This window comes from Megascapheus bottae, chromosome 27, assembly GCF_031878675.1.
Source record: "Megascapheus bottae isolate mThoBot1 chromosome 27, mThoBot2.hap1, whole genome shotgun sequence".
Classification (NCBI taxonomy): Eukaryota; Metazoa; Chordata; class Mammalia; order Rodentia; family Geomyidae; genus Megascapheus; species Megascapheus bottae.
Window position 1 is genome coordinate 22,145,602 of NC_143535.1, and position 121,929 is coordinate 22,267,530.

General features: G+C 41.4%; 1 protein-coding gene, 1 long non-coding RNA gene, 1 other non-coding gene and 1 pseudogene across 6 annotated transcripts; 1 reads left to right on the top strand and 3 right to left on the bottom strand.

Annotated features, from left to right (window-relative positions):
* Positions 1-6,401: 6,401 nt before the first annotated feature.
* LOC150045759 (small nucleolar RNA SNORA40) lies at positions 6,402-6,527 on the bottom strand. Its single transcript, XR_016532898.1, has one exon. It is a non-coding gene; the product is annotated as a small nucleolar RNA SNORA40 (small nucleolar RNA).
* A 2,466-nt stretch (positions 6,528-8,993) lies between these two features.
* On the bottom strand, positions 8,994-15,395 carry LOC150045760 (small ribosomal subunit protein eS4, X isoform-like; annotated as a pseudogene). The gene is made up of 2 exons (XR_016532843.1): positions 14,839-15,395; positions 8,994-9,779 (listed from the first exon to the last, which is right to left on the bottom strand). The product of XR_016532843.1 is annotated as a small ribosomal subunit protein eS4, X isoform-like (transcript).
* A 134-nt stretch (positions 15,396-15,529) lies between these two features.
* Prdm10 (PR/SET domain 10) lies at positions 15,530-116,363 on the top strand. The gene is made up of 23 exons (XM_090319747.1): positions 15,530-15,626; positions 39,777-39,880; positions 43,634-43,823; positions 47,462-47,626; positions 49,224-49,283; positions 67,780-67,981; positions 70,422-70,663; positions 73,357-73,560; positions 79,240-79,312; positions 80,525-80,642; positions 83,646-83,775; positions 85,308-85,550; positions 93,586-93,933; positions 96,842-96,997; positions 101,420-101,599; positions 102,697-102,807; positions 104,215-104,415; positions 106,617-106,760; positions 107,810-107,980; positions 110,277-110,417; positions 112,398-112,618; positions 114,232-114,367; positions 115,155-116,363. Exons 3-23 carry the CDS (start codon positions 43,755-43,757, stop codon positions 115,356-115,358), a joined length of 3,519 nt encoding a protein of 1,172 aa, XP_090175873.1. The 5' UTR covers positions 15,530-15,626; positions 39,777-39,880; positions 43,634-43,754; the 3' UTR covers positions 115,359-116,363.
* On the bottom strand, positions 38,470-47,616 carry LOC150045762 (uncharacterized). 3 transcript variants are annotated; one of them, XR_016532846.1, is made up of 4 exons: positions 47,445-47,616; positions 46,442-46,515; positions 43,617-43,794; positions 38,470-38,740 (listed from the first exon to the last, which is right to left on the bottom strand). It is a non-coding gene; the product is annotated as an uncharacterized LOC150045762 (long non-coding RNA). The 3 variants fall into 3 exon arrangements; XR_016532844.1 differs by having other exon boundaries at positions 43,617-43,888; XR_016532845.1 differs by having other exon boundaries at positions 43,617-43,948.
* Positions 116,364-121,929: the final 5,566 nt, after the last annotated feature.

A 121,929-nucleotide genomic window follows, 5' to 3' on the forward strand; every position in this document is an offset into this window, starting at 1 on the left:
TATAAAGTATTAATCTTGGGTACCCATAGCAATACAAAATATACTAAGACAGAAATAAGGCATTCCAGATTATTTATCATTTATACATTACAGAAAGCTGAACATTTCCAGGTTTATCAATCAGTACTCTTCTTGGAAATGGGTGTGACAAACCTACTAAGAAAGTTGTTAAATGTATCCAATTTCAGCTTAGCATACACATGGAAACATAATGGTATGTTAGTGAATTTACAATTATATATTAGTGATTTTACAATTATGTTGTCCTAGTTGTGTATGCCCAGTCATGTACACAGAATTTAAAGATCCTTTAATTATATGTGTGCAAACTCTATCTTGTTGGAAAAATAACTAGGCCAAAAAATTGTAGCAAATTGACAGCGTTACTATGTTGTTACACAGAGCTAGTAAAATGAGATAAAACATTGTATTCAGTCTTGAGAACAGAAGATATAAAAGGAAGATGGCAAGACAGTGGATAACCCTGAAAGAGCTATTCTAACTTCAGAAACCACAGTATCAGTTTCTGCTGAGCAAAATTAGCCAAAGTTAAAGAAAAAAGACATCAGCAATATCTCCTAGTAAAAGAAAGCTGATAAAATGAGAGTCTAATACATATCTTGTGGCAATATAAAAGCTGTTTTTTTAAAGAAAGGTGTATATGGGGCCAGGAGCATAGCCTAGTGGTAGAGTGCTCGCCTAGCATGCATGAAGCCCTGGGTTTGATTCCTTGGTACCACATACACAGAAAAACCTGGAAGTGGCACTGTGGCTCAAATGGCAAAGCGCTAGTCTAGAGCAAAAAGTGTATAAGCACAATGCCCAGGCCCGACTGGCAAATACTATGTGTATGTATGTATATACACACACATACACACACACACACACAACACACACACACACACACAATACTGGGGCTTCAACTCAGGGCCTGGGCACTGTCCTTGAGCACTTTTGCTCAAAGCTAGCTCTCTAATACCTGAGCTACAGAGCTGCTTCTGGCTTTTTCTGTGTATGTGGTACCAAGGAATCAAACCCAGGGCTTCATGCATGCTAGGCAAGCACTCTACCACTGGGCTACACTCCCGGCCCCCATTTTTTTTTTTTTTTTTGCCAGTCCTGGGCTTAAACTCACTGCCTGGGCACTGTCCTTGGACTTTCTCAAGGCTGGAGCTCTATCACTTGAGCCTCAGCACCACTTCGGGTTTTTTTCTACGTATGTGGTACCAAGGAATCAAACCCAGGTCTTCGTGCATGCTAGGCAAGCACTCTACCACTAGGCTAAACTCCCGGCCCCCCAAATATTTTTTTTTAAAGAAAGAAATATATCAACTTTTTGGACACTGGTGATTCACACCTATAATCCTAACTACTCAGGATGCTGAGATTTGAGGACTTGAGATTGTAGTTTGAAGCCTTGCCAGGACAGTTAAACAGGAGAGACTCTTCCCTCTAATTAATCAGCAAGAAGATAGGAGTGGAGGTGTGACCGAAGGGGTAGCGCACCAGCCTTGAGTTTAAAATCTAAACAAGGCCCTGAGTTTAAGCCCAGTACTAGTACCAAAAATAAAAAAAATCCCCAAAAAACAATCACCAACTTTCAGAAAATAGCAGCCCCTAAAACAGAGGACAATTGGACAATTACACAGATGGTAAGGATTGCATTAATGATATTTTCCTCCTTCCTTCGTTTACCCCTCCTTTTTTCTTCTACTCCCTCCCCTGAAGGCTCTCTCTTTTTCTCTGTCTCCTTCAATCTTATTTTTTTGGGAGTGTGCTGGTGATTGAATTCAGGACCTTCACTTGCTAAGTATATGCTCTATTACTGAACTACACCCATTAAATATTAATATATTACTTCATTAAGCAGTAAAATTATGTTTAATATTATGCTTTATTTTATAAACCCAGTGGGGTAACAGATATTCATCCCCTATTCTTCTGTATTATCTACTTTTTTTAAAAAAAAAAAAAAGCAGGGCCAGGAGTTTGGCCGAGTGGTTAAAGTGCTTGCCTAGCATGCACGAAGGCCCGGGTTCGATTCCTTGGTACCACATACATAGAAAAAAGCCGGAAGTGGTGCTGAGGCTCAAGTGGTAGAGCTCTAGCCTTGAGAAAGTCCAAGGACAGTGCTCAAGCCCTGAGCTCAAGCCCAGGACTGGCAAAAAAAAAAAAGCAAATTGAAAATGTTATGTATGTGGGAGATAGGACTTTGAATGTTTTCTATCTTTTCTATAAAGAACTGTTTGGCCAGGGATAGTGGCTCATACCTGTAATCTTAGCTGTTTCAAAAGTAAAGATTAGGGGCTGGGAGGTTGGCCTAGTAGTAGAGTGCTTGCCTAGCATGCACGAAGACCCGGGTTCGATTCCTTGGTACCACATACATAGAAAAAAGCTGGAAGTGGTGCTGAGGCTCAAGTGGTAGAGCTCTAACCTTGAGAAAGTCCAAGGACAATGCTCAGGCCCTGAGCTGACAAAAAAAAAAAAGTAAAGATCAGGAAAATCATCACAATGCAAGGTAAACCTGGCAAAAATTTATTGAACCCCATTTCAACCAATAAGCAGGGTGTGGTGGTTCAAGTGTATTCCCTAGATACTCAGAAAACATTAATAGGACAGTGGTCCAGGTTAGCCCCAGGACAATAAGTAAATCAAAAAGAGTTGAGGATGTGGCTGAAGGGGTAAAATGCCTTCCCTGTATTCCCAATACTACAAAAACCAAAACACCCAGACACAGACACACAGACATACATAGACACAGACATAGAAACACACACACACACACACACACACACACACACACACACATAGACACTCCCCCTCCCCCACACACATTGTTTTAAAAAATGTTAAAGAAAAAAGGAAAGGGGCTGGGAATGTGGCATAGTGCCTGGCTAGCATACATAAAGCCAGTATCACATAAACAGATAAAAGCCAGAAGTGGTGCTGTGGTTCAAGTGGTAAAGTGCTACCCTTGAGAAAACCTAGGTCCTGAATTCAAGCCCCAGGGCTGGCAAAAAAAAAAATAATCTAACAGGAAATTTTCTGCCCAAGCTGGCTTCCAATCATGATTCTCAGATCTCAGCCTCATAAGTAGCTAAAATTACAGACATGAGCCCCTGGCATTTTGCTTGATTTTATTTTAATCACTATTATTAAGGCATCTCATCTGGTTTTCCTGTGACATTCCTACATATGTATATATCAAATTTTGATTTAATTCACTCTCCCTACTATTTTCTCTTATCTGATTTCTGTCTCCAACACTCAGCCCCATATCCTGCCGAGTAGTCACTGTATTTCTTTCAAGTTGACTTAAAAAAAAACTCTTCTAGATTCTGCACGTAAAAGAGACATATGAGGCACTTATCCTTCTGTATCTAGTTTATTTTGCTTAATATGATTTTGAGTTTCTGCAAATGAAATGATTTTAGTCTCTTTTATGGTTGAATAACACTTCATTATGAAGGTTATTTTAATATGATTAGAAAAAGCAATTGCATGAACATTTACATTCCATGGCCACTAAGGAAAGTAACTAAAAATGATACTAAATAAAAACGATTATACTTAAATTCACACAAAATTGGTCTCTTGTTTTCTAAGGAGTAAAAGCTCAGGGCTGGGAATGGGGCTTAGTGGTAGAGTGCTTGCCTAGTATGCATAAAGGCCTGGGTTTAATTCCTTAGTACCATGGAAACAGAAAAGGCCAGAAGTGGCACTGTGGCTCAAGTGTAGAGCGCTAGCCTTCAGTACAGAAAGGATCAGGGACAGAGTTCAAGCCCCAGGATGGGCAAACTAACTAACTAACTAAATAAGGAGTAAAGGCCAGCACTGGTGGCTTATACTTGTAATCCTAGCTACTCAGAAGACTGAGATCTGAAGTTGGACATTCAAAGCCAGCCCAGGCAGACAAGTCTTGGAAACTCTTATCTCCAATTAAACCACAAAATGGTGGAAGTGGAGGTAGGGTTCAGGTAGACAAAGCTGAGCAAAAACATGAGGCCCTGAATTCAGGCCCCAGTACCAGCAAAATAGTGGAAAAGAAAAAAAAAAAAGAGAGCAAAAAGTTGAGCAACTTAAGCTGGAAATAGTGCTGTGGCTCAAGTGATAGAGCTCTAGCCTTGAGAAAGCCCAAGGACAGCACTTAGGCCCTGAGTTTAAGCCCCAGGACTGGCACAAAAAAAATGTTTGAGCAACTTCAAAATTCAAAGCTTAGGTGTGTTGTTTTTACTTTTTACTTCTTTTTCTTTCCTTGTTCTGAAGATCATATCCAGGCATGCTAGGCAGGTGCTCTACTTTTTTTTTTTTTTTGGCCTGTCCTAGGGCTTGAACTCTGGGTCTGGGCAATGTTACTGAGCTTCTTTCACTCAAGGCAATCACTCTACTACTGGAGCCTCATTGTCACTTTAGGCCTTTTTGAGTAGCTTATTGAAGATAAGAGTCTCATGACTTTCTTGCCCTGGCTGGTTTTAAACTGTGATCTTCAGATCTCAGCCTCCTGAGGAGCTAGGATACAGATGTCAGCTGTTGGCACCCAGAAAGTACTCTACTTCCAAGCAACATTTTCATATCTGTCTCATATGAATAATCAGAAAATTATCCTTACAGAGGGGATTTTTTTCTCCAGTCCAGGGACTTGAACTCAGGGCTTTCTCAAGGCTCGAGTTCTACCACTTGAGCCACAGCATCACTTCCAGCTTTTTCTATGTATGTGGTACCAGGAATTAAACTTAGGTCTCCATGCATGCTAGGCAATCACTTTAACACTAGGCCAAACTCCTGGCCCCCAGAGAGGATTTTTTAAAATGTAATTTATGGTGCTTTGGATCCTCTCCATCTTTTAAAATTATGCATCCATGGCTCTAGTAACAACATCATTGTCTTTTTAGTCTCATAGACTTTTGCCATATGTAATGGAAAAATCCATCCAAATTTTTTCATCTCATTTGCATCAGCAATATCTATTTCTAAGGGATTATTCATGGATTACCATAAATATTCAGAACCATATTCCGTGGATCTTAGTCTTTGCTATATTTGGCTTAGAGTTTTGTTTTGTGAAAAAATGTTTTATTTCCTTTTTCCATTCAGCATATGAATGTTTAGCACTGTTGGTCAGCCATTATACGATAGGGAGTTTACTCAAAGTCCTTAAATTAAAATTTAAGAAAACTAAGAATAGATGTTCTCTCTGTACTCCATTGAAGAAAATTCTTAGGAAGTATTTTAATGTTCTCTGGTATCCATCTTTTTGAAAACTGGTCATTCATATCTTCTTAGCCTACTCCACTGAAGATGTGAATTTTGTTTTCCCTGTGGTTTTTTTTTCATTTTTTTTCTCTCCAGAACTGCCTTTCTGCTCTCTTTGAAAAGAAATCTAGTATATCACAAGCTTATAAATCTAGTTGTCTATCTGGACACCAATGGCTCATGCTAATCTCAACTATTCAGAAGGCTGAGACATAAAAAATCCTGGTTCAAAGCCATCTCTGGAAAAAAAGGTGCATGGATTCCATCTCCTAATAACTGGCAAAAAGCTGAGTGAAGGCATGGCTCAAGTGGTAAAGCAATTCTTGAACAACCTAAATAAATACAAGGCCCTCAGTTCAAGACACTGTTCCAGCACAAACCAAGTTGTGTTTCTCTTTCATTCCTATCTGTTCCTTCTCTAATTCCCTATTATTGTTCAGCTAGCATTAAAGGTAAATCAGAAACAGGGAGAGTAGCTGGACTCTGGTTGCTTGTGCTGTAAATCTAGCTTTTCCGGAAGCTGAGATCCGAGAATTACAGTTCAAAGCCAGCCTGAGCAAGAAAATCTGCCAGACTCTGATTTCCAATTTGCCACTAATAAAAAAATAAAGTTTGATATTTCATTTCCACCCTCTGCACACGCACACACACACACACACACACACACACACACACACACACACACACACACACATGCTTCGAACACATACAATGTGAGTATCTCTCACCATAAAATCAGTCCTTTTATTTTCTCCAGTCCTGGGGCTTGCACACAGAACCTGGGCACTATTCCTGAGCTGCTTTTGCTCAAATGTAGCACTTTACCACTTGAGCCACAGCACTACTTCCAGCTTTTTCTGTTTATGTAGTACTGAGGAATTGAACCCAGGGCTTCATGCATGCTAAGCAAGCACTCTATCACTAAACCACATTCCCAGATAGACCTTTTCCTGGATTAGCCATGAGCTTCTATCCTCCAATCTTCTCTTGTCCAATAGTTGGGATTTCAGATGTGTGTTACCATACTCTACCTTCTACTGTTTTGAGTGTGCAGAGCAGTTATTTATTTTTAAGCTTTTATATCAACTTTATTCTCAGAGCCAACCTGTGAGATAACAAACCCCCACATTGCCAACTGTTGTAGGAATCCTGGTCCTTCTTACATGTACCAAAATCTCACATTCAACAATGAGTTCTGGGTTACAAAAGAGGATTTAGTATTTGTATCTGTCTGTAAAGCTTTGTTATAAGTTAAACAGAGACACACACACACATGCTCCAGAGCAGTTATGTTGTGGATGGTTCCCACTTTTGGGTTTGTCTTGCTGTTTTTCTTTTCTTTTTCCGTCAGTTTGCATTTTAGCCACTTCCCCAATATATCTACACCACCATACTCAGCCTGAGCAATGAATTTTATTGCATCTTGATAGGTTGCTTTCACTAGCACTCTGCTGCCAAATTAGACACCACAGTCTCACAGGGACTCTGCTTTGCCCAGGCTTGAACTCAGGGCCTGGGCACTGTCCTTGGACTTCTTTTGTTCAAGGCTAGTACTCCATCATATGTACCACAGCACCACTTCCAGCCTTTTCCATTTATGCGGGACTGAGGAACTAGACCCAGGGCTTCATGCACATTGGGCAAACACTCTACCACTAAGCCACATTCCCAGCCCATGCTGTTTCTTTATAGTTAAATCAAGTTAGTTTCTGGAAGTCTGAAGCCTTCCTTAGTCTTGACAGAAGATCACAATTTGGAAGCAGATCAGGAGATTAACTTAGAGTTCTTACTCTTAGGTTCAGGTGACTCTCCCGTCTCAGCTTCTCATGTAGGTGAGACTATGGTGGCCCCAAGTGTCCAGGCAGTGACCACTTTATCTTTGATCACTAGGATGAGATGCTGTCTGTAAAGGACTCCATTAGGAGTTATTATTTTTCTCTTTGTAACTAATAAATATCGTCTGTGTGTGTGTGTGCGCGTGCGTGTCTGTGTGTGTGTGTGTGTGTGTGTGTGTATGTGTGTGTGTGCCAGTATTGGGGCACGAACTCAAGGATCTGAACTCTCACTCAGCTGCTTTGCTCACTACTACTGGCTCTACTACTTAAGCAACACCTCTACTTCAGGCTTGTCTGTGATTGACACAGAGTCTTGTGGACTTTCCTGCCTGGCTAGCTTGGAACCTTGATCTTTAATTCTTAGCCTTCTGAGTAGCAAGGGTTACAGGTAGGTATGTGTGCCACTAGTGCCTGGCTCTAATAAGCATCTTATCTCAGGGCCGGGAGTTTGGCCTAGTGGTAGAGTGCTTGCCTAGCATTCAGAAGACCCGGGTTCGATTCCTTGGTACCACATACATAGAAAAAAGCTGGAAGTGGTGCTGAGGCTCAAGTGGTATAGCTCTAGCCTTAAGAAAGTCCAAGGACAGTGCTTAGGCCCTGAGCTCAAGCCCAGGACTGGCAAAAAAAAAAAAAAAAGCATCTTATCTTTTCTGGGTCAGTGGGTGGTAACTCAGTGGAGGCCCTTGATTCTCTTCCCATACTACAGTAGAAAAAAAGTTATCCTTTGTGACAAGATGTTGAGCTGTACATTGATAGTGAAGTATCAAATTCTTAGCCAGGATAATATTGGCATTGATCTCTCTCTCTCTCTCTCTCTCTCTCTCTCTCTCTCTCTCTCTCTCTCTCTCTCTCTCTCTCTCTCTCTCTCTCTCTCTCTCTCTCTCTCTCTCTCTCTCTCTCTCTCTCTCTCTCCCTCTCTCCCTCTCTCTCTCCTTTCATGGTTAATTGGAGATAGGAATCTCACAGACTTTCCTGCCAGGCTGACTTCTGATGGTGATATTTAGATCTCAGCCTCCTGAGTAGTGAGAATTACCAATGTGAGCCACTAGTGCCTGGCAACATTCTAGCTTAAATTATGGTTGAGAATTCTAGCTTGAATTGTCGTTGCGTTTGGGTATTTTCTCTGGCATTCTCTTGGCTTCCCCTGCAATGATGAGCTTTCCTTTTCCCCCCAGTAACTTCTGCTGTGTGTATGTGTGTGCGTGCTTATTTTTTGATGCTGAGGACCTGTGGGGTTTCTCATACTCTAAGCAAGCACTTTTGTGGTAGTTGTGTGGTAAAAACTTGTATAAATAGCATGCTGACTTTTTTTTTTTTTGAGATACAGTCCAGATAGTCTGGACTGGCCCCAACTTTCTCCCATCCTGCCTCCACCTCCTGAGGTGATAGCCATGGTCTATCACATCTTGCTGCTTCAGGTATTTTATTCATAGTATATCCTTTTTTCCCTTTTTGCAGTACTGGGATTTGAACTCAGGACCTAGCACTTGTTAGGCAGGCACTTTATGACTCGATCTATCCTTGTAGCTCTTATTGCCTTAGTTATTTTTTTAAATCATACCAGGTCATTTTTTAAAATTTTTTTTATTGTAATTAGTAAAAGGGTTACATGATATTTGCCAGATAGAAGGTGCATTAATTCACATACATTGATACCCTTTCACATGTCTTGGTACCCATTTCCCTCCCCCCCCCCACACCCCCCACCCGTCTTGGTTTTCCCCCCCTTCCCTATCAAATTTCAAATATCCAAATACAAATAAATTCAATATATCAGATAACAAAGTGACCAGGTTATTTTTTTTTAATTTAAAATTCCTTGATTCTTATTTCTAATGTAATAGAGACCATTTCATTAAGTAATTCTCTGGATTTTTATTTCCACATAGAGACAGTAAACAAAATTTATCCACTGCTCTGTTTGGCTGCCAACCTCTTGTGCCTCTCTTCGGCGATGGTGAGGCGCATCCCCTTTCCTCAGGGAAGAGAAATCCAAGGTTTATTGCCTTTGCCAATAACAAAGATGTTGGAAAGTCGGGTAGCAAAGCTGTTGCCGTTGGCATCTTTCACATGAACCACATCGAAAGAACCTGGGTGTCTCTCTCTGTTGGTGATTACACCAATTCTTCCCAAGTTAGCTCCTCCAGTCACCATACACAGGTTCAGTGTCAAACTTGATGAAATCGGTTATCGTGCCAGTCTCTAAATCAATTTGAATGGTGTCATTGACCTTAATAAGTGGATTTGGGTAGTGAATGGTTCGAGCATCATGAGTGACCAGATGAGGGATTCCTTTTGTGCCCACAAAGATCTTTCTCACTTTGCACAACTTGTACTTCACCTCCTCAGGTGTAATGCGGTGAACAGCAAAGCAACCCTTGGTGTCGTAAATCAGACAGAAATTCCCCCAGTTTTGTCATCCATAAAACCAGAAGGGTAAGGGTGTGATATCAGTTGACTTTGCCATCGATCTTAATAAAACGCTGCATGCAGATTTTCTTGACTTCATCTCCTGTCAAGGCATACTTAAGCCTGTTCCTTAGGAAAATGATGAGGGGCAGACAATCTCTCAGGTTGTGGGGACCAGTGGATGGACGCGGAGCAAACACACCGGTCAGCTTGTCCAACATCCAATGCTTGGGAGCGGATACCCACTTCAGATGCTTCTTGGGACCACCAGCCATGGCTGCGCTACGAATGGAAAGAGGCCTTAGTTATTTTTTAATAGAGTCTTGAATTCTTGCCAAGTGCTCATCTCAGTTTTCAATCACTTACTGACATCTCCCCATAGAACTACAGACTCCCAGCTCATTGGTTGAGATGGATCTTACTTTTTTTTTGGGAGGGGGGGTCGGTGATAGGGAATGAAGTCTGGTCTGGGCGTTGTCCCTGAGCTCATCAGCTCAAGACTATGGCTCTACTCCTTGAGCTACAGCGCCACTTCCAGTTTCTAGTAGTTAATTGGAGATAGGAGTCTCACAGACTTCCTTGCCTGGGCTGGCTTTGAACTGTGATCCTCAAATCGTAGCCTCCAGAGTAGCTAGGATTTCAGGCAAGAGCCACTGGTGCCAGATTCCTTCTTCCTCTTTACCTGTCACCAACATTGGCTACAAAAGACAACCCACTCTCCTGGAAAAACATTTGTCTGTTGTTATTTCAGGCACCATCCTCTCTGCTCCTGGTTCTCCTGTTTTTCTTTGGGCAGGGAGAGGGGGGACTGAACTAAGACAGCTTCCTCTTTACCTGTCACCAACATTGGCTACAAAAGACAACCCACTCTCCTGGAAAAACATTTGTCTGTTGTTATTTCAGGCACCATCCTCTCTGCTCCTGGTTCTCCTGTTTTTCTTTGGGCAGGGAGAGGGGGGACTGAACTAAGACGAGCTCAGGGCCTCCTATTTTTTCTCTGCTCACGGCTGCTATGTTACCATTTGAGCCACACCTCCACTTCCAGTTTTTTTTTCTTTTTTCTTTCTTTCTTTCTTTTTTTTGCTGGCTAATTGGAGATAAGAGTCTCACAGAATTTTTCTGTCTGGTTGGCTCAGGCTCCTGAACAGCTAGTGTGAGCCACCAGTGCTAAGTTGTACTATTGTATTTTTTTAAAAAATTATGTTGGAGTAGTTGTATAAACTGTCATTCAACAAAGCAGTTTATGAATACAATGGATCTTGATGTCACCCCTTACAACCTTCTCCTTTATCCCTCCCAATTCACCTCTTCCCTTACTTATCTTAATTTTGAAGAATATGCATGGAATTTCTTACTGCAGTCTTCCTCTTTTCATTTGTCTACTCCTCTCCCCTTCACCTCACCTCACCCCACCCTTTTCAAGTACTCATTTCCTGTGTTTATTTTATTGAACTTTGATTTTGCTTTTCTAAGGAAGTACAGATTGTATCCTTCCCTGAATTTGCCACATTTCAGTTAAGTGTATACATTTCTATACACTTGCTTGCCACCCAAATAGTTACTTATGTGTAAGTTAATTCTATCTTCCACATATGAGACAAAACATGCAGCCTTTCTCTCTCTGGAGATAACTTCACTAAATATTTTTCCTTGTTTTTATTGTATAAACTCTCTCCTTCAAATCTTCCTTAGAAGATGAATCTAGTTAGATCTTACCTATTTTTTTTTTTTTTGTCCAACATGGGGCTTGAACCCAGGGCCTGCACACCGTTCCTGAGATGTTTTAATTCAAGGCTTGCATTCTACTACCTTGAACTACAGCACAACTTCTCATTTTCTGGTGGTTAATTGGAGATAATGGACAGGCTGCACAGGCTGGCTCCCAATCATGATCCTCTGATCTTAGCCTCCTGAGTAGCTAGAAGTACAGGCATAAGCTTGACATATTTGTTTCATTTGTTTGTTTGGGTTCTTTTGTTTTGTTTTGCCATTCCTGGGCCTGTCATTGGATACTTTTTGCTCAAGGCTAGCACCCTGCCACTTGAGCCACAGTGCCATTTTTGGATTTTTCTGTATATGAGGTACTGAGAAAGTGAATCCAGGGCTCTATGCATGCTAGGCAAGCACTCTACCACTAGGCTATGCTCCCAGCCCCTATTTTTTTTTGTTTTATTGTACTGGGGTTTGAACTCAGAGCCTCATGCTAGCTAGGCAGCCTCATGGATGATAAAAAAAAAATACTATTTCTATATCCCTTAACTGATTCACCAATTTGTTCTATTGCTCTATACTCTTTCCCTTTATTCCAGCAACCCAAACCCTTAATCATTCTCCATGTATCACAATGAAATGCCTGGATTGTTGTGCCTCCCCCTTTTTGACTAGTGTTACTTGACGTATCTCAAAGTACCCAGTACAGTACCTAGCATATAGTAGCACCCAATGAATATTCTTTCAATGAGAGAATGAATATATGTACATGCTATTCCTTTTTTTTTTTTTTTTTTTTTTTTTTTTGCCAGTCCTGGGCTTGGGCTCAGGGCTTGAGCACTGTCCTTGGACTTTCTCAAGGCTAGCACTCTACCACTTGAGCCTTAGCACCACTTCCGGCTTTTTGCTATGTATGTGGTACCAAGGAATCGAACCTGGGTCTTCATGCATGCTAGGCAAGCACTCTACCACTAGGCCAAACTCCCGGCCCCTCCTTTTTTTTTTTTTTTTTTTTTTGTCAGTAGTGGAGCTTAAACTCAGGGCCTGGGTGCTGTCTGTCCTTCAGCTCTCTTCACTCAAGATTAGCACTTTACTGCTTTGAGCCACAGCTCTAGTTCCAGTTTTTCTGGATAATTGAAGATAAGAATCTCATGGAGCCAGATGCGAGTGGCTCTCATCTGTAATCCTACCTACTGAGGAGGCTGTAAGGATCACATTTAGAAGCTAGCCAAAGTAGAAATGTCCCATGAGACTATTCTCTCCAATTAACCACTCAAAAACCAAAAGTGGAGCTGTGGCTCAAAGTGATAGAGTGCTAGCCTTGAGCAAAAGAGATCAGGGACAGCACCCAGGCCCTGAGTTCAAGCCCCACAACCAACAAAGAAAAAAAAATCACATACTGTGCTGCCCAGGCTGGTTTTGAACCACAATCCCCAGATCTCAGCTTCCTGGGTAGTTAGGTGTGAACCATCAGAGCCCAGCACAATTCCTTTCTTTAAAGAAAACCTTGGGCTGGAAGCATAGGCTAGTTGGTAGAGCACAAAGCCCTGGGTTCAATTCCCTGGTACCACATACACAGAAAAAGCCAGAAGTGGTGCTATGGTTCAAGTGGCAGAGCACTAGCTTTGAGCAAAAAGTGTCCAAGGATAGTGCCTAAGCCCTGAGTTCAAGCCCAGGACTGGCCACCCCCCCCCCAAAAAAAAAGGAAAAAGAAAAGAAAACCTTATTAATTCTACATTTTCTTTTTGCTGTTATTTTGACAGTATTGAATATTGAATTCAGGGTTTCCCACTTGACTTGGTTGCTCACTCAGCTGATGCTCTGTCACTTGAGCACTGTCTCCAGACCAGCTTTTTGCTGGTTATTTTGGAAATGAAGTCTTTCAGAATCTTCTGCTCAGGACAACCTTAAGCCATGATCTTCCAGATCTCAGTCTTCTGAATAGCTTAGGGTTACAGGCTTGAGCTACTGGCAATCAGCTTCCTGTGTAAATTAAAAATATAATGAAGCTATAAAAGAGACTCATTTCAGACCATCTCCTTTTTTTTTGTAAATTAGTTTTAAGTAGTTGTACAAATGGCTTTCAATTCACCATGTCAATTTATGAGTTTTTATTGGTCGTCAGGCTTGAACTCAGGGCCTGGGCACTTCCCTGGGCTCTTTTTGCTCAATGCTAGTGCTTTCGTATTTTAAGCCATAGCCCCAATTCTGGTTTTCTGGTGGTTAACTGTAGCTAAGAGTGTCATTGACTTTCCTGCCCAGACTGGCTTTGAATTTCGATCCCCAATTCTCAGGCTCCTGAGTTGCCACTATTACAAGTGTGAGGTCTGGCTCAGACTATCTTATGTTATGCTATTCAGAACATTTTTTAGACTACTTTTTTTAGTCCATGAGGAAAGCTCAGGTGATCCAGTCCAATTAGCCCCATTTTTCATCACAAGTTTTCTTTCTTATACCATTTGACGAGCCCATCACAGAGACTACCAATCTCTCAAAGGTGTAATGTTTAATCTCACAAGGATGAATTCTAAGGAAGACAAGGGTAAAGTATGGTAGATTTTTCTAATGCCACAGAAGAATCTGTTCAATTTTGTCATTGTCAAGTGACATTATAATGGAATATTCTAGTAGCTTGCATAAGCAATATAATCATTCCTGAAGCACATGGCTTGCTTGCTGAGCAAGCCATATCCACCCATATGCTTAAGAGAAGAATGAATAGCATGTATGTATGTATGTATGTATGTATGTATGTATGTATGTATGTATCACTATCTAGATCTTGGATACTGGTCCTTTAGCTTCTCTGCTCAAGACTGGTGCTCTACCACTTGAGTCATAGTTCCAACTCCAGCTTTTTGTGTGGAGGGTGAATAATTGGCTATAAGAGCTGCATATGTCAGGAGCTGGTGGTTCACACCAGTAATCCTAGCTACTCAGGAGGCTGTGAAGATCTTGGCAGCAAAGTCCAGCAAAGTCCGTGAGGCTCTTATCTCCAATAAACCATTCAGAAAAAGTCAGAAGTGGCACTGTGACTCAAATATTAGGGTGCTAGCCTTGAGCACTAAGAAGCTCAGGGACAGAATCCAAGTCCCGGGTTCAAGCTCAGGACAAAGCACAGGCTTTCCTGCCCAGGCTGGCCTTGAGCCATGATTTTCAGATCTCAGCCTCCTGAGAATCTAAGATAGTAGGCCTGAACCACCACCAGCACCCGGCTTAACTCAGTGTAAAGACTTTAAGATTTGAAAGAACATAGCAAGTAGATATGAATGGGAAACCCATTTCCTGATAATACGAAGGTCCAGCCTGTTGGACACCTAATAGCCATTCATATTTGCCAGTTAGTTGGGGCTGGGTGTTTGGATCTCTCTCCAAAGACGTCTCATTTCCATTCATCCGGCTGCCCTTTGGGAAAGCAATACAAAAGAGGGTAGGATGTGGAAGACCGAGGTTAAGAAATAAGTAATTTGGTTAATAAGTGTTGACGTTTCTGGAAAATAGCTGCCTTTTCCAGAATGGTTTAAGGAACAGCAATAGTGGAGGAGCTCTAGGGTCGAGCAGAAAGCTCATCAGCAGGAATCCCAGAGGTCAAAACGGTAGATGGGATGTGGCCGGGTGCTGCAGTGCTCACCCAGAAAAACCGGAGACGACTCAGACCCAGGAAGGGATGCCTCCGAAGCAAAAAGCCCCCCTTGCCGCGGGGTGTCAAGTGTCCCGTTTTCACCCACACCCAGCAGGCGGGCCGACTGGGGTGCGATTTCTGCTGCGGCAGGAAGCCCCGGAGGGAAAGCAAGTCCACCCAGCGTCCACCCCATCCGTCCGCCTCCCGGGACCCCCCGGGCGTGGAAGGAGGCGGGAAGGGGTCCTGGAGGAGCAGTCGATCTCAAACGACGGATTCGCCAGCGGCGATGAAGGCCTTTCCCTCCTCTACCTCTCCGGGTTTTCCGAGGGACTTGACCCTGAAAGCGAAGAGTCGGGCTTTCTGATTGGTTTAGAATACAAACGCCCGCCAGCGCTGCCTGAGACCCGCTCTTCGATTGGATTTTACACGAACAGCAGAGCACGAAATAAAGAAGCCTTCAGTCATTGGGCCATTGTGCGAATCTCCTTTTGGCTTCTCTGCCGATTGAATTAGCGTCTCAGGATCTTCGTCATGACTCTTAAATCTGGGTCTGTCACTACGGCCCAGCGTTTCTGGTCTCTAGGCACGGTGTGGGGTTTACAGAGATTAACCAATCATAAAAGTTCGAGATCAGGTTGCCAGGCAGATTATGCTAATAAGACCCCGCCTTTTATGCTGCTCCCACTCTGCGGCGGGAAGAACCACCTGGAGGCGGAGGGGGGGGTTGATTTCTATCACCCCTAGGGAGAGAAGATCGGGGACCCGCTGATCTTCCAGCTCCCCTCACCCAACATCGTGTAAGTACCTAAAGGATTAAGAGAACTGAATAAGCCAGGGTCCAGAGTACCCTCTCGACCGGGACGGTGTTTCGTCTTTGCTTAGTCCCACCCAAAATGGCGCCCGGCTCTTTCCGCGTCTCAGAGCCCGGCTGGGGCCAACCGACCGCGGACCCGGGTTGGGGGGGGAGAGAAATTGATGGTAGTGGTGGTGATGGGGGGGGGGGAGAAATCCCGGCGGCACCGCCCGATGGTACAGTCCAGCCGGGGCTGGGACACGGCACCTCGCTCGGGGTGGGGGGTCAAACCATCTGCACCTTCTAAGGGGAAAGGGGGCCAAGCCCCTCCGGGAGGCCCTGTCGGCGCCGTGCTCCGCCATGGCTCCGGCGCCTCCTAGCCCTCGCCGGCCCCGCGTGCAGCTTCGCCCCTGCGACCCCCGAGTGGCTCGCACGCCCCGCCGGCCGCGCGCACCTCTCCTCCCCTGCCCGCGTTGGTTGGGCCGGGACGGCAGTTGGGTTGCCGGCGCGCTCGGGCGGCGGTTGGGCGGGCGCACGGGGTGCCGCGGGCGGGTGCGTGCGGGGCCGGGCCAGGCCGAGCTGGGTCGGGTTAGGTCGGGTTGGGTCGGTCGGGGAAGGTCCGCGCGGGGGGTGGCGGCGCTGCCCGGGTTGCGGGGCGCGCGTGGCGGAGGCCTCTGGGGCGGGACGTCCAGCTTTGTCTAGCGAGGCCGCACCTCCCCAGCTGCCATGGATTTCTGGTTCCTCGGCCTGTCTTTGCAAGTTGGTTTGGCCGGGACCGTGGGGCCCCGCCTGCAGGGGGTGTCATGGTGACCCTGGTTGGGTCCGTCTGTCAGGCCTTCTCCTGGTCCGTCTGTACACATCAGGTCGGGACGGGGAGGGCGGAGGCCATATGCCCGGGCCAGCCTGCATTCGACGGACAAGTGCCAAGGCTGGCGGGGGGTCAGCCCGCCAGGAAACCCGTCGGGTTCTTGTCTCTTACTAAGCATTTGTAAGTCTATGGTCAGGTATAGGTAAAATGGATTAATCGTGTGCCCTGCAGGCACAGGAACTTGAATTGTGTGTGCCTGTTCTTCCTACCCTGGCTAGGTAGGTAGTTGGATTTCAACCCTTTTTTTTTTTTTTTTTCAATCAACATGTACGTTTGAGCAAGTGGAGGGAAGGATGGCTCTGTGCTAACATCCAGGCTTCAATCTCCTCCTCCTCCTTTCTCCTGTTAAAATCTTGCCTGCGCATCACACCCCTAAGGATGTCTAATTTAAATCCAATAGGACTTAGCTTTCATTAAAAACACCATTGCTCAAAACCGTCTTGTGGCCTCTGACCTGTGCGCCTCTTACCTGAAAAGCAGGACCCTTAACACGGTAGTGTATTCCTACACCTTCCATCAACACAACAGCGTCTGATTGAGCCCTACTTGTTTTTGTTTTTCTCTAGAATTGAGAAAAACAAGATTAAAATGGAAATCAGAATTAGGGGCAAAACAGTATATAAAGGCTATTCCGTCTGGTGTATTTGGAAAATAACTTTTACCAGGTTTGCTTTTCACAAATGGAAGGAAACCCAATATAAACAAACCATTTTAAACTGAAAAATTGGTAACATTTGGTGGATTTACAGTTTTGTATTTCGGATCAAGCCTTTTTTTCATTTATTCCATGTGAATCCACTTTATTGCTATATTATTTTGTCAGGGTCCTAAGTGGCTCTGTTTTTCTGAGGAAGCCACATTTATTTATTTGTTTATTGCATTTTTTATAGTAATTAGTAAAAGGGTTACATGATATTTGCCAGATAGAAGATGCATTAATTCACATACATTGATACCCTTTCACATGTCTTGGTACCCATTTCCCTCCCCCCCACACCCCCCACCCATCTTGGTTTTCCCCCTTTCCCTATCAAATTTCAAATAACCAAATACAAATAAATTCAATATATCAGATAACAAAGTGAGATACTATACCAATATGAGATAACCAAGGGACAGCAAAGGAGATGAGAGACAACATAGTACATTAAGGACAACAATCATTCGTTATATGGCTTTTGTTTCAATGTCCTGGAGGTCCTTTCAATTAGAGAAGCCACATTTATTTTTGTAATGTTTAATAGCATGTTCCACCACATCTGACTATAGATTATGTTCTAGTTAAGGTGAGGTCCCTGTTCTCAGCAGAATTGATCAAAGGGCTAGGATCTGAGTTGTAATTTTTGTTTCTTCATTAAGTTTACATTTTAAGCGTTGTAAACATATGGGAACCATTTGTAAAATGTTTGTAAACATTTGGTAAAAATAATTTAGTAAAAACATCCCATCCTTGGGGCCGGGAGTTTGGCCTAGTGGTAGAGTGCTTGCCTAGCATGCACGAAGACCCGGGTTCAATTCCTCGGTACCACATACATAGAAAAAAAAATCTGGAAGTGGTGCTATGGCTCAGGGTAGAGCTCTAGCCTTGAGGAAAGCCCAAGGACAGTGCTCAGGCCCTGAGCTCAAGCCCAGGACTGGCAAAAATAAAAAATAAAAAAAAAAAAATAAAAAAAAAATCCCATCCTTGCAAGCTTTGTTTATCCAGAGTTTGTTTAGCACTTGAATGTTGATGTACTTGGACCTATTACCAGTAGCAAGGTCTTTGAGCTCCACCCTGAGTAGAGACACACCCAGCTCAGCAGAGTTTCACAAGATTTATTCTTTAAATATATCCCAGGTACTAAAATAGATTAAGGGAGGAAAACTTGGTTAAGGCAAAAGGAAATGTTGAGGTGAGTGGTAGAATGTTTCACTAGCAAGTGCAAGGCCCAGAGTTCAGGGCCTCCCTCTCTCTCCCAAATTAGAAACAGGAAAACTTTGCCTAACTCTGCATAATGACAGGCTGTGATTCTTGTTGGAAAGGGGCAGGAGGGTGATTAGGGAACTTTTTTTTTGTTTGCTTTTCTTCCATTGTTTTTTTCCCCTCTGTGGTCCCTCAGAGATGACTGATAATAGTTCTACAACTCAGAAGTTGGCTTCATATAAGATTTGATTCTATCTTGGATTTCAAGTATGCAAGTTTTGTCTTTTTTTTTGGCAGTCCTGGGATCTGAACTCAAGGCCTGAGCACTGTCCTTGGGCTTCTGTCAAGACTAGAGCTCTACCACTTGAGCCACAGCACCATTTCCGGCTTTTCTATGTATGTGGTACTGAGGAATCAAACCCTGGTTGTTGTACATGCTAGGCAAGCACTCTACTACTAGGCCAAACTCCCAGCCCAACAAGTTTTGTCTTTTTTAGGTTTTTTTTTTTTTGATGGGTCATAGGGCTTGAGCTCAGGGCCTAGTCACTGTCCCTGAACTTTTTCACTCAAAACTGTCGCTCTGCCACTTTGAGCTACAGTGCTACTTCTGAGTCTAGAATGAGGTTTGTGTGTGTGTATGTGTGTTTGCCAGGCTAGCACTGTACCACTTGAGCCAGTGTCACTTCTAGCTTTTTGTGCCTGTGTGGTACTTAACCCAGGGCTTCCTTCATCCTAGATAAATACGCTACCACTAGGCCACATTCCCGGCTCTTTTTGAATTTATTTATTTTGAATTTTATTATTTTTTCTTGTTAGTTGTGGGGCTAGAACTCTGGGCCTCGGTGCTGTCCCTGAGCTCTTCAGCTCAAGGCTACTATCCTATCTCTTGAGCCACGGCACCACTTCTGGTTTTCTAGTGGTTAATTGTTGATAAAAGTCTCACGGACTTTAGTGCCCGGGCTGGCTTTGAACCGAGATCCTCAAATTTAAGCCTTCCGAGTAGCTAGATTAAAGGCATGAGCCACTGCACCTGGCTTGAATTTTTTATGAGGTACCAAGGAATTGAACCCAAGGCATCATGCATGCTAGGCAAGTACTTTACCACCAGACCACCTTCCCATCTTGGGGAACCTTTTTGGCTGTAGTGTTTTGATCCACACTGAAGACTTAAAAAAATTTTTTTTATTGAAAGATTTTATTAACACTAATTTTTACATCATATTTCAAATGTCATGTTTAACAAGTATTCAAAAAGGGAACCTATCTGTATATGTGTATAGAGTATATATATCTTATAGCATTTTATGTTTATGTAGTTATATTTTTATCTCCAAGACTGTGTCAGTAACCTTGGAAACAATTTAGGGGATATAAGTGTGTATGTGTATAATATGTGCCCATGTGCGCTTACATACATATAATACATGTGTATAAACAAATGGAAATTATAGATAATTCCAAACTAAAATAGCAAGGCTACTTAATATCTACTGATGACAACTGTTATAAAATCAGTGTTGCATAGGACTTCAAGACCCCTACACAAAACTTTACTTTCTGCTAAGGGACTATTATTTAGCTGGGTGTGATGTCTCACACCTGTAATCCCAACTACTCATGAGGCTGAGATCTCACGATCTCAGTTCAAAGCTCGGTTTAAAGCCATCCAGCCCGGGCACTAAAGTCTGTGAAACTCTTTTCTCCAATTAATCACCAGAAAACTGGAAGTGGTACTGTTGCTCTAGGGGTAGGGTGGTAGCCTTGAGCTGAAGAGCTCAGGGACAGCGTCCAGGCCCAGTGTTCAAGTCCCATGGCCCACCAAAAAAAAAAAAAAAAAAAAAAACAGGAAAAAATATGTCCTTATAGTTAATTTCATCTTTTCCTTCTTTTAAACATTTAAAGATGTTTAAACATTTAAAGATGGAGCATTTAAGATTATATGACTCCCAGAGTTTTATCAAATAGCTTAGTCTTGGCCTCAAAGGGTTAGAGTGTTTCCAGAACAATATGACTTAATGTGCTTATTATCTTCTACTTTCTATAGTGTGAACTAACAACTACTGCTAATTTGTAGCCATGTTTAACTTTTCTAGTGGTATGGTAGCTCCCACAAACCTACAATTACTCTTTTGAAGAATGTCTTCATCTTAGAAGCACTTGCAGATAATTGTGTTAACTGTTACTGAATTAATGTATTCAGTTTATCAGTTAAAGTAATGAAACCATAATCTGTGAGCTTATCTTTGATTAAGAAAAGTCAAGCTAAGCATTATTAGCTGAATTTCCCCAAGCTTGCTGCTGCTTATTTCTTCTTCTTCTTCTTCTTCTTCTTCTTCTTCTTCTTCTTCTTCTTCTTCTTCTTCTTCTTCCTCCTCCTCCTCCTCCTCCTCCTCCTCCTCCTCCTCCTCCTCCTCCTCCTCCTCCTCCTCCTCCTCCTCTTCTTCTTCTTCTTCTTCTTCTTCTTCTTCTTCTTCTCCTTCTCCTTCTCCTTCTTCTCCTTCTTCTCCTTCTTCTCCCCCCTCTCCCCCCTCTCCCTCTCCTCCCTCCCTCTCCTCTCTATCCCTCTCCCTCTCCTCCCTCTCCCTCTCCTCCCTCTCCCTCTCCCCCCTCTCCCTCTCCTCCCTCTCCCTCTCCCCCTCCCCTCTCTCCCCCTTCCCCTTCTTCCCCTCCTTCCCCTTCTCTTCCTCTTCCTGCTCTACCACAGCCCCACCCACTTCCCGTTATCTGGTGGTTAATTGAAGTTAAGAGTCTCATGGATATTAGTGCCTGGGCTGGCTCTGAACAGCCATCCTTAGATCTCAGTGTCCAGAGTAGCTAGGATTACAAGCATGAGTCACCACGCCCATCTTAGAATTCTTGTTTTGAAAAGATCCCACCATATTTTTAGAATTCCTTGGAGACTCTCAAAGCATATTAGGTTATTTCCAGCTTTGCCGTAAGCTATTTTTATGAGTAATTCTAATACCATGCCCTCTGGCAGGTAAAGAGCTATAATTCCTTTTTCCTTTTTTATTTTTTATTTTTTTGGTCCAGTCTGGAGACTTGAATTTAGGACCTGGGTACTATCCTGTCCTGGCTGGCTTCAAATTGTGATCCTTAGATCTCAGCCTCAAGAGAAGTTAGGAGGACTGGGAACATAACCTAGGGGTAGAGTGCTTGCCTAGCATTTATGAAGCCCTGGGTAGACAGAAAAAGCTGGAAGTGGTGCTGTGGCCAAAGTGGGAGAGCACTAGCCTTGAGAAAGCTTAAGGACTGAAAAAAAAAAAATGAGAAGTTAGGATTACAGGCATAAGCCACTGGTGCCTGGCACTATAATTCCCTTGAGTGGTTATTGTTTTGTTTGCTACTAGCTTTTCAAATGCTCTTTAAGCAATTTTTTAATTGTTATAAAGATGATGTACAGAGGGCTATAATTGCATAAGTTAGGTAAATAATATATATATATTTAGACAGTGTCATCACTTTCCTTTTCTCTCATCCCTATCTTCACATTGTATTGTTCATTTTCAGCATAGTGCCTAGTGAGTATGACTGCTGTGTTTGTTCACCCTTTGTCCCTCTATTTCTGTGTACCCTTGACCCTCCCAAAGACAGAGAAACAAGACAAAGAGAAAAACCCAAAACATCAGCAAAGAAAACATCTCTAGTTCCCATTTCCTGGACTTCATTTAGGCAAATATTATTTTATATAATCAGAGGTACACAGTCTTTGTACCTTTGTGTTCTTCTTCTCTGGTCTCAAGTGTATAATTTATTATATCTCAAATGCTCTTTTTAAGGTATCTATTTACATTTAGATTTTTTTTTTTTGCCAGTCCTGGGCTTGGGCTCAGTCCCTGAGCACTGTCCTTGGACTTTCTCAAGGCTTAGCACTTTACCACTTGAGCCTCAGTACCACTTCCAGCTTTTTTCTATGTGTGTGGTACCAAGGAATCGAACCCAGGTCTTCGTGCATGCTAGGCAAGCACGCTACCACTAGGCCAAACTCCTGGCCTACATTTAGATTTTTAACCCATGATGTTGATAGTCATTCAGTGCAATTGTTTCTTAGTTTACAGATGAGAAAAAGGAAGTAAAAGGTTTAGGGAATTCACTAGAGCAGAAAATAAGCAATAGGAATATGTCTGGGTTCTCAGTCCTCTGAGTTATCAGTGCATATGTTAATGAAGTTTCACTCTCCTTGTCTTTCATGTCTGAAATTTTTTTTTTTTTTTTGTAGTGCTGGTGATTTTACCCAGGACCTTTACTCCTGCTAGGCAAGTGCTACACCACTGAGCTACTTTCCCAATCCTTCAGCACTTGGATTTTTTTTTTTTTTTTTGGTGGGTTATGGGGCTGGAACTTGGCCTAGGCACTATCCCTGAGCTCTTCAGCTCAAGTCTACCTCCTTACCCCGAGGCCTGGGCACTGTCCCTGCACTCTTCAGCTCAAGGCTACTGCCCTACTCTTGAGCTAAGCCCCACTTCCTGGTTTTCTAGAGGTTAATTGGAGATAAGAGTCTCAGGTCCTTTTGTGCCTAGGCTGGCTTTGAACCTTGATCATCAGATCTCAGCCTTCTGAATAGCTAGGATTATAGGCGTGAGCAGCACTTGGATTTTAATGAACTGTTTTATCATTTTTTATGACATTCTAATCCTTCCAAATACCTTAAACCCAATGAAGTGAGATCTTACATAACTATAATAATTCTAGAATTGAAATGATGTAACAATTGATGAACTTTATTTCCTTTAAAAGTTTTGTGCCCGGGGCCGGGAGTTTGGCCTAGTGGTTAAAGTGCTTGCCTAGCATGCATGAAGACTCGGGTTCGATTCCTCGGCACCACATACATACAAAAAAGCCGGAAGTGGTGCTGAGGCTCAAGTGGCTCTAGCCTTGAGAAAGTCCAAGGACAGTGCTCAGGCCCTGAGCTCAAGCCCAGGACTGGCAAAAAAATAAAATAAAATAAAAGTTTTGTGCCCATTGAATATGGTTCATTTCTGTAATCCTAGCTACTCAGAAGGCTGAAATCTGAATATCATAGTTTGGAACCACCTGAATCAGGAAAATCTATGAGACTCTTGTATCCAATTAACAAGGAAAAAGCCCTGAAGTGGAGCTGTGGGTTAAGTGTTAGAGCAGCAGCCTTGAAAGGAAAAAGCTAAAGGATTGCACCTAGACCCTAAGTTCAAGCCCCAGTTCTGGCACACAAAAATAGTATACCACCAAAAGATCAGGATATAGCTCAGTGGTAGAGTGCTTTCCAAGCATGCATGATCCCTTGGTTTTAATCTTCAGCATTCAAAAAAAAAAACCCAAAATTTTAGAAGGTTTACATTCTTGTGTATGTGGGTGTGTGTTCTCTTAGTCCATAAGAGACTAGGATCCCATAATCTCTCTGGATGGGGGCATACCTTCAGTCTCTTGAAGATTTCTAGTAAAGTACCACCTCGTAAATCCCGATAGCAGTAAGCTGGAGACCAAACTTAGTATTTAACATGTATACTTCTGAGAGACACTTAAACTATAGCACTGGATATATAATCAAAAATACGTTTTTCATATATCACCTAATACTTTTTCAGATTTTTTTTTTTTGGTCGGTCATGGGTCTTGAACTCAGGACCTGGGCATTGTCCTTGAACTCTTTTTTTTTTTTTTTTGCTGAAGGTTAGTGTTGTACCACTTTAAGCCACAGTGCCACCTCCAGATTTCTGGTAGTTAATTGGCTAGCCTTGAATCATGATCTTCAGATCTCAGCCTCCTGAGTAGGTAGGACTCCAAGTGCGAACCACCAGCATCTGGCTACATTTTCAGATTTTTGATCTTTTACAGTTAATGCTTGTAGCAGATATATATCTATATCTATCTATTTCTCTCTATATACACACACACACACATAGACATACATGTATTTGGGTTACCAAGGGTCAAATGCAGAACCTTGTGCATGCCAGACAAGCACTGTGTCCCAGAGCTATACCTCTATTCCTAAGACTAACAAAATATGTGTAAGATTTTAAAGCAAAACAAAACAAACCCACCACCACCAACAACAACAACAAAAAACTTTTTTACCAGTCCTGGGGCTTGAACTCAGGATCTGGGTGCTGTCCCTGAGCTTTTTGCACAAGGCTAGTGCTCTACCACTTAAGCCACTCCTACTTCTGGCCTTTTTGGTGATTAATAGGATGTAGATCTTCTTGCCAGGGCTGGCTTTGAACTGTGATCCTCAGATCTTCAGATCTGTCTCCTGAGAAAGTAGGATTACAGGCATTTGGCTATAGGAAAAAAGTTAAAATTTTATTAGATGCTTTTAAATATATCTAATGTACAGCACAGGGACTCAAGGATTAGAGATTCAATATTGAAAAGTATTAGTCCTCTAGAACACTTAATAGATATATGTATACATATTAAAAATAAGGACCGGGAGTTTGGCCTAGTGGTTAAAGTGCTTGCCCAGCATGCATGAAGACCCGGGTTTGATTCCTCGGTACCACATACATAGAAAAAAGTCAGAAGTGGTGCTGAGGCTCAAGTGGTAGAGCTCTAGCCTTGAGAAAGTCCAAGGACAGTGCTCAGGCCCTGAGCTCAAGCCCAGGACTGGCAAAAAAAAAAAAATAATTCTAAAATTGTCATGGCTCAAGAAAAGGCAAGAAAGAGAAGTTGAGAAACTTCTCTATTAGACAACAAGAGCTGTAACACTTAAGACATGTGATATTGCACTGGATAGATGAATAATGATAGGTCAATGGAACACCATAAGGAGTCCAGAAATAGCCTCATACATATTCAAACACTTGATTTATGACCCAGGAGGTATGACAGATGAACAGCAAAGCAATAAAGCTTCTGGAAGTTAATATAGGAGAGCATATTCATGACCTCTGTAGTATAGAGCAGGCACTCTGCAGTGAAATGCTGAATGTACTGATAGAATGATGGGCAAGTCCTGACTGAGTGCAAACCACGTCTAATACCTGAAACTGTTCAGCCTTGTGAGTCACTAAGGAAACGTAAGTTATAACCACAGTTTCTAAACCCTATACTCATAAGTGAAAGTAGGCAATACTGAATTTTGAGGGCATTACCTTGTAGAGACCTTCATCCTTGTCTAGTAGGAATATATGTTTTATAACCACTTTGGAGAACTGTATTATCAAGAAAGTAAAGCTGGGGGCCAGTGGCTCATGCTTGCAATCCTACTTAGGAGCCTGAGATATAAGAATCACAGTTCGAGGCCAGGCTGAGCAGAAAAGTCTATGAGACTCTTAATCTCTAATTAGCCAGCAAAAAGCTGAAAATGGAGGTGTGGCTCAAGTGGTAGCCCTGATTGAAAAAAATAAGGAACAGCATCTAGGCTGAGTTCAAGTCCCAGTACAAGTACCGAAACTAACGTTTAAGAAAAAAGAAAAAAACATAGCCCTCTAATCCCACAATCTGCTATTAAAGAATTGCAGACATAGGTAAAAATGTATTTGGCCAGGCATGTGACTCACGCCTGTAATGCTAGTTACTCAGGAGGCTGAGATCTGAGGATCATGGTTCAAAGCCAGCTGGGGCACAAAAGGACCTGTGACTCATCTCCAATTAACCTCTAGAAAGCAGGAAGTAGGTCTTGGCTCAAGGGTAGGATAGTAGCCTTGAGCTGAAGAGCTCAGGGATGGCACCCAGGCTGAGTTCAAACCCCATGACCCACAAAAAAAAAAAAAAAAAAAAGTATTCGGAGCTATTTTCATGAGTTAATTTAATAGTTGAGAATTGCTATATTCTATATACACTGACTCTAAACAGGTTCCCCCCCGCCGAATAGCAGTTAATATATATTTCCCTCTCTGCTGAATATTTTTTCTCTGCCGATTATTTTAATAAAATCTTCCATCCAATGTGTTCTTTAGATCCTAAAACAATCCTATATGCAGAGTGTTTGATAAATCTTGTGTTTTAAAAAATAATCAATGTAAATAAAAATTCCCTCCTTGAACACTTGTTTGTTAAACTTGTCATTTAAAATATGATGTAAAAATCAGTGTTAATAAATTCTTTAATAAAAAAATAATCAATGGCTGGGAGTTTGGCCTACTGGTAGAGTGCTTGCTTAGCATGCACAAAGACCCAGGTTCAATTCCTCAGTACCACATACACACAAAAAGCCAGAAGTGGTGTCATGGCTTAAGTGGTAGAGTTCTAGCCCAGGACCGGCAAAAATAAATAAATAAATAAATAAAAATTTAAAAAAGCAATCATTTTTGGAAGTTGTTACAATGGAAACACTGCAGTATGGTTTTGTAGTTGTCCAAGTTTCTAGCAGTTGAACAATTTGCTCAATTAAAGCTGTTTGTGGGTTGAGTAAATTGCAATCTCCTTTAGCTTCCTTGAGATGAAGTCTAGCCTCTTGATTGCATCATCTTGTGGGAAACCAAGGAGACAGTACCAGGTTCAACCCTGCTGGGGTCCTGACAGCATTGCCTAGAATAAAGAGGGAAAAAGGTGTCTAAGCTCTGTGGTAGCACGAGTCTGGGGCTAAACCCCACTTAGTGCTAACATCTTAGACAAGAAACTATTTTTGGCTATTGTGAAGATTTTTATTTTTATTTTTCAATGAAATCCAGTATTTAAAGGGCATCTCACAGTGCCTGGCATCTAATAGATGCTCAGTAAATGACAGCAGCTGTAATTATTATTCTTCCACTAGTTGTTTACCTAAGTAACACTGACTTTTCACAGTGTGTATTTTGAATGAGATGCATTATGATTATGTTGATTTTAAAATAAAGAGCTGCATCTGTTAAGGGATTTTGATTTTATGATCTCATTGGACCTCTAGTGCATTTGCAAAGAAATCTAGCTTGTAGGCCACATCTGAATGTTTCAGAATAGTTATGTTTGTGATTTCGAAACCCAAATGTCTATATTTTGCCTTTGCCTGTGAGGGGAAAAATGCTAATGACATAGTTTTTTCAATTCTGTCAGTTTGGAGTTGAAATATATTTTGTGGTAAAATATATCAAAGAAACCATCCCTATAGTCAATTGTTTAGTAGTGGAAATAAACATTTCTGGCTAAGGTATGAGTTCATATTTTGGCCACCACCAAAAGAATAAAGAGATGGAGAATAAAAAGATGGACATTCCTGCATGAAGTTTTGTAATCTGGAAGATTACAAAAATATGGAAGATATTGATGTTCAGTATTATCTGATAAGTCCTTGCAGTCATCCTTCTGTCTTCAAGTACCCTCCATAAATTAATATTTGTAATTAAAGTACATTTCACATGTCTTGAAATGTGCACTTTACCCATTACTATTTGATGGTAATGTGGAAAAAGGAAGCTGGAAAGGAAATTCCAAATGGAGTTTGGTTGGCAAGGAAGAACACTAAATACTATCTAGCCTTTTCAGATCTCGCTCTCTCTCTCCCCTCCCCCCCTTTCCTTTCCTTAGTTTTTTTTTCTTTCTTTGGTGGTTAGTTGGAGATAAAGAGTTTCATTTTCCAACAAGGTGACTCATGCCTGTAATCCTAGTTACTCAGGAGGCTGAGATCTGAGGATTGTGGTTCAAAGCCAGCTTGGGCACTAAAGTTTGTGAGACTCTTATCTCCAATTAACCACTAGAAAACTGGAAGTGGTGCTGTGGCTTGAGGGTAGGGTGGTAGCCTTGAGCTGAAGAGCTCAGGGAAAGTGCCCGGGCCCAGAGTTCAAGTCCTATGACCAAAAAAAAGTTTCACTTTCATGCTCTGTCTGGAGTGGAGCCTTGGTGCTCAGATCTCAGCCTCTTGATTAGCTAGGCTTAAGGGGCTGGCCACTGACATCTAACTTTATTCAGATTTCTGAGACAAAAACTGTACAAGTATATTAGCAAAGTTGCTGAGTTTCATTTTTTTATTAAAGAATTTATTATCATTGATTTTTACATCATATTTCAAATGACAAGTTTAACAAACATATTCAAGAAGGGAATCTCTATATACAATCACTGGCACTTAGTTTTTAGAACTTAATCAAAATTAGGCTAAGGGTTTGTATGTCATAGATACATATTAGTTTATGAAATAAAACATTATGTCTATAGAGTCATAGGTTTTGAGTTTCATTTTTTAATGGAAGGTGTATGTATTTTCCCTAAGTTTTTATTTAGTGAGTGCCTGTGGCTTGCACCTGTAATTCTAGTTATTCAGGAGGCTGTTTTTTTTCTTTTTTTTTTTTTTTGCCAGTACTGGCCTTGAGCTCAGGGCCTGAGCACTGTCCTTGGACTTTCTCAAGGCTAGAGCTCTACCACTTGAGCCTCAGCACCACTTCTGGCTTTTTTCTATGTATGTGGTACTGAGGAATTGAACCCCGGTCTTCATGCATGCTAGGCAAGCACTCTACCACTAGGCCAAACTCCCAGCCCCAGGAGGCTGTGTTTTTAAAGAGACTCATATGTCCACTTAACTAGATTGGAGGTGTGAATCAGGTAGTAGAGCACTAGTTGTGAGTGCAAAAGCTAAGTGAGGGGCTGCGAGTTTGGCCTGGTGGTAGAGTACTTGCTTACCATGCACAAAGACCCGGTTCATATTGTTGGTACCACAAACATAGAAAAAAAAAGCCAGAAGTAGTGCTGAGGCTCAAGTTGTAGAGCTCTAGCCTTGAGAAAGTCCAAGGACAGTGCTTAGGCCCTGAGCTCAAGCCCAAGACTTGCAAAAAAGAAAAAAAAAAAAAAAAAAGAAAAGCTAAATGATGGTGCAAGGCCCTAAGTTCTACTGGCACACAAAAAAGCCTTATTTATTTATTTACATATTTATTTAGTCTGAACCTGGACAAGTCAGAGCTCTAATCTTTGGTTGGTGCTTATCACAAATGAGGTCTTAACCTCATTTTAATCTGTCCCTCATTCTAGGATGATCAGATAGTCTCTTTCCATATCTTACAGGAGTTAGCTGGATCTCCTAAGAGGTTTACAAACAGATTGCTGCCCTTCTTTTTGGGTAAAAGGAGTTGATTACATCAGAATCTTTAATGATTGAGATCCTGGAATCTTGTCTTTTCACTGCCATCCTACTGGATTCTGGTAAAACAGGTTCATGAACTTTTAAACTGTAGGTAGACCAGTTGGATGATGTTCAAATTCTTTTCCTCTTGCTTCCACAGGCCTGATCCTAACTATGAGGCTTTTCATTTCATAGTTTCATTGTTACTTGTCCCTAACACCTCAATTGCTTTCTTTTTCCCCCTTTGAAACTTTCTCAAGAAGCTAATCAGAAATGCCCTCCTGTAGGTTGATGGGCACAGGTCCATCAACTTGTAGAGTACTTGCCTGGAAACATGCCAGGCTCTAATTTCACACCACAAGGGATCCCTTGCCTTTTCCCCAAAAACCTCATGTTTACTCTGGGCAAAAACTACTGACTCTGTCTGCCAGTCTCTCTAATGTTTTTGTTCAGATTAATTCCTAGAAAGTTTATATTGATTTAAACTTCCATTCTTTTTGAAAAATAGCTTTGGGACAGGGATATAGCTTAGTAGTATAGCACTTGCCTGGTATGTACATGGCACTAGATTCTATCCACAGCACTGCAAAAATAAAAATAAAATATATATTTATATATGTATATAATTTACATTCATACAACTCAATGTATTTTATTCATTGGCTTTCATGTAGTCACAGTTTTGCCATCACGGCTACTACAATTTTATAAAATGTTTATAACCTCTCAAAGGAATCAGATAATGCTTGTCACCATTGCTTCCTAAGCTCTAGGCAACCACCAGTCTTGTTTTGACTTTTATTGACTTTCCTGTTATTCATATTTCATATAAATGGAATATTCAGTGTGTAGTCCTTTGTCAATAGCTTCTTTCACTTAACATAATACCTTCAAAGTTCTTTCCTATTGTAGTGTACATCAGTTCTTCATTCCTAGACCTTTTGGTAACTCAGGTTTAGTTTTTTGAGGAGTCATCAGACTGTTTTCCAAAATGTCTGTAATAATTTTTTCCCCTACTTTTTAGTAGATTCTCAGAAGTAGTTTGTGAACATTCCAGTTCCTCCATATCCTGGCTACTACTTATGGTTAGCTGGTAATGTATTTGAATTTGCAATGAAACTGAAAAAGTTCTATAAACTGAACACAATAGAAACTAGAATGTGGTCTGGGGTTGTGGTTCAGGGGTAGAGTACTATCCTAACTTGTGAGAGCTCTAAGTTTAAAACCTAGCATCACAAACAAACAAAAAACCTAACAACAAAACACTCCAAAGACAAAACAAGACATTAGAATGTACTTAGCAAAGGCAGGTTTTTTTTTTTTTTGCCAATCCTGGGGCTTGAACTCAGGGCCTGAGCTCTGTCCTTGGACTTTCCTCAAGGCCAGCGCTCTACCACTTGAGCCACAGCACCACTTCTGGCTTTCCTATATATGTGGTACTGAGGAATCGAACCCAGGTCTTTGTGCATGCTAGGCAAGCTCTCTACCACTAGGCCAAACTCCAGGCCTGCAAAAGCAGTTTTGTGTAGTATATGTAGTATGAAAGATTTATCAGCTGTCATATTTGAACCCTCCAAATGATAAGAAATATAGATTAATATTTTAATCTACAGGTTTAATCCTATGCTGATTTTTTTTTTGAACCAGGCCTAGGGCTTGAACTCAGGACTGAGTACTGTCCTCAGGTTTTTCTGAGGATAGCACTCTACCACTTGAGCTGCAGCACCACTTCTGGCTTTTTCTATGTATGTGGTACCGAAGAATTGAACCTGGGTCTTCATGCATGCTAAGCAAACACTCTACCAGTAGGCCATGCTCTCGGCCCTGATGTGTGTGTGTGTGTGTGTGTGTGTGTGTGTGTGTGTGTGTGTGTGTGTGTGTGTATTTGTGCACATGCACCCACTGGTTGGTTTAAACTCAGGGCTGGACACTGTCCCTGAGTTTTTTCACACAGGGATATCACTCAGTCACTTGAGCCACAACTTCACTTTTGGCTCTCTGGTAGTTAATTGGAGATAATACTCTCCTGCTTAGGCTGGCTTTGAACCTCAATCCATGAGCCATTGGTGCCCACCAACAAAACATTTTTGAGTGTTTTCTATGTGTCAGATATGACAAATACTTTCTATAGTTTTTCATTTTTATAACTTCCTTAAAAAAAAGGATTGATTGACTGACTTTATTTTTAGTACAAGAAGATTCAATTCTTGTGCCTGGTAAATATATTCTTCCACTGAGGTATACCACAGCCCTTATTTTCCAGTTTCACCAAATTTATTATTTCCCAGTCTTACCATAGGGATACACAGCTACTTTCTACATGAGAAAGTTAAGCTGAGTCACATGCCTGCGACTGGCATACACCAGAACTGAGGGAGGAGATACTTTGGTCAGGAGCAGGCTTCTTGGAGGCCTTAACGTTGCACAGGGGATTATGTAAGGGCTTTCAAGGGCAGCTGGGCAAGGACAGACTGTTTATGTGTGATTTCCAGCCACTCTCCTTGTCATTCTGGGTCGCTGCCTCTTCCTGTTAGCTAAGCAGGTTGCAGGCTCTAGGTGAAGAGGCAGATGAACATTTCAGTCCAGGAACCATCCCACTAAGGGCTTCCTCATGCTAACTCAAGCATATTTTTAGCTAGTGTGAGCTCCATGTCTGTGGACAGTGGGGGTGGACAGTGTTGGTCTGGGAATGTCATGAGGCTGAGGGTATGTAATGTTCATAAACAGTATAGTAACCCATGAGGTATGTAAGAACTTCCCAAATCATCACTTAATTCCATATTTGGTTTCCAGTGTATATGTCTATATTCAAAATATATTCCATATTTGGAATACCTGTGTATTCTTTGCATTTATGAGAACTGATTTTGGCTAAGCACTGGTGGCTCACACCTGTAATCCTTGCTACTCAGGAGGCTGAGATCTGAGGAGTTTAGATTAAAATCAGCCTGAGCCTGAAAGTCTGAGTACTCTTGCCTTCACTTAGCCATGAAACCAACTGGAAATGGGGTATGGTTCAAGTGGTAGAGGACTAGCCCCCGGACAGCACAGACTATGAGTTTAAGACCTAGGACTGGCATACACACCCACACCCACCCACACACACACCTATACCTGATTTTGATTTTTCCTAACTTGGGAGCAACAGAGCCCCATATCCCTGAATAGTTAGTTCTATAATTGTTGTGAGTTCAAGTTCTCTTATGTCATCTCTAATTTGCCTCTCCTGTATGGTGTTTATTGTCTTTCCAACTCATTAAAGCTCACTTATAAACGTAGATACCATATACACAGTGTCTTCACCATGGTAGTAATTGCATGCCATTATTTTTAATGACAATACATTTTTAATTTATGAGAATTCACCCAGAAAATGTTTTTGTTAAGTAACAAATTACTCTCCTAAAGGCAGGGGTGGGGGGGGCCTATAGCACATTCACCCAGGGTCATTTAATGGTCAGCCTCTAATGTTAGCCTCTCCCCTAAGGGGTTCTTAGGGTTCTCCCACATCAAGTCAGGTGAGTTGGCACGTCAAGCAGTGCACCCCATGGGGAAAGAGAGATTGTAACCAAATATAGATCTCCCTTCTCATTCTTCCCCTTCCTTTCCCTTCCCTCCTCTCCCCTCCCTTCCCCTTCCCTTCCCTCCCCTCCAATTCCCTCCCTTCCCTGCCCTTCCCTGCCCTGCCCTGCACTGCCCTGCCCTTCCTGCCCTGCCCTGCCCTGCCCTGTTTTGCCTTGCCTTTTTTGTTGGTGGATCCTGAGGCTTGAACTCCCGGCCTGGGTGCTGTTTCCGGGCTCCTTTTTGCTCAAGATTAGCACTCTACTACTTTGAGCCACAGCTCCACTTGTTATGTCTTGGTAGTTTTTAGAGAGTCTCCTGGACTTTGCTGTGGCAAGCATATTCCTCAGAGGTAGATCTTTAGGCCCCTACACTCAATTGTGTGTGTGTGTGTGTGTGTGTGTGTGTGTGTGTGTGTGTGTGAACTAAGGGCCTAGGTGCTGTCTCTTACAGCTTTCTCTGTTCAAGGCTGGTACTCTACCACTTGACCCACACCTCCACTTCCAACTTTTTGCTGGTAAGTTGGTGATACGAGTCTCACAGATTTTTCTGCATGAACTGGCTTTGAATAGCAATTCTCAGATCTTCACCTCTTGAGTAGCTAGGGTTACAGGTGGGGGCCACTGGTGCCAAGCTCCCTCTCCCTTCTCAAGTGTTCACAGAATGTTAAAGGGGAGTCCTGGAAGAGAGGATGGTCTTGGGATTGCCTTCAGTTTCCTGCCAAGCAGCAGGGGTTAGTCAGATCCTGGAGAGGGAGGCTTTGTAGGAAACAAGTCTAGGCTTTTGCACCTTCTTTTGCACAGTAGGATGTTTCTGCTCTTTGGGGTGCAGATTAGCAGGATTGTTGAGAGATCCAGAGCCTTCTAGATTTTAGGCTTATGAAATTTGAGAAATTCTGGCTGCCAAAAAGTCAGAATGCAGAGACCAGTACCTCAGAAGTAGCAAAGTAGACCCCAACTCTCTTGCTGGTTTCCCTCTTAGATAATCACTGATCAAAAGACAGTCCTTGGAGGAGGACCTGTAAGATACACTGAAATTCCAAGCCCAGCTCTGGAAGGCCACACTGTGGGGCCAACCCAGCCTTACTGCCTGAGAGACTACAGATAAGCCTCTGTGGCTGGCTGGAGAGCGGGTAGATGGGAGGGAAGGGGAAAATGGCAGGTATTCTGGGAGAAGGCCCAAGAGGTCTCTGAGTGTGGAGGTGTTCTGCTCTGTGAGCCAATGGGACTTATTATGTGAACACGTCCCAGCTTCCCCACTTCTGGTTCATGCACTTATTATTATTATTGTTATTGTTATTGTTATTATTATGGGCTTGGCATCTGCTACTCCCCTGAGGTTTCCTCCTACTGTTATGTGAGAGTAGACTAGAGGGAACCCCTGACAGATTTCTCTTTGAAATGGCCTTCACATTTACCAGCTAACCAGCTAACCAGCTATTCTTTCTGCAAAAGGAAAAGGCAAACATCAAGGTTTTCCATATCTTAGAACTCTTACTGAATGAATCTTTTGAACTCTCAAGGATTTTCAGGCTCTGACCTCCAATGTACCACTTTGCCTGGGCTTTTCTTCTCTTAAGGGAATGTGAGGACCCTTTGATGGATCTTGATGCATCAGAATTAGACTATCAAATGGGGTGGGAGGGTGCATTTTATTTTTTGGCACATGAAAAGTTCCCATTTGAACTAGTGGGGAGAAAGTCTACATTTCCTAGATTAACATGAAGGAAGATTTGCTTGTACTCTTTTCTGGAAGGCTTGAAGAAAGGAGTGGCCAGTCCTGACTGGAAAAGGAACCTTCTTTATAGATGAAAACCTTTAGTTGATAATCCTCAAAATCCCCAGTGCACAAGAAAAGGAGTTATTGCTTGGTGAAGGGCAAAAGGACTCATTGAGGAGAGAGGGAGAGAGAGAAAGAGAGAAAGAAAGGGAACCACTGAGACATGCCTGATGGCTTTTACCCTATTTTGTTTTTGTCTTTTTTTTTTTTCAATCTGTGTTTGTCATGTCCCCTCCCCTCCCCCCAATCATGATACTGGAGTTTGAACTCAGGGTCTCACATTTGATAGGCTACCACTTTATTCATGTCTCCAGTCTCTTTTTGACTTATTTTACAAATAGGGTCTCATATGCCACTGTGTCCCACTTATTGCTTGAAATAGTTTTGTTTTTTTTTTATTTTTTTGGTCAAGTCTGAAGGATCTTGAACCAAGATCCTTCTAATTTCTTCTTTTGGAGTATAAATTACCGTACCCAACCCTTGTTCATTTGTTTTCAAACTTATGTCCCACTTTCTTCTAGTTGTCCAGTATTTTTCTTGATGATGACTAGAAACAAGTCAGAGACTTACCTTTCTTTCCTTCTTTCTTTCTCTCTCTCTTTCTTTCTTTCTTTCTTTCTTTCTTTCTTTCTTTCTTTCTTTCTTTCTTTCTTTCTTTCTTTCTCTCTCCTCTCTCCTTCCTGCTAGAGCTCTACCACTTGATCCTCAGCACCACTTCTGACTTTTTTCTATGTATGGGGTACCAGGAAATCAAACCCAGGTCTTCGTGCATGCTAGGCAAGCATACTACCACTAGGCCAAACTTCTGGCCGAGACCTTTCTTTAGGGTTTATTGTGTAGTAGATTTTGCGTTAAAAACAGGTAACTCAGATTCACAAAATTAAGTGCTATTTGCCATAAAGTTGGTCTCCCATTGTCTGCTTACTCAGTGGCATGAAATTTTATTATCTGGAAAGATTTCTTGGCAGTTTTCATTGTTGCCTTCATTGTAAACATTTCTAACTGTTGTTAAAGTGTGAATGATCTCAGCAGGAATAGCTAATCACTCTAGTATTGTTTTTAAATCCTTTATTAGGTTTCCGTGGCTATAGAGAAATATTCTAGATTCATCATGGTTTACCTAAAAAAGAAAACAAAAACTGGGCTGGGAGCATGGCCTAGTGGTAGCATGCTCATCTAGCATGCACGAAGCCCTGGGTTCAATTCCCTGGAACCACTTACACAGACAAAACCGGAAGTGGCACTGTGGCTCAAATGGCAGAGTGCTAGCCTTGAACAAAAAGTGTCCAAGGACAGTGTCGATGCCTTGAGTTCAAGCCCTAGAACTGGCAAAAAAGAACAACAGCAATAAAAAAAAAAAAACCCAGAAGCAAATAATTTTATTAGTCAAAAGCTTATTGGCTTAGTTGTTTTTTTGTTTTTGTTTTTTTGGTCAATCTTGGGACTTGAACTCAGGGCCTAGGTACTGGTACTGAGGGTTTTTGCTTAGGGCTAGCAGTCTTCCACTTGAGCCTACTTCTAGCTTTTTGGAGGTGAATTGGAAAGAAGAGTTTTATGGACTTTCTTGCCTAGGCTTTGAACTGTGATCCTCAGGTCTCAGCTTCCTGAATAACTGATTATAGGCTTGAGCCACTGGCACCAGGCTTGGCTTAATTTCTTTTACTCCCCTCTTTTCCATCTTTTTTCTCTTCCCTTTTCATCCCTTCCCTTCCTTTCTTCTCCCCTTCTCTCCCTTCCCCCTCTTCTAAAATTTATAGTACTGTAATTAATATATAACCCAACACAAAGAAGACTCATGTTTAGCAAATGTGTGATGATGATATAGAATATTAAATTGGTGTTCTAGTCTGAGCAACTGATGACAGCTACTTGACTAAGAGGTCAAATTTGAAAGTTACTTGTAGTCAAATATAGTGGCTCACACCTGTAATCCAGCTGCTTGTGAGGTAGAGATAAGAAGGATGGAGGTTTGAGGCCAGACCAGGCAAAAGTTAAGAAAGTAATGGAATCATGTATTGTTTTTGCTTGATGTAAAGTGTTTTCATCTGCTCTAGCATGTCCCATGTATGGTAGCACTCTGACCCCAGCCAATGCACGGCTGGAAGCCCTGAAAGTTAGTTTTGGACTAAGTCTAAAGTAAATGTATTTTTAATTCTAGTAGATGTACAATATAGACAATTTTAATAGGGTAAATATGCCAGAGAAACTGAATGTCTCAGAGGAAATAAAAGCAGGGTTTTCATGAAGGAGTTACACAATTTTTTTTTAAAGGGGGACAGTTAGATGTATATGTACATCTGATCATATAAAATGTTATTTATTGAAATGAACCTCAGGAAATGGAAACAAGAGATTCTTTTCTTTATTGCTGTTTTTATTTTCTTTTTGTCTTGTTTGTCTTTGGGAGGGTAGGGGAGACACAGAAATGAAGGGACAGAGGGTGAACATACAGCAGTAGTCCTCACTAGATGCTATGCTGAAAGTGAACTATACACAACTTGTGAGTGGAGATGGGAGGACAAACTGGAGAGAACAAGAGAAAGCATGACATTGTAAACAAAACAAAACAAAACAAAATATACACTTGCCCCAGCCCAGAGTTCAAGTCCTAGGACCTGGGGGAGGGTTTGTGGGGGGAGAAGAAAAAAATGTATTCTTTACTTAATTTATGTAACTGTAATCCCTCTGCACATCACCTTTATGAAAACAATAAAAACATTAAAAATAATTTTTAAAAAGAGAGTGGGGAGGTTGGAAATATAACTCAGTGATAGAGTATTTGCTTAACACGTGCCAGGCCTTGGGTTCCATCTCCAGTACTATAAAGAAAATAGGGCATTTCCAGGTTTTGTAACCTGAACATAAGCCTTTCGGCTCTCATTAGCTCTTAAGTAAAAGGTCCCTTGTTTTCGCGGTGTGCCTGCTTCTGCTTCCTAGCAGTGTGGTAGTGGCGGAGCACATTCTGCTCAGCTTCATTCATCCCCTGTGCTCACTGTGTACTACGCATGTGTTCCATGTCCTTAGAGATTTGTGGTTTTGGAGTTTGAACTCAGGGCCTCACACTTGCTAGGCGAGTGTTCTATCACTTGAGCCATGCCCCCAGTCCTTTGTTGCTTTAGTTATTTTTCAGAAAGAGTCTCATATTTTTGCTTGGGCTGGCCTCTATATGTTTCTCTGTGTGTGGGGGGTGGGTACAGGGGGGGATGGGGGGAAATCACAGTTACACCTACTATGCTGGCTTGTTTGTCATTGTGGGATATTTCTCACTGCCCCCAATCCACAGGCCTCTAACCACAAATCTGGAGATCTCTATCTCCTAGATAGCTGGTACTACTTAGAATTTGTGTTATATGCTTTTTGTGGTTGTGGTAAGTGCTGGAGAGGCTAATTACATGCACTCTTCCTATATACTCAGAGCTCTGAAATTTATTGAGACAGATTTTTATCATATCATTTGTGCATACATGGGAGTGAAATAAAGTGACTATGCAATTCCTAAAATTTCTTCTCAGAGCTTGACTCTTGAGCATCCTCTCAGCATTTGTGGCACCAGTAATTTCCCACTCAAGGTCATTCTCTTTGCTATCAAGAGGGTGAGTGATTTGGCATCTCTTAAAAGAGGGCAGACCAGGATCTCCAGGAATCTACTCTGAGCATCTGACACTTACTCTGCATGTACTATTCTGAGGTGTTCTTACCTGGTCCATGGTAGGTCATTCTTGTCCATACATCTCAATAGCAGTAGCACATTAGGCAGGCCTCTGCTTCTTAAAGCGTTTATTCTAATGATGCATTCTTGGTCCCAAGTCAAACTTAAGCCATATTACTGTTTCCATCCCTTTCAAATTAGAGTGTAGTCTCTTTCAGGATACTTAAATTGGCAATTGGCCTCAGTGTGTGCCATGCCAACAATGCAGTTGTTCAGTCGAAGGCAGTACATGGATAGTAATGACTGCAGGATGTCACTGAGGGTGCAAGCTCTCCTATGCAACAATGTTAAAATGGGAAGTGTCTCACCATCTTGAGGAAACCATACAGATTGTTAATTCCTCCATTCTGGGAAGGGAAAATCATTATAAGTTTAATAATAATAATATAATTATTCCTAAATAGCATCTAATATTTATTTAAATAATTATTGTATTATCATATAATGATATAATTATTGCTATTATCATAATGTTAAACACTTTAATCATTAAAGTCTCAACAATTTAGTAATCTTACTATTATTATGAGAGCGCATGACTCCTGAAATCACAACTACTAAGGTATGGTAGATTTGGAGTTCAGTATCCAGATGTATCAGATTTTAGAAGTTACATTTCTCACTATACAGCGTTGTACAGAAAAAATAAGTAGACTAGTAGACTGGAAGCTTCAAGAAGATAAGGATCTTTTTTGGGGGGAAACAATCTGGCTATGTTCCTCAGGCAGTCCTTGAACTCCTAGACTCAAGCTGATTCTACTGCCTTATGTGCCACTATGCCACATTAGTTTTCTTTGTTTCTTTTTTGCTGATCATGGGGCTGAAGTTAGGGCCTGGACTCTGTCTTTGAGCTCTTTTGTTCAAGTATAGCACGATACTTCTTTGTTTTGCTTTGGTTCTTTTTGCAGTCCTGGGCTTGAGCTCAGGGCCTGAGCACTGTCCTTGGGCTTTCTCAGGCTAGAGCTCTACCACTTGAACCACAGCCCCACTTTTGGCTTGTTGCTATGTATGTGGTATCAAGGAATTGAACCCTGGGCTTCGTGCATGCTAGGCAAGCACTCTACCACTAGCCGGCTAGCATTCTACTACTTTTGAGACAGTTCCACTTCCAGTTTACTGGTTGCTAATTGGAAATAGGAGTCTCAAGGTGAACTTTCTGCCTGGGCTGGCTTCAAACTGAGATCTCAGCCTCCTGAGTAGCTAATTACAGTATAAGTCACCAACACTCAGCTTCACTTCTGTTTGCAATGTAGTGATGTATTTTTTTTTTTTTAATTCTGGATTTTGAACTCAGGGCTAATCATGTATAGTATCGGTTGCATTTGATTACTTGGGCAATCAAAAAACCAAATTTGAGAAAAAAATTCTCAAATTTCTTTACAGGAAGGGCTTAATATGTCTTTTGTGGTATTTCTGCTAAAAATTATGTCTTGCATCTCACCATGAAGAAACATGAGACAAGTTGAGATCGAAGAACGTTCTGGAAGGTAAGTGACCTGGGTATTTCACACATGTGAAGGGCATAGAAGGGTAAGAAGGAACCATTGAATTGAAGGACCCTGAGGGGACATGACAATTGAATGCTCATGTACAATACCAGATTGGACCAAGGCCAGAAGGAAGTGTCTCTTTGGCTATCAAAGATATTAGACAAATGAAAGAATCTGAATGAGGCTGGACCAAGGCCAGAAGAAAGTGTCTCTTTAGCTATCAAAGATATTAGACAAATGAAAGAATCTGAATGAGGTCTATAAGTGAGGTAATATTTCTAGTGAATTTCCTAGTTTTGAGCATATCACTATGGTTATGAGAAAAATTCTTAGTTTTCCTTATATGAGACATGGTCTGATTTTATAGTTACTAAATCTTGTATCCTTTTGTTTAATTTTAAAGTTATTTTCATATGAATATTTTTCTATTAATATTTATTCCTAAATTCCTTCCTTTCTCCCTCTCTCCCTCCCTCCCTTTCTCTCTCTCTCCTCCTTCCTTCCTTCTTTCCTTCCCCCCCTCTTTTTTTTTTTTCTTATAGCAGCTTTAGCTGGGCACCTGTATCTCACATCTGTAATTCTAACTATTCAAGAGAATGAAATCTAAGGATTGAGGTTCAAAGATAGCTTGGGCAGGAAAGTTCATGAGACTTTTATCTCCAGTTAATCACCGGAAAACCAGCAGTGGCACTGTGACTGCAAGTGGAAAGCCCTAAATTCAAGCCCCACAAATGACAATAAATAAATAAATAAATAAATAAATAAAGGCAGGGATCGTGGCCTAGTGGTAGAGTGCTTGCCTAGCATGCACAAAGTCCTGGGTTTGATTCCTTGGTACCACATGCACAGAATAAAAGCCAGAAGTGGTGCTGTGGCTTAAGTGGTAGAGATCTAGCCTTGAGAAAGCCCAAGGACAGTGCCTAGACCCTGAGTTCAAACTGCAGGACTGGCCAAAAAAAAAAAAGAAGCTTTTTGAGATAATTTATATCTTATATGAACTTTGTCTTGAGTGCCTTTTTAACTATTCTTAAAATAGTACTACGCTGTAAAGGCAGTATTTTTTCTAATTATCAACTTTATTTGGGTATGATTTTGATCAATTTTACCTGTATTGATTGTTTTTTGAGATAGTCTTGTTATGGAAGTGCTATCCTTGAGCTCATTGTCTTCTTGTCTCAGCCTTTGAGTGCCAGAATTGCAGGTCAACTATGCTTATCTGGTCGAAGATTTTTTTTTTTTGCTAGTCCTGGGCTTTGAACTCAGGGCCTGAGCACTGTCCTTGGGCCACTTGAGCCATGGCATCACGTCTTGCCTTTTCTATGTGTCTGGTACCTATGAATCAAACCTGGGTCTTCATGCATGCTAGGCAAGTACTCTGTCGATAGACCAAACTCCTAGCTTGATTTTTTTTTGTTGTTGTTGTTGGTGCTTGTCCTGGGGCTTGAACTTAGGGCCTGGGCACTATCTCTGAGCTTTTCACTCAAGGTTATCCCTATATTGGTAGCTCTGTAGCTACCACTTGAGCTATAGCTCTACTTTTTTCTAGCTTTTTGATGGCTAATTGGAATAAGAGTCTTACAACTTCCTGCTTGAACTGGCTTTGAACCATGATCCTCAGATGCTGAGTAGCTAGTTAGGATAGCAGGTGTAAGCTATCAGTGTCTGGCTGATGACTGTAACACATATGGCCCTGCATCACTGTGTAAGCACTTTCCTAACCCAGATTCAAGAAACACAGTATTACCATTTTTTTCCCCAGAAAGTTCTGTCATGCCCTATTTGTTTATATAATCAGCTGTTGATGGATGTGACAACATTGTTCAAGTTGAATAGGATAGAACTGGCAGACACACACACACACACACACACACACACACACGCACACGCGCACACACATGCGCGCAAAATCAGGGACTGCACCCAGGCCGTGATTTCAAGGCCCAAGACCAGCACAAAAGCCAAACAAAACCTTAGTATTTTATCATACTTAATATAAGAGAAGATCGTTACCTGAATAAGTCTGGTTTGGAAAGTTCCTCCCCCCCCCACCCCCCCCCCCCCGAAAATGGGGTTCCGAAGCTTTTGCTTAGCTTTTGCCAGATCAAGGCTCTGTACTTTCAGGAATGTTGTTTTGAAGTATAGATTTTTTGGGGGGAGGAGTGAGGGGCAGGGAGGCTAATGCTGGGGCTTGAACTCAGGGCTAGCACTCTACCACTTGAGCCACAGCACCAGTTCCATGTCTGGTTTTTTCTGTGTATGGGGAACTAAGGAATCAAACCCAGGGCTAGCACTCTTACTACTAGGCCATGTTCCCTGTCAAGTGTAGATTTTTATACATGTTGATGCTTATTTAGTAAAACTTGATTTGGTTAGTTAGGGGGAAGTGAAGTTTATATTTGTATTTTCCAAATTGTGGCTCCCTGCACCTGCCATCTTTTTCTACTTTTTTTTTTTTGGTCATTTTTGTTATATTATGGTTCATTTGGGGTAGTGCTTACATAGATAGTGTCTAACAGAAAAGACCTTGGGCTACACAGCAATCAGACCTATAATTTAACTGCATTTAACATATGGGAAGCTCCTTAGAATCTCCTGTACTTCTTCCTTCCCTCCTCCTGCCCCTGTACCACCTATCAAACCTGTGGCCTTCCTTATGTTGGACAAGTGCTCCATCATTTGAGCCAGTCCTCCAGCATACCTTCAGTGGTTTTTGTTTTTGTTCGTTTCTTGGTGCCAGTCCTGGGGCTTGAACTCCATTCCTGACCTTCATTTTGCTCAAGGCTAGTGTTCTGCCACTTGAGCCACAGTTCCACTTGCAGCTTTTTTGGTTTAGTGGTGTATTGTAAGTATGTGGAAATGTGACAGTGAAATCCCCTTGTTTAACTAATGTCAGCTAATTTTTAAAAAAGGCCTAAATGTGCAGTGAACCTGAGGAGTACCATAAACCCCTCCCAGTAGACACAGTAGACTCACAGGAGATACATATTAGATACATGTATCTAACAGCAATTGCCTCAAGGCTGCTCTGGCTAAAAAAGCCTGGCTGTTGCCTCTCTCTGAGATCTGAGCATAGCCCAAACTACTGACCCACAAAAATTAGTTGGTTAGGATTTATGATCTATAAATGTTTTGTATTTAACTCAACCATGTTTTTCTCTTTTATTAGGCTTACATTGCTTTAAAAAATGCACTGAAATGCTTAAAACAACAACACAAAAAAAACTCCACAGATTTTCCTGCCCTGGCTGGCTTTTGAACCATGATCCTCAGATCTCAGCTTCCTCAGTAAGCTAGGATTACAGGTCTAAGCCTCCTGTGTCCTGCTCACCTTCAGTTGTTTTTTCTTCTGGTCCTGGGGCTTGAACTCAGGGCCTGAGCACTGTCCTCTGGCTTTCTCTACCACTTGAGCCACATCTGGCTTTTTCTACATATGTGGTACTGAGGAATTTAACCCTGGTCTTGGTACATGCTAGGCAAGCACTCTACCACTAGGCCAAACTCCCAGCCCTCCCTCGCCTTTTTTTCTTTTACCTTCAATGTTTTTAAAGAGTGTTACATTCTCTATGCGGTGGTCTACACAGATACGCATATCCCATAATAGGCAATTCATTGTATTATATGAGTAACTTCTCCATTATTTGGCCCAGATGTGTTGACTTTTAACACAGCTTTTCTTTTTTCTTTCTTTTTGTGGTTGAAGCTATAATTGATTAAAATGTATTCACCTACTTACCTTCTGTCTCTTCACAGGCACAGTGCAGAGAGACTATTCTGTCCTTTATGAGTACACGTGTGCTGGACAGATGACTGTCCTCTACTTTGTGCTGTTGCCGTAGGTGGCCCAGACTTGGAGCTGTCCAGCCGGGAGACGATGGATTCCAAGGATGAAAGCGCTCACGTGTGGCAGACGTCTGCAGAGCATGAGCAGAATACTACACAGGTGAAGGGTGGTCTTTTCCTACTTGCTCTTCTTAGTAGTGTTTTGGCTGGATAGTTTGCTGACAGCTAAAGAAATAATGGTTCCTCTCTAGTAATGAGTGGTTGAGAGGGAGCCAATGTGAAGAACTTGCATGTAAAGAGTAGGAAATATATCAGTACTTTGAATACAGTGAGTCAGAAGAACTTATTCACCACCCCTACCTGTCACCTTCTCTGTAGCTTTCTATCAGAATCAACTTGATGACTCTGCTTTATTTATGCTCAAGCAATTGTTCTTTTCCTTGATGTTATCTAGTATATGGTTTTGATTTTTTCCATGAGTAATAAAGCACAAAGTCTGTTTATAATGTGAGTGGCCCTTTCTTTTCTTTTTAAATTTGAATATAAACCTCCAAGGGCCAGTTGTCCTCTTCTGAGTCACCAGGTTTGGTGGTTTGACTCTTACTCAAATGCCACACTGTTCAGAGATGAACTCTGCTTCTTGAATTGCTCTCAGAACCAGTTGTCTGTTCTTTGGATTCTTACTAAAGGCAAGTTTTAGTGGTTTTTTTTTGGGGGGGGGGATGGATTTGACTTGTACGATGAATTAACAAGTCATATGGAGCTGTGATTTGTAAATGACTAATATATAATTTTTTTTACACATTAGGATAATACATGTAAAGGTTTTATCTAATTTTTCATTAGAGCATATCACCACAGCACTATTATCAAAAATCAGGAAGTTAACCTTGAAGCATTTAAATATGCATATCTTATTTAATTTCAGTAATATAAAGATTATCATTGGTAACGAATTTAAAGTTTCAGTTGGAAAAGTTAAAAACAGCAGTGCTAGAAATAAGATGTAACAATGAACCTTTTGTAATAATAATAATAATAACAACAAAAACAATAAAACAGTACCAGAGATGTTTGCAGGAGATTAATAGAGCACATTACTTTGATCCTTAAATAAATCATTTTAAAATCTACTTTCCTGAAGTTATATATTCTGGTGTATCTTATCTAACACAAAGCAAAACTAAAGAAAATCTGGTTGCAATGATATTTGTGCCTTATCTGTTAATAACCAGACAATAGAAAGGTGAGGTCAGGATCCCCCTCCCTCCCCAGACCTTTTCTTTCTAGTCATTTCTGCTCATAGCCAGGAATCCTGATTCTGCAAACTCTTATTTGCAGAATCTGAGTGAGGAAGGCTTGAATGTCTCATCTTTTGAGGTAATGCTTTTTCTTTTCTTCCTTTTTTATTTTTTTTTTAAAAGAAAAAAACCCAAAACTCTACTGGGGATTGAACCTCTGCATTCTAGAAGCAAGCACTTATCACTTGAGCCAAACCCCTGCCTCCCTTTTTTTAAAAGTATTCATGTTAGTTCAAAACTTTGATGTCAGTGACCAAATCTTGAGTCATAGAATTATAAACCTAAAAGTCACAAAATTATCTTAATGGTAATGAAAGTTGAAAATACATTTTGAGCCTAAATTTTCCCAATATATAAACTTTTTCTTCATGGAAAATCAAATGCATGTAGAGGCTAGTCTCATTGTTTAGTATTGTAGTGAAGTTAGTTATATTTCTGTGGTGTTTGATTACCTACTCTCAAAGCTCTTTTTTCCCCTCTTCTGGGGATTAAGTTAGTTTGTATCATTTTCAGGATCTTTATTCCCTAGTGGAAAAAACTGACATTTAAAAAGGTTAAGTCCAGTCAGTTGCAGCTGGCTCACACCTCTAATGCTCGCTGTGTGGCAGTGAGAGTCTAAAGATAGAAGGATTATTGTTTGAGACGAGCCCGGTAAGAACAGTTCCTCCAAACCCATTCTTAACCTATACCTGGCACAATGGCATGCACTCTGTCACGCCAAGATCATGATTCCAGGCCAGCTTGGTTAGAAAAGCCTGGGAGAGGGGTTGGGAGTTTGGCTTAGTGGTAGAGTGCTTGCCTAGCTTGCACAAAGACCGGGGTTCAACTCTTTAGTACCACATACATAGAAAAAAGCCAGAAGTGGTACTGTGGCTCAAGTGGTAGAGCTCTAGCCTTGAGAAAACACAAGGACAGTGCTCAAAGCCCTGAGTTCAAGCCAGGACTGGCAAAAAAAAAAAAAAAAAAGTCTGGAGACTGTCTCCATGGAGGGGCCTTCCAGTCACCCCAGCAATAACGGGAAGCCTAAAGTAAGTAGCAGGTCAAAACTGTGGCACAGCCCTGAAAAGTGTGACTGTATCCTAAAAATAACAAGTGGGAAACTGAGCTGGAGATATGGCTTACTGGATTTGTCCCAGAGTAGTTAGTTGAGGCTCTGAGTTCAAACTCCTGTGCTGTTAATGAGCAAAAAAAGAAAAAGAAAAAAAGAAAAGAAAAAGTCCAATGCCAAGTCAGTAGAGCAATAAGAATTCCAGCCTAAGAGTGCCTAACCTCACTAGAAGCACATAAATTATTTATTTCCCAAATGTGTACTTTGGTCATCTGCTTCCAGGCCTTTCCATATCAGGCCTTAGGCCCAGTGCCAAGTGGCAGCCTCTGGAATGCAGTCCTCCCAAACCAACCACTCAGAAAGCATTTCACAAAACTCAGTTTCTACTTTAAGCTTTTTTTGAGTTGAAAGGTGCAAAAAATGACTTACTTTGGTGACAGCTTCAATAGTTGTGTAGAACTTCTTGAGAGTATTTCATTAGGGCTGCCTGTTTCTTGTTCTAGCTGGAAAGGAAGAATTTGGTTATTCGTAGTGATTCAGCAGTCATTTCTTCAGTTGCCTCCAGTATGCCCTTGGAGTATGAAAGAACTTGTAAGCAAGAAGATGACCTTATTTTAATATGTCTGTTGCAAGACAGCTTATTAGAAAACAGATTTTTTTTGGGGTGGTGCTGGGCTTGAACTCAGGATCTTGGCACTTTCGCTTAGCTTTTTTGCTCATAGCTGGTACTCTACCACTTGAGCTGTACCTCCATTTTTGGTGGTTAATTGGAAGTAATAATGAGTCTCACAGACTTAAATGTATGTGCTGGCTTTGAACTATGATCCTCAGATCTCCGATTCCCGAGTAATTAGGGTTATAGGATTATAGATTTTTTTTTTGTATGCTCTGGGGACAGCCTGTGTGCTGACCCTGGGCCTCTTTGTACTCAAGGCTAGTATTCTATCATTTGAGCCACTGTGCTACTTCTGGCTTTTTCTGAGTAGTTTCTTGGATAGGAGTCTCACAGACTTTCCTGCCCTGGTTGGCTTTGAACGGCGATCTTTAGAGCTCATTCTCTGGAATAGCTAAGATTATAGGAGTGAGCCCCTGGCACCCAACCAGAATTTTTATAATGTGTTGAAAGTGATTGGTTTTTGAGTCTTGACATTTTTTTCAGATCACAGAATAATACATAGTTTTTTATTTTTGTGGTGGTGCCATGAAGAAATCTGCAATCACTTTTCTAGGATCCATTAACCACCCTCCCAAGGGCTTATTTGCATTAGATATTTGAAGGAAGGCATTCAAGTTTAAGCAGTAATTCAGTGTCTCCCAGTCTCTAGCACAGAATGAATGAAGGTACAATTGCCTTCCTCTTCTACTGGAGGGGTTTCAGAGGCTCAAGTGTGCCTTTGTGAGGTTGGTTTTTTGAGGAGAGCTGCTACCTCACCTCTTTTCTCACCCCAGGTGCACTTTGTTCCGGATGCTGGAACTGTGGCTCAGATTGTCTACACTGATGACCAGGTTCGTCCACCACAGCAGGTGGTGTACACAGCAGATGGTACCTCCTACACGTCAGTCGACGGTCCAGAACACACACTGGTATACATCCATCCTGTGGAAGCTGCACAGGCACGTCAAAGACTGTTTTTAATTTGCTCATTCACTCACTCACCAATGACCCCTGTTTGCTTTTTGTGTGTCATAATGCTAGACGCTGATGATAGACAATACCCATATGTGTGTTTGTGTTCTCAGGGAATTTTTAGCGAACTTGGTAGAGGAAGAGGTGGCCTGTGTATTTAAATCAAGTGCACTAAGGAATTAGAACACTGGTCTTATGTCAAGCTTTTTGTTCCAGTGACTACTGGCTAGTTTATCGCGTTCTGATTTATGGAACTATAACAGAAGCCAAGGTGTTTACTGTAAAATGTGTATACTCCTCCCTCCTCCCTCTAGTGCCTACCACCAAGCCTGGTCTGTTATACATTCCTGTCATGGCTTTTAGTGCATCTTAATTATACACTAAGGATTTCACTGTGGTCTTTCACACCTGCATATATTGTACTTTAATCAAATTACCCTCTCTTGCCATGTACCTTTATTATTCAATAGCTTTTGGTCCCTTATGCCTTCTTCATGTTTAGACACAATATGTATCGATATTAATCACTTTGGAATAATATGTCTGAAGATTTTCCTTTTTAGTTTGCTGTATTATAATCCCACTTACTTTTTTGTTTGTTTGTTTTTCCTTGCTGATCCTGGGGCTTGAACTCAGGGCCTGGGTGCTGTGGACCTTTCTGTCCTCAAGGCTAGCACTCTACAACTTGAGCCACAGCACCATTTTTGTACAACCCCCCCCCCCCCCCCCGGCATGTATGTGGTACTGAGGAGTCTAACCCATGGCTTCATGCATGCCAGGCAAGCACTCTATCCCAAGCCACATTCTGAGCCTATTGTATTTTTTAAATTGAATTCTTTGTTATTATAAAGGTGATATACAGAGGGTTTATAGTTACATGTCAGGTAATGAGTACAATTTTTTTTGGACATTGTCATCCTTTCCCTTACTCTCTCCCAGTTTTTTACTCCCTTCTCTGCCCACGAGTTGTATAATTCATTTTCAGTAGTGTCTATGAATACCACTGCTGCATTTATTCATTGCTGTTATTGTCTGTTTGTAATGATTAGTATTTTAAATTAAGTACTGGTTATGAGGCATTATTTTCTTTTTATCTCTGTTAAGAAACATGTATTTATATTTGAAAGAAGAGTAAATATTATGTTTGTAATACTCTTCTGTATGTTTGTGTATCTCCATCAATTTTTCACTCTCACAATTCCTTGTGAGTATATTTAGTGTGAATGTATGTATTCTTGCTTCTGGCAGTTTACTATATTTTCATGACATGTCTGTCTAATTAGATGTAACATTTAACCTCAGGGTAGATTTTGCTTAGGAATAAAATAGTGAAATGTTAGACATTATCATGGTTATTATTATAGTTGGCTTATACAATCTCTTTTGAGCCATCTGAACAAAAGCCTTTAGCCATGTGTGAGATTTCAACCTTTGCCTTCTTTATTAATGAATCAGCTGTAATGTGAGTTAGCTCTTCCAAGATCTGGTGCTTAGCAGCAGGATAATTTTTTTCCATGTGGGTGATTAGCTGAAAGCTGTTTAAAGATCTACTGGTAAATAAATAAATATTTTCTTTCTATCTAGACTTTGTTTACAGACCCAGGCCAGGTAGCCTATGTCCAACAGGATGCTACAGCTCAACAGGTAAGAGCTAGCCCCTGGGGCTTTTTGTTGTTGGGGGTTATTACTTGATAGTCATGTTCTGAGAATATCTACTGCCATCTTCCTATTCCATCTCAGAATGTGTGTGTGTGTGTGTGTGTGTGTGTGTGTGTGTGTGTGTTGTGCCGTTCCTGGACACTGTCCTTGAGCTTTTGTGCCCAAAGCTAGTGCTCTACCACTTAAGCTACAGTTCCACTTCTGGCATTTTTGGTGCTTGATTAGAAGTAAGAGTCGCACTGACTTTCCAGTCCTTGGATCTCAGCCTTCTGAGTAGCTAGGATTACAGATGTGAGCCACCAGCACTGAGCTTCAGATGCTTGTTCCTTCCCTTGCTCTTTTTTCCCCTTCCTCTTCTCTCTTCCCTTATCTTTTTCCCTCCCCCTCCTTCCTCCTCTTCCTTTTGGGGCTGTATTCAGAGCCTGGGAATTCTCCCTGAGCCTTTATGCTCAAGGCTAGCACTGTACCACTTGAGCCGCAGTACTACTTCATGCTTTTATAGTGATTAATTGGAGAAGAGAGTGTCACAGACTTTCCTAACTGGTCTGGCTTCTAATCCCAATCCTTATGTCTCAGCCTCCCAGTAGCTAGGATTACAGGGGTGGGCCACTGGTACCTGGTAAAATGCTTCTCTCTCTTTTTTTTTTTTTAATAATTTTTTCAATTAAAAAGTTGATGTACAGAGGAGTTACGGTTACATAAGGCAGTAAAGAGTACATTTCTTTTTGGACAGTGTCATCCCTTCTTGCTCTCTCTCAGTTTTTTATGTGCTAAGAACATTCTCTAGTTCTTTCAGTAAAACAAAGAAACAAGAGTTTGGAAACAAGAGTTTTTGTTTCTTTTTTTTTTTTTTTTTGCCAGTCCTGGGCTTAGGCTCAGGGCCTGAGCACTGTCCCTGGGTTTTCTCAAGGCTAGGGCTCTACCACTTGAGCCACAGCACCACTTCTGGCTTTTTGCTACGTATATGGTACTGAGGAATCGAACCCGGGTCTTTGTGCATGCTAGGCAAGCACTCTACCACTAGGCCGAACTCCCAGCCCGAGTTTTTGTTTCTTTTTTGCTGTTTTTGTTTCCTTTTCCTTTTATCTTGTTTGTTCCTTTATATGTCTTTGGGATGGTAAGGGAGTCACAGAGATGGGCCAAAGGGTGAACAAATGTAGCAATGATACTCACTAAACACTATGTAGAAAATGAGCGATACAACTTGTGGGGAGGATGGGAAGGAAAAAGTAGGAGAGAGTAAGGGAAGACATGACAAAAAGAAAAGTACTCTTTTTTTTTCAAAGATTTTATTAACATTGATTTTTATATCATATTTCAAATGTAATGTTTAATGAATAAATATTCAAGAAAGGAATCTCTTTATAATCAATGGTACATAGATTTTAGAACATAATTAAAATTAAACTGAAGGTTTGTATGTTATAGATGCATATTAATCTATGTAATAAAACATTATGTCTATAGAGTATATAGCCCATCATAGATTTTTATGTCTATGTAATTATGTCTGTATCTCCAAGACTGTCTATAACCTTGGATACCCAAATATTGAGTCCTTGCTCTTGTACTGTTTGGATGTAATATCCACATATTAAAGATACCATTCACCTTTTGTTCCTTTGGTCTTGACTTGTCTCACTCAACATGATTTGCAGTAGTTTCATCCACTTCCCAGCAAAAGCCTTTATTTTATCTTGTTTGTTGGCTATGTAGAATTCCATTGTGTGTGTGTGTGTGTGTGTTATATTCATTGCTTGGCTATTGTGAGCCAGTGCAGAGATGAACATGGCTGAGCAGGTGTCCTTATCATATCCTGGGTTATGATGCTCAGGGTAGATGTCCAGGAGTGGTATGGTGGGATTGTAGGGAAAGTCTATTTTTAGTTTTTTCGGGAACCTCCAAACTGCCTTCCAGAGTGGTTATACTAGTTTACATTTCTACCAGCAGTAAAGTACAGTTCCTCTTTCTCCATAACCCCTGCAGCATTTATTTGTCGTTGTCTGAATTCAGAATATTGGCCATTCTAATTGGGATAAGGTGGTATCTTAGGGTTATTTTTATTTGCATTTCCTTTATGACCATGGATGATGAGCATTTTCTCATATGTTTTTCTGCCATTTTAACCTCTTCCTCAGATAAGTCTCTCTTTAGTTCCCTTGCCCATTTAGTGATTGGTTTGTTGGGTTTGGCGGGGATTAGTTTCTTGAGTTCCCTGTAGATACTGGCTATTAAGCATTTGTCTGATGTATTATTGGTAAATTTCTTTTCCCAGTTGGTTGGCTGTCTTTCTTCTTTAGTAGCTATGCCTTTGTGCAGAAACTATTTTTAGGTAGTCCCATTTGTCGAGTCTTTCTCCAATCTGTTGTGACTTTGGGACTCTGTCCGGGAAGTTTTTGCCTGTACCCATGAGTTTCAGTGTCTCTTCTACTCTATTATGTATCAGTTTCTGGGTTTCAGGTCCGATATTGAGGTCTTTAATCCATTTTGAGTTAGTTTCTGCATGGCAACAGGCTAGGGTCAATTTTTAGTTTACGTGTGGCCGCCCAGTTTTGCCAGCACCAATAATTGAATAGGCTGTGTTTGTACCACTGTATATCTCTGGCTCCTTTGTCGAATATAAGTTGACTTTATGTGATTTTATTTCTGGATCTTCTATTCTGTTCCATTGATTTTCTGGTCTATTTTTGTGCCAATACCATGCAGTTTTTGTTATTTTGGCTCAACAGTAGAGCTTGAAGTCTGGTATTGTAATACCATCGGCATTGCTGTTTTTGTCTAGTATTGGTTTGGCTATTCTAGGTCTTTTGTTGTTCCACATGAACCTTTGTATTACACCTTCTATTTCTTTGGGATTTTGATGGAGATTGCATTGAAATTGTATATCAATTATGGCAGTATGCCATTTTCACCCTGTCCATGAGTATGGGATGTCTTTCCATTTCATGGTGTCCTCTTTGATTTCTTTCTTTAGGCTTTTATAGTTTTCATTAAATAATTCCTTTACATCTATGATTAAGTTAATTCCTAAGTATTTTATTCTTTTGGGGGCTATTGCAAATGGGATCATTTTCTTGATTTCTCCTTCTGTTTGTGTATTGTTGGCATACAAAAAAGCTAGTCACTTTTGAAGTTTGATTTTGTAAGCTGCCACTTTGCTAAAGTGGTTTATTAGTTCTAGGAGTTTAGGAGTGTAGTTTATTGGGTCATTCAGGTATAGGATCATATCATCTGCGAATAGGGATAGTTTAATTTCTTCTTTCCCTGTGTGAATCCCTTTAATGTCCTTCTTTTACCTTATTGCTCTGGCTAAGGGTTCTAGCACTATATTGAAGAGAAGTGGAGAGAGTGAGCATCCTTGTCTTGTTCCTGATTTTAAGGTAAATGGTTCTAGTCTTTCTCCAATTAGTATGATACTGATTAGTAGGTTTGTCATATATGGCTTTAATTATTTTAAGGAATGTACCTCCTATTCTTATGCTTTCAACATGAATGAATGTTGTATTTTGTCAAATACCTTCTCAGCATCTAGAGAAATTATCATGATTCTTAACCCTAGCTTTATTAATATGATGTATTACATTAATTGATTTGCGAATGTTAAGCCAGCCCTGCATCTGTGGGATGAAGCCTACTTGATCATAGTGTATAATTTAAAAAATTTGTTTCTGGATTCTGTTGGCTAGTATTTTATTGAGAAGCTTTGTGTCTGTGTTCATTAGAGATTGATCTGTAGCTCTGTTTTTTTGTTGAGTCTTTCCCGGGTTTGGTGATGAGTGTGACATTAGCTTCATAAAATGAGTTTGGTATGGCGCCTTTTGCTTCAATTTCTCGGAAGAGTTTCAAGAGTATAGGTATTAATTCATCTTTAAAAGGCTTGTAGAATTCCGAGTGAAATTGTCTGGACTTGAGCTCTTTTTGGTTGGCATGTCTCTGATTGCTTCTGCTATCTCATTGTATGAAATTGGTTTGTTCAGTTGGCTTCTCTTCTTGGTTCAGTGTGGGTAACCTATATTTATTTAAGAAATTATCCATTTCTACTAAATTTTCCTGTTTCTTTGAATATAGGCCCTGGAAGTACTTATTCAGAAATGTATTCTTTATCTGACTTATATAACTTTTTTTAAAAACATAGAAGCCAGATTCCAGTGGCTCACACCTATAATCCTAGCCACTCAGAGGGCTGAGATCTGAGGATCTTAGTTCAAAGCTAGCTCAGTCAGAAACTCACCCCCCCCCCCCCCGCTTTTTTTTTGTCTTTGGGGTTGAACTCAGGTCCTGGGCATTGTCCCTAAGCTTTTGTACTCAAGGCTAGTGCACTACCACTTTGAACCACAGAGTCACTTCAGGTCTTCTGGTGGTCAAGTGAAGAAAAAACTCTCAAGGATTTTCCTGCTTGGGCTAGTTTTGAACCACAATTCTCAGCCTCTTGGGTTGCTAGGACAGGAGTACTGGTGTCATCCACTGGCGTCAGGCTCACAGCACTCTTATGTCCAGTTAAGCACCAAAAAAGCCAGAAGTAGAGCTGTGGCTTAAGTAGTAGAGCATTAACCTTCAGCACAAAAACTTAAAGCTTGGCCAAGGACTGGTGTACATGCACTTGCATGCACATGTGCGCGTGCACATATAACACACACACACACACACACACACACACACACACACGGAAGCTGGAGCACCATGGGCAGAGACTGTGTCTCGATCTCTTCCTCGCCATCTACAAGATAGGAAATAAAAAGGATATTGGCCTAAGTTCTAGAGACTAGTAATACATTTTAAATGTGTGTGTTTTTTAAATTTGGAACTGTTTTATAACTTGTTCTGTCTTAAATATTGAAAAAGATTCCTGGTTAAAGTACATATACATTTAGCAGCAACCTCCTTGTTCTGGATTCTATTTGTTTTGTGTCTGAACTTAAAACTCCTGAGTTTTAAGTTGTGCTCTTAGCTTGCCTGCCTGCCTGCCTGCCTGCCTGTCTTTCTCTCTCCCTCTCCCTCTCCCTCTCTCTCTCTATCTCTCTCTCTCTCTCTTCTTTCTTTCTTTCATGGTGGGGCTTGAACTCTGGGCCTGGGCACTGTCCCTGAGCTTTTCAGCTCAAGGCCACCCCCCCCCCCTTGAGACACAGCATCACTTCCATTGGAGACAAGAGTCTCACAGACTTTAGTGCCCAGGCTGGCTTTGAACCATGATCCTCAGATCTCAGCCTCCTTAGAAGCTAGGGATTACAGGCATGAGCCACCAGATGCTCTTAGCTTTTTTGCTCATGGTTGGCATTCTTCCACTTAAACCACACCTCCTAAGTTTTTATTGGTTAATTAGAGTTAAAAATCTTGGGAACATTGCTGCTTGTTCCGGCTTTGAACCATGATCCTTGGATCTCAGCTTCCTGAGTAGCTGAGACTAGAGGTGTGAGCCACTGGTGACTGTCTCCATTCTGGCTTCTGAAAAACTGAAGTTCTTCCTGGAGTTCATTCTCTTTCTTCCCATTTGTACTAGATCCTGTCTGACTTGCAGGACTGCTTTTTTTCCACATAGTGTGAAAGTAATAGAGTACCTTCTTTCTGAAGGCAAGAGTGAATTCAAGTAGGTTTAGTTTCTTGTCAGCTATCTATGTGTATTAGTAAATCCCCTTAAATTTGTATGGAAAAGCACTTTCTACTTATTATTAAATAAGTTAATTAAGTGTGCCAGTCCTGGGGCTTGAACTCAGGGCCTCATGGTCTTGCTTGGCTTTCTCACTCACAGATGGTACTCTTAATAACTCGAGCATCTCCATTCTGACATTTTGCTGGTTAATTGAGACAGTCTCACAGACTGTTCTACTTCAATCCAAGCCTTACAGCTTTCTGACTAGCTAGTAATGCAGACATGAGGCAATGACACCTAGCTCCTTTTTTATTCTTTAGTTGATAACTTGTATACTTTGATTTTACAGTTTGAAAACTGAACAGTTGGTGTGTTACCATCATTTATAAGAAGTAAAGTGGGTTCTAAGGAGCATGACCAGCTGTGAACTGCAGTACTGTGGGGGTCTATGACCTCAAATAGGAAGTATTATTTTATGTGAATAATTTTTTTGTCCAAGTATATATTATATATACATCTGTTATAGTGTGCTAGTATTTATGTTCTCTATTGGTTTATGGTTAGGTTCTTTCTCTTGGCATTTTTATGTTTTGGACTATTATGGAGAACATGCCATGGATATCATATCACATTATTTTCTTACGATGAATTCCCTGAGTAAAAAATAGTAGAGATAAAGGTATTGACAGTTGAGCACCAGTGACTCATGCCTCTAATGCTAATTGATCAGGAGGCTGAGATCTAAGGATTGTGGTTCAAAGCCAGCCCAAGGCATGAAAGTCTGAGAAACTTATTTTCAATTAACCAGAAAACTGGAAGTAGCGCTGTGGCACTCAAGTGGTAGAGCAATAGCCTTGAGCTGAAAAGCTCAGGGACAGCGCTGAAGCCCTGAGTTAAAGCTCCATGACTAGAGGCCCCCCCCCAAAAAAAAACCCAAAAAAACGAAGTATTGACATTTTAAGGTATTTAAGACCAAGTTTGTGTGTGAAATTGAGAAAAAGGTATGTTTGTACAAGTCAAATAGTGGATAAAAATCCAGAATTCTAAATGGAAATTAGAAAATCTTTGAAATAATGATTTCAGCTGAGCATTAGTGGCTCACACTTTTAATCCTAGTTCCTCAGGAGGCTGAGATCTAAATATTACAGTTTGAAGCTGGCTCAGGCAGGAAAGTTAGTAAGATAATGGCTATAAATGAAGTAAAAAAGCAGATAATTCATCTGGGTTCCATGTCTCAGGCCTGTAATCCTCACTACTCAGGAGGCTGAGATCTGAGGATCATGGTTCAAAGCCAGCATGGGCACTAAAAACTGTGAGATTCTTTTTTATTTTTTTATTTTTTTGCCAGTCCTGGGCTTGAGCTCAGGGCCCGAGCACTGTCCTTGGACTTTCTCAAGGCTAGAGCTCTACCACTTGAGCATCAGCACCACTTCCAGCTTTTTTTTTGTATGTATGTGGTACCGAGGAATCGAACCCAGGTCTTTGTGCATGCTAGGCAAGCACTTTAACCACTAGGCCAAATTCCTGGCCCTAAAATCTGTGAGATTCTTATCTCCAATTAACCACCAGAAAATGGGGAAGTGTTGCTGTGTCTCAAGGGGTAGGGCTGTAGCCTTAAGCTGAAAAGCTCAGGGACACCCCCTAGGCCCAGAGTTCAAGTCCCATGACCGATCAAAAAAAAAATCAATACTACCAGGAAATAGCAATACCAAAAAATATTAATATACAAGACAGAAGCATGAGTTTGACAGAAAAGACTACTTTTTCTCATAAGGAATTGTGTAAGATGAATTTGGTACATCTTGCCTTCACAGAATACAGGGAACTCTTGAAACTTACAGTGCCCCGTGAAAGGAGCTCAAGGTGTCACATGAAGGAGTTAAGTATGACAGTTTGATCAGTCAATTTGTTCAATAGAATAAAGTAATTACATTCATACTAAATGATAAAGATAACTCAGGATGCCAGAGACCATCACATTGTTCTGAAAACTGGTAAAGGAAGAGGAAAAGACTGGCCTTCTCTCTGAAGGTACTCAGAAAATACCTCATCAGTTACTACTACATGAGGGTAATCTCTTTATTATTTTTATTTTTTCCCAGATGTGGGGCTTAAACTTTGGGTCTGGGGACTGTCCTTGTGCTCCTTTTGCTTAAGGCTAGCACTTGAGCCACAGTACGACTTCCAGCTTTTTCTGTGATTAATTGGAGATAAGAGTCTCATGGATTTTCCTACTTGGGCTGGCTTCAAACCATGATCCTCAGCCTTCTGACTAGCTAGGATTACAGATGTGAGCCACTGGTGCTCAGCAGGGGAATGTCTTTTTTTTTTTTTTTTTGCCAGTCTTAGGGGTTAAGCTCAGCCTGAGTGCTGTTCCTGGGCTCCTTTTACTCAAGGCTAACACACTCTTCACACTTGAGCCACACTTCCAGCTTTTTCTGTGTTTAATTGGAGATAAAGAATCTCACAGACCTGTGCTGGCTGGCTTTGAATCATGGTCCTCAGGCCTCAGCCTCTTGGGTAGCTAGGATTACAGGCATGAACCACCAACCCCCAGCTAGGGCAGTGTCTTTATAGAAGCATTTCAACCAGTAACTATAGCACTATTCAGAGCCAATGAAATATGGATTTAGGCAGTGATTATAAATTGGTAGAGTAGGATGATAGCAATTTAACCTGTTGACCATTCTGACAGCTGTTTACCTTGTGCCTTCTAATGATATTGGGTATGCTTTCATCCCCTGTGCCCTGAGGGAAGTATCATGAGTCTGACTGAGTCTGTGGATTCCACTGCCAGTTTAGAGGAAGCATGGTAGATGAAGAGAACAGGTGAAAAGATGCACTAGGGGGCCGGGAGTTTTGCCTAGTGGTTAGAGTACTTGCCTAGCATACACAAAAACCCCGGTTCAATTCCTCAGTACCACATAAATAGAAAAAGCCGGAAGTGGTGCTGTGGCTCAAGTGGTAGAGCGCTAGCCTTGAGAAAAGTCCAAAGGCAGTGTTCAGGCCCTGAGTTCAAGCCCCAGGACTGGCAAAAGAAAAAAAAAAGGGGGCAATTGGCAAAATCTAGCCTATGAGAAACTCTAGGACAAGCCCATTTTTAAAATTTTAAAATTTATTTTTATTTTATTTTTTTGGTGCTTGGGACTGAAGCTAGGGTCTACTATACATGCTAATAAGTAAGTATTTACCACTGAGTTACATCATTGTAACCTCTGATCTCCCTCAGCCCAAGATAAATAAATCTCAATGGAAAAGGAAAGGAAGGAGAAGCTAACAGATTAAAGGACATTTGAGGGACAAAGCAGTGCTTGCAATGTATGGCTCTTGTTTGCATCTTGATTTGAGCAAATGTAATATAAAAAAACCACAAAGGGAAAGTTGGGGAATATTTGATAATACCAGAGGATGGTTAATCTTTTTTTTTAAAAAAAATTATTGTTCTTATAAAGGTGATGCACAAAGCAGTTGTAGTTACATAAATCAGGTAACAAGTACATTTCTTTTTGGACAGTATAACCCCTTCCCTCACATAGGATGGCTATTTTTTTTAGGGATGATAATGTATGAGTATAAAAGTCATTTTCTTTTAGAGGTATACACTAGGTTTTTTTTTATTGTCATTATAAAGGTGATGGACAGAGAACATCTAGATTTTGCCTCAAATAGCCTTGTATGAAAGAGAGTTGGAGAGTCACTGAAGTAAGTTGATCATTTGATAATAAAGATTGAAGCTGAATGATGAGTATATGGGGTCTATTACATAATTCTCTTTGATACATGTTTGAAATTTGTCCTTATGTATAGGAAAACAGTATTTTTTCTTTTTATTATTTTGAGATAGGGTTTTGCTAGTAGCCCAGGAACTCACTAACTATGTAACCCAGGCTGGTCTGTCAGACTCCAGATCCTTACTGCTTCAGCTTCTTAGCGCTGAGATTACAGGTGTATACCACTATGCTTAGCTTAGGAAAAATATTTTGCTCAGATTTTCTACATTGCTTTTGGATAGTGAACAAATATATATTTCTTTTACTAGCTTCCTTAAATGAGAATGCCACACGCCTTTGCCACACTACATTCTTTTCAGATTTTGCCAATCTGATAAGCAAAATGTTGTTTTGTTGTTTTAATAATAAGGAACTGTTTTAATGAATGTTTTTGTTGCCATTTACACCTCAAAGGGCCTTTCATCTTCAATCTTCAGAAACTACCTGCTTGTTTTATGGCTTGTATGAAAGGGAAGTTGTACTCAGAGAACTCCATGAATCTTGACATTGGGAGGCATTATAATTATTGGCTTAGCATACTTTCCTTCAGCCCTCCCTTGGGATGGTACTGGGGCTTGAACTTAGGGCCTGAGTGCTATCCCAGCTTATTGACTCAAGGCTAGGGCTCTAGGGCACTTCCTCTTTTACCTTTTTGCTGCTTAAAAAAATCAGGGACTTTTCTTGTTGGGCTGGCTTTGAATGGAGAGCCTCAGAGCTCAGCCTGTAGTAGCTAGGATTACAGGTGAAAAGCACTGATACTCAGCTGGCCTCTTTCTTTTGTTTTGTCTTCTCCTTTCCTCCCTTTCTCCCTTTCTCCCTTCCTAATTTCCCCCTCTCCCTTCCCTTCTCCTTTTCCCCCTTCCCCCTTACTCTCTCTCTCTCTCTTTAAAATTAGGTTGTTATTATAAAGGTTAATATACAGAGGGGTTACAGTTACATAAGTCAGATAAGTCAAAGACTACATTTCTTTCTTTTTTTTTTATTCCAGTCCTGGGGCTTGAACTCAGGGCCTGAACACTATCCTTGGGCTTCTTCCTCAAGGCTAGCACTCTGCCACTTGAGCCACAGCACCATTTCTCACTTTTTCCATGTACGTGGTACCCAGGAATCGAACCCGAGTCTTCGTGCATGCTAAGCAAGCACTCTATCACTAGGCCAAATTCCCAGCCTACATTTCTTTTTCTTTTGTGGGTTGTAGAACTTGACCTCAGGGCCTGAGCAGGATCCCTCAGCTCTTTTGTTTAATGCTAGCTCTCTACCACTTGGAGCCAAAGCTGCAATTGCAATTTTCTAGTGGTTAGTTAGTTGGAGATAAAAGTCTCAGGGACTTTCTTACCGCAACTGTCTTTGAACCTCAATGCTTAGCTCTTACCTCCTGAGTAGCTAGGATTATAGGTATGAGCTACCAGAACCCCACAATAGCACATTTCTTTTTGACGCCTTTTTTTTTTGCTTGATCCCTGTTTTTCCTCCTGTTCTCAACTACAAATTGTATAGTTCATTTTCAACATAGTCTAGTGAGTCCCACTGCTGCATTTGTTCACCCCTTGTCCCTCTTTTTCTGTGTCCCCCTCCCTTATCCTCTCAAAGACAGATAAAGAAACTAACAAGAAAAAAGAAAACAAAAACAGCAGCAAAGAAGAAAACCTTGTTTCCTTCCCTGGAGTTCATTTCAATGATTATTGTTTTATATGATCAGATACACATAGCTACTTACTCTCTCTCCCTCTTTCTTCCCATTTCTTCCCTCCCTCCCTCCCTCCCTCTTCCAATTTTGGAACTGGGGATTGAATCTTGGAGGCTGGGCCTCTCACTAAATACACACTGTACCTCTGAGCTGCACCCCATCCCCATCTGCCCAGCATCTTTCTTAATTTCAGTTTTCTTTCAAGCAGCAGAGCGTTTACTTCTCTCACACCTCAGTGTTTGTTGCTTTAACTCAGCGACCTGGATAAATTCTGGATAGAAAGTTGAGATGAGGGTTTAACCCAGAGGGTAGTAACGTTTTTCTTTTCAATATTCCCGTCCCCCCATTTAATATTTTTATTTTCAGTTGTCTTTTCTGGTGACAAGATCTGTTTGGAGTCCTTTTCATGTGTGCATTTGTTCCTCAGAAAAAAGGCAGGTAGTGACTTGTAGTCTCCTGAGTAGCTCCTCACATACTGAGAAGAAAACAATGTTGCTTTGAGAACTGATCTCAGTAGGTACTGAGAAACAGTCTGTCATGCTTACTGCTGTCCAGTGTCATTCTTACATAAATTGAATCCTGAAACATGTTTTACAGTTTCAGAAATAATTACAGAAGCAGCCTTAAGTAGGAAAGAGAAAGTATACCATAGGTTTTTACCAATTTTGTCCTCCTTTCATTGTGTTTGATTGTTTGTGACACAATGTACAGGACTAAAATATTTCATTTCTCCTTCTTTTCCTCTAAGTAGAATCAGCACACAATTGTATGCCTACCCACTGCCTGGCTGTTACCTTAGGAACATGAGTAGATTAGCTTTGTGCCCTGGTATTGAGAATGCATGGCTGGGGCGTGGGGGCTGTTTACTTTCTCAACTGTCCTCCTCAAATTGACTGAATTCCACAGGGGCCATTATGACATAGTGGATAAGCAGGGCAGAGGCAGACTTTGAATCTCATTTTACCACTTAGGAACTGTGTGATTAACACATGGCCACAGCGGAATCTAAATATATGCCTAGCACTCAGTAAATGTCAATTGAGTTTGAATTAGGTAAATCATTTGCAATGCAGTGAGTTGTGTGTTTAGGTCTGTGCTGTGTAGAAATCCACCTTTCTTATCTAGAAACAATCCTCATTAACCCTTTCTTATTCCTTTTCAACAATAGCTCTTGTGATTCTGGTAGTGGTCCCACTCTGCTGTAGCATCAGTCCTTAAAGATAATGTGGATGCATTTGAGTCTTGCCCTTTCAGTCTTTTAGGAGTGCTCCAGCAAGGCAGGAGGAGGCAAAGGTTGGGATGATTTTGAAGTCTGTTTTCCCAGCAGTGGTGAGAAGCCAGCAGCAAGCTTGCTGAGCAAAAGTCCTTCCAACCAACAGCCTGCACTGAGGAAAAACAAACCAAACCAAAAGAGCATTATCATGGCTTCACTAGAATGACTCTGAACTGCTGAATTTATTCTTTTAGGTTGGCTCTGCCTAGAAGATAAAGAACATATAAGGCACAGAGAGACATGCATGCTTTCATTTGTTAAATATGTGGTATCTTTCTTTACTAACTGTGGCATCAGATTCAAATGGCTTAAAATAAAGGGCCAGGCAGTAAATTGTTTCCTTACAGGATGTGAGGAGGTGCTGAAGAAGTCACATGACTGAAAGTCTCTCTCTTGCCCATTGTAGAATATGTGCCCACAGTAGGGATTTTATTCTGTTTTGATTGAACCTGATGCAGTATCTCTTAGAACGTAGTCCTCCCATGAAAGACTTCCTGAGAGGCCCTAAGTTACGGAAGCAGAATTTGATACAAACACATGGGCCTTCAAGTTGAATGAATGCATGTTAAAACATGTTCATTCTGAGTGTGGTGGGGCATACCTGCAATCCATGCGAGTCATACTTACATGGCTGAAACAGAGGGAACATACATTTAAGACTAGCCTGGATGACTTACTGAGTCGTTCTTTCAAGACAGAAAAAGGTGGGAATGTAGATGAGTGATAGAGTGTTCATCTAGCTTTTGTGAAGCCCTGGATTTGATTCCTCAGTACCACATAATTAGAAAGAGGCGGATGTGACTCATGTAGTAGAGTGCTAGCCTTAGGCAAAAGAAGATCAGGGATATAGTGTGCAGAACCTGAGTTCCAAGCCCCAGGACTGGCAGAATAAATAAACAAAAGGTCAGGGACAGTGCTCAGACCCTGAGTTTAAGCCCAGCACTGGCATAATAAATAAACAAATAAATAAAGTCTGATAGCTGGGTGCTGGTGGTTCAGATCTGTAATGTTAGCTACTCAGGGGACTGAGATTTAAGGATCAAAGTTTGGAGCTAGCCAAGGTAGGGAAGCCTCTGAGACTCTTATCTCTAATTAACCAACAAAAAGTTGAAAGTGAAGCTGTGGCTCCCGGGACAATGTACCTGCCTTGAGTGAAAAAACTAAGGGGCAGTGCCCAAATCTTAAGAAATGGAGAAAATAAAAGTTTGAGGCTGTAGCCCAATGGAAAATGTTGGTCTAGCCTGTGTGAGGCACTGGGGACCAGTATCTAATACTGCCAAAAATTATTTTTTAAATATTCATGTCTGCTTAGGCAGCATAGTATAGGCCTCATCTCTTATGAAGTTTTTGGATTTTGGTACACAAAGTAGAAAGGATATCGCTGGGAACAGCAATAGTAAGTCTCCTTAGATACCCAAGGGCCAAGTATATTTTAACAAACTTATTCCAGTGAACACCTACTACATGTTCAGCAGTGCTCTTTTTTTTTTTTTTTGCCAGTTCTAGGGCTTGAACTCAAGGCCTGAGTACTGTTGTTGGGCTTTCTCAAGGCTTGTACTCTACATTTGAGCCACTGTATCACTTCTGGCTTTTTCTATGTATGTGATACTGAGGAATCGAACCCCGGTCTTCATGCATGAGGCAAGCACTCTACCAGTAGGCCAAACTCCTGGCTGTCCTTTAAAGTTGTTCAAGTATATAGTGTTACAGGGATTCTTAAAGAACCACCACTACACACCAAGTATGATAGTGCACATTTTAATTGCAGCACTTGGAAGTCAGAGGCAGATTGAAGACAACCAGCGTTACATAGTGAGACCTTGTTTCAAAAAACCAAGGGCTAGCCAGATGCCATTGGCTCATGCCTGTTATCCTAGCTACTCAGGTTGCTGAGATCTGAGGACTGCGGTTCAAAGCCATCCAGGGCAGGAAAGTCTGTGAAATACTTTATTTCCATTCAATCACCAGAAAATCAGAAGTGGTGCTGTGGCTCAAAGTGATAGAGGGGTAGCCTTCAGCAGAAGAGCTCAGGGATAGCTCCCAGACCCAGACTTCAAGCCCCATGACTGACAAGAACAAACAAAACAAAACAAAAAACCAAGGTGAGAATGGAGCCCTTGCCTAGCATACTCAAGCTTCAATTTCCAGCACTGAAAAAAAGAGAACTTGTAATAATCTCTTATTAACACTGAATGCTATATGTCAAACATTCTACTACTGGCTTTGTGTATATATTGTTCCACTTAACCTCACAGTAACCAATGTGGTGTATGTTCATGTGTCCATTTCATAGATAGAAGCTCAGTAACTTGCTAAGTATTAGGACCAGGATTTGATTCTAAATTTGCCTCCAAAGCCCAGGCATGGCCTGCTCCCTGAGGTGAGGTTGGAGTGGCAGAATGGACTCTTGGGAATATGCATACTGGTAGAGTGATGATTTGCATTGGATACAAAGCTCTATGAGTTGGCTAATGTATGAGATATCAGAATTAAGATTCTGAAAGATCTTGGCAGACTGAAGGAACAGATAAAAGAAATAGAATGAAATTTTCTATAAAGATTCAAAATTCCCCATTTAAGTAAAGATCAGCTATTTAAGGTCTAAGGTGGAGCGTGGGGGTGCAGAGAAGATGGTTTCATGTCTCTGTGAGGGGAAAAAAAAGATTCAGCAATTTTAGTTAGCTGCCAGTTTAAATCAAGTTTGCAGTATGCAGTACAGCAATGGCTTTCAAAGATGCTAATGCAGTCTGAAGCCACATTCAGACAAACACGGAAATGACCAAGGAAGAAATGAAGACAGAAGGATAAAGGAGCTGTGGTGTCTAGTCGTTCATGCCTACAATCCTAGCTACTCAGGAGACTGAGGTCTGAAGATCTTGGTGCAAAGTCAACCCAGGCAGGAAAGTACATGAGACTCGTTATCTCCCTTTAACCCCCCCCCAAAAAAAAAAGAAAAAGAAAGAAAGAAAAAAAGGAAAAAGAAAAAAGCTGAAGTAGAGCTGTGGATCAAATAGCAGAATGCTGGCCTTGATTAAAAAAAAAAAAACTCAGAGCTGAGTTCAAGCCCAGGACTACACCTCCCTTCCCCTCACCGCCACCCGCCACCTATGCTAAAGGAGCTGGAAGTTCATCTGTGTGAAAAAGGAATGGGTTAGGTTAATCAGCTACTTGATTCATATGAGAGAATGGTTAATCCTAGAGGAAAGTCTGAGCTCCAGGCCAATGCACAGGTGAATATGAGACATCTGGACTTCACAGAGCTATCACTGGCTATTCCAAAATGATCTTGCTATCTGGGGAGGAGGTGGGGCCCCGAGCTTATGGAGAACTGGCTTGTAGGAGGAAAAGGGAAGCATGGAGGCATGTGATGTGATCCACTGGGAAACTGAACATGATTGCATTTAGAAGATTGGCGTAGGATGAGCATTCTAGTAGAGGAAAGCAGCCTATGGGAAAACAGACAAAGGGAGTAGTGGCACATGTAAACATTTGTTTGATTTATTGACTGGGAGGGGTAGATGGCTTGAGTATGACCTTTGTGTGGGGTTTGGGGCAGGAGGGATGAGATTGGGGAAAAAAAAAAAGAATTCTAGGGTAATATATAATCCTGTAACATACTTTAAGAGCAGGAGAACTTAGTAAGGTACAGTCTATTTTCAGCCTATGTATTTGATAAGGTAACACTAATCTAATATATCATCCAGTGTGGCTTCTTTGCTAGACTGACCTTAGCATGAAGAAACTATTAGGGACCTCTTTCTTTCCTAAAAACCTCAGCCACTTTGAAGAGTTTGAAAAGAGCTCAATCATATAAGTGTGTATCAATCACATATTGTAGCATATTTTGGTTTTAAAAGTAAAGTTGCCCGGGGCAGGGGTGGGGGGGAGCTGGGAGTGTGACTGGGCAATAGAGCACTTACTAGCATGTGTGAATCTGTGTTCCATCCCCAGTATTACAAAAAAAGGAGACAGAAGTGGGTACATGCTGTACCAGTTACTCTAGGGGCTGAAGCAGGAGAATCACTTGAGTCAGGGAGTTCCAGGGCATCCTGGGCAACATAGCAAGACTCCATCTCTTGTTTTTCTCGGGGCCTAGGCACTGTCCTTAAGTTTTCTAAGACTTGCCATCTACCACTTGAGCCACAGCACCCCTTCTGACCTTTTTGCGTGTATGTGGTACCAAGGAATTGAATTCAGGGCTTCCTGAATGCTAGGCAAGCACTCTACCACTGGGCCACACTCCTGGCCCTGCAAGATCTCATCTCTTAAAAACAGACAAGTAGTAACTGGAGGCATGGCTCAAGTGGTAAAGTGCATTCTGGGAGCATAAAAGCTAAGCAGGAGTGCAAAGTTCTGAGTTCAAGCCCCAGTACTGGCAGAAAGGGGGCGGGGGAGGGAGAGAAAATGCAACGAAAGTAATTAAAGAGAGGCCACATCTATTCCTTTGTGTGGTTGTCTGCCTGAGGGGGCAGAAAAGACCCCCATCATAGATTTAGCTCAGATGTAAAAACTAAGATGCTACTCATACTCCAGAAGACAATGCAAAAGGCACATCTGTCTTCCTATATACTACCTGGAAATTCCTGGGGAGGCAGGGCCAACCCCCATCAAGAGTGAACTGGCCTGGGGAACAAAAAGAGGAACAGGGAGTGTACTGGGGTTAAGGGGTAGAGACAGATCTTAAAGACAGGGTAGTGGTTTACACTTATAATCCTAGCTACTGAGGAGGCTAGGATCTAAGGATTGCAGTTTGAAGCCAGCATATGCAAGAAAGTCAATGAGATTCCCAGCTCCAGTTAGCCAACAGAAATCTGGAAGTGGAGCTGGAGATCAAGAGATACAGTGCCAGCCTCTAGAGGCCCTAACCTCTGTGCTGGTACCAAAAAAAAAAAAAAGGAAATGATATAGAATCTTGTTGGATTTAAACCACCCACCTTTTGGTACCAAAGGACAGAGAAATAGGATTTCTTTTCAACCCTGCCTACATATGGGCCAGAAAGGGAGGGCAGAGGACTGATCTTAAAAGCTAGAAGCTTCAGACATTCAAAATGAAGTCAGACACTTTCCTGAAGCTACAAATGGCAGCCATTTTTGCAGGGCCTTTTCAGGGAGATAGCAGGAAGAATATATTTCACCCTGACTGGTTTTGTTTTGTTTTGTTTTTTGACAGGATTTATTAAAAAACAAAAACAAAAAAACAGCTTTTAAAACAAATTCTAGTGCAGCTGGGTGCTGTGGCTCACGCCTGTAATCCTAGCTACTCAGGAGGCTGAGATCTGAGGATCCCAATCAAAACCAGCCCAGCCACTAAAGAATGTGAGACTTTGATCTCCCAATTAATCACTAAAAAATGGCCATGGGGCTGTGGCTGCAGAGGTAGGGTGGTAGCCTTGAGCTGAAGAGTCTAGAGTTCAAGCCCCATGACCCACAAAACAATAAACAACAAAAACAAAAGAAAGAACAAATGCTAGTGGCTCACACTTATGATTTTCATTATTAAGAGAGGCTGAAATCTGAGCAACCTGGTTCAGAGCCAATCTGGGCAGAATAGTCTATGAGTGTAAGACTTTTTTTTTTTTTTTTTTTTTTGCCAGTCGGGACTGAACTCAGGGCCTAAGCTTTCTCAAGGCTAGAGCTCTACCACTTGAACCACAGCACCACTTCTGGCTTTTCTATGTATGAATTGAACCCGGATCTTCATGCATGCTAGGCAAGCACTCTACCACTAGGCCAAACTCCTGGCCCATGTTAGACTCTTATACAACTGGTAGAGGACCAGACTTAAGGAACAAAGTTAAGGGAGAAAGTACACATCATCTTTTAATTCCATGATTCCACATTAAGGGAAATACCAAAAAGAAATAATCCAGTAAATATTGTAAGATAGATACATGTGAATTAAATTTGCAATGTTGACTATAACAAAATCAATGTAGTTATACATAATGATTAGGCATGCAACAAAATACTCCAGTATCACAAGTGAATCACACAAAACTATTTTATCTTCATATTATGTGAAGTGGAGAAAAAAAAATGTATAATGTCCATCACCCTGACTGTTTTTGTTGTGTGTGCACATGTGTCGCAGTGACTTAAGAGAGGCATCAGCTCACTTTGTCCTTTAAACTTCTGTTGTGGTCTCATTACCTGTGCATAACTAGGTGCTACCTTCTATTGAGAGCGTGGATGGTTCCGATCCTTTGGCAACGCTGCAGAACCCGATGGCTAGACTGGAGGCAAAAGATGAAGAGGATGAGGATGAAGATGAGGACTCTGATGATGAAGAAGAAGAAGATGGTGAAGACACAGATCTGGATGACTGGGAGCCAGATCCACCCCGGCCCTTTGACCCCCATGACTTGTGTAAGCCTTTTCTTTTTGTTTTGGTCAATCATGGGCTTGAACTCAGGGCCTGTACATTGTACTTGAGCTCTGTTTTGCTCAAGGCTAGAACTCTAGCATTTTGAGCCACAACTCTACCTGTGATTTTCTGGTGAGTTTTGGAGATAAGATTCTCACAGGGCCAGGAATTTGGCCTAGTGGTGGAGTGCTTGTCTAGCATGCATGAAGATCCAGGTTTGATTCCTTGGTACCACATATATAGAAAAAGCTGGAAATGGTGCTGCTGTGGCTCAAGTGGTAGAACCCTAGCTTTGAGTGCACAGGCCCTGAGTTTGACCTCCAGGACTGATCAAAAAAAAAAAAGATTCTCACAGACTTTTTCTGAGATCTTCAGATCTCAGACTCCTAGGTAGTTAGGATTATAGGCACAGCCACCAGTGCCTGGTTTATGTAAGCATTTTCTGTGTGTTTAAGTGTGACTGTAGTTCACATATACCGAGACTCTCTTAATCCTATACAACACTGCCATGTACTTTGTGGGTGTGTTATCCCTCTCAATCTTTGTAGTAGCCTGGGAGAAGGCTCTGACATTCACATTTTCTAATTTTATTGATGAAGAAACTAAAGCCCAGAAGACTATAGGCAGTCTGTTCAAGGTCATGGAAATGAGTTGGGGATCAACCATTCACTCCTGAGTCTCTGACACCAAACCACTATGGCAAGTGATCCCAGTGCTAGACTATTCTGCCGTTTCAGCTCGGAGGCTTTCTCTCTCTTAATCCTCTAAAAATGCTTATCCTTCTAGAACTGATGGCTAACGTCTGTAATCTTAGATATTCAGAAGGTTCAGTCCTGAGTATCACAGTTCAAAGCCAGCCCAGGCACATAAATTCAAGAGACTATTCTAATTAACCAGCAATAAGCTAGAAGTACAGGTATGGCTTAAGGGGTAGAACTCCAACCTTGAGTGTAAAAGCAAGAGTACCAAGCCCTGAGTTCAAGTTTTAGTACTGAAGTACACACACACACACCTACACACCTGCTTACTCTGTCCCAGGGCCCAGTACTCCATACTTCCTATTGTATTTGTTTATTGTTTTTGCCAGTCCTGAGGCTTGAAAGTCCTGAGGCTTGAACTCAGGGCCTGGGCACTGTCCATGAGCTTCTTTGGTTCAAGGCTAACACTACCACTTGAACTACAGCGCCACTTCCAGCCTTTTCTGTTTATGTGGTACTGAGGAATCAAACCCAGAGCTTCATGCATGCTAGGCAAGTACTCTGCCACTGAGCCACATTCCCAGCCCTTCCTATTGTATTTGATATACTCCATTTCTGAGCAGGTTGGCTGAGGTTGTATTTGTACGTTGTGAATCTAGATTCCAACTCTACTCTTCCCTATATTTCACCTTCCATCAACAAATCATTTGTTTCTTTTCATGGATTTTTATGCTTCACGCATTTGTTTGAGTGATTGAGGCTATTCATAGAGCCTTGTGACTGTGCTGTTCCTCCTCCAGGGCCTTTTCTGTGGCCCTGGTAAAAGCTGTCTGCATGGGGCTGGTGTTCAGTCCCATATCTAATCCCCATCCAACAGAGGACTTCCTTGTTTCATCCCCCCCACCCCCAAATTCCAGGCAATTCCTTTGCCAAATGCACTGAAAGCTTCTTTACCTTATACACACTAACACAAAGTCACTCTATTGAGAATTGTACAATTGGGAAATACCTAAACCAGGCCATCACATACCCAGAGGGTGAAACCTGAAGACAGTGAACTCCTTGTGGCCTGCTCACTTTCTCCTGTTTTGTGGCCTCAAGTTAGCTAACTTACTGCTGGGAGGCGGGAGGGAGTGTACCTGGCTTGGAGCAAACTGAATTCTATAATGAGCTGAAAATGTGTCTTATCTTGGTTGGGGTATTGTGTCATCCAAAGGAATGAAGAACCAGGGTTGTTAAATTCACTCATTGTAGCCTCATCAGACAAAACAATTTGTAAACCCAGTCTGGACTCTACCCTTTGAAGAAATTGATTAAACTGTATTGTCTGGGTAGTTTTTTTCCTAACAGATTTATTGAAATAATTTGGTCTCATTAGATTTTACAACATTTAGCCTATAAGTGCTAGTTTTTTTTATTTTACAATTGATTTATAAATTTAGTGCCCACTATTTGAGTTACCAGCCAACAGAGAAATGTCACAGCCTGAATATTATTTTTGACAAGCAGAAGCAAATTCTGCCTGATTTTAGAGGAAAATGAGAGCATTTTTATTGGCCTATGAAAGCTAATGGATTACAATGGAACGAGTAGTGCCTTTGTAGCATTAATTGAATTTTGGCCTGATAAATTTATGTGTGTGTGGTGGGGGTGAGGGGAGGTTGTATGTCAGAACTTACTTGAGATCAACTCCTATCAAAGAATTTGACTGCTTAAGGGTTTTTGTTTTTTTTTTCTTTTGCAGGGTGTGAGGAATGTAATAATGCTCACTCATCAGTGTGTCCAAAGCATGGGCCCTTGCACCCGATCCCTAACCGGCCTGTGCTCACTCGGGCCAGAGCAAGTCTCCCCCTGGTCCTTTACATAGACAGGTTTCTTGGAGGAGTCTTCTCCAAAAGGCGAATTCCCAAACGTACCCAATTTGGCCCTGTGGAAGGACCCCTGGTCAGGGGATCAGAGCTGAAAGACTGTTACATTCACCTAAAGGTAATTACTCTTGTTCTGTTAAAGCTTTTTGGGGGTTACTCATTTTCTTACTGAGTCTGTCCCCTCTACCCCCCCCCCTCTCTTTCTCTCTTTTTGTTGGTCATGGGACTTGAATGTAGAGCCTGGGGACTGTCCCTAAGCTCTTCTGCTCACACTGAACCAGAGCTCCATTTCTGGTTTCCTGGTGGTTAATTGGAGATAAGAATCTTATGGGCTTTCTTGCTTGGGCTGGCTTTGAACTATGATCTTCATATCTCAGTCTCCTGAGTAGCTAGAATTGCAGGAATGAGCCATATTGCATAGCGTAGTGGTTATTTGCTGGTAGTTTTATATGCTTAATTTGTTTGAAATGGAAATGTTTTCCCTATCAATAAAATGAAGATGGTAATTTCAGCTTCTAGCCAGTTGTGGGGCTTGAACTCAGGGCCTGAGCACTGTCCTTGGACATTTTTTTCTCAAGGGTAAAGCTCTACCACTTGAACCAAGTACCACTTCGTTTTTTTCTGTGTATGTGGTACCGAGGAATCGAACCTGGGTCTTTGTGCATGCTAAGCAAGCACTCTACCACTAGGCCAAACTCCCGACCTAATTTCAACTTCTTAAGGCATTATCTGAAAAATTCTGAGAGCTACAGTTCTTAGGGGAGAGTAGTAGTTTTCCAGGGCTACCATAATAAAATGACACAGGTTTTAAATAATGGAAAAGCTGGAAGGCCAAGATCAAGGTGTTAGGCTTAGTTTCTTCTGGGCCTCTCTTTTCCGCTTGCAGATGACAGCCTCTATCCTATCACAGGGCCTTTCCCCTGTGTTGTGTGATTGCTTTCTTCTGCCTTCTCCTTTATATGGTCCAGTCATAATGGGCCCGCCCTAGTGATGTCATGTTAGTCAGCTTTTTAAGTTCTTCTCCAAATATAGTCACATTCTAAGGTACCAGGAGTTATAGGTACTGAGGATATTTCAAGTGCACTCATGTTCTGAGGTACTGGGGGTTATAGGACTCCCATATGAATTTGAGGGGGAGGATCTGCAAATTTAGCCCATAGCTAGAGCTAATAGTCTTTGTCTTTTTTATTTGCTTTTTGTAAATAACTTTGACTAGAACACAAAGATAATTATGCACATATATGTAGTCTGTTGTGTGCCTGTAATATTGGTAAGAAGCCACTTTGCAATTCCAAGACACATTTAACCTCTCGATTTTTTTATTTATGTAAGAATAGCGCACTGTTGATGTTTATTTATTTTGATCTCCAATCTTCACATTTGATGCTTTTGCTTTTCTATCTGTTCCTTGAGAGCTCTGGAGAGAGCTAAGAAAGCACAGCAAGTGGGGATGAACACTTGAGATTTTTTTTTTTTTTTTTTTTTTTTTTTTTTTTTTGCCCGTCCTGGGGCCTGCACTCAGGGCCTGGGCACTGTCTTTGGACACTTCTTACCCAAAGCTAGTGCTCTGCCACTTGAACAATAGCACTACTTCCAGCTTTTTCTATTCATGTGATATTGAGGAATTGAACCCAGGGCTTTGTGCATGCCAGGCAAGTATTCTACCTTGAGGCTACATTCCTAGCCCTTGGTTTTTTTTTTTAATTATTGCATTCCTGGGCTTCAACTTGGTGCCTGAGCACTGTCCCTGAGCTTTTTTGCTCAAGACAAGTGTTCTGCTGCTTGAGCCAGAGCTCTACTTCTCTTTTTTTTTTTTGGTGACTGATTAGAGATAATTGTCTAAAGAACTTTCCTGCCTGGACGGGCTTTGGATCATGATCTTCAGGTCTCAGCCTCTTAAATAGTAAGAATTATAGGCACAAACCACAGGTGTCCCAGATAGTCTCTGATGTTTTTTTTTTTTTAATTTTGCTGTACCACTTGAGCCACAGCTCCACTTCTAGCTTTTTGGTGGTTAATTGGAGATAAGAGTATCCAGCCAGCCTACCTGGGCTGGCTTTGAGTGTGAGCCACCAGTATCCAGCAAGAATGTAACTTTATGAAGAGCAATATCTGTCTCGGAGCTACATGCTATAATGGATATAGTCAATTTGGAAAAGAGACAACATTTGGAGAGTATTTTGCTTGCATTTAGAGGATTTTTTGGTTTTTAACATTACTCTAAATCATACAGTTAAATTGTGTAGAATTTTCCTAATAATTCTTCTACAGGTGAAAGGTGTCAGGAGTATCATCTTTTTCCTTTTTTTTTTTTCGTGGGTTATGGGGCTTGAACTCGGCCTTGGCGCTGTCTCTGAGCTCTTCAGCTCAAGGCTACCACCCTACCCCGGCCTGAGCATTGTCCCCGGGCTCTTCAGCTCAAGGCTACTACTCTACCCTTGAGCCAAGCCTCACTTCTCCTTTTCTAGGGGTTACTTGTAGATAAGAGTCTCAGGTTCTTTTGTGCCCGGGCTGGCTTTGAACCTTGATCCTCAGATCTCAGCCTCCTGAGTAACTAGGATTATAGATGTGAGCCACTGCTCCCACCGGCGCCCAGCTATCTTTTTCCTTTATGTTTGGCACATCACAATTCTAGTACTTTTTCAGGTATAAAGAGAAAACTCAGGTTGAAAGGTTAATTTAAGATCTATCTGTCTGTCTGTCTCTGTCTGTCTGTCTATCTATCTATCTATCTATCTATCTATCTATCTATCTAAATGCATGTCATATTGAAGAGCTTGTCACTTTTTACTATGTTCTCTTTGGATGCAGGTTTCTCTTGATAAAGGAGACAGAAAAGACAGAGATTTTCATGAAGACCTCTGGTTTGAGTTGTCTGATGAGACCCTTTGTAACTGGATGATGTTTGTACGTCCAGCCCAGAACCACCTAGAACAGAACCTGGTGGCTTACCAATATGGCCACCATGTGTATTATACAACCATAAAGAATGTGGAGCCCAAGCAAGAACTAAAGGTACAGTGCTAGATCCACAGTGTCATCTGCTAGCAGCTGATGGCCCTTCTTGGTAACTCCCTTTATTAACTGAGCTTTCCTTCAGGGGATTGGACCCTAAAATCCATGGATGCTCAAGTCCTTTATATAAAGTGTTGGAGTTTTTGCACTGAATTTATATATTTTAAAATATCTCTAGACTTAAATGTTTTCTAGATTAATACGTACCACAATCCAATTTTTTTCTTCAATTAAAAATGCATTGTCATAAAGGTTTTTTTTTTTGCCAGTCTTGGGCTTGAGCACTGTCCTTGGACTTTCTCAAGGCTAGAGCTCTACCACTTGAGCCTCAGCACCACTTCCAGCTTTTTTCTATGTATGTGGTACAGAGGAATCGAACCCAGGTCTTCATGCATGCTAGGCAAGCACTTTAACCACTAGGCCAAACTCCCGGCCCCTGTCATAAAGGTTTTATACAGAGGTATTATAGTTGCATAAGCTAGGTAACGACTACATTTCTTTTTGGACAATGGCATGTCACCCCTTTCCTTGTTCTCTACAACTCGCTCTGTTTTTTTTTTTTGTTTTTTTTTTTGGTCAGTCATGGGACTTGAACTCAGGGCCTGGGTACTATCCCTGAGTTCTTTTGTTCAAAGCTAGCACTCTACCATTTTGAGGCATAGTTCTATTTCTGGTTTTCTGGTGATTAGTTTCCTGCCCAGGCTAACTTTGATCTGCGATTCTCAGATCTGAGCCTCCTGAATAGCTAGGATTACAGTTGGTGTCCCACTTCTACAAATGTGTTTTAAGTAGTTGTTACACTGAGTTGTTTAGGTAATACTGACAAAGTCCATACATATTTAGTAGAGATGCAGTATTTTTTTTCCACAAATGTTTTCAGTCCAAGGTTAGTGGAACCCAGAAATAGAGAAGTCTAACCACTATACAGTGTACACTTGAAACAACCCTGAAGATAAAACAGAATGAAAAGCAGTAGGTGGGTTTTGTGCTCCTCAAGGGCCTATAGGAAGACCTCAAAGGTTAGGAAGTCATTGTTCATGGGAGCAGAATGGTGTTTGTGATGGGTGACCAAAGATGGTGTCACTTAGTGTACTAAAGAAGAAGTGGTGAAACAGAAGATTTTTATAAAATGAAATTCGGATGTATGGGCAAGATCCCTTTTCTTTATCTGAATATATAATTATATTCAAAGAGTTGTTTGTACACACATTTGATTTCAGAAATATATATATTTTTTCTGTCACGGTGCTGTGTCCCTTAGTGAAAAGTCTTTTTTATTCCCCTTGTGCGGTCAAAAATCAGAGCTATCTATCTCTGAGAAAGATTCCATTTTTTTATGCTAATAATTTTTTTTCTTTTTTTTGCCAGTCCTGGGCTTGAGCTCAGGGCCTGACCACTGTTTTTGTTTTTATTTTTTATTTTTTTTATTGTAATTAGTAAAAGGGTTACATGATATTTGCCAGATAGAAGGTGCATTAATTCACATACATTGATACCCTTTCACATGTCTTGGTACCCATTTCCCTCCCCCCCCACACCCCCCACCCGTCTTGGTTTTCCCCCCTTCCCTGACCACTGTTTTTGGACTTTCTCAAGAGTAGAGCTCTACCATTTGAGCCTTAGCATCACTTCCGGCTTTTTTCTATGTATATGGTACTGAGGAATCGAACCCAGGTCTTTGTGCATGCTAGGCAAGCACTCTACCACTAGGCTAAACTCCTGGCCCCAAGATTCCATTTTTTTTTAAAAGAATTTATTAATGTTGATTTTTACATCATATTTTAAATGACAAGTTTAACAAACAAGTGTTCAAGGAGGGAGATATTCCATTTTTTAAAAAGAAAGTCTCAGTATATAGTCCAGGGTAGTTATAAATCAATTTCCAGAGTGCTGAAATTACAGGAAAACCTAATTTTTAACTTTTTTTTTTTTTTTTGTGGGTCATAGGCCTGGGTGCTATCCCTGAGCTCTTCAGCTCAAGGCTACCACCCTACCCTTGAGCCAAGCCCTACTTCCCACCTTACCCTTGAGCCAATCTTCACTTCCCTTTTCTAGAGGTTAATTGAGATAAGAGTCTCAGGTCCTTTTCTACCTGGGCTGGCTTTGAACCTTGATCCTCAGATCTCAGCCTCCTGAGTAGCTTGGATGACAGGCATGAGCTACCACGCCCGGCTCATTTTTAATTTCTTAATTGTGGGAAGATTATTTTCTCTTTTTCTTTTTCTTTTCTGTGTGTGTGTGTGTGTGTGTGTGTGTGTGTGTGTGTGTGTGTGTGTGTGTTGTGTGAGGGAGGGAGGGAAGGAGATGATAGTCTTTTTGTTGTTGTTGTTGGTCTTGGGACTTGAACTATCCCTGAGCTCTTCAGCTCAAGGCTACCACCTTTCCCCTTTAGCTACAGTCCCACTTCCAGTTTTCTAGTGGTTAATTGGAGATAAGAGTCTTATGGACTTTTTAGTGCCCTCACTCCCTTTGAACTTTGATCCTCAGATCTCAGCCTCCAGAGTAGCTAGGATTACAAGTGTGAGCCATTCACCCAGCTGCTGGGTTTTTTTTTTTCTGTTTGTTTGTTGTTTGTTTCTTATTTTGCTTTGTTTTAGGGCTTGTCCCTGAACTCTGGGCCTAGGTGCTGTCCTTGAATTTCCTTCTTTTTTTTTCTCCCTCAAGGCTAATGCTCTGCCATTTGAGCCACTCCAGGTTGTTTTTTTTTTTTCTTAATAGTTTATTGGAGATAAGAACCTCCTGGACTTTCCTGCCCCAAATCCTAAATCTCAGCTTCCTGAATAGCTAGGATTATAGGCATAAACCATCAGCACTGGCCTGATTTCATTTCTTATTTTTTGCAGATCCTGGGCTTGAACTCAGGGCCTGGGCATAGTCCCTGCAACTCTTTATGCTCCCTTAAGCACTCTACCATTTGAGCCATAGTGCCACTTCTGGCTTTTTCAGGAATAGTTTGTTGGAAGTAAGAATCTCACAGACTTTTCTGCCCAAGCTGGCTTTGAATTGCGATCCTAGCTCCTAAGAAGCTAGTGTTACAGGCATGAGCCACCAGTGTCCAGTTCTCAATTCTTTTTTTTAAAGCCAATCAGTAGGACTATAGAGGTACAGAAGACCAGAAACCGATAAAGGCAGAATAGCTCAGTATAGCAAGAAACTAAAACAACAGATTAAAAAAAGAAGAAGAAGAAGAAGAAGAAGCAACAGTACCAAGGAAGTATTTATAAATAGGTTAAAAGGTTAAATATGAAAACTAGGACTCTTAGATTGCTAGCCTTACTGCACCTACATGGTGATAATATGAACAAGTGTCAGGGATAAACTTTGTTTGGTGGAAGCCAATAGGAAAGAACTGTTTGAAATTAATTTCTCAGTGTTAGTAATTCTTATAATTCTTGAGGGCTGGAGCTGACGATGTACTTGTCTAGAATGTTAAGTTCTGGGTGGGACCCAGCACTACAAATCAGCCAGTCAGCCAACCAACAAACCCTGAAAGCAACCATGAGCTGCAATTTTTTTCTTTCTTTCTTTCTTTCTTTTTTTTTTTTTTTTTTTTTTTTTGCCAATCCTGGGGCTTGAACTGAGGATCCGAGCACTTGCCCTTGGGCTTTCTCAAGACTAGAACTCTACCACTTGAGCCACAGCACCATTTCCAGCTATTTCTATGTATAGTGTATGGAGGAATTGAACCCGGGTCTTCGTGAATGCTAGGCAAGCACTCTACCACTAGGCAAAACCCCCAGTGAGCTGCTATTTTTAATTCATTGGAATTAGTAATTAGTAATAAGGAATAGAGGTAGTAAGTGAAAGATTTTTTTTTTCCAGTCCCAGCGCCTGAGCGCTAGAGCTCTAGGCTAGAGCACTGCCGCTTGAGCCACAGCACTATTTCTGGCTTTTTCTTTTTCTATATATATGTGGTACCAGAGGAATTGAACCCAGGTGTTAGGCAAGCACTCTACCACTAGACCACACACCGGCCCAGAGCAGACCCTCTTGACCAAAGGGTTGGTCAAGTGACAAGGGCTGAGATTGCTCAGCAAGGTGTAGGGAGGGTTATGGAGCCCTTCAGGAATCATCAGGGAGCATTTCAGATTCATTATGAAATTAAAGACCATTTCTAGCCCTATAAAATCTGATTGTGTTGTAATAAAGTCATTCTGGCTCTGATGGGATTTGCAATGAAAAATAAGGGGGCTAGTTAGTAGGTCAGGTGGAAATCTAGGCTAGAGAAGGTATTGACGTGTGTCAGATGACTGAAACATTGGTTTCCATCTGAAGATCGTCTTTGCTAAAGACCAGAGAAACAAAGATAGTAGGCACTTCTAGGTTTGTAGGTCTGAGCACCTAGAGGAAAATTTTGAAATGGAGAAGACTAGTAGAAATAAGGGCACAAATTGGAGAAACAATGAGATTTCTACTGTGAACATGGTAAAATGAAGTTATTATAAGATAGCCAACATATCAGATCAGCAGTAGAGGGCATTTGGAGAGAAGAGGCCTTTGAGATAGAGATAGTGATGTGGGTGTCATTAGCACAGAGTTGGTTGGAAAAGGATATGATCACCGGAGAGAAAATATATAGGCCCAAGGTTTAGACTAAGCTTGGAGGAGGAACAATATTTAAAAGTTAAGTAGAAGCTGGGCACTGGTGGCATATGCCTGTAATCTTAGCTCCTCAGGAGATTGAGAACTGAGAATTAGGGTTCAAAGCGAGCCTGGGTGGCAGAGTTTATGAGATTCTTTTTTTTTTTTTTTAATGGGTTGTGGGTCTTGAATTCTGGGCCTGGGCACCTTCCCTGAGCTCTTCAGCTTAAGGCTACCACCCTATCCCTTGAACCTCATCTCCACTTCCCATTTTCGAGAGATTAGAGTCTCATGTTCTTTGGTCTTTGGTCTTTAGTGCTGGGTTGGCTTTCAACAGTGATTTCAGATCTCAGTCTCCTGAGTAGCTAGGATTATAGGCGTGAGCCACCATGCTTGGCAAGAGTTCAAGAGATTCCTCTCTCCAGTTAGCCACCAAAAAGCTGGTAGTGGGGCTGTGACTCAATGGTTGGCTGTTATCCTTGAGTGAAGAAGCTGAGGGACAGTGCCCAGGCCATGAGTTCAAGCCCTAGTAACAGCAAGTGCACGCGCGCGTGCGCGCACGCGCGCGCACACACACACACACACACACACACACACACACACACACAAAGAAGTTAAGCAGAGAAGAGTAGTTGGCTAAGGAAGAATGAGTGGAACCAGGTGAAGAGAGGGAAGAGGAGCCTGGGGAGGAATCTAGGACATTGTATGAGTCCAGTAGGCGTTGTTTGGCAGTCACATCTATGATGATTACAGCTGTATAAACACCTGTATTTAACTACAGATAAAAAATCAGAGGAGGTTGCTTTATTTAGATAAAGAGACTATGAATATTGTTCTTGTGAACTTGTTCCAATAACAAAAACAGCCTTTTAAAAAGGAAGAAGGGAAAACAGGCAATATGTCTTGACAAATGGACTTCCCAGCCGATGGTATGCCAGATGGATATTGTGGTGGGAGGCTCCAGTGAGATTTTGTTTTCAGAGGCTTGTGGGAAAGCCTGAAGCTGTTTGTTTCCTGTAAGCAGGGGAAATAACTTAAGCATCCAAAGCATATCTGGTGATGTCCTTTAGTTCTTGATGATGCCCTTCGGTTTTGTAGGTGTGGTATGCTGCATCCTATGCTGAGTTCGTAAACCAGAAAATTCATGACATTTCTGAGGAAGAAAGAAAAGGTGATTGGACTTTTCTGTGTTTCTATGTGCATTCTAAGTGGTGTATATTACATCTTTATGAAATCTCTGATTTCTCCATCTCCATGTATTTTATAAGACATCCTATAGGTTTCTCAGAGCTATCCATCTCCATCTAATTCTAGGATCCAATTTCAATGACATATTTACCTTTCATTCATGGGTTCTCGAAAATAGTATTTAATATAATGAAAACCTTCAAATATCAAATTAGAACCTTGGTGTCAGGATGCTTTCTATCTAGACCTAATCGTTCCTGGGGAAACAGCAAGACAGTACTGACTTTGTTTTTTAATGTAAATGTGATTAATATATAATCTGCTTTCTGAAAGGTATGCAAACATTAAATGTAGAACTTGATACATTCTCACAGTGAGCATACCTATGGAAATTGTGAAGTATAATAGGAGTTGCTTGTTAGTGAATTATACATAAGTAGAATGATACAGTACATTCACTTTTTGATCTTCTCAATGTTATATTTTTGCGATGCAGATACATTGTATATATCATACTTACATATTATATAATAGTATTATATATAACACATAATATATATTTATGATATATATTGGAACTTGTTCTTTCTTGTTGCTGTTTGTTATTCTGCTGTGTGAATGTGTAACAATTCATTTATCAGTTTTACTGTAGCTTTGGTGCTATATAGTGTAATTTTGATGTAACTACCCCGCATTAGGTTAAATTTCACAGATTAAGGCCTGGTCTTCCCTAGTACTGCCCTCACTTCAGTTACTAGCTGGGGTATCTGCAAGCCTTCTGCCAGTCACACTTTTTTTTTTTTTTTGCCTGTGGCTTGAACTCAGGACCTGGGCACTGTCCTTGGACACTTTTTGCTCCAGGCTAGTGCTCTGCCACTTTGAGCCACAGCACCACTTCCGGCTTTTTCTGTGTATATGGTACTGAGGAATCAAACCCAGGGCTTTGTGCATGCTAGGTGAGCACTCTACACTAGGCTATGCTCTTGGCCTACCAGTCACACTTTTGACCCACTGTCTACAATTTAGGGGCTTCCAAGTACCCCCTGAGATGATTCACAAAACTCTTTGACAAGAAAGTAATGCAAACAGTAGATAATGTCTACAGTGAAATGGCTGTGGTGGAGAGAACAGGCAACTTGATATTGCTGACACCTGTCAATCATCAGCCATTGTGATTTTTCTCCTGTGATTGTAGTTCTTCGAGAACAAGAGAAGAATTGGCCCTGCTATGAATGTAACCGTCGCTTTATAAGCTCTGAGCAGTTGCAACAGCACCTCAATTCTCATGATGAGAAACTAGATGTGTTTAGCAGGTACGTATGATGGGGGAAGGGCTCATGAATTTGGTCCTTAAAGATTATATATGTCTATAAACCAATGAATGTTTCTGTTTGTGCATGCAGATTTTCAGGTTTTTGTTCTTGTGTTTTTGTTTGTTTGTTTGTTTTTGGTCGGTTCTGGGGCTTGAACTCTGGTCCTTGAGCTCTTGAGCACAAGGCTACTGTCCTACCCCTTGAGCCACAGTGCCACTTCCATATTTTCAGGTGTGTGTGTGCGCGTGTATGTGTGTGTGTGTGTGTGTGTGTGTGTGTGTGTGTGTGTGTGTGTGCAGACAGATACCCAAGCAGTGAGTTTGCTGTGGAGCTACTAAAGGATATGTCTCATCTGTGTTTCCCCTTTTCATCTTAGTGAAATCTCCTGTAACCAGAGAGTATGGAATAGGAATCCTTGGGGTAGCATATATCTTTGACCAATTTATGTCTCTTGATTTTTCAGATTTTTTTTCCAGAAAAATGATTTCTTTATGAAGTTAAACTAAAAGCTTTAATTCTACTATATAAAAAAAGACAGATGAAGCCAGGCACCTCCAATCCTAGCTACACAGAAGGCTAATATCTGAGGATCATGGTTTCATAGTTTGAAGCCAGCCCAGGCAGGAAAGTCTGTGACACACGTACCTCCAGTAAGCTATCAGAAAAGCTGCAAGTGGAGCTGTGGCTCAAGTGATAGAATGCTTTCAGCAAAAGAAGCTCAGAGATGGCACCCAGGCCCTGAGTTCAGGCCCCAAGACTGGAACCAAAAAACAAGACAAATGAAAATTTTATAGGATGGAGATGTGTGTGTGTGTGTGTGTGTGTGTGTGTGTGTGTGTGTGTGTGTATGTGCGCATGTGCGCACGCACGCGTGCAGATAGATCAGGGAGGGACTTATGATGAAAAGAAATTTGAATTTTAGTATGCAAAGCCTTTAGAGGGTTCTGAAGGGAATATTGTAATATCAGTTGTATTTTCAAAAAGTCATTCTGTATGAAAATGAACACATCAGATTAGTTTCTATTAGAATAAGAGCAAAGCCAGAGAGCTCAGTTAGAAGCTATTACAAGGATGAGGATTATTTAGAATAGTGATCCCAATGGGACTGAATTAGAATCATCTGTCTACATTTACTGAGTTTGGATGGTATATCCTCACAGAAACAAGAGAGAAAGTCAAATGTTGATGGTTCACGCCTAAAATCTTACTCAGGAGGATCTCAGTTCAAAGCCAGCTCAGACAAGAAAGTCCATGAGACTTATCTCCAGTCATCCCCCAGAAAACCATAAATGGCACTGTGGCTCAGTGGTAAAGCACTAGTCTTGAGCAATAAAACTCAAGGACAGTGCCTAGGCTCTGAGTTCAAATCCCATGACCAAATAACAACCCCCCAAAAAGCAAGAAAGAATGGCCCAGGGGGCCCAGGAATGTGGCCTAGTGGTAGAGTGCTTGCCTAGCATGCACAAAACCTTGGGTTCAGTTCCTCAGTACCACATTCACAAAAAAGCCAGATGTGGTGCTGTGGCTCAAGTGGCAGAGCTCTAGTCCTTGAAGAAGGCCAAGGACAATGCAAGCCCCAGGACTGGCAAAACTTTAAAAAAAAAAAAAAAAAAGAAGAAAAGAAAGAATGATCCAAGACAGTTTGTTCTCTGGCTTTATCTAGCTGCAAGGATGCTGGTACAGAATGCACAGGGCTGTGGTTTCGCCAAGCAAATTCAACACAGTGAGAATAAAGATGCAACAATAGTGGGGTGGGAATCCAGAACAAATAGCATAATTACAAGGGGTGTGACCTTGGAAGTCTTGCATTGGTGGTAGAAGGATTGGATTAGGGAATGCTGGTAAGCTGAAAGGCTGTTGCTGTTAGGGCCTTGTGTGCTGTGGGCAGGGTCTCCATGCCAGAACATATTCTGGATTCTTGGGATCAGTTTTAATAAAGTATTTTTGCATTCTAGAAATTCATTGAAAGGGGCTGGGAGTTTGGCCTAGTGGTAGAGTGCTTGCCTAGCATGCATGATACCGGTGCTGGATTCCTTGGTACCACATACATAGAAAAAACTGGAAGTGGTGTTGTGGCTCAAGCGGTAGAGCTCTAGCCTTGAGAAAGCCCAAGGACAGTGCTCAGGCCCTGAGTTCAAGTCCTAGGACTGGCAAAAAAAAAAAAGAAATTCACTAAAATATATAATTATTTGGTGTTTAATAGGCATTTTATAGGACAATTGATTAGAAATTTGTTGTGACTTTCCAGAAAGTTATGGTAAAATGAGAAAGTTCTTGAATGTAGCTATGTTTCTTGAAAGGAATATGAGCCCAGTGCTGTGGTTTATGCCTGTAATCCTAGCTACTTAGGAGACTGATATCTAAGCCATGGTTCGAAGATGGCCCTAGCAGAAATGTCTCCATAATACTGTTTTCTCAAAACGAACAAAACAAAACAAAAGACTATTATCTCCACTTAATCACTCAAAAACCAAAAGTGGCACTGTGGCTCAAGTGGTAGAGTGCTAGCCTTAAGCACAAAGAGGCTCAGGGACAGCACCTAGGCCTTGAGTTCAAGCCCCACAACTGACAAGAAGAAAGAGGAGGAGGAGGAGGAGGAAGGAAGGAAAGAAAAGAAAGGAACATGCACTGAGGCCAGTAGAAAAGAGAAAGAATGGAATCTAGTCTCAGATGATGCTCTAGAAAAATACTCACTCAACATATTCTGTCCTGTTTGCATTTCTCACCTCCTTCCAGAAGTAAAGTGTTGTTAGTGATTTGTATTTTTATAACTTTTTTTCTGAATACTTTTACTATAAATCTCTTTGACCTATAAAGAGGGCATCCCTGAGAAGTTTAGGAAGCTTCTATAAGCAAAGCAGTTGTTTCCATTGGAGAAAAGAGCCAGGGAAAGTAAAGTGAGAGGAACTCAAAATCTGAGGTTAGGAAAGACTATTTAAGAGAACAATTGTGGCGTATGATATAATTATGACTATTCATAACTCAATCTCTTATTATTCCCAGAACAAGAGGCAGAGGAAGGGGACGAGGCAAGAGGCGATTTGGCCCAGGCCGACGACCAGGGCGTCCTCCCAAATTTATCCGTTTGGAAATAACCAGCGAAAATGGGGAAAAGAGTGATGATGGGACCCAGGTACTGGGAATGGGAAAGACCTGCTCCTGCCATATTTGTTCACATTACCTAACTATATTGAATACACACATATCCTCAGATTAAATACATATACACCTTTGTCATAGAATAGCTTTGCCATTTGTTAGCCGAAGTGTAGTTGGAGAAGAGCAAATAGAATGTATTTTCCAATGAAAAGCTAACTTTGCTCCCCTAAAGATTTGAAATTGGCCAGAGATATTAGATAGAGTCTTTGTTTAATTAGTTTGCACCATTAAAATGATTGATATTCTAGAAGGGTTTTAGTCTTCTGGTTTGGTAGTCAGGAATATCTCGTTTTTGAATTCTGTGATTATATCTATAATTAGCTTTTCCAATAGGAAATGTTGTTTCTCGGCCTGTTTTTTTTTTTTTTTTTTTTAAAGAAAAGCCAGGGGCCAGGAGTTTGGCCTAGTGGTTAAAGTGCTTGCTTACCATGCATGAAGACACGGGTTCAATTCCTTGGTACCACATACATAGAAAAAAGCCGGAAGTGGTGCTGAAGCTCAAGTGGTAGAGCTCTAACCTTGAGAAAAGTCCAAGGACAGTGCTCAGGCCCTGAGCTCAAACCCAGGACTGGCAAAAAAAAAAGAGAAAAGCCACAAGCTTTTTTTTTTTTTTTTTTGCTCAGCATTGTAGTGGGCTGCGTTTGTAATCCTAGCTACTCAGGAGGTTGAAGCCAGCCCAGGCAGAAACTCCATAAGACTCTTTTTTTTTTTTTTTTTTTCAGTCCTGGGCTTGAACTCAGGGCCTGAGCACTGTCCTTGGACTTTCTCAAGGCTCTAGAGCTCTACCACTTGAGCCTCAGCACCACTTCTAGCTTTTTCTGTGCATGTGGTACCTAGGTCTCTGTGCATGCTAGGCAAGCACTCTACCACTAGGCCAAACTCCCGGCCCTCCATAAGACTCTTATCTCCATTAGCTACCAGAAAACTAGAAGTGGAACTGTGGCTCACAGTGGTAGAGCATATCCTGGAGTAGAAGAAAAGCTCAGGGACAGTGCCCAGGCCCTACGACCAACAGCAGCACACACACACACACACACACACACACACACACACACACACACACACACACACACACACACACACACAAAGCCACAAGCTGGATACTGGTTGCTCATGCCTATAATCCTAGAAGACTGAGATCTGAGAATCTCAGTTTGAAGTCAGCTGGGACAAAAATGTCTGTGAGAAGCTGGTAGTATAGATGTGGCCCAAGTGGTAGAACACGAGCCCTGAGCACAAAAGCTAAGGGAAAGCATGCTCTGGCTCTGGGTTCAAGCCTCCAGTATTGGCAATAAACAAAAAGACAAAACCATAGCTGCACATAGTGATACTCCTTAGTCCCAACTAACTCCAAAGGCTGAGCCTAAGAGTTTGGAAGCAGCCTGGACAATACAATAAGACCCTGTATGTTTTAAAAAAAATCCACAATTCTAAATCTAAGCCCATCATCCTACCATCGATCTCTATGTTGGTAGGGAAATAATTTCTGGGTATTGTAAATTTCAGGACTTGCTGCATTTTTCCACGAAGGAACAGTTTGATGAAGCTGAACCAGCTACTCTGAATGGGCTTGATCAGCCAGAACAGACCACTATCCCAATACCTCAGCTGCCACAGGAAACCCCGGCTTCCCTGGAACATGAACCAGAAACTCACACTCTCCATCTGCAGCCACAGCACGAGGAGAGTGTGGTGCCCACCCAGACCACTTTGACGGCTGATGACATGCGCAGGGCCAAACGCATCAGAGTAAGTGGGCAGGCATGTTCCCTCTCCCCAGTGGGTCACTGTCCCCTTGACAGTATTTTTGGTGCTTTGTGTTCCAGTCTATATACCATTCACTTTGAAATGTTGCATTTACCCTATCATTTGAGCTCATTATTCTGAAAAAAAAAAAAAAAGTCTTAAGTATTTCTTTTGTTCTGTGGCTGGCTGGCATGGGTGGTCTTATAATCAATGTAGTGTTGACACACAGAAGCCTGGATTTTGGAATTCTTTGACTGTAATATGTGAAATAGCTAAAATTGGTGCCACTTCATATTTCTAAGTTTACAGGTTAGAAGTAGAGAAATCCATATGTTTCATTATAATAATTACTTACATTTTATTGAATATTTATTTTGATTGCTTGATGCTGTAAATTCAATCTAGGGCCTTGCACATGCTTGCTAAGCAGGCACTCTGACTGAGCTATACCTTCAGCCCTATTTATTTGTGTGTGTGTGTATGTGTGTGTATGTGTGTGTATGTGGGTGTGGGTGCACGCACATGCACAAGAAGCCCCTCTCTACAAGTGTCAGCCTGTGTACTCTTGTACAAATATGTATATATATTTATAAATACACACATTTATATACATATATATGTATTCTTTTTTTTTGAGGTACAAGGGATTTAATTCAGGGTTTAATGCATGCTAAGCAAGTACTCTACCACTGAACTACATCCCTGGTTCTATTTATTTGTCTGTTGTGGTGCTTGAATTCAGAGCCTGGGCACTGTCCCTAAACCTCTTGTGCTCAAGGGTAGCACTCTACCACTTCAGCCACAGTGCCATTTCCAGTTCTTGAGTGGTTAATTGGAGATGGGGACTTTTCTGCCCAGGCTGGATTTGAACCATGATCCTTGATCTCAGCCTTTTACTCAGAAGAGTAACTACAGGTGTGAGCCACTGGTGCCAGGCTAATTATTTACATTCTTAATCAGGCTAATCTCTGTCTAATCATAGCCCTTAAGTTAATTTTACGTAATTAAATTTAGTTATCTACAGTTTCCAAGGGGGTACTGGCAAGTGTCACTATTCAGTCACTACAAAGGAAACCATGTCCAGGTCACTCTGTTGAGAACAGTGTACACACCTGGGGAGAGTTAAGTAAAGCTGTGTGTTCAGGTGCTGATGGAGGTCTTGTTTTCTGGTGCCTGTGTCTTGGCTTTAGACTTTCAACTCAGATGGGTCTTTCTCTTCTATTTTCTTGCGTAGCAGTTGAGTCTGCGTTAGGAAATGCATGTGGAAAGCTTATTGTTTTGTTTTTTTTTTGCCAGTCCTGGGCTTGAGCTCAGGGCCTGAGCACTGTCCTTGGACTTTCTCAAGGCTAGAGCTCTAGCACTTGAGCCTTAGCACCACTTCTGGCTTTTTTCTATGTATGTGGTACCGAGGAATCGAACCTGGGTCTTCATGCATGTAGGCAAGCACTTTAACCACTAGGCCAAACTCCCGGCCCCGAAAGCTTATTGTTTTAAGACATCAGTGATGACAAAAACTAAGGATTAAAAAAAAAAAAACACGTTTGTGGCCCCTGGTAATAAAAAGACTTATTGGTTATGGACTTGTAGATAAGAGAGTTGACTTGTGTAACTTCCCAGAGTTTACAGTTTCTAGATGGTTGAGTGTTTTAACTCAGTTTTTGCTTGTTTTTTTTTGTCATATTTTTCATTTTTATGTTTTAAAGATGCTAACTTTCACCATATTCAGGGTAGGCAGGGGGGCAGTAGGAACCACTGCATAGGGTCTTGCATTGGTCAAGAGATATTAGATCAACTCTCTCTTTCTTCTTGTTTTTGGTGGGTCATGGGGCTTGAACCCAGCCTGGGCGCTGTTCCGGAGCTCTTCAGCTCAAGGCTATGGCCGTACTCTTGAGCTAAGCCCCACTTCCCATTTTCTAGAAATTAATTGGAGATAAAAGTCTCAGTTCCTTTTGTGCTCAGGCTGGCTTTGAACCTTGATCTTCAGATCTCAGCCTCCTGAGTAGCTTAGGATTACAGGCATGAGCCACCAGCACAGGGCTTCAACTCTCTCTTTTGATTTTTTCATTTGCCTGTAGGCTAGAAGGGACCTTGAAAATTAGTGTAATCCATGTCTTCATGTAAACAGACATTTAGACCATTATCACCCCATGACAGTATTGAAGAGCTCTACCAACTTTTGAGGTTAACCAGCCCTTACATAGATCCTGTAATTGAAATACATACAACTTTTGAATTGAAATGATTATAACTGGAATAATTAGAATTAAAATATTTGCAATATTTTCAAACTATATTCTTACAGGGATATGTAAAAATAAATAAATAAATATAGGCCAGAAAGAAATAGCTGTGAACTTCCTATTCATGATTCTACTTTATTTTCCAACTTACCCTTTTAATATTTTGTCCAATTATTGTCTTTTTTGCTTTGGCCATCTGATATTTTACTAAGTCAGAGAAAAGCATTTGCTAGATTTAATTTTTATTTTGATGAAAAAAAATAAAACTCATGTGTGTTGAAGCTGTGCGTGTTAAAGTATAACCTAATTGTTCATATACTTACGTTCTTCTGAAGGAGATAGAGTACTGGTTTCAGTACAAGGTTCCTTGTGTCAAAGTAAAACCGCACATATATGATTTTTAGAGGGTAGTATTGGTTGAACCCTTTTTTTTTTTTCCACTCACACATTCTAAAAAAAAGTAGGGCTCTGTATTTTTTTTTTTCATCCTTTTTATCCAGAGTGGTAATGACCAACTGAAGAGAAGTCTTCCAAATCAATTGGTAATGTAACTATTTTTCTCTCCTCTAATGCTGCCTGCTCAGTTGGAGCTGCAGGTAGGTTTGTTTCCTGTGTTTCACATAACAGAATGTCATTTTAAGTGTTTGCCTGAACTGCTGTTTTTTACAACCTGTACTTAGATAATCCTGATAGAAACCACAAATTGGTTGCTCTAATAAATGCAGATTCATAAATAGTGATCATTTATTTGCAAGTAGATGAATGAATACATTGTATGCTGCAGGTTCCTTCTGTATACAGGACCAAATGACCTTGAAGGTCCCAACTCTCAAATAATTTGAATGACTTTGAGATGGTACTGAGTTCTAAGTATGTATTAGAACACTTCTTAAGCTCCTTCTCTAGGAGTTTGTCATCTAATAGAATAAGGTCATTTGCATTGTAAAAGTGCATAGGAACTTGGAAGAGTGAAAGGCTAAAGGAAGATGGAGGAGGTAGGTGGAAGGTGCCATGGGAAAGGAGTGCCAGGCACAGGGATGTGATTTGGATGGTTATGGGACAGTGCAAACAAAACACTGACTTGACCTTAAGGGGGATGCCAAGTGAAGGGTAGTGGAAAGAAGTTTGCCAGATAGAGTTAGTCCACCAAAGGCTTTCAAAGACTTTTAGGTAGCTGCAGTCAGAGAATTTCAGTTCAAAGCCAGACTGGGTAGGAAAGTCTGTAAGACTTTTACCTCCAATTAAAAATCAAAAAGCTGGAAATAGAGATGTAATTCAAGTGGTAGAGTACTACCCTTGAGAAAAAAGGTAAGAAAAAGTTCTCAGGCCCTGATTCAAGCCCCAGCACCAGTACAAAATCCAAATCAATTAAAGAACAACCATAACAAAAACCCAAACCAACCTACTGACACTTGTTTGATTCCTTTTAGTCTCAGTATCAAAATAGTATAAAAATTGATCAAGCAGGATAGGTTCCTTTAGCTAATAGTATGAAATGTCAGAAACAGTATCTCTTCTCAAATCAGTACAATGTTAAGTCACAGGATTTAGAAACGTGACTATTTTGGCATGCTCTCAACACTGATTTCCACACAGTTACGATGAGCGCAGGGGTCAGCAGACCTATGGTGCATCTATGCCATGATTTCTTCCTGAAAGTATACTGAGTATAGCTGTGTGCTCCAAAGCTGCCTTAGAGCAGAATGGGATTGCAAGTGGGTCAAGAGGCAGGAGCAGCTCCAGAAAGCTTTTACTATCTGGTAATATGAATGTCATTAGCACGTAGAAATATACTCTAGTTCTTGAATTCTCTGGGCTCCGTGTAAATTAACAGGATGATAGGATTTGTCATTAGAACTAAGGAAATGGAGCCAGGTGGCTGCTCAGTTTCAATCTAATGTCTGAAGGTACGATAGCTAATCTGAAATGACAGAAGACTGATTAGCATAATGGTCCCCAAACAAAGCCAAGTTCTACAGTGGGCACCCTGGAGAAATGGAATCTGCAGGAGAGCCATCATGAAAAACTGATGACTTCTGTCCTTGGAAACTTAACCAAAACTGGGAAAAGGATGTGATGCTTACGTGGCAGATATGCGCTAAACTTTGAATCTTTGTGGAAGCTCAAAAGAGCATCTGTTTATCTGGCTTTCCATGTAGCTTTGGAAGTAGACAGAAATAGTAAGAGCCTTTATGTCAAATAAGTATGCTCAGATAAAGTAAAAAAAAATGAGGGGGCCTCTAAACTGAGAAAGTAAAAGCCAACTTGTGTAGATTAGAAAAAAGATCTGTTCTTAGATTATCTTTGTAGAAAAATCCTAGAAGTAATTTTGTGAATTTCATTTCAAATATAAATTCTATTTTATCAACTTTCAAATTTAGACATTTGTTATGAGCTAAGCCGTCATTAAAGGATATATTTTAAAAAGAGAGTCAAATACGATGCCCACTCCTCAAAGCAGCCCCAGTTAGGAAGACAACAAAATTACTATTTACCTATTCAAGGTAAATGAGAACTGTCTTAAAATATCTCTCGTGGCTTTGTCAGAGGAGCCCTGAGAAGGCACTTTGTTATAAAAATTTGTGTTAGAAAATTTCAGTAAATTAAAAAGAAGTCTCTTTCTTACTCTTCTCAAAATTATGGTCACATCAAATTTCATTTAGAAGCTGCTTTTGGTAAGTAATTAGTAGTTAATGTATTGCTCATTGAATTTGATCATTGCAAAAATAAAGCACTATGATCCCTGTAAATCTTTCATTCACTCTTCCTCCACAGTTGCTAACACACCCATTTACAAATTTGTCAGTACTGGAGTTTGAATCAGGTCTTTGTGCTTGCTAGGCAGGTGCTATAACAAATGAATCACTCTACCTTGTCACAGGTTTTTGAGGGACTTCCCCCCCCCCCCGCCCCCGTGCCTGTCATCTAGAGCTTCCTTTCAAGGTTCAGAAGAATTTATGGATGAGTATTATAGGAAAATATTGATTCTGTGTTCTCTGTGTGAAAGCTGGTTGTGGGATCTGCTCTCAGTGGAGTGTGACTGCATTTACAGCAGTCCTGATGGATTTGCTGTGAGTATCCATCTTCTCTCTCTTTTCCCTGTAACAATCACATGAAATTAAAAGACAGCTAATCATCCCTGGTAGTGCAATCTGTGACTGAAAAAAAAAAAAAAGAGCAAAATTGACCTGTCTAGACAGGAAGTAAACAGTAAGCTTAACTATTAGCATACCATTATAGAACTGACTGGCTAATGGCTAATGAATAGGAGGTGATGAGACATGTCTATATTCTCTTTATGGCACATGCTAATGTGTCATGGCTTTTATTTTTAAATTTTGGTTGTGGGACTTGAACTCTGAGCCTGGGCACTGTCCCTGAGCTCTTCAGTTCAAGGCTGATTTTTTTTTTGGGTAATTAGTTGAAGAGTCTCACGGACTTTTTAGTGTCTAGGCTGGCTTTGAACTGTGATCCTCATCTCTCAGCCTCCTGAGTAGCTAGGATTACAGGCATGAACCACCGTGCCAGGCTGTGTCATGTCTTATAGCCAAACATAGTTGCATAACTCTCTTCATCTCATTTTGAATTCTTGTGCTTATATTGAGATCTATAATTCATATAGCACAAAAATCCCTCTGTGAAAGTGGGGATAGCGCCGGGAGTTTGGCCTAGTGGTTGAGTGCTTGCTTAGCATGCATGAAGACCCGGGTTCAATTCCTCGGTACCACATACATAGAAAAAAGCTGGAAGTGGTGCTGAGGCTCAAGTGGTAGAGCTCCAGCCTTGAGAAAGTACAAGGACAGGGCTCATGCCCTGAGCTCAAGCCCAGGACTGGGAAAAAAAAAAAGTGGGGATAGCCATCAACACTACCTTTTTTTTTTTTAATTTTTTTGTGTTTTTTTAAAATAATTTTTTAATTGTGATTAATAGAAGAGTTACATTATATTCACCAGATAGAAGGTGCATAACTTCATAAACATTGATACCCTTTCTCATGACATGGTCCCCATTTCCCTCCCACTCTCCCCCACTTATCTTGATTCCCCCCCTTCCCTATCCAATTTCAAATAGCCAATTAAGCACATATAAAATATATCAGATCACAAGGTGAAAAACTGTAACACTGTCTAATCCCAGACATTTTCTTTACGTGCTAGTGAAAACTGCAGCCATTTCTGTGTCTACTTGCATCAAGCTTCAAATTCTCTTATCTTTTTCGGGGAGGGGAGAGGGGAGCTTGAACTCAGTTCCTCAAAATCTTACTTGGCACTTGGCTTTTTTTACTCACTTTGTGTGTGGGGGCGGGGGGGGGGCATGGGGCTTGGACTCTGGGACTGAATGCTGTCCCTGAGCTCTTCAGCCCAAAGTTACTGCCTTACCCCCGGGCCTAGGCATTGTCCTTTAGCTCTTCAGCTCAAGGTTACCACCCTACCCCTGGAGCTACAGTGCCATTTCTGTTTTCTAATGGTCAATTAGAGATGACTCTCTTGGTCTTTAGATCTTTAGTGCCTGGGCTGGCTTTGAAACTCAATCTTCATATTTCAGCCTTCTGAGTAGCTAGAATTACAGATGTGAGCCACTGGCCAGCTAAGGCTAGCACTCTAGAGTGCTTGAGCCATTTTGCAGATAAACTAGAGATAAGAGTCTCATGGAGAATGTGGCTTAGTGGTACAGTGCTTGCTTAGCATGCATGAAGTCCTGAGTTCCATTCTTCAGTACTACATAAACAGAAAAAGCCAGAAGTGATGCTGTAGTTCAAATGGTAGAGTGTTAGTCTTGAGTTTAGAGAGGCTCAGGGCAGTCCCAGGCCCTGAGTTTAAGCCCTAGGATCGGGGTGGGGGATGGGGGGAGAAGAGTGAGCTACCAGCTCTCAAATCCTTTTCATCAAGAACTTGAAGACATAATATTTGGGATAATGTATTCTACCCTTATCCATACATGTGCAACATATTCTAAGTCTTCTGTTCCAAATTAACAAATGTTATAAGTCTGGGACTTGTTTCTTCTTCTTCTTCCTCCTTTTCTTCTTCTTCTTCTTCTTCTTCTTCTTCTTCTTCTTCTTCTTCTTCTTCTTCTTCCTTCTTCCTTCTTCCTTCTTCCTTCTTCTTCTTCTTCCTTCTTCTTCCTTCTTCTTCCTTCTTCTTCCTCCTTCTTTCTTCTTCTTCTTTTTTGCCAGTCGTGGGGCTTAAACTCAGGGCCTGGGCACTATCCTTGAGCACTTCTGCTCAAGGTTAGTGCTCTGCCATTTGAGCCACAGCGTCCCTTTCTCATTTTTTTCTGTTTATGTGGTACTGAGGAATTGAACCCAGGGCTTCATGCATACTAGGCAAGCACTCTACCACTAGGCTCAACTCCCAACCCCTGTAATTTGTTTATTTGCAAGTCTTTAATTTTTTAAAAATGGGGTGTATGTGTGTGTGTGTGTGTGTGTGTGTAATATTAGAGGTTGAACCCAGGATCTCATGCATGCTAGGCAAAGGCTAAGTCTATGTCTCTAGCCTACACATGTCCTATTAGAAACATTGAATGTATTGGATGTTACTTCAGTCCTTTCAAAAGAAAACACATACAGAGGTATAACATAAAGACAAAATGAAGTCATAATCTTTGAAAGCTAAACTCCCTTGGGGATGGCTTCCATTTTCAGCATTTTAACCAGGAAAATCTTCCCTTCCCTTTGTGTCCTGGTTTTTGGAGTCTGTGACGGCAAGAAGCTCCTTCTCTTTCCCTATGGATGTGTGATCCACTTGCATTCTCAGTTTCCTCACGACATGATCATATTTCTGTATGTCTTTCAGAATGCAGCTCTTCAGCATCTGTTTATTCGGAAGTCCTTCCGGCCTTTTAAGTGCTTGCAGTGTGGGAAGGCCTTCCGGGAAAAAGACAAACTGGACCAACACTTGCGCTTCCATGGGAGGGAGGGTAACTGCCCGTTGACCTGTGACCTCTGTAACAAGGGCTTCATCAGCAGCACTTCTCTGGAGAGCCACATGAAGCTGCATTCAGACCAGAAGACTTACTCTTGCATTTTTTGCCCAGAATCCTTTGACCGCCTTGATTTGTTGAAAGATCATGTGGCCATTCATATCAATGATGGCTATTTCACCTGCCCAACTTGTAAGAAACGGTTCCCAGATTTTATCCAGGTGAGTCTCTACCACTAACCAAGACTCTTATCTACTTCCTTCTTTTGCTAAAAGAAACTTCAATTTTTGTAAAATTGAGAAGGCCTATGACCTACATTTCCATTTTTTCAATCAAACTACTTTTTGTGGTCTTATGACCCGTAATTGTTCAAATTAGACACTGGCATTTAAATATCTAAGCTATGTTTCAAGTAATAAGCAGTCAGATGTAGTTATAATTTTTTGAAGCCTGCCTTAATCCTTGTCAATATCATTGCTCATAAAATATGACATAGAATCTGTAAAAGACAAACTCTTATTCCTGGGCTATAAACATCTCCCTGGTTTCCTGTCTTGAATTACTAAGGTTATACATTTTGGAAGGAAACAAGAGAAAGGCAGTGTATAATATGCTTTTGTATCTGCTTCCCTGGTAGTATATTCTTTTTTAGAGCAAAATAGGTCAAGATAATTTCCATAATATCTGATTTTAGTGAATTATCAAATCTCAGTATCTCATAAAAAGTACTGTTTTAAAAAAACAGTTACCAGACCAGAAGTTTGGCCTACTGGTAGAGTGCTTGCCTAGCATGCACAAAGATTGGGTTTACTTCCTCAGTACCACATATATAGAAAAGCTGGAAGTGGTGCTGTGGCTCAAGTGGTAGAGCACTGGCCTTGAGGAAAGCCCAAGGACAGTGCTCAGGCCCTGAGTTCAATTTGTGTGTGTGGGGGGGACAGTTACCAAAGCAAAAGCATAATAGATATAATGTTGCTAATTTTGCAAATCTTGAGAATTTCCTCACTTTACATAGGTTCTGCTAAGGCAGAATTTGATGACAAAGAATGGTCAAAATAATGGAGCAAAAATGTAATCCTAGGCCGGGAGTTTGGCCTAGTGGTTAAAGTGCTTACCTAGCATGCACGAAGGCCCAGGTTCGATTCCTTGGTACCACATACATAGAAAAAAGCCGGAAGTGGTGCTGAGGCTCAAGTGGTAGAGCTCTAGCCTTGAGAAAGCGCAAGGACAGTGCTCAGGCCCTGAACTCCAGCCCAGGACTGGCAAAAAAAAAAAAAAAAAAAAAAAAAAAATGTAGGGGCCGAGAGTTTGGCCTAGTGGTTAAAGTGCTTGCCTAGCATGCATGAAGACCCAGGTTCGATTCCTCGGTACCACATACATAGAAAAAAAGCCAGAAGTGGTGCTGAGGCTCAAGTGGTAGAGCTCTAGCCTTGAGAAAATCTAAGGACAGTGCTCAGGCCCTGAGCTCAAACCCAGGGCTGGCAAAAAAAAAAAAAAAAAAAAAAAATGTAATCAAAATGTAATCCTAGCTACACAGGAGGCTGAGATCTGAGGGTTGTGGTTCAAAGCCAGCCTGGACACTAAAGACCATGAGACCCTTATCTCCAATTAACCACTGGAAAACCAGAAGTGGCCCTGAGGCTTAAGGGGTAAGGTGGTAGCCTTGAGCTGAAGAGTTCAGGGATAGTGCCCCGGCCTAGAGTTCAAGCCCCATGACTAGCTAATTAACTAACTAAATAAATGGAGCAAAATGCTTTATGAAATTGTTTGGCATGACTTATTACTTAGCTTCCATTCATAGTACTTTTCTTTTTTTCTCTTCTTTTCTCTCTTTTCTTGATTTTCCCCTCCCTTTCTTCTTTCCTTCCTTCTATTCCTTTCATTCCCTCTCTTTCTCTATTTTTTTCTTCCTTCTTCCCTCCCTCTCTCTCCTTCCCTCCCTCCCTCTTTTTCCTTCCTTTCTTCCTCTCTCCCTCCCTTCCTTCCCCCACTTTCTTTCTTTTATTTCTTTCTGTGCTGGGGATTTGAACCCAGGGCTAACCATGCTAGGGGCTAGGTATATTCTGAACTGAGCTATATCTGTCCCTTTCTTTTTCTTTTTTTGCAGTCCTGGGACTTGAACTCAGGCCCTAGGCACTGTCATTGGGCTTTCTCAAGCCTAGCACTCTATCACTTGAGCCACACCACCACTTCTGGCTTTTTCTGTGTATGTGGTACAGAGGAATTGAACCTGGGGCTTCATGCATGCTAGGCAGGCACTCTACCACTAGGCCACACTCCTGGCTCCTTCTTTTTAATTTAATATATATAGCTATGCGTGTTAAAGATAACGCATGTGTGTATTATATGTATATATGTGTGTGTGTGCACATATATTATGTATACATACATATGCATGTATCTAGGTTATATGTGTGTATATGTATATATACATACATATATACATATATGTATATATATGTATATATGATATATACTGTATATCATATTTTTGGCATGCTAGGAATTGGACATAGGGTAAAGCTATATTGTTATTCTTTTATTATCTAAAATCAAAGAGAATATGTCCCAAAGCAAGGAGATATAACATTTGTGTTGTAATCATAAATGGGTAATGTTTCTTATGTCATTTAATTCATATTTGTAATTCTTCAAACTTAATTTTTCCTTCTAGTGCTGGGATTGAACCAGGGCCTCATGCTTGCTAGGTAATGGCTCCACAACAAAGCCCTATATCCCCAATCCCAGAGTGATTTTATAGAAAAATATAAAAAGCAAATTTTGTCTTGTAGATAATTTTTAGCAAGATTTGTTGAAGCCCCAAACAATCCTGCTTTTAGCCTTAAAACAAAAAGGCAGCGAGAATTGGACACCAAGTGATCAGGGCATTGGCCGAGCAAACGTTTTTCTTTTTTCTATTCTTTGTCTGGGAGGTTCAGAGTTAGAGGACTTTCTGGCGACTTTTTAAATTCATGCATGGCAAGGTTATCTCATCTTATTGGATGGCAGGGTGAGGTGGATGGAAATCCTTGGTAATGCATTAGTGCCCTCTAGTGTTAAGAGCTAGCTGCCTTTGGTCCTTCCCTTTGCTGTCTGAGGGCCTGAGTTTCCCCTGGTCTTTACTGCCAGGTGAAAAAGCACGTTCGCAGCTTCCATTCAGAAAAGATCTACCAGTGTACAGAGTGTGACAAGGCCTTCTGCCGTCCTGACAAGCTGCGACTCCACATGCTCCGGCATTCAGACCGCAAAGACTTCCTGTGTTCTACCTGTGGAAAGCAGTTTAAGGTATGTATTGACAGCCAGCGGAATAGAGTTAGGCAGAAGTTAAATGCCTGCGCATTTAATTTATGTATCACCATTTATGCTGAACTGAATTGGGAAGCACTTTAGGCCTTATGTTTGACTTAGAAAACTAATAGTAAGAAGTTACTTATTTCTCAAGATAATTAAAATCCCCAAACTAATGAATTAATAATGCAGATCCCAATAATGCATAGGAATGGAGGGACAAAGGGTGAATAAATGCAGCAGTGTCACTCAGTAGACACTGTGAAACTATACAACTTGCAGTGGGGATGAGAAAGAAAAACTGGGAAAGAATGAAGGATGGTGCGATACTGTCCAACAAGAAATGTATTCATTACTTGATTTATGAAATGGTAGTCCTCTGCATATCACTTTTATAATAACAATTTTAAAAAATTACAGAATGCAGATCCTAAAAGAATCTAAATGTATAGTAACTAGTATAACTAAATTATTGTTGAGGTATTTCTAAGAGACCAGTATATTTACTGGTCTTAGAAGCACGGGATGGATTTTTTTTTTATTGTCGGGATAATGTATAGAGAGGGATTACAATTACATTCGTCAGGTAGTAGGTGCATTACTTCTCACACATTGATACCCCTTCTCATGTTTTTGTCCCCATTTCCCTTTTCCTACCCCCTCCCAATCATCTTGTTTTCCCCCCATGAGAGCTGGATTTATTTATTTAATTAATTTATTTAGTATTGGTACTGAAGCTTGAACTCAGGGCATGAGCAATGTCCTTAGCTTTTTCTCTCAAGTCTGACACTCTACCACTTAAGCCTCAGATGCTTCTGACTTTTGGTAGTTAATTGTAGGTAAGAGTCTCGTGGTCTTTTCTGCCTAAGCTGGCTTCAAACTGATTCTCAGATCTCAGCCTTCTGAGTAGCTTGGATTATAAATGGGAGCCACAAAGCACCCAGTTGCAAAGGGATTTTTTTTGGGGTGGGTTGCAGGGCTTGAGCTCTGGGCCTGAGTGCTGTCCCTGAGCTCTTCAGCTCAAGGCTACTGCCCTACCCCTTGAGCCACAGTGCCACTTCTGGTTTTCTAGTAGTTAATTGGAGCTAAGAGTCTCATGGATGTTGGTGCCGGGGCTGGCTTTGGATCGTGAGCCACTGGCACCGGCTAGAAAGTAATCTTTTGTGTGTGTGGATGGGGGGGCTCATGGGGCTTGGGTGCTGTCCCTGAGTTCTTCAGCTCAAGGCTCCCTACCCCTGGGCCTGGGCAGTGTCCCTGAGCTCTTCAGATCAAGTCTACCGCCCTACCTTTGAGCCAAGCCCCACTTCCTGTTTCTTTTCCTAGAGGTTAATTGGAGATAAGAGTCTCAGGTCCTTTTTTGCCCAGACTGGCTTTGAACCTTGATCCTCAGATTTCAACTCCTGAGTAGCTCGGATTATAGGCATGGCATAGAAAGGTTTTTTTTTTGTTTTTGTTTGCCAGTCCTGGTGCTTGAACTCAGGGCCTGAGCACTATCCTTGGGCTTTCTCAAGGCTAGGGCTCTACTACTTGAGCCACAGCATAGCACCACTTCCGGCTTTTTCTGTGTATGTGGTACCAAGGAGTTGAACCCGGGCCTTCGTACATGCTAGGCAAGCCCTCTACCACTAGGCCACGCTCCCAGCTCAGAAAGTAAATTTTTTTTTTGTTTTTTTTTTTTGTTTGTTTTTTGTTTTTTTTTTTTTGCCAGTCCTGGGCTTGAGCTCAGGGCCTGAGCGCTGTCCTTGGACTCTTTCTCAAGGCTAGAGCTCTACCACTTGAGCCTCAGCACCACTTCCGGCTTTTTTCTATGTATGTGGTTCCGAGGAATCGAACCCGGGCCTCCATGCATGCTAGGCAAGCACTTTAACCACTAGGCCAAACTCCCGGCCCTCAGAAAGTAAATTTTAAAGCTCAAATTTTTTAAAATTTGTTTGTTATACATTATTGTTGTGCTTTATAGAGGATAGCAGCATGATTTAAAGTTCTGTAAGCAATTCCAATATGGAAAGTATGAGTACATCTGGATTTTTCTTTGTTTTATAAAGGAGATATTCTGGGCTAGGGATTGAACCTATAGCTTTATGCATGCCAAATACCAGCTCTACTACCAAACTGTAGGCTTGGCCCCATAAAAATTTTTTTATTTGAAAGGATCTCTGTCTTGTGATATTAATTACTTGGGCAACCATCCATCCTATCCACTCAACACCCCCTTGATTGTCAATTTTATGACCGATATTATTTTAACACTAAGAAAGGTGTTTAACAACCCTAACATCCTTTTTCTCCTTTAATCTCACCCAAAATATGAGACAGAGTTCAATCAGGGAAGCAAAGCTACTTGGCAGAATAAGAGATTGTCTTAGAGGACTAAATCCATGTTGGAAGGGAGAACTTGGAGTGTCAGAACAGCCACTGGTGCACCTTCTGAAGCAGTGGTCTGGGTGGACAGATGGGAACTCACCTGCAGAGTGTGCGCAGGAAGAGAGCTGCTGTCGTCTATAGAAGTCCATGTGGCTGCATCTCCAACTTGGTGCTGGCTTCTGTTTTGGTTGATCCTAGCAGAACAAGACTGTAAAGAAGATTCTGTTTAAATGTAGTTTGTCTGGCCAGATTGATAGACCTCAAAACTACCTCGTAGTTCGATGAACTTTTTTTTTTCAGACTATGGCTATGGTAATTTGAGAAAATTACCTGGTTCTTGTTAAAAAAAAAATCCTTAATGGGTTTTATTAAAGAGATAGATCCCACAGTTCTTATCACTTAACAGACATGGCAAGATCTAGCTCCTCATGGCTCCTCTATTTCCCGCTTCCACTTGGCACTCTGGCTACACTTCAGTGTAGGGTACACTTACCCTCTTTCCCGCTCTACCCCCAGCTTGAAAGAAGCTTCCAGACTCATATCATTTCACCTAGCAAGTGTCACACTCATCTGGACATTTCCTGGTCTGTGAACTAAGTGCTTCTATTATTAATTTACAGGGAGAAACTCATAGATTTTTGTTTTCAGTCGGAATTGTACCTAGGACCTCACAGATGCAAGTTAAGTGTTCTACTGTTTAGCTCTACTCCCAGCTCAAGATAACAATTTTGAATTCATTGAAGGGTGAGGAAGAGTTTGCCAGATAGGGAAAAGGAAAGGATGAGCATGAGAACACCCCAAGAGAGGAAGCAGTAGGGACTGTAGCAGTGACAAATTTAGCAGATGAGATGGTGAGTGATGGAATGGATGGAGGGCCTAAGGAGAGGCCATTAAGACGATGATGCCAGAGATATAAAGCCATGTATTAGACTGATTAATTAGACTTATAGTGAAGAGAGCCCCAAAGCCACTTGAAGCTGATCCTAAACTCAGACAGAGTACCACTTCTGGCTTTTTTGGAGTATGTGGTACCAAGGAATTGAACCCAGGGCTTTGTGCATGCTAGACAAGCATTTTACCACTAGGCTATGCTCCTGGCCATTTAAGGTAGTATTCTTAGCCCATGTTTTGCAACAGATTGAGAAACTGAGCATCCCATGCGTGAGAGGGCTAGTGGGTTAGGGGGATCCATTGTATCCGTATATCCATTGTAGCAGAGACAGGTGAATGAGGGGTGCCTTGTGTTTAGTACTTGGCATGGTTGCTGATGCTTGGTAAGCACTGGAGCATTTGTTGAATGAATATGCTGAAAACCACAGTGTTGAAGACAGTCCCTGCACTAAGAGATGGGAAGAACTTCTTGTAGGGAGAATCAAAGTCTTTACAAAACTAAAGCGATTTGAAACAACTACCAAGAGCAGAGAACCCTACTGGATAAGGAAGCTGGCTTTTTTCCCTCTCTTTAAAAAAAGTATTAGAAAGGTGATATACAGAGGGAATACAGTTTCTTAAGTCAGCTAATGAGCACAATTCTTCTTGGATGATATCACTCCTTCCTTTGCTCTCTCCCAGTTTTTCCCTCTCATCCCTACCCGTGAATTTTCAGCGTGGTGACTAGTGAGTCCCATTGCTGCATTGATAAACCCTTTGTCTCACCATTTCTGTGCCCCCACCTTGCTCTCCTAAAGATTGATAAATGAACAAACGACAAAAAGAAAATAAAACAAAAATTTAAAAAAAAACCCTCCTTGTTCCTATTTCCTGGAGTTCATTTTGATAAATATATTATCTGTGCAACCAGAGAGCTTTTATGGCTGGGGTAAAAGTCAGTGGGAGTTCTAGCAGGGGCTTGTTTTGCAAGTTTTGACAATTCCCAATCAGTTCCAGGAAAGGCGAGGCAGGTGGTGTTTTGTGCAGGGAAGTTGTTTTGGCTGCCTCCTCCTCCCTAGCGGCCTGACAGGACTGCTTGTTTATATTTCTTTAAAAACAATTATACCGTCAATTCAAATAACACTATGCTAACCTTACCAATTTTCAAAAATTCTCCCCAAATAGCGAAAAGACAAACTACGGGAACACATGCAAAGAATGCATAATCCTGAAAGGGAAGCCAAGAAAGCTGATCGCATCAGCCGCTCCAAAACCTTCAAACCTCGCATCACATCCACGGACTATGACAGCTTCACGTTCAAGTGCCGCCTGTGTATGATGGGCTTCCGGCGCCGAGGCATGCTGGTCAGTGCTGCCTCCCAGCATAGCTTCTTTCTCTTACAACAGTGATGGCTTTGATATTGTGTTGTATCTGTGAGTGTATTTGTCACTGGCTGGGAAGATAAACTGGCAAACAGTTCCCAGTCTGGAGTGCTCTGCTTCCCATTTCCCTTTGCCCTCTTGGGTCATTTTTTAGGTATCTTCTTAGGAGAAACCTGTTTCTGTTTGTTTCTGAGGGTTGAACCCAGGGCCTTGCTCCTGCTAACATGCTTTACCACTCCATCTGATCTCTCATTGTTCATTGCCAGTTATTTTTTTCCCCTATACTCCTTAATCTCTGTAGTCTTGTCCTATTTTATTTCCCTCTTCTCCTTTGTGTTCCTTTGGGAGAGAGGTCAGGGTAAGAGGGAGGGAGGAAGGAGGGGGAGGGAAAGGGAAAGGGAGGGAGGGAGAGAGAGAACAAGCCAGTATTAGAAGTTGAACTCTGGGCTACCTGCATTTGGCTTTTTCATTCAATGTTGGAGTTCTACCACTTGAGCCATACCTCTAGCTCCTTGTCTTCCTGATTATACTTGCCTCCTCTCTGACTTCTGTGAATGCCAGTGCCTGTTTTTGTTTTTGTTTTTCCGTTATGCCTTGTTTGGTTTCCAGTTAGGAAATGGCAGAAGGAAACAACCTATCAAAACAGAGTATATGGTCCCAGTTTAAACATCTGAATATAGCCAATTTACTGCTCTTGACCTACTTTGACATCCTTATATAGCAGAAGTCAGAACCATATTTAAATTTCAGAGCCTTGCTTTGTATTGTATTTAATCAGGAGAATTAACCAAAGAAAAGCCAGAATCACTTTCTATTTTCCAGTAGTACTTCTGTCAGCTAGAGATTTTGATGGGACCCAGGTGACTCAGCTTGATTTCAGTTGTTTGTGGAGTGAATTACTGTTACCTCCTGTTGGCAGGAAGTGGTGTCACATGTACCCGGTGGTGCTGATCCTGGACAAATGCTTTGCTGTGTGGGCTCTGCTTCAAAGCATTTCAGTGTGCAGCACTCTTATCCCAGGCATTTGTTAAGCTTCTCTCATGGGCTCTCTTTCTCATTTGTTCTTGTTTTTCCTTTAGGTAAATCACTTATCAAAGAGGCACCCAGACATGAAGATAGAGGAGGTGCCAGAATTAACCCTACCCATCATAAAACCCAACCGTGATTACTTCTGTCAGTACTGTGATAAGGTAAAAGCAAAATGCCCATCCTGGTGAGCCAAGCTGTGGAAGCCCTGCTTAGAGCCAGCTTGTTGGCACGCACAGATCCACAGTGGGATCTTACAGTTCCTCTTAGCAGATGGCTCCTTGCCTCACGGTAGTTTTCCAGTTAGACACAAAGCTAGACATGCATTTAAGCACATTTCCCCACACCTCCACCCCTTCTCCTTTAGAATTATTGATAAGGTTTTTTTTTTTCTTATTTTCTTATTTTCACTTTTCTCTGTGAATTCTCCTCTAAGAGACTTATTGCCAGGAGCTTACAGTGAGCGCTGTCCAATGAGCACTGTATAATGACCTGTCAAGCTTAGCTGCCTAATTCTGTTCTTGTTTTTGTAAAAATGCTTAATCTACTTGACCATCTGCACGTGGTTACGACCACCCGGGGTGGTTTTATCCCTATGGTTATTGACTGTGGGCATCATAAGGTGACATCATACGATGACCACCACCCATGTGTAGTTATGATCACCTTGTGTAATATTTACCTTTAAAAGCTCAGCCTCACTGAAGCTTGGAGCTGCTCTCTATCAGTCTGAAGGTGGAAAGTGATCACTGTGCTGTTATTAAAATTACCGCTAGCTCAGTTAACAGAGTGCTGATGACTCTGTTGCTGAGGAGGGGGATTCAGGTCTCTCCAAAGTGGCTGGGATATTACAAGAGCATCTGTCAAGCTGAAAGCTGTAATGAAGCCGGAAGTGGTGCTGTGGCTCAAGTGGTAGAACTCTAGCCTTGAGAAAGATCAAGGACAGTGCCCAGGCCCTGAGTTCAAGCTCCAGGACTGGCAAAAAATAAAAGTCTCACAGACTTTTCTGCCTAGTTTGGCTTCAAAGTTTGATCCTCCGAACTCTGCCTCCTGAGTAACTAGGACAGGCATTAGCCATAGTTGCCTGGCCAACCTTCTTTTTTTGCAGTCTTGGGGCTTGAACTCAGGGCCTAAGCACTGTCCTTGGGCTTTCTCAAGGCTAGAGCTCTACCACTTTAGCCACAGCATCACTTCCAGCTTTTCTATTCTATGTATGTGGTACCGAGGACTCAAACCCGGGTCTTCATGCATACTAGGCAAGCACTCTACCACTAGGCTAAACTCCTGGCTCCCAACATTTGTTTTTTGAGACAAGATCTTGTTATATAGCCCAAGCTGACTATAACACTCTTCCTGCGTCCTCTTCCTGAGTGCTAGAATTACAGACATGTACCATCATACCCATATTGTTAATAGTATATTTTATCTGGGTTTATGCCAATATTTTATCTGGGTTTATACCAATATTTTTTCTTATTTTCTTAGAATGAAATTCTTAGTTGAGTTAAAGTCAACTAGGCAGGAAGGTCACAACTATAACCATTTTCATAGTAAAATACTTGAACTTGCAGGTGTATAAAAGTGCCAGTAAACGCAAAGCTCATATCCTGAAGAACCATCCAGGAGCAGAGCTGCCACCCAGCATTCGGAAGCTTCGTCCTGCTGGTCCTGGAGAACCAGACCCCATGCTAAGCACCCATACCCAGCTGACGGGCACCATCGCTACCCCTCCTGTGTGCTGCCCACATTGCTCTAAGCAGTATAGCAGCAAGGTATGTGGCTTGCTTCTGATCAAATGATTTCAAAATCTCTGTATGAACACTGGCCTCACAGAAGAGGGCTTCTCATCCTCATGACCTCCGTGGTTGCTTTTGGGATGGGGGACTGAAGAGACCTAATCTTACTTCCAAGAAAAAGGGACCATGGCAGAGGATGGAAAGAGAACTCTGAAATCCTCAGAATTGGAGCCATCTCCTAGTTTGAGTAATTCACTCTTCTTTGCCCTCCACCTGCTGACCTGCTGAAGGAATATTCTATACTCATAATTTAGAAGCTTAGTCTTCTCACTATGTAGGAACTGAAATGATACTTCTTGGAAAGAGGACTATTTGTGTGTGTGTGTGTGTGTGTGTGTGTGTGTGTGTGTGTGTGTGTGTGTGTGTTGCAAGTTTTTATGGGAATAGAATGTGCTGTGAACTTTATAGATCTTATCCAGTGACCCAGTGATACAGGTTCATATGAGTTTTCATTGTTTTTTCTTTCATATTCTTAGGTTGCTTTTGGAAGGACAGGTACAGAATCAGTTCTCAATTTTTTTTTTGTAGGTCATGGGGCTTGAACTCGGCCTGGGCACTCTTCCTGAGCTCTTTAGCTCAAGTACCCTGGGCCTGAATGTTGTCCCTGAACTCTTTAGCTCAAGGCTACCGTCCCACCTTTGAGCCAAGCCCGACTCCTCATTTTCTAGAGGTTAATTGGAATGAGAGTCTCAGGCCCTTTTGAGCCCAGGCTGGCTTTGAACCCTGATCCTCAGATCTCAGCCTCCTGAGTAGCTAGGATTACATGCGTGAGCCACTGCTCCCGGCTTTCTGTTCTCAAGTTTTATTTATTTATTTTTTTTGGCCACTTCTCGGTCTTGAACTCGAGGCCTGCACACTGTCCCTGGGCTTCTTTTGCTCAAGGCTAGTACCCTATCACTTGAGCCAAAGTACCACTTCTGGCTTTTCCTGTTTATGTGCTACTGAAGAAGGAATGGAACCCAGAGATTCATGAATGCTAGGCAAGCACTCTACCACTAAGCCACATTCCTAGCCTTGAATTTTTTTAAATTGAATTTTAATCAATGAATTTTGAATTGATATAAGAGATAGAATGAGAGTCTTAATGTGTTGTCTAGATTGGACCCAAACTGCTGACCCCACTACTGACAAAAAACCAAAAAAAGAATCTTAGCTTCTGTAGTAGCTTGGATTACAGACATGAGCCATTGGCACATGACTGATATTTTACTTTTTCTTTTTAATGCTAGTATTGGAGCTTAAACTCAGGACCTGGATGCTGTTCTTTACCTTACTTAGTACTCTACAACTTGAGCCACAACCCCACTTCTGGCTTTTTGGTGGTTAATTGAAGAGAGGAGTCTGATGAGCTTTCTTGAGCTTTCTTGCCCCAGCTGGCTTCAGGTTTCATTCCTCAGATTGCAGTCTTCCTGAGTAGCTAGTATTAGAGCCACCAGCATCTGGGTTGACATTTTATTTTTTCAAAAAATTTTAATTTCATTTCAAAGGTAACTTTTCTTATTACCATGAAAGTGATGTACAGAGGGGTTGCCGTTACATAAGTCAGATAAAGAATACATTTCTGTTTGGACAATATGCCCCTTCCCTTGCTCTCTCCCAGCTTTTCTCTCTGATCCCCATCCACAAGTGATGTAGTTCATACCCACAAATTATATAGTTTATTTTCAATGTAATCTGTAGTGTACCAAAACATTGGTTTTACTTTTTTTTTTTCGGTCAGTCATGGGGCTTGAACTCAGAGCTTGAGTGCTATCCCTGAGCTTTCTTGCTCAAGGATAGCACTCTACCACTTTGAGCCCTGGTGCCACTTCCCATTTTCTGTTGGTTAATTGGAGATAAGAGTCTCATGGACTTTCCTGCCCAGGCTGGTTCTGAACCATGATCCTCAGATCTCAGCTTCCTAAGTAGATAGGATTATAAGTGTGGATATTTTACTTTTAAAAGCCTACATACATATACAAAAGGGGGTTTAAGAACCATTGAGAATTTGTATATGAGAAATAGCAAAATAATTCTACTCACTATGCTGTGTGTTTGTGTCTGTGTCTTTATCTGTGTTTCATTTTGATTTTTTTGAGACCAGATCTTGCTACCTATATCGCCAGGGATGCTTTTGGACTTGAACTTCTGCCTCAACTTGTAGTAATTGCTCTTGATGCTCCTTTGATGTTTTTCAGACTAAGATGGTGCAACACATTCGAAAGAAACATCCTGAATATGCACAGCTCCCCAACACCATCCACACCCCCTTGACAACTGCTGTGATCAGTACTGCCCCCGCTGTGTTAACCACAGACAGTGCTACTGGAGAGACTGTGGTGGTAAGCATGTGGCGAGGAAGATTGTTTTGTTCCCTTCAGTGCCTAGGATATCTTGAAACAGCAAAGCCATATTGATCTAGCTATTTATCGGCTGTAGGTGAAACCCTCATCTTTCAGTTTGCTACACAAGGCTTTATGCTGCTAATTGGATCTCCAAGTCAGTGCTTTTCAAAGGAGTAGCAGGAAAGTTACAGCGGTGCTTCTTTACCCTAATATTATCACGACCTCCAAGGAAGCTCTACCAGATCAGACAAGGGCACTCCTTATTAATTTGTAGTTCCATGATCTGCCAGTGTGAGAAAGTAAATTTCAATAGAACTTAATTAGGAACACTGAAATTAACAGGGTGCTGGTAGCTTCCACCTATAATACTCAAGAGGTTGAGATCTGCAGATTGAACATGAGCAAACATTTAATGAGCAAAAAGCTAGAACCAAGCCAGGCGTTAGTGGCTCATGCTTTAATCCTAGGTACTCAGGAAGCTGAGATCTGAGGATCTCAGTTTGAAGCTAGCTCTGGCAGGAAAGTCCTTAAGACTCTTCTCTCCAATTAACTATCAGAAAGCCCACAAATGGGGCCAGGAATTTGGACTAGTGGTAAAGTGCTTGCTTAGGATGCACATGAAGACCCAGGTTCGATTCCTCTGTACCATATACATAGAAAAAAGCTGGAAGTGGTGCTGAGGCTCAAGTGGTAGAGCTCTAGTCTTGAGAAAGTCCAAGGATAGTGCTCAGACCCTGAGCTCAAGCCCCGGACTGGCAAAAAAAAAAAAAAAAAAAGAAGAAAAAGCCAGAAATGGAGCTTAATATGGTAGAGTGCTATCCTTGAGCAAAATAGCTCAGGGACAGTGCCCAGGCTCTGAATTCAAGCCCCATAGCTGACCTCCCAAAAAGCCAGAAGTGAAGCTATGGCTCAGTGATAAGCACCGTACTTGAGTGAAAAAGCTAAGAGAGAACTCGAGGCCCTGAGTTTAAGCCCTAATATGAGAACACTGAAATATGTACAGACAGTGGTACTGCTAACTAATGTGTACTGTGTGATTTTTCTAGACAACAGATCTGCTAACCCAAGCAATGACAGAACTGTCCCAGACCCTGACAACGGATTATCGAACGCCACAGGGCGACTACCAGAGGATTCAGTATATTCCTGTGTCTCAGTCTGCATCCGGTCTCCAGCAGCCTCAGCACATACAGCTTCAAGTGGTGCAAGTGGCCCCGGTACTGTATTTATTTCTCTGTACCTTTGTGAACGTCACATTGCCCTTGGCCAGGATGGTAGTTTTCAGTGGAACAAAGCACTCAGGTCTCAGAATTGACCCAGCTGTATGTAAGAGGCTTCTGCATGGAAGCTCTATGCCTTGGGCATTTAGTATAACACCATTTCTGTTGACCTCCCTAAACTGAGGAGGGCCTTAGACTTAGTACATGAAACTTCTGTCTATTATAGTAAGATCTTACTTTCCAGCTGCATCTCTTTTTCTGCACCATTTCTGAACATTGACCTCCAACCCCTTCACTGAGTACTTGATGATGAGCCAGTTGATAAATCTCCACATGAATACCAAATGACTGATTTTACTTTGTAAAGATAATTTTGGCTGGGCACTAGTGGCTCATGACTGGAGGTTACCTCAGGAGGCTGAAATCTAAGGATTGTGATTTGAAGCCAGCCTAGGCAGAGAAGTCTGTGAGACTCTTATTTCCAATTACTCAGCAAAAACTGAAAGAGAAGCTGTGGCTCAAGTGATAGAGCACCAGCCTTGAACAAAAAAAGCTAAGGGACAGAATCCAGGTCCTGAATTCAGGCCCCAGTGCCAATTCACAAAATAGGATAATTTTGTTTTAATCCCTGAATTTTTTGGTATGGAGGTATAACCCAGTTTTTTTCTACCCACTGATGAATAGTTCATGCATACTGCTTAGATATAAGAAGATATCCTCCCAGGAGTACTCTTCATCTAGTTATATGCTGAGAAAGTATACAGCTTAATGATCTGAAATCCTTTTCAAGATTATAACAAATAAAGGTTTAAACTTGTGGAAATTGTGGAGCACTGGTGGCTCGTCTGCAATGCTAGCTACTCAGGAGACTGAGCTCTGAGGATCGTGTTTTGAAACCAGCCCAGGCAGGAAAATCCCAGTACTTACTTATCTCTAATTAAACACCAGAAAACTGGAAATGACACTGTGGCTCAAAGTAGTAGAGTGCTAGCCTTGAGCAAAAGAGCACAGAGACAGCACCCAGGCTCTGAGTCGGGCTTCATGACTGAACAACAAAAAAAACCAAACTTGTGGAAATTGGAATTTGCCACTGTCCTTAACAATTCTTGTTTGGGGTGTGTGTGTGTGTGTGTGTGTGTGCGTGTGTGTGCGTGCGTGCGCATGCATGCGCATGCATGCACGCGTGTGTGCCAGTGTGTGTGCCATGGAGCCTGAACTCAGAAGCTGGGTATTGTCCCTGAGCTTTTATGCTCAAGGTGAGTGACCTACCACTTGAGCCAAAGCTCTATTTCTGCCTGTTTTTTACGTCTCACTTTGCTGCCAGGGCTGGCTTCAAAACATCCTCAGATCTCATTTTCATGCATAGCTCGCATTACAGGTATGAGCCACTGGAGTCCTGCTTTTCTTTGTGTTAAAATTTTGTTCTTTGTTTTTATGGCTTTTTTGTTTTGTTTTTGAGACACAGTCTTATTATATTGCTGAGGTCAGCCTCAAACTTCCAAGAGTCTTTTTTTTTTTTCTTTACAATGGGAAAGCAAGAGGTTTAGTAAGAAACATCATTAAGGATGATAGCAGGCTTTAGCGAGGTGGCTCAAGAGCCAGGTTAAAGGAGAGAGTGAGCTAGGCACGGTGTCTCACTCCTGTAATCCTAGCTACCTGGGAGACTGAAATCTGAGGATTGAGGTTCAAAGCTAACCCGGCACTAAAGAAGGCGAGGCTCTTATCGCCAGTTAATCATTAGAAAATGGGAAGTGGGGCTTGACTCAAGGGTAGGCAGTAGCCTTGAGCTGAAGAACTCAGGGCCCGCAACCAGGTCCAGAGTTCAAGCCCCATAACAACCCCCCCACCAAAAAAAAAAATAAACAGAAAGACAGAGACATAGACTGAGACTGTGATAGCGATAGGGACATACAGAGACAAAGAGACATTTTCAGGTCCCATTGTAAGAAATGAAAGCTAAAGATTCTGGGATATTGTATTGTTTGGTTTTTCTGTTGGTCGTAGGACTTGAACTCTGGGCCTGCGCTCTATCCCTGAGCTCTTCAGCTCAAGGTTAGCATTCTACCACTTTGAGACACCACACCACTTCCAGTTTTCTGGTGATTAATTGGAGATGAGTCTTATGAACTTTCTTGCCTGGGCTCAGATCTCAGCCTCCTGAGTAGCTAGCATTAACAGATTGAGCCACCAGTGTCTGGCTTTGGGATATTGTTTTTAAGTGAACTTTTTCTGGAAGGATTTTCTTTAACCTCAGTCAATATGTATTTGGTTGGGTCTGTGTTTTCTCCTCCAGGCCACATCCCCGCACCAGTCTCAGCAGTCCACTGTGGACGTCGGCCAACTCCATGACCCTCAGACCTATACCCAACATGCCATCCAGGTGCAGCACATCCAGGTCACAGAGCCTGCCACCACAGCCCCACCATCATCCCAGGTACAGGTCTCTAGAGACTATGCACAGAGCTCACTGGGCCCTGGGGATCAGAGTTCCGAACAGGAATATTATCCTTGACTGTTGAGATGAGGTCCTTATTTTGAGATTTTAATGAGTCCTACTGTTGCCTTCTTTTTTTGTGTGCTGGTACTGCAGCTTGGACTTAGACCCTGGATACTGTCCCCGAGTTCTTTTGTTCAAGGCTATATCACTATATCACTTGAGCCACAGCTTTACTTCTGGCTTTTTTGTAGTCAACTGGAGATCAGAGTCTCTTGGACTATTCCTGCCTGAGCTGGCTTTGAACTGTGATCTTCGGATCTCAGCCTCTCAAGTAGCAAGGATTACAGACATAAACCACTGATGCCCAGCTAATTTCACTTTTTATATTAGTATTGCATTAAGCTATCAACGAGCCTGTCCCATACATTTTAGAAACAACACAAGTCTTTCTTTCCATCCTAAATGCAATCACTCAGGTGCTTCTATGATTTAAAACAATGATTTTGTGGGGTATTTTGGGGATTGTACATTATTGTATTTGTGTGATTGAGTCTGTTACTGAGATATATAGGTATGGACTCCAAAGGAGGAAGAGATTCTGTTTAACAGCAGATCAAGGACACTTTTGTCCTCTGATTTTTGGATTAGGTCTTGAAGGACAGGTACAGTGCGGTGTGGTGTTGACATATTTGGAGCAGGCATTGTGACCTAAAAAGGCTCATATTGTGAGGAAAGACACAGAAATGGGAGATTGTGGTACATTTTTATCCTATGTAGGAAGAGGAAATCATATTTGTAAAGGTAGTATGACCTAGATTATTAAATAGCAGACAAGATTATGGCCTTTTATCCTATAATTGGGAATCATCCTCTCCAGGGGATGGCTTAATGGGCCTGTGCTTAGCTCCACAGGCTGGGATTATCCAGGCCGAGTGCAGTTGAGTGGAAATCATGACTGCTGGCTTCTTTTTCCACTTAGGTCGGAGATTCACTTTGTGACATAATAGCACATTATTTCACTTCTCATTTTCTTTAATCTCATATATAATAATGAAATATGGATACTACTGTAACTGGTGGCATCTTGGTGAATGATGGAGAATTTCTATGCCCATCCCCAGGTGGTAAGCGGGCTCTGCCCCCTGACCAACCCTGTACAGGTCCCACCATTTTAGCTGTCTTTGTGACATGCCTCTTGCCTCCTGATTCTCCTCAGTTCACCATGGCATCCTCTTCAATTAGTTGATCTGGTTTGTTGAGATTGTTTTTCTGCTCTTCACTAGCCCCAGGGCTCAGTTTCCTAATAGTAGTGTGTTCGAGGCTGCAAGTTTTTTGGGGAAAATGTGTCCTCTCCCAGTTGCCATCTTTCTAATAAGACTCCCAGTTCAACCTCTCAAAATGTGGCTTCTCTATATCTCATGATCAAATCTTCATACAATATAAGCTATTGTACTTATTTTATTTTTGTGGGTTATGGGGCGTGAACTTGGCCTGGGTGCTGTCTCTGAGCTCTTCAGCTCAAGGTTACCACCCTACCCCTCGCCTGGGTGGTTTCCTTGAGCTCTTCAACTCACAACTCAAGGCTACCGCCCTACCCTTGAGCCAAGCCCCACTTCCCATTTTCTAGAGGTTGATTGGAGATAAGAGTCTCAGGTCCTTTTGTGTGGGGCTGGCTTTGAACCTTGATCCTCAGATCTCAGCCTCTTGAGTAGCTAGGATTATAGGCGTGAGCCACCATGCCCTGCTACTTATTTTTCTTTCAAGCAAGTTTACTGAAATTAATTCTTGAATACTTTTATAACTAATCCTTTGGAAACAAATCAGAATGTCAGGGTGCTAATTGTTTTTTATGAATTCGATGCTTATGATGCTTATATGTATATTGTTCCTTTAGATGAGATACTTTTAGTTTCTTGTGAGCCTTAAGTCTACTGGAATCTCATCTTGTCCTGGGTTTGCTTTGTCTTTTCTCCCTAGGTAGGTGGGCAGCCATTAAGCCCTTCTCCCCAGCCAGCACAGCAGGGGCTCAGCCCCTCTCACATCCAAGGCAGCTCTTCCACACCAGGGCAGACTCTGCAGCAGTCCCAGCAGCAGCAGCCCCAGCAACAGCAACAGAACACCTCTGTGCAACACACTTACCTCCCCAATGCCTGGAATGCCTTCCGTGGCTACTGTGAGTACAAAAAGTGGAGTTATGGGTAGGGAATCCTTAGCCACATGTTTTAATGTCATTAACTTTATAATAGATTTTTAGAGTATAGTACCAGTTGGTAATTTTTTTTCTTTTTTTTTGCCAGTCCTGGGCTTAAGCTCAGGGCCTGAGCACTGTCTTTGGATTTTTCTCAAGGCTAGAACTCGACCACTTGAGCCTTAGCACCACTTCCGGCTTTTTCTAAGTATGTGGTACCGAGGAATCGAACCCCGGTTTTCCTGCATGCTAGACAAGCACTCTACTACTAGGCCAAACTCCCGGCCCTAGTTGGTCATTTTTGATACATTGTGGCGTTGTATGTATGTATGTATTTTTATGCCAGTACTGGAGCTTAGCTTTATTTGATCGAGGTTGGCACTCTATACTTAAGCCTCTCCGCTGTTCTGGTTTTTGGCTGGTTAATTGGAGATAAGAGTCTCTTAGCTTTGTCTGCTCAGGTTGGCTTCAAACCTTGATCCTCAGATCTCAGCCTCTTGAGTGGTTGGGATTACAGGTATGAGCCATCGGCACCAGGCCTTATTGATTTCTTCTTCTTCTTCTTCTTCTTCTTCTTCTTCTTCTTCTTCTTCTTCTTCTTCTTCTTCTTCTTCTTCTTCTTCTTCTTCTTCTTCTTCTTCTTCTTTTTAGCCAGTCTTGGGGCCTGAAATCAGGGTCTGGGCACTGTCCTTTGGACACGTTTTGCTCAAGGCTAGCACTCTGCCACTTGAACCACAGTGCCACTTCCAGCTTTTTTGTGTGTGTGTAGTACCAAAGGAAATCAAACCCAGGGCTTCGTGTGTGCTATGCGAGCAATCTACCACTAGGCTACACTCTGGCCCCATTACTGATTTCTTTTTGGAGAGCTCATTTCTATTGTGGTTGGTCCTGAGCTATGTGATGTGGATTTGCTGTGGAGTCAAGCTCATGCTCTATCATTTTAGTTCTTTTTATAGTTCTGTTCACCTAAGTATTGTTGATTAAGATGAGGGCTGAGTCTAGTTTTCATTCAGAAAGACTCTCTTACTAAACCATAGTGAATGCCAATAGAAACCTGGTAAAGATATTGACATAATAATCCAGATTAATTCATGTGAAAGAAAGGGGAATAATGAAGATATCCATGGTAATAATAGTATGAACTAGCATGCTAATATGAAGAAAAGATTCTAGAACTGAATTTTTTTGGGAGGTACTAGTATTAGTACTTGAACTCAGGACATGGGATGTCTTCTCTTGGCTCTTTCACTCAAAGCTGGTGCTCTCTCTACCACTTGAGCCATAGCTTCACTCTGCGGTTTTTTTGGTTTTTATTTTTGCCAGTCCTGGGGCTTGAACTCATCCTGGGCACTGTTACTGAGCTTCTTTGCTCAAGGCTAGCACTCAACTCCTTCGGCCACAGTGCCACATTCACCTTTTTCTGTGTATGTAACGCTGAAGAATGGAACCGAGGGCTACATGCATTCTAGGCAAGCACTCTACCACTGAGACATATTCTCAGCCTCTTTTGTTGTACATGCATTTTCAGTTTACCATATTTTCAATTATGATGGGTTTACAGGGATGTAACCCTAACCTATAAGTGGAAGAGCATTTGTTTCTAGAATTATGTTAAGATCCGAGACCACTGAGCTACGTGTATTTCCTATTTTCAGCTTCTGAGATTCAAATGATGACACTTCCCCCAGGTCAGTTTGTGATCACAGACAGTGGTGTGGCAACTCCTGTCACTTCTGGCCAAGTGAAGGCAGTTACTCCGGTAAGTCACCCTGCGGTGTTGTGCCCTTGTCTCAGAATTTTCTTTTTTTTTTCTTCTCAATACTGGGGCTCACACCTGACCTTCTGAATGCTAGGAAAGCAGTCCATGTTCAAGGTTGCACTGTACCACTTGAGCCACAGCTCCTATTCTGGCTTTTTGCTGGCTAGTGATAAGTGCTTGTCTCCTAGCGTTGTTTTGCCTGTGCCTACTTTGAACCTCAGTTCTTAGATCTCAGTTTCCTGAGTAACTAGGGTTATAGATATGAACCACAGGTGCCTAGCAGGCCCCAGAATTTTTTTTTAATTTTTTTCTTTTTTTTTTTTTGTCAGTCCTGGGCTTGAGCTCAGGGCCTAAGCACTGTCCTTGGGTTTTCTCAAGGCTAGAACTCTACCACTTGAGCCACAGCACCACTTCTGGCTTTTTTCTATGTATGTGGTACTGAGGAATCGAACCCAGATCTTTTTGCCTGCTAAGCACTCTACCACTAGGCCAAACTCCCGGCCACGATTTTTTTTTTTTTTTGGTCAGTCATGGGGCTTGAACCCTGGGCTTAGGCGCTGTCCCTGAGCTCTTCAGCTCAAGGCTACCACCCTGCCCCTTGAGCCACAGCACCACTTCTGGTTTTCTAGTTGTTAATTGGAGATAAGAGTCGCATGGGCTGTAGTGCTCAGGCTGGCTTTGAATCTTCATCCTTAGATCTCAGCCTCCTGAGTAGCTAGGTTTACAGGCGTGAGCCACCTTGCTCAGCAGGTCACAGATTTTAAAGATCCTTTCCTTCCTGTTCTAGGGTCATTATGTGTTATCAGAAAGTCAGCCAGAATTGGAGGAAAAGCAAACGGCTGCCCTCTCCGCGACAGTGCAGGTTCAGCCCTCCACACACAGTGACTCCTTGGACTCCCAGCCCAGCAGCCAGCAGCAGGCCACGCAGTACATCATCACCACCACCACGAATGGCAACGGCAGCAGTGAGGTGCACATCACCAAGCCCTAGTGTAGCCGTCAGGAAGGAGCTCCATTCGAACTCACACTGTGTCTTCTCTTCTTTATCAGTCAGCTCTGCCACCTACCGCTCTCTTTTTACAATGTATTACTCACTGAAGAGTTTTGACACATACGTTGGGGGTGATTTTTTGCCAAGGTCATCTTTAGCAAAATTGACTCTACAAACCCTTGGGCTTTCTGCCACAGAATGGAGGTTTTTCAGAGGAAAGTACACTTCAATATGGAGAAACTTTTATGTTCCCTTGGTAGTTGTTGTGCTTTTCTTTTCTTTCTCTTATTTCTTTCTTTGCCTTTTTCTTTTTTAAAAAACAAAACAAAACACTGATGAGCCTTATTCTCCCTTTGTAGAACTATTAAGTGGTATATTGTGTTCATACCAAAGGTGGAGACAGTATGTGCCATGCTCATGGCCACTGGATTCTGAATTCCAAGCCATGGCACCAGAGGGGCAGGGGCATTTTATGGGCATGAATTAGGTCAAACCTGCTTCATCTTGTGTGTTTTGAGTTTTCAGTAATTTGACAAAGGAAACTTCCTGGATGAAAAAAATTCAAATGATGAGAAAATAGTTTGACAGTGTTCTAAAGGGCAAAAACTGTCATCTAAATTTTTCTTAATACTGATTTTTTAAAATTTCTTTTTTGGTGGGTTAGGTAGGAGTATTGCTATATTGTTCAGGCTAGCCCTAAATTTCTGGGCTCATGTAATCCTCCTGCCTCAGTCTCTTGAGTAGCTGGAAACACAGGCATGTGCCACCATTTTTTTTTGTTTGTTTCTTTAGAAAAAAAAATGTTGGCTAATTGATAATGCTTTCCCTAGAAGCTGGTTTCAGCAGATAAAGTAAACCTTATGATCCGATAGTTCTTCCTTTATTATTCCTCAGCTGACGAGAAAACCTGCTTGCTTTCAGCAGATTTCAAACCCACTCATTAAAATGGTGCCTCCCATTCTCTGGTTGTAGTTGTATTAAGGAGATATTGGTACCCAGAAAAAATAACTAAAACTATGAGTAGATAAAGAGAGAAAAACAGAGAGATAGTCAGAAAGTACCAAAATCTTGTCCTGCTTTACAGGGCACATATCCTATTCATTGGTAAAAGATGAATTCTTTGTTCTTATCAAACGTATGTTTAACTTTATTTATTTCTGTGTGGGTGGTGCTGAGGATCAAATCCAGGCCTCGAACATGCTCAGGAGATGTTCTCACAATGAACCACACCCCGGCATTTAACTCTTGCTTACAACATTCAGAATATTTTAGTACTTCTAATGTTGTCTTAAAATGAACATTCTTTAATGTTGGACAGAAAGGTGGCCTTCTTTATTTTTAAACACATTTTTCACTGTTAATACATTGTAACTCATGTGAACCTGTTTGTAAGAGGACCAATTTCCAAGGTAGAGGGAAAAAAATGAAAACTTGGGGACCGTTTGTAATAGCTTGGGGTAATATAAAGGATTTGGAATAGATTCAGTCTTTATACTGTTTGTTGGAAGACAGAAACTGTGCTGTGAAGATAGTTGGGAGGCTTGTTTGCTATGAATTCAGTGAGGAAAACTATTTTCTTCCTTTTTATTGTACATTCCAGTTATCCATGAAACATTTCAAAAGTCAGTATGTATTTAACAACTTTTGTGGCATATTTTTTTAGAGTAATTATATTGTATAGTGAGCTTCCAACTCCACATCAGAAAGACTTACACATTCATTTCAAATGAAGGTAACTCACTGATTTTATTTGCATTTCTGAGTAAGAACTGGCTATATGAATTAAGAAGTATAGTGGCATTTTTCTGGTAAAGATACCTTTCTGAAAAGTAAATAATTCTTTTGAAATATCTATTAAAATGTAGAGCTTGTACTTTGATTTTGAGAAGTTCATTCATACTGTTATCTCTGGGACACTAAGAAAATTTGAGAAAGTTCTCAAAAAATATGTGAAACCTAGCTGGGCATAATGGCACATACCTGTCATACCTGTCATACTAGCAGTTGGGAGACTGAGGCAGGAAGTTTGTAAATTCAAGGCCAGCATGGGCTACATAGCAAGAGCCTGTCTCAAAAAAAAAACACCAGTGTGAAAACTGAAAATGGCCTCTGTATCTTTGATGAAGAGGTAACATTGATATTTTCAATTGAAAATATCAACTTTGAGTCATAAAATGCAAACTTTGGTTTCTACAGACCCATAAAGTGGTGGTTATAAATAACCTATTATCCAATCTAGAAAGAATAGACTTTTCAAAGGTCCAGTTTTAGTTTTTATAACTTAAATTTGTCCCTGTTAGATTAGATTCTTCTCTCTCTCTCTCTCTCTCTCTCTCTCTCTCTCTCTCTCTCTCTCTCTCTCTCTCTCTCTCTCTCTCTCTTTCTTTTTCTCTTTTTCTCTTTCTTTCTTCTTTTTTTTTTTTTTTGACTCACCAAGGAACTTTCCTCAGGAATACCTTACCAATTAAAATTTATAAAAGGAAACTATCACTGAGTGGAATCTTTGTTTTAAACCAGTTACTTTGCAATTTAAAACACATAGAGGAAAATATTGTTGAAGGATCTTTTTGTCATGTTCCCTTCTTGTGTTTCTTCCCATCTTTTCCGGTCCTTATATATTAGCAACCAGAGATGTGGGTGGTGGGTTTTGCCAAATGACACCACTTTTAGAGCAGGGATTACACAGTCTTCTGAAGGAAGAGACTTGCAAAAGGACTTGGATTTGAAGGGGTGGCAGGTTAGAATTCCTCTGAAGTCCCATCTGGGAAACAGGGATGTAGCCAATACTTATGACCTCTCCCAAGACACATTGACACTGTAGACTTCAGTGCCAGGTGAATATTTTGGAGTAGGTTGAATATAGATTTTTTTTAGATGTTTGTTTGATTTGTACTCTGAAAAATGGACATTTCATCATGTAAAATTCCTGTTCTTCTGGAAAGGCTTTTGTTTTAATGTTCTTAAATTATTTTCTGACCTGGAATTATACTTCAGAGAAAAAGAAACGAAGGTATCGAACGCTAAAAAGCACTTCATGAAATGAGATGCTAAAGCTGACCCATTGGTTGAAAATGTTGACCTTATCCTGTTACTTAAATGTGAACATTTATTGTACATTCAGTGAGTTATAGTGTTAATAGTCTTGTGCTACCCAGCAGGTGTAAAAATAAATATTTTTTCTAATAATCATGTTCCTTGTTTGTGTATACGAAGCTGTGAAGTTATAAGAGCTGTTGATGTGGTTGAAATGGTTTGGGGTTTTTAATTGTCATTGTTTTGATTTTTTTGTTGTTGTTTTTTTGCCAGTGCTGGGGCTTGAACTGAAGGCCTGGACACTGTCCTTGAGCTTTCTCAGGGCTAGCACTCTGCTACTTGAGCCGTAGCACCACTTCTGGCTTCTTTCTGTATATGTGGTATTGAGGAATCAAACGCTAGGGCTTGTGCATACTAGGTAAGCACTCTACCTATTCCACACTCCCAGCCTTATTTTTATTTTTGTTTTTTATTACACCTAAATTTTGGTTCCTGGTTGGGCATTTAAGAAACTTGAAAGTCTTTCTAGGCATTGGTGGCTCACATGTGGAGACTGTGGTTCTAAGCCAGGCCAAGCATGAAAGTCCATGAGACTCCAATTAACCAGCAAAAAAACCCCACAAAACTGAAAGTGGACATATGGCTTAAGTGGGAGCCATGAACAAAAAAATCAAGGGATAGCACCTTAGGCTTGAGTTCAAGACCAAGTACCAGCACACATAACACATGCAAAGAGTCCAGTTGCCAGGCCCATGTCTGTAATCTTCAGACAGCCTAGGCAGGAAAGTCCTGAGATTCCTACCTCCAATTAATGACCAGAAAGCCAAAAGTGAAGCTGTAGCTCATGTGATAGAGTGCTAGCCTTAAGCAAAAAAAAAAAAAGTAAAACAACTCAGGTAGCATGGCCTAGTGGTAGAGTGCTTGCCTAGCATGCACGAAGCCCTGGGTTTCATTCCTCGGTACCATATACACAGAGTTTCACAGTGTTTCATGACCAGGCTGGCTTTGAACTGCGATCCTCAGATCTCAGCCTTCTGAGTAGCTAGGATTACAGATGTGAGCCACTGGTCCCTGGCTTGTACATTACTTTTGTAGTAAGACATTAAAATGTTAAAAAATCTGGAGAGGCAGATGATATCACAACCACTTATAATAAACATGTATTAGCAGAAGCTTCTAATGGAGGGCAAGAAAACCTGGCTTGTAATTAATCTATTACTGAAGGTACAATCTAGATAAGCCTGACAGATTAATAACTCTAGAGGGTCCCACACCGCGACAAAAGAGATTTGTACTACCTTTTTTTTTTTTAATGCCAGTCCTAGGACTTGAACTCAGTGCTTGAGCACTGTCCTTGGGCTTTCTCAAGGCTACATCCCTACCACTTGAACCAAAAGCACTACTTCTGGCCTTTTCTATGTATGTGGTACTGAGGAATTGAACTTGGGTCTTCATGCATGTAAGTCAGGCACTCTATCGCTAGGCCAAACTCCTGGCCCTGAGATCAGATTTCTTTTTTGAGCATTGCTCCTGAGGTGGCAGGGTGGAGTGTAAGTGGAGGAAACAGAAAACATTCTGAATATATCAGAAGATTCCACTTCTTAACAATGACTGTTTTCAGAAGAAATTAGTTAATCAGAGCCCAACTTGAAGATGTTTTTATCAGCTTCTAACTGATCTGGGCAAAGGAAGTAAATAACCAATTCCTCCATCTAACTATAGCTATCCTTTACCACCTGAGGAGTAAAACTGAGAAACAAGAAGGTCATCACTCAAAATCAGGCTAAGATCAAACCTAGGATTCTAAAATATAGCCCCCCATACACCATCTTAATCCCATCTAACTAGATACCTACTTGCAGAAATTGTCTTTAGCTAATACATTGTTTAGCTACCAAGAAAAAAAAAATCCAGGGCAAAGAACTAGGGGCTCACTCCTGTAATCCTAATGATTCAGGAGGTTGAGAGCTGAGGGTGAGGCAGGAAAGTTATGAAATTCTTATCCCCCAGGTAACTAGCAAAAAGCTGGAAGTAGAACTGTGGCTTTCATGGTAGATGACAGACTTGAAAAAACTAAAGGACAGATCTCAGGCCAGGATTGGCACCCCCCCCCCCAAAAAAGGAAATTTTTAAAAATGGAAAGAAAATGATTCATTGTGTGTGTGTGTGTGTGTGTGTGTGTGTGTGTGTGTGTGTGTGTGTGTGTGTGTGTGTGTGTGTTGGTCCTAGGGCTTGAATTCAAGCCATGGGTACTGTCCCTGGCTTTTTTTGCTCAAGGCTAGCACTCTACGCCTTGAACCACAGCTCCACTTCCAGCTTTTTGGTGGTTACTTGGAAATAAGACTCCCACAGATTTTGCTGCTTGGGCAGGCCTTGAACTATAATCCTCAGATTTCAGTCTTTTGTGTAGCTAGGATTACAGGCTCTTGATCTGTGAAATTGAAACCCCTTTTATACAAATAAAAATATTAGCCAAAGACACCGCGGGAAAGAATATGTACTGATGACAAGAGCGTATATTAAAAGATATTTCAGGCTGAGCGTTTGGCCTAGTGGTAGAGTGCTTGCCTAGCATGCACGAAGACCCAGGGTCGATTCCTCAGTACCACATACATAGAAAAAAAGCCAGAAGTGGTGCTGTGGCTCAAGTGATAGAGCTCTAGCCTTGAGAAAGCCCAAGACAGTGCTTAGACCCTGAGCTCAAGCCCAGAACTGGTGGGGAAAAAAAAAAGATATTTCAGTTGATATCATTTGGAAAATTCAAATTAAAACTATGGCTAATCTCCAGAACAGTGACAATACCAAAATGCTACCAAGAATCTTTGTTATAATCCCAAGGAAAGAGAAACCTTGTTGATAATGATGAATGACGTTTCACTTCATTTATACAAGGGTTGTTTCTAATTCAACAACCTCCCAGAGTCTTGAAAGAAGGGTATCTTTTCCATTCTGGAGCAAGTAGAGGAACAGAAATTGGGAAATCAATTGGAGGACAGTATGGTTAACTTGACCTGCCATCTGGCAGGTCTTTGATATACTTCTATTTAATCCGGAGAACTGAAGATGGTCTCTCTATCACTAGGGGAGCAACTGAACTGTGTCATACTTAACAAAAAACATACTTTGTGTGTGTGTGTGCCTGTGCATATGTGTGTGCACGCCCTACACTCCCACCTTCCCTAAAACCCTGAGACCTTTTGGATTTTTTTCCCTTAAAGTTAGTTCTTTATTAGTTGAGATGCTTATCCACTTCTGGCTTTTTTTGTTAGTTAATTGAGTTAGAAATCTGACAGACTTTGTTGTCCAGGCTGGCTTTGAATCCTGACCCTCAGATCTCACTCTCTTGAATAGCTAAGATTTCAGGCCTGAGCCACCAGTGCCTGGCAGAACACTATAATTTTTCAGAATTTAATTTTGTTGTGTTAGGGTGATGTACAGAGGGTGACCGTTATATACATAGGGTAGTAAGTACATTTCTTGTTGGAGAATACTATAATTAAAAGTGCAGGGGAGCGTGGCCTAGTGATAAAGTGCTTGC

What these genes read in the sequence shown, in the direction of transcription:
- Prdm10 (XM_090319747.1), top strand. Translation starts at nt 43,755, where the DNA reads ATGGATTCCAAGGATGAAAGCGCTCACGTGTGGCAGACGTCTGCAGAG. An exon ending in CTTTGACCCCCATGACTTGT is followed by an intron (nt 67,982 to 70,421) that starts GTAAGCCTTTTC and finishes TTTCTTTTGCAG; the next exon opens with GGTGTGAGGAATGTAATAAT. An exon ending in CTACTGGAGAGACTGTGGTG is followed by an intron (nt 106,761 to 107,809) that starts GTAAGCATGTGG and finishes TGATTTTTCTAG; the next exon opens with ACAACAGATCTGCTAACCCA.